This window comes from Sminthopsis crassicaudata, chromosome 3 (assembly GCF_048593235.1).
Source record: "Sminthopsis crassicaudata isolate SCR6 chromosome 3, ASM4859323v1, whole genome shotgun sequence".
Classification (NCBI taxonomy): domain Eukaryota; kingdom Metazoa; phylum Chordata; class Mammalia; order Dasyuromorphia; family Dasyuridae; genus Sminthopsis; species Sminthopsis crassicaudata.
In genome coordinates, this window is record NC_133619.1 from 293,652,876 (window position 1) to 293,797,054 (window position 144,179).

The window sequence follows — 144,179 nt, forward strand, 5'->3', positions numbered from 1 at the left end:
GGCGGATTCCAAAGGAGAGTACAAGGTTTAACTTCCCACCAAATGTCAATTCCACAATCAAAACACATAATAAATAGCAAAAATATGAAACAAAACCAAAATTTATTTATCCAAATTAATAACAAAAGAAACATCAGAAAAAGTGTACATATGAGAATATGTTATCAGATAATATAGAGTGATGGAGATCTTCCCTTGGGATTGAGATAATTCATCTCAACCAAGAGAGAGTCCCAAGTCTCATCCAAATTTCCCTAAGTCTCTAGCATAGCAAACTAAGAATGGGGAAATTATGGGAGACTACTAGCTCTTCTCATTTCAGGTTTTTCCCCAGAGCCTTTTCTTCTTTCAACAACCTGAAATGAGGTTAGTATCATCCATCTTCTCTCTCAAGGCCAGAAGCCAGCACAGCTTGAAATGAAAAAAGGGCAAGATTTTATAGAGGTCAGATCTTTCTTCTCCTGCTTTCCCCAACTCTGCCCCATTTGTCATGCAGATCTGGAAGAGTAATCTCCACCAATAAGGAACAGTGCCATACCAATGAGCTTTGAAACTCAGGTTACATTCCTCCCCCGTGTCCTTATAAAGATCTTCTGAGATTAGCCCCAAACCTTAACTATACAACGTAAACACAAACATCATTTAATATCACAAGCATTTTAAACAATAAGGTTATTTTACTGAAGTCCCAGGTAGCTAACCTTTGATATCATTGGAACAAAATAAAACAAATGAACACTAACAGTACATGTAGTAGACATGACATTATATAGAGCATCACCTGGGAGAATACCATAGTGACATTATATACATATATACATATATGTATATATATATAATATAACACATTAATATTTTGAAAGTTCATGCAAATCCACAGTATATGGTCAGTCAAAAGCAACGTGTTTGTAACAAAACAAAGCTAACTAACTATAACAATAACACTGTCAGTAGGCGCATATATATATATGAAATGCAATTTGCCTACAAGCATTAGTATATACCCATAACTATTAGTATATACATTATACTAACAAATACAAAACAATTAACAGACATTGCTATGGATATGACATAAAACATAGTCAAACAGTGAAGTAAGAAACAAGCATACTCAAAAGTGCAGCAATTATATGTGTAACAATAAACATGCAATTATATGCAAGATGCATTTCACATGAGTAATCTCTAGCATTGTCCCTAGAGACATGTGTAATCATATCTTCAAGTTTATCTGTAACATTATAAGTTAGCCTAGTGTTTATTATATATCTAATTGATCTAGTGCTCTTATCACTGCCTGATTCCTCAATTCCTATACTGGAGCTAGTATTTGATATGAGCTAACGAGAAGAATCGTTATGGACTTGTGTGTCTGCACTTGGGCACCCATATTTGGTTAGCTGTCAATATATTAGCCCTCTGTGGGTTGAATCTGCATTGAGATGAGCAGGTTTGGGCAGGAAAGGAATTGCCTTTGGGTTCCAATCTCCTGCCCTGTAATAATGCTGTTCAACAGTATATGGTTAAAATATTCAAGATGTGCATCTTTGGAGCCTGGTAAGGAATAGTTTTAGACTTTTTGATACCTATGAAGGCCAAATTTTCCTTGAGTAGTTTGTTCCTGGCAGGAAATTTATATATGTACTGAAAAACATGTTTCCCATAACATTTTAGCAACAGTAGTTGATTTCTAAAAAATTTTGGTTGGTAGAATGTCTAGGCTCTCTGCAAATGACTCCCCCCACTAATGGTGTTCCCTCAAGTATAGGGAAAACTCCCTGGCACCCTAGTTCCATTTAATCACATTACTTTTTACAAAGAAATATTTACTTCAAAGATATGAAACAAATATCCTGTGCATATCTGGTAAAATGGTCTGTTATTGTGAGGATGACTCTTACTACCTTCTTCTAGGGAAAAAAAAAAATTAATAAACCTGTTCCAAAGACTTGCTGGTACTTATGTTCTCCAAATAGGCAAAATAAGTAATTAATATATTTCTCAGTCCATATCTGGAAAAAGTTTCACATTTCTTGATGGCATTTACAGCTATCTTAAGCTAGTAAAACAGGTTTCTTACCAGCTTGAGTATTTTTCCTTGACCCATATATCCAAAGTCACTATGTAAAGTATTCATGGCTATTGAGCTGTAAGCTAAGGGTAGACTCAGCTACTTCCCCATTCCATGTGTGGATCAATCAGAGTCTAATATATCACTCTACTGCACAGCTCCAGCCATTACCTCAGCAGGAAGGACCTTCTCTAGAATTTCAGGTAAGTAGAATTATTACTCTGCTTTTTGCCTTCTCTTAATCCTTCATCAGCCATCTATTCTTGCCCCTAGTTAACTGTAGACACCTGTAGTAAGCAATATTGGTTCTATGTCACAGGATTTACATGTATATTTGGCAGGCTATCTGATGTAAGCCTCATACTCTCAGCTATACTTCCGTCCAGTTGGATTCCAGTAGCTAGAATATCACAGAATTTCTCATACCTTTTTCTGACATCTCCAGAGTCCTAGTGATCTGTGGTATTCTGAACACAGCATCTAATCTACATTAGTCTTACCAGGAATATAAAGCATGCTTAAATCATAATTGACTAATGCTAGTACCTATCTCTAGCAATAAATCAGTATAATCAATAAACATTTAATAAGCGCCTGCCATGTGCCAGGCACTATGCTGTTTTGAATCAAACTTGGCACTAGTCAAGATATATGTCAATGTATTATCATTAGTCTCTATATTTTGCTCTATATACAAAGTCTTGAACATCTCAGTAAAGGCCCATTTTGTGTCAAGAAATCAAGCTTATGGACAGGGTAGTGAGATTCACTGTCAGTCAAACCTCTGCTGGCAAATGCAGTGGCCTCTGGTAACCATCTCTCTACTAATATAGAATGGTTCCCAAACTTTCCAAAATGGAATCTATATAAAAAACAAAGAGTTTACTTGGGCCAACATAAGCTAGTATTGGTGCATGTTGGTAAGGCAGCTGATTAAGTTTTTGAAAGCTTTTTCACATTTGTCTGTTCATCTATCTCCAAAAGATTTTGTACACTTTAAGATAATTTTGCCTTTCTGGTTCTGGGGCTCTGCAATTGCATGTGTTTATAAGTGAGATCATTTAATGAGTTAACAAAAACAACACAGGATTTTTTTCAAAAACAGATTTGTGATAGTAACTACCAAATCCCCCAAAATTTATTGTCTTTAAGATTTTGTGGGGGCGATTACTTGAGAAGCACTGTCTCTGTCGGGAAACAAAGTGACCCACATTTTAACAGAAGCTCTGAAAAACTGGCATTTGTAAATTAATGGCTTCAAACCATCTTCTCCCAGCCAATAAGACATTTTAAGTTTCTCCTCATGTTTATCTGACGTCTTCCCAGTGTCATCAAAATACACTAACACTTCCAAATAGTTTATGTCCATTGCTTTCTCTTAGTCTGATTACTGAGTGCCCCCAAGTTGTTTGGGGGTATTCCCTCAAACTGGTAAAATCCAAGTGGACAGATAAAAGTATTCATTCTTTTCTTGTGTTTCTCAAATATAGGGATCTGATAGTGTCTTGTAGAGAAGTCCAGGACTAAAAATCATTGGCTGCCTAGCAAATAGTGCAAGGCAGTATCCATGGTATAGTGTATGGACCAACTTTAGGACTCATGTTCAAAGTTCTGTGATCAACACATATCCATATCTTTCCATTTTTTTATAGACTCCCATTGCTATGAGTAACATATAAAAGGCCTCTGGATTTTATGATGATATCATTAACCTTTGGTAACTTTCAAGCAGAAGGAAGTGTGTAACAGGGTCTTAGGGACATGCTCAGATAGCTTGCTTTTCTGAGTCCCATAACATGTCCTCTATCACCCAGGAATTTGAACAGTAGAAACCTTGGAGCCTGGATTCTAGAGGAATGTTGTAGCAAGCTAGCCTGGCAAGAGAGCCCTAATAAGTCAGAGTAATTAAGACTCACTGGGTGTGTGTGTGTGTGTGTGTGTGTGTGTGTGTGTGTGTGTGTGTGTGTGTGTGTGAGAGAGAGAGAGAGAGAGAGAGAGAGAGAGAGAGAGAGAGAGATGATTTCTGAGATTTTTGTCAGAGATGGAGGAATTCTCTTAGATCTTTCTCTAGTTCTCTAGTCTAGAGTTATTTAAAATAAAAAGTCACTGGTGGAGACTCTCTCCATCTGTTTCCAAAAAAGCAAAGGACTCATTATTATCCCAGATAAGATCCAACATGTAAAATTGGTTGTCCTGGCCTCTGTTTCCTGAAGATTTGGTATACTGCATTCTGCTTCTTCCCCAGGGTTCTTCTATAACATTAAGGGAATTATGGTAAAATGTCTAAGCTCTCGGCAAATGACTTCCCCCCTCCCCCACTACTGGTGTTCTCTCAAGTATAGGAAAGGCTCTCTGGCACCCTAGCACATTACTTTTTACAAAGAAATATTTACTTCAAAGATATAAAACAAATAAAAAAAACCCAGCTTAATTTGATTCCTATACAGCAAGCACATTCTCAGTTCCAAGTTCAATGACCACACACACACACACACACACACACACACACACACTCATTAAGTCCCAAGTATCATGGCTTATTAGGGCCTCCTTGCCAGGCTGGCTTACTACAATATCCCCCTGGAATCCTGGCTCCAAAGTTCCCATTGTTCAAACACCTGGGTGATAGAGGAAACAGAAAAGCAGACCATTGAGCATGCTCCTAAGACTCTGTTACACACTTCCTTCTTTGAAAGTTGTCAGGCCTTTGGGACTTGTAATATATCTTTTCCCCTCTCTCATTGGAAGATTATCAGGATTGCCCTGAGCACACTTTTATAGCAAGACAAAACCATCTGAGATAATGGAGGGAGATTTAGACTGTGTTGCCCACAGGTCTGCCTTTGTTCATTTGAGCTTCTTGCTATTTGTCCTTGAGACTGAGAACATTCAAAATGTACGCTGACAGCAGCCACAAATTTCTGCTGCTATTGTTCTGGGAGAACCTTTGGCAGGGAGCAATATGACATTAGAACAGAAGCAAGAGCAGGAGCTGGCATGCGGGGCACATCAGGTCTGGAAAGCAGAAGCCATAGTAAGTCCAAACTGGTAGATAAAACAGGCATTTTTTAAAATTTTATTTTAATATTTTTTATTTACTAGATGTATGCATGGGTAATTTTACAGCACTGATAACTGCCAAACCTTTTGTTCTAATTTTTCCCCTCCTCCCCCCCCAAGATGGCAGGTTGACCAATACATGTTAAATATGTTAGAGTATAAATTAAATACGATATATGAATACATGTCCAAACAGTTGTTTTGCTGTACAAAAAGAATCGGACTTTGAAATAGTGTACAATTAGCCTGTGAAGGAAATATGCAGGCGGACAAAAATAGAGGGATTGGGAATTCTATGTAGTGGTTCATAGTCATCCCAGAGTTCTTTCTCTGGGTGTAGCTGGTTCAGTTCATTACTGCTCTATTGGAACTGATTTGGTTCATCTCATTGTTGAAGAGGGCCATGCCCATCAGAATTGATCATCATATAGTATTATTGCTGCAGTATACAATGATCTCCTGGTCCTGCTCATTTCATTCAGCCTCAGTTCATCCAGGCCTTTCTGAAATCATCCTGTTGGTCATTTCTTACAGAACAAAAACCAGGCAATTTTCACAAACTTCATTGATTGGGACAGTGGCCAAGAAACCAGTTCACTTCTAAACCTTCTGGTTTCTCCCTTGCATTTATTATACAAGATAGATACTGTATCTCCTAAGTCTCGGTATTATATTCCAAGCCTGGAATTATATCGCCTTTCATCTCTATCTCTCAAGTTCCCTGATTTCTGAAAATGTATGTCTCCTCCCACATATTTAGTTCATTACCTATCTCTTTGGCAAGAGGTGGTAGTATTCTTCATCATCTTTTTCTCTGGAATCAAATTTAGTCATTGTATTATTGTTCAAAAGTGTTTCAAAGCTGTTCATTTTTACAATCTTTTTATGTTATAAATTGTTTTACTAGTTCTACTCACTTCATATTGTTTGTTAATCTAAATCTTCCTACGTTTCTCTGGAACGATTCTTTTTGTCATTACATTCACATGCCATAATTTTTTTCAATCATGCCCAAATTGATTGGCATGTACTTAGTTTTCAGCTCTTTGCCACTACAAAGCTATTAATATTTTTGTTGTACATGACCAATAAGAATGAAGGACTTGAAGTTTGGAAATGCTGCATTTGACTCCAACTCTAGAAACTTACCAGCCATGCAACTGTGGACAAATTATTTGACTTCTTTCAGATTCAATTTCTTCTATAAAATGTTTTTTTTTTCTCTTTCTTAGGCATTTTTTAAACCAGATGCTAATTTCTCAAATAGGGAAGCATTAGGATATGGAAAGCCAAATATAGTTAGAGCAATACTTTGTAGTCAATAGGGAAACACAGAAGGATTTTGAGCAGAAGAGTGATATGATTAGATGTGTATACAAAGGGTTTTAATAAGTCATGAATTGGAGAGAGAAAAGGATAGAAGTAGAATGTCTAGTAAGGAGGACACTACAGTTATCTAGATATGTAATAATGAAAATGTGTATTTGACTAATTATAAAAATAAAGAAGACAGGGAAAATTTGGAAGGTAGATGTTAGGATTACTAAGTGAGAACTGAGGTTGTCTGGACAGTGACAAGGTGAGAATTCAGGTTTTCTGGACAATTACAAGGTGAGAACTCAGGTTGACTTGATAGAAGGAGCAAGCCCATTGGCTGAAGTGGTTCTTCCCAGAAGCCCTTGCATTATCCCATGCCCATTCTCTGGGAGGATAAAGAGGACAGCACTCCAGGAAGAGAAGAAGACTCTGCATTGCATCAGGCTTGACGGGGCTCTCTGCAGGAAGGGAAGTCACTTCTAAGGACAAGAGTTAACAGCAACTACCTGGAGACAACGGTTCGGTACAGGAAGAAGAATCTGTCTGAGAGATTTGAGTAGACACAGCAGATCTCTTCCCAGAGAGCGATCCAGCAGCTTCTAGAGACAACAGCTCACTACAGGTAGAGATGTAAGCATTAGGATTTAGGAACTAATTAAATGTGGAAAGGAAAGGGAAAATGAGTTAAAAAACTAAACTGAGGTTTTGGAGTGCTTGTATTTTATACAAGAATGTTATGCAAGAACAGTAAGTCTATTAGCAACATTCATTTTGATTTTGACCTCATCAAGTTGGCTCCTAGAATTAACCCTGAGTGAAATATTTTGTGACTTTAAGCTTCCAGGAGCTAAAGCTCCAGACTCTTTAAGAATAAGCCCTCTAGAAGACAGACTTGGCTTTAGGAAGTCCCAAGTTTGAATCTAAGCTCAAACGCTTGCTGTGTAGGTGTAGAAAAGTCCCTTGACCTCTCTCAGTCTTACTTTCTTCTTCTGTAAAATAGGGATAAATAGCACCTCCCTCATCAGTTTTTTTAGTCAATAATAAATATTTATTAGTACTTATTATGTACAAGTTCTTAAAATTTAAGAACTTTAGAATCAATTGTATGACATGGGAGACACTGGCACAGGACTGTCCAGCATGGTGTGCCTTCACCAGAGAAAGTGCTGTGCTTTATGAACAAAACAAAATTGAATTAGCTCAGAAGAAATGCAACATGCATAAAGTTAAAGAAACCGCCCCAAATGTTCATAAGATCTATTTGTGTGTGACTTGTGGCAGAGCCTTCTGAGCTCATAATAGTCTGATCAGCCACAGTCAGACACAAGGTAACTCGACTCTAACATAGTGATATCATTTTGGTCCTCTTCAAGAACAAAGGACTACTAACAATCAATTATGTGCAAGGTACTGTCCCTTGTTGTGAAGAGCAAATAAGATTATATTGGTAGAGATCTTTGCAAAACTGAAAATACTAAATCTAGCTATTATTATAGGGTCAAAAGATTTAAAGGACTAAATGAATATTAAGTTAGATACATATTCTTTGCCTTTATTTTATCTGTTCAAATAGCACTTTTAACATATAGTCTGAAAGTCAATATACATTTATCAAATCTCTATTATATGCCAGGCACTGTGCTAGGCGCTAGAGATACAAAAAGAGGCAAAAGATATAGTTATGTATTTATATTAATGGTAGTGAGGAGATTGATATGTTAGAAAGACAGTGTGGGTTAGTGGAAAGAATGCTGGGTTTGGAGTCAGGAGACTTGGCTTCATATGTCACAAAGCAATTGTGAAGATTAAATAAAATAATGTAAATAAAATATTTTCAAAAGTTTAAACTGTAATATAAATGTCAGTTAGTATTGTAATCATCATTCTTATTTAGCACTTATACTAATGAGCTATATTATCTTGGGCATGTTTTATTTTTCTCTGAGTCTTAGTTTTCTTATCTATAAAATAGGAATAATAAATTTTTGTGTTATCTACCTTATTGGGCTGTTATAAAGTGCTTCTCATACATTAAAATACTATATAAGTGTAAATTACTTATGCTATTACAACTGCTATGACCATATGACAATTGTTCAAAGAGGAAAATACTTTTATAAAAATCATATTGAAACACTGAAGCTGTTAAAACAAACAATTAGAATTTTGGCATAATGGTTAATATTTGCTTTTTAAACTATTTTTAAGGAGTAAGAGCAAAAATGTTCCTAGACTGATTTGAGTTCAGAATACATTTAAATAAGTTTGATAAAGAGGAAGAATTGAAGATCTTTAAAAAAGATCTGGAGGACAGTTATACTCTTAGTTTTTTTACCAATTTTTGCAGGGAAGGAAGGAAGGAAAGAGAAAAAGAAGGAAGAAAGGAAGAAAGGAAGGAAGGAAGAAAGGAAGGAAGGAAGGAAGGAAGGAAGGAAGGAAGGAAGGAAGGAAGGAAGGAAGGAAGGAAGGAAGGAAGGAAGGAAGGAAGGAAGGAAGGAAGGAAGGAAGGAAGGAAGGAAGAAAAAAGAGAATGTTTGTCATTCAGACAGCACAAGTAGTTAAGCTGGCCCACAATGACACAATTTATTCATCAGAAAGAATTTGTTGCCACAGCTCCAGTGAGAGACAGGGCAGATTAAACAATGACAAAAAAAAAAGAAGAATGCAACTTTAACTGCCTGTCCCTGCACAACCATTCATTGTAGCACCAGCATAACAGTGGGACTATTGGACAGAACACAGCAAGTATAAATGAATCCCAGTATAGAAGAGACTGAAGATTTGGGGTTAAAGTACAGTACCCAGAACTTTGGGCTTAATTTATTCATTGTTTTTAATACTGATAACTACGCTGAGTTCATCTTTAAGCTTTCTTTGGACAGATGAAGTGAGCATAAACTTTGGTCAGCTGCTTTCCATACAAAAGACAGGAATTTCATTGCTTAAATAAGAGATATCAAAACAATTCTGAGGAAAAGGAAGAAGACCAAGACTGAAGCTGTAAGAGAATCCAACAGTGAAGATGGTAGGCTGCCAGGAATGCAGGGCAGAAGAGGAGATGGGGGACATCTATACCCCCAAATTATCACACAAGGTAATATGAATGCTTCTCTCATAATGTGGCTTCTTCTCTTTCTAAGAAACTATCAAAATGGTTTTTAAGTTAATAGCACAGTATTCTGTGAGTGTAAAAAATAATATGCTTCATTGTTCTATCTATACTAAAAGTAAACTATTACAATTCTGTATTTAAGTTAGACAAATGATAAAAAGGAAAGCTAAATTAAGACCAACATTTCTTTCCTCCCTTACTGTTACATGTGTGCCTGATAAAAGAAATATTTTAATACATTATTATTAAGACATAAACTAAGAAATATCACTGTCAAAGAGAACACAAAACTCTCATAAAGACACTTTCTTCAGGGTCTATGCTTTGGGATTTTCAAAACATAATAAGAAGGTTCTTTTGATATGTAGGGATAACATTTGAAAATTGGACACACTGATCTAAATGAATCTCTCATTAGAATTCTGGTACATATTTGGGTAAAGGGGAAGCCTTCCCATGCCTTTTAAATTCCTCTGAATATAAAGTCAATCATACCCTTCGATATGAAAAAGTCAGAGCCTAGTCATAGGTTTGCCCCATCTTCCATATCCTGGCTTATAGAAGAACAAGGATCAGAGCTTCATTATAATGCTTTTGAAAGTTGTTGACTCCTGGTCTAATTATTGTCTTCTGCATAAAGTAGGTCCCTGACTACTAAGTTAAGTAAAATGATTGCTAGATCCTAATAAGTTAAACCATTCCTGTTGGCTTAATTTTTTCTTTAATTCCAGAAAATTTTAATATTGAAAGCTTATCATTTATTTTATTACAAAGAGTTAGGGAAGCCTTCATGTCACACTAGTTATTATAGAGATTACTGGGTGCCAATGGGAAAAGTTTAATCTTTTTTTTGCCCCCCGGGTCATAGACATAAATTCTGGACACCAGGTAACTTGATTCTATGCCTTTTCTAAATAGACACTTCCCCCCTGCTCCTTATTTCATGGCTTATCCTGCCAAAACAGTTATTTATGATTTTCTGTACTTCATTTATCTTATCATTTTATCTTCCAAATGGAGGTGGTAGATTATTATTAATCTATTTCATTTACTCAAGAAATTTTACACTTACTATATACAGAGGGAAAGAGAAAATATCTCTCTACCTTTATAAATCTTATAGTCTAGTAAAGAAAGTGACATCAATAGGCAAAGTTAACTTAGTCTCGCCACATTAAAGAATCAAGAAACAAAATGATGTGAGATATACAAAGGTAGCTCCCCAAGCAAAGAATCAAGGAAGGCAACATGGAAGAGGCAGCATTTGTATTTTGAAGGATAGGCAAGACTTCAACAGGTGTAGAATTTTAAGAACTTGAGGGAAGGCATACCAGGCACAGGAAAGCATAGAAACATCAGATCTTTGATCATATTTTAAAGTAACCTATTAAGACTGGAACATAGGATGTATAGAGAAGATCAGTATGAATGAAGGCTAGAAAAGTAAGATAGCAGGAGGTTTAGAAGGTGGAAAACCTTGAACAACAGACAATGAAGTTTGGATTTTATTTGTGAAGCCATAAGAAGTCACTAAAGAAATGGGATGAAAATTAATTAAAACAATGCTTTTAAAATTTTGTTTGAAAATGACAAAAGACATCAGAAAATGGAAAGGGACAGCTAATTTAAACTATGGCTAATGAGTTCCATTAAGTAGCACACCTATATTTACTTTGTTGTTCTGTTCTAGAGATGTTTTATTTCTTTGATTTAAAAATTGTTTCTGTCTTATTTTATTTTAGAATTAGGGCTGATTAACTTAGTTTTGTCCTGTAAATAGTAGTTAAAGAGGGGATTGTACTAAATCAGGGGTTCTTTGTTAGAGATCCAGAGACCTCCATGCATTTCATAAATATATTACAGAGAATCTGTGAACTTAAATGGGGGGAAAAAAAAAATATATATATATATATACATATATATATACATTAGTTTCCAAATGAAACGGCATTTTCTTCAATTATTAATTTTCAAAATATTCTGAGGTATCTAAAGATTTCATCAGATTGCCAGAGTTTCATGATACACAAAAAAGACTCCCTGAACTAGATAATCATTTCTACACTCCTAAACTTTGTGATTCTGAGTTTTCTTTTTTCTCATCTTCCCAATTTTACATAATTTTATTTTAGTGAATAAAAAAATTAAACAATTGCTATGTGCAATTCAAGAAGCTTAACTATTTGATAATAGATATCTAAGAATCCCCCAAACAGGGAACACAATGATATTAGAATTAAGTTTCTTGTGTGATTCCAACACACCACAAAATAGGTTACTTATTAATTTGATATAAATTATCCTGTGTGAGTCTAGCTAATTGTTTTGCCCTAAATATCACCAATTAACTTGATTTTCTAAAATTCAGTGCTAAGAAAGTCATTTAGTATGGAAAAATAATCTAAAATTATCTGGAATCATTGTTTAGAGAGATATAGGGAAACACCACTACCAACCAAAGGATCAGGAAGAGATGGCATTTGGATTTTAAAGGACAAGATTTCAACAAATGAAAAGTTCGTGGGAAAGCATTTCAGGCATAAAGAACTATATATGTGAATGCACTGAAGCAAGAGAGCTATTGATATATTGACCCTCATAGGGTATAGAGAGAAGTTTAGCATTGGAATCACAAGATTCATGCAAAAAGTTCTTTCTTTAAGCTATGATTTTTAAAATTCACTGGTTTTGTTTTTTATACCATTCTCATTTCTAGACATTCCTCTACCAACTTTAGCATCCATAAAACCCTCTGTTGGAACAAACAGGCAAAACCAACAACACAGTGACAAAGCCTAATGTTATATACAATATCTCATACCCATGGAACACTACTTATTTTCTGAGAAGAGAGGAGTATATTTCATCATCTATTCTATTGGACCAAGACTGCTTATACCTTTTTGTAGAATAGGAGGGAAAGGATGAGATTGAGGGTAGAATTCAGATCTGCAATTTCATAAACATAAGGAAATTCGTTTAATAGAGGTAAATAAGCCATAGTTCTGCAACTCCAAGTTTTAGAAAGTTGCCTGGGGACTAAGAGATTCAATGATTTTCTTAGTTACATTGTATATATATATATATATATATATATATATATATATATATATATATATATATATATATATATATATATATATATATGACACAGGACTTGAATTCAAGTTTTCTTGACTCTCAACAGTCATCTAACCACAATAATAAGTTGTGTCTTATAGGAATTATATACTTTTATACAAATGAAATCACAAATTCACTCCCTATTCCTATCTCTTTGGGGTGCTCAGAAAAAGAAATTGGCAGTCAGACAACTTCTCCTTCCTCAGATTGCTCACTGAATCACCCCACAAGAATACAAAAAGCTGTGGAACAAGAGGCTGGCTAGCCCTGAGAGGACCCTTTAAAAACTGGTTTTCCCCTTCCCTTCCTAGTGCCAGTCACTAAGAGAGAAACAGAACTGTTCTACTTTCTATTATTTGTCTGGTTTAGCTTTTAATGCCCCAGAACTAACACCCACTTAAAGTGGGAACTGGCATAAAAATAAGCAATTTTGTTCTATTCCCACAATGGATCCATGTGTTGCAAAATACCCGGACTCTCAACTCTTCAATCCTCTCCCACTCCATCTACCCTCTCAGGGCATGAAAGAAAAAAACTTTTTGTTCTCTAAATTGTACATTCATGCACTCTTACCCTTTCTGCTCTCCCTCAAAATAAATAAACAAACAAATGAATGAATGAATGGATAAATGAAAAGATAGACAAATTAATAAATCAAATAGAAATAGCAACATATCTTTTTATATTTAAATTTTTTTCTCATAAAGTCAAAATAAGAACTTGGGAGATATTTTCTATGTTTTTTGTTCTGGACCTATGATTCCATTGTTATAGGGAACCCAGGATGAGGAAAGAACCTCCCTCTATAAATGTAGGCCAGCACCAGCCTGACAATTGACAATTTTGAGAATCAACTAGAGCACTGAAAAGTTAAGTGATTTAATCAAAGTCTGCCATAGTTTCTGCCTTAACCTCTGCTTTATAAACTACCCCATAAGGCTTTTTTCAAGTAAACAATATATAAATATTTAATGTATGCTTACTATATGGAAAATATAAACAGGAAAAAGAAAAGGCATCATAATGACTTCTATAAGTAGAGAGGAAAAAATGATATTGCAGGCAAACCATAAAGCCAGGTATGCATATAGGATATTTGAAGACTATGGCATAGACTTGTTTGGCAAGAATAGAGAATTCACTTTCTGAGCCCTTCATATAATAGTAAGTACTGGGAGGAAAGGAATAGGGAAAAAAATAGACTATACTACCTCCCCCACAAGGAACTTATATTAGCTTTGGGGAACAGATTTTCTATTTCCTTTCTTCTCACCTCCTACTATAGCAATTCACACTGATTTTCATTTTTGGGTAATGGCGGTATTGGAAGGAGGAGGAATATAGGGTGAGGCCGTCATTGGTCAAAGTAGTAATCAATCAATCTATAAAATTTTTGAGAGGAAGAGTAATTACTGTGTGCAAGGAAGGTACTGTATGAGAATATGTGGGGTAATACAAAGGAACATAAATGCAGTTTTTGCTCTACAGAAACTTTATCTTCCTCTTTATTTTCTATTATCTAGTTGGTTATATGAGACAAACATCTAGGAAGATAAATAGTAATATATGAAATATAGTTCAATAAAATAATACAAAAAATAAACAATGGTACGAAATGATAAACAACAAATTCTATCAGAATTACAAGTATTAAAAAATCAGGGTAAAGAACATTAGTTTTGGATTTTGAGGAACAAAGTTCAAATTTTACTCCTCCCACATCAATTATGATTTGGTGCACATCACTTTACTTCTCTGGACCTAAGTTTTCTCCTCTGTAAAATGAGGAGGTTGTAGTTCAGGAGTTTTTAATCTCATTATGTGTCATGGATCTCTTTGACAGTCTGTTGAAAACTTGGTACTCCTTTTCAAAATAATGTTTTAAACAGATAAAATAAAATAGGAAATCAATTATATTGAAATTCAGTTATCAAAATACTTTTGAAGTCTACTACAAGTTTATAGATGCAGATTAAGAACCTCTGTATTAGATGAGCTCTGCAGTCTCTTCCAGCCCAAAGACTAAATTCCTACGAGCTCCATAGGCCAGTGATCTCAGGCAGAATACCATAGTCATTTCCCAGTGTGCCAATGATAGCTGTTAGGTCATTTTAGCCTCAGGATTAAGGTCCTGGTAGAAATGATTTCCATTGAACAGAAAACTATTTAAACTTGGTCATCATTCCCATCCCGATCTTAATGGCTAGAGAGAATTAAAGTAAATACCCAATAATCTCTTCAAAGATTTCTGCTCTGCATTCAATATCTCTTCCTCTTACTTTGGCTTTCACTTCTGTATCCCATCTTCAATACACATTCAAGCATACATACACAATGCAGACTTAGTATTGGCTGTTTTCATTTAACATACAATTGTAATATCTTTGTCTCTCCCCCTTTCTTCCCTCTTTATCAGAACTTGACACAAGAATATCAACACATGAATACAAAATTGACAATGAATATCAAATATGACCCATGCACATCATCACACGAATATAAAATTTCCCAATAGAGATGGGATAGGAAAGCAAATTAAACATAAAGACTTTTACTTAATAATTATATGGTAGACCTCGTGTCATCCATACCAGAGTTGACTGCTTTAACAAAGGAAACTGTCTTTTTGGCAGACAGCTTCCAAATTTCCTTCCTTCTCTCTCTGTCATTGTATCAACCCCATCAATATGACTTATGTAAATAAATGCTGCAGAGTGTCTGTAAGATTTCATATTCTGTACCCTGTTTAATAAGAAATGCCCTACCTCCATAGTCTATTAATTAAGGAGGCAATCAATGCATAGTTAGAGTATGGCAGAGAAACTCAAAATGCAATAAAATCAGAGCACTGCTAAGTTGTTTTTTTTTTTTTTTTAATGAATAGCAAATTAGGGTCACTGTACTATAGTAATCACATTTTAAATTAGTTCTCTTGAGATTGACTTTAATAACCTCCATGTGTAGGTTAAGGAGAGGGAAGAAAAGGAAATTTAATTACCAAGGAAAAGCTCCATCTAAGAATTTGGGTGACATTAACCACATAATATTTTTTAGAGTGTATTTTTTTAAATACAGTTTGATAGTTTCTTTGCAAGACCAAACTACCATAGTAACATGAAACATTTTATCCTAAAGTTACCTGCATTTATTCAGGAATTTATTTTGAAGAAATATATCATGACAAATTCCTAATGTAAGGAAATGGGCCTTTTGTTTCAAACTTTGATTTATAGCAAAAATAATAATATATAAATAATAAAGAAGTATTTTAAAACACTGTAAGTTTGGGGATGCCAAGGATAAAAGAAGGATGCCAGGGGAATGGTGGTACATTGTACAGATTGATTGCACAAATCTACACTTTTGTCAGATATGGCCATGTACAGTCAATATGCAATTGTCCCATAATCTCCCAAAAGTCCTTTTATTCATTTTTTCTAGTTATAAATCTCAGTCTTAAAAGCAGTAGTGTATGAAGTAACTTCTGGGAAATAATATGCAGTAGTTATCCTAAACACCAATAAGTACTTTTACTTCTAAAGGACCATTTCCATTTCTGCCCTCTTCTTTTTCTCCTTAAGCAGATTTTCTCTTGCGTTTCTTACACAAATGTCCTTTTTCTGTCCTTTTTGGTAAGTAGCCTATAAGATGCCCTAGTCTTATATGGATAGGGTAGTATCTTATAGGACAAGGCTCACATCCTTGATTTTTTGATTCTTCACTGTTTCTCCTCTCCCCATATCCAATTTGCCTTTTGATTTCATCTTTTTAACATCTCTCTAAAATGCCCCCTTTCCTCAGCTAACACTTAGCACCACTCTAGTGCAGGCCTTCACTGCTTGAACTATAGCTATGGTCTGCTGCTGTGCCTTAAATCTCTTCCAACATCAATCCATCCTCCATTCAGTCACTAAAATGATTTTCTTAAAGCTCTGACCATGTCACCTCCCTACTCAGTAAACTCCAGTGGCTTCCAATTGCCTCCAGGATAAAAATACAAAATCTTCTGTTTGGCATTCAACCTCCTCCTACCTTTCCAGTCTTCTTATACCTTATTCCCCACATATTCCTCAACCTAATGACACTGGTCCCCTTGTTCTTCTACCAGCATGACACATCTGGCTCTGGGCATTTCCACTGGCTATTCCCATGCTTGGAATGTTTTCCATCTTCATTTTTACCTGCTAGCTTCCCTGATTTCCTTTAAGTCCCAACTAAAATTTCATCTTCTACAAGAAGATTTTTCCAACCATAATTCTTAATTATTTCCTATTTATCCCATATATACTTTGCATTATAGATAAATCTTTTGTTGTCTCCTCTATTAGTTGTGAACTCCTTGGGGATAGGGATTTTTGGTTGCCTTTTTGCATTACCAGCATTTAGCATAGTGACTGGTACATGGCAGGTACTTAATATTTATTGACTGACTGAAAGCCGGATTGTGCAGGGCAGTAAGTGCCAGGCTATGGAATTTATATTTTATCCCACTAGTAGGAGAGAGACACTAAAGATCTATGAACAAAGAATATGAAGACCAGAAGATCAACTAGCAAATTACTGCAATAGTGAAGGAAAGAAATAATATGAAACTGACTAGGATGATGAAATATGGATGAAGAGAAAGATATATGTGAGAACTGTACAGATAAGATCAAAAGGATTTAGTTACATAATATGAAAAAAGACTCAAAGATGAATCTAAGGTTTTGAATACAGATAATTGGGAAAATGGAGGTATAATCTATAGAAACAGGAAAATTGGGAAGAGGGGCAAGTTTAAGAGAGAGGAAAGTGATTATTTCAATTCTGGACACTTTAAGGTTGAGATGCCGATTTGATAGTCACATGAATATATATATATATATATATATATATATATCCATGGTGATTCAGAAATCCAAAATGTCATTTTTTACACTTGCTGGGTTCTCTGGGGTAATGTGCTAATGCACCACACTCTAGGATGCTTTATTCCTTCCTAATTCAGGCTATAGGCATAGATAAAGACATGGATTTGGATAAGGGAGAATAAGCTTAATATAACTTTTTAAGATTTTGGGGTTTGGTTAGGTTTGGTTTTTTTTACATGAGGGATGAGACTATATTTAATCATCTAGTAGTCATCAATTGTATCTGAAGGCACTTCTAGAAGAGGGTCTACGGAAGTGTTTTGAGCAATGGTTATATCCCTAGAATAAGTGCATAACCCTAGGTCATAGTGAAGGATAATCCCCATTTATAGGTGGAAAGGGGGTTAATTAAAAATTAGTCTTGTTAAGATAATAAATGATGAAGACAGTTAATGTAGGAGGTGTTATAGAAATATAAGTGCATTAGTGCATCATTGAGTAGAACTGTGAATCAGAACAATTATCTTGGAAAGAAATGTGAAATTATGTAAATAAGGTACTAAAATGTTCCAAGAGATTGATAAAAAGAAACATTTAAAACATAAATTGTTAGATAAAAGAATTGGAAATAAAGTAGTTGTTCATCAAATTGGGAATAGTTAAACAATTTGTGGTACATATATATAATGGAATATTATTGTATGGTAAAAAATAAAAATGATGAATGCAATAAACACAGAGAAGCATGAAAAGAGTTACTTGATCTAATGAAGAGTGAAGTAAGTAGAGCCAAGAAAACCACAGCAATATAAAAGGAAGGGAAAATAAACAAAAATATTACTGTAGAATTAGCAAGCACAGTGGGAAAGAAGAGATATGAGAAGGCAACCCTAATACACAAATCTTATACACTGCAAATGTTTTCTTTCTTTTTTCCTATAAAGCTTTTTATTTTTATTTTCAAAATATATACATGGATAATTTGACAATATTGACCCTTGCATAGCCTTGTGTTGCAGATTTTCTTTTCCTTCCCTCTCCCCCCTCCCCAAGATGACAAGCAATTCAATATATGTTAAAATATGTTAAATCCAATATGCATAAACATATTTATACAATTCTCTTGCTGCACAAGAGAAATCAGATCCAAAAAAAAAAAAAGAAAGTAAATGAGTAAAAAAACAAAATGCAACCTAACAACAACAAAAAGAGTGAGACTGCTATGTTGTAATCCACACTCAGTCCCCACAGTCTCTCTCTGGGTATAGATGGGTCTCTTCATCACAAGATCATTGGAACTGGCATCAATCATCTCATTGTTGGAAAGAGCCAAGTCCATCAGAATAGATCGTTATATAATATTGATGTTGCTGTGTACAATAATCTCCTGGTTCTGCTCATTTCACTCAGCATCAGTTCATGTAAGTTTCTCCAGGCCCTTCTGAAATCATTCTCTGGATCATTTCTTATGAACGGTAGTATCCCATTACATTAATATGCCATAATTTATTCAGCCATTCTCCATCTGATGGGCATCTACTCAGTTTTCAGTTTCTGTCCACTACAAAAAGGGCTGCCACAAACATTTTTCTGCAGATATTTTCAGACTTTTTGATACATTGATTTATATATGTAGATTTTTTGTCCTTTTTCTTTTTTAATATTTAAAAATACTATTTGATACATATATATATATATATAATGCCTCTTTGGAAAGGAGAGGGATATGTAAATATTTTGTCTTATTTTTAATATTAAAAATACTATTAGATATATATAATGTCTCTCCAGAGAGGCAGTCTAAAAGAAAAAAGTACATATTAACAAGGGATGATATTATCATCAGGCAGTCAAGGTACTAAAAAGAGAAAGTGAACTCCTTGAGATAAAAAGAACTGTTTTACTTTGTTTTGTATCTCTAGTGCCGGAATTATCAAAATAAGCATTTATCAAATGCCCTCTATTCATCAGGTACCGTGCTAAATGCTGAGAATTCAAAGAAAGACCTCGTCTCTAATAGGGGAGATAAAACAGCTATGTACACATAAGATAAAATAAGCTTTAAGGGCAAGAGGGAGAAGCAGAAATCACAAAAGCCTTTTTATAGAAGGTAGGATTTTAGGTGGATATTGAAGAAAACCAGGCAAGCCAAGGGGCAGAAGTAGGGGCTAGCCAGTGAAAATTCTGGGAAAAGAAAAAGTACTGTATGTTTATTGACTGACTGACTGACAGTCTTAGAAGCAGGAGGCACTGAAGGGATGGCAAGAGAAGTCAAATGAGATCCCTCTGTGGCTGAGCAGCCACAAAGCTTAGAGCAGCTTGGGGGAGTCAGGTTACCTGCCAGATAGTTTTCCTTGTGTATCTGTATCCATGTGCCACAAAAGAATGATTCTGGAGGTAGTTATCTCTCTAATGCTCCCATGGCACAACCAACTTTGAGATGAGGGGATCAGAGTGTCCTCTATTAGGTAATCAACTTTTGCTCTTGCTGACCTTGAAGAATAGATTCATCCCCAATTGAACTTTCTGGTTTTATCTATTATTAAATCTCAAGTGACTTTTGACATCATTCAGTATACACAGTAAAAGGGGGACAACCTGCATGCACAAATACCCTGGAGAGGTCATCCAGGACCTCCAGGCTCTCAACAAAGTATTGCTTAATAGTGAAGAAGGCTATTCTGCTTTTGCCTCCATGCCCACTTTAAATACAACCAGCTTTGCAATGCCAGTAAGGTGGACTGTGAAGGAGAAAAGGGAAAATGGAGACAGAAAAAAATATAAGTCTAAATCAGGACTTTTTAACCTAAGTTCCCTGAACTTAAAAAAAAAAAAAGTGCTTTGATAACTGTATCTCAATATAAATTTCCTTCCTTTGTAATTCTCTATATTATATGTATACGTGCATATTGTATACTCTATATTGTATATATATATATATGTATATATATATATATATATTTATATGTAAAAATATTATTCTAAAAAAGGGTCTACAGGCTTCACTAGACTGCCATGATCCCCTTCAAAAAAAATAAGTCAAGAACTCCTGTTCTAAATAAATTCTGTGCTTATTGGATTCACATCCACTTACTCTGGATACTGTTCTACTCTATCATTGTATATTTCAACATTGGACTGGATTAGAACTATGACACTTGAAACTAAATTCTCAAAATTCACCAAATCCTCTACATCTCTCCTTAGCATCCTCATAAATACTACCAATTAGAACATATAACTTTCTCTTACTATTTAATTTTGTGAATTTTTTTCCCAATGAAAATGTCAGATGTGCATGAAAATTGGATGGGCAAAGGTACAAAATCATTTATAAATTGACATTTAAGCATTTGCATCACCCACAAAAAATGTAGTATTTTGCTCAAATCCCTTGATAAATGTGCTTTTATTTCACACTGTCTTTTAGTCATATGTCTGTGGACCTATATCCCTTCAGGGAGGGAGAAAAAATATGTTGACTATTCCTGTATGATGAAGTCTGCATTTGGAGGTTTGATTAAGCTGAACTACATGTAAGATTGCTTGTAAATAAATAATTAGATAATAATTAAACAATAAGTGATTGTAAAGCACTTAGAAAGTAAAAGTGTTTATAAATACTAACAAGTAATAATAACAATAATTTCATCATGACTACACAGCTGCTGATGTTGATAAGTACAATTTATTCCAGCTAAGGGCAATTTTAATTTATGCAAAAATGTTGCTGTCATAACTGTTTTGCTCAAGCAAAATAGAATGAAATGTTGTACTTAAGCTTTTTTATTTTGTTATTTAAGCTAATTTTAATTTATTTAGGTAAAAACATTTCTTCTTTAGTACCATCGCTAATCCAGAGATCGAGGAATATATTTGTATTAATTTTTATATTATTAATAAATTTGATTTATTAAAACAGTAGAACTCCTCTGAGGTAAAACTAGGTGGACAAATGCAAGTTGGGGACTAAATCAAAAGAAAAAAATGGAGTTTTAATGATTGTACCTCATTCTCTTCTCCTTCACTCTCTGATAAAGAGGTGACCCTATTCGATAGCAAGGTTAAACCCTTGTACATATATTTTTTATACCATCTTCTCTTGTTTTCTCAAGAAGATTGCTCCCATGATCATCTTCCCCCTTATTCTAATTTCCTAATTTTCATCATCTATTGGTGCCTTCCCTGCACTTAAAAAAACCTGACTAATTTAATTTTTTAATTGGCAAAATTCCTTTATCTCTCCTTCCTATCTCACCCCTGCATTGAAAAAGAAAATCTTTATATTAAATTACACTCAAAACAAATTCCCATATCATCCATATCTATAAAATGTTCCATCTAAACCTTGAATTCATCACTTCTCTCCAAGTAATTAGCAACCTCGAGAACAATACTTAGCCATTGTTTTAATCAGAATTCTTAAGTTTTTCAAAGTTTTTTTATGATATTTTTATTATTATTGTTTAAATTATTATCCTGGTTCTGCTTACTTCATTCTATATCTGTTTATACAAATATTCCCAGGCTTCTCTGAAAATATTTCCTTCATTTCTTATAACAAAATAGTATTTCAGCATATTCATATACTTTAATTGCAGCCATTCTACAACTGATGGACACTGGCTTGATGTCTACTTCTTGGCTGCTAGGAAAAGAGCTGTTATGATTTATTTTTGTATTTATAAATCCTATTCTTCTTTCTTTGATCTCTGTGGGCTACTGACCTAGGAGTGTTAGTTAGCACTGGATCAGAGTATGCACAATCTAATAACCTTTAAGACATAGTGTTTTCCAGAATGGGTAGATCACTTCACAGTGTGTTAATGTATCTGTTTTCAACAAGCAATGTTTATGTTAATGTTACCTGTTTTCTCATTGTTCCTCCAGCATTTGTCATTTTCCTTTTCATCAACTTTACCTATCTGATAAATGTGAGGTAAAATTTTAAGAGGTGCTTTAATTTGCATTTCTCTAATAACAAAAATATCATAAAGACAATTGGTTCTCAAATTTTAATTTGGTCATTTTAAAAGTATGGCTATTAATATTTAAATTTCTATTCATATCATTTTACTGTTTATTGATTGGACAATGACTCTTATTCTTATAAATTTGAATCAGTTACTTATATATCCTTGAAATGAACCTTTATCAGAGAAATTTGCTACAAAGTTTTTTTCCCTCAGTTATATGCTTCGCCTCTACTTTTAACTGCATTGGTCTGATTTATTGGGGGAAAACTTTTTAATTTTAAGTAACAAAAATTGTCCATTGTATTTTTTATCACCTCCTTCATCGATGATGAATTATTTCCCTATTCTTGGATTTAAAAGGTAATTTCTTCCATGTTTTTCTCCTTTTTTTGAATGTCCACATTTCTTTCTTTTTTCCCTCCTGAGGCAATTGGGGTTAAGTGACTTGCCCAGGGTCACACAGCTAGGAAGTGTTAAGTGTCATGTGATCACATTTGAACTCGGGTCTTCCTGAATTCAGGGCTGGTGATCTATCCACTGCTCCATCTAGCTGCCTCCTGCATTTATTTCTAATGGGAAAAAGGTGATAAGGACTTGAACTATGGTGATACCTATATGAATGGAAAGAAGGGGACAAATATGATAGATGTTAAAGCTAAAATATGACAAAGTTTGGAAACACTTTTCTAGATTCTGAGGTTTTGAAGTCAGAGGACCTCGGTTTGAACCCCAGAACAACTACTTAGCACTTATGTGAGCGTAGGCAAAGCATTTCATCACACTGAATCTTGGTTTCTTAACCTATAAAATATTATAAAAAATTTATAAAATAAAAGGATTAGATTAGACAATCACTCAGATCCCCATGATTCTCTGATTCTTCTCCTCTCCTCTTATATATAAGAGAGAATATCTATCTATATTTACATATATATATATGAAACTCCTTTCTTCTTCTGAGTAATAGATCAGTATGTCAACTGCTTGTAGGACCAAGATGGTTCATCAGCACCTCAAATACAAGTACAAAACTGGATGTATTATCTATTTGTCTTTAAGCCTACTTTTTTCTTCTTTCTTCATCATTTCTGTAGGTGGCTCCACCATTCACCCAGTCTCCTTTGAAAACTTAGTGCTCTTTTTGTTTCTTTCTCCCCCATCCCTCATCTCTCATGTTCAATTAGTTTCTAAATCCTGTTGATTTTGTAACTGCAATAGCTCTTGAGTCCATTCCCTTCTCTTCCTCACAATCTGAATTGCCACACTGGGAAACCTCCGTCCTAGAGCAGTGGAAAGATTCCTCTCTTCACTGATGATTCCTTTTCCCATGGCCATTTTAGGAAGTTTCTTAACCATACTCCATCTCACTCTCATCTCCATTCTTTCTGGATTATACATCCTTCTCCTCATCTGCTGCATTATCCTTATTTGGGTATTTTCCTCTCTCCCCACTCTTTTTAATATTTCCTAAATTTGTTATCTTCTTCCATTAGGACATAAAGTCCTTGAGATCAGGGACTGTTAAATGCTTTTGCTTTTATTTTTATTTCTAAAACTTAGCAGAATGCTTGGCACATAGTACCTAATAAATGCACTCACACTCATATATATGATATATCCATTATTATCTACCACTCTTAGTATATACATAAAGTATCCATTTCTCCATATATAAGTGTATGTATATGTGTGTATATCTATCTCTCTATCTCCACCTCTATCCCCCTCTTATTCATCTCTCTTCCTTATATATGTATACATTAAGATATATCCATTATTATCCATCTCTCAGCTTATATCTATGTCGATCTCTCCATATATATGTATATATATATATATATATGTATATGTGTGTGTGTGTATATCTATCTCTCTATCTCCACTTCTATCTATCTCTTATTCATCTCTCTCCCATATATATATAAAGCTATATATCCATCATTTCTATCTCTCTCAATATAGATATAAAATACCCATCTCTATATGTATATGTATATATATATGTGTGTGTGTATCTCTTTATCTCCCCCTCTATCCACCTCTTTTCATCTCTCCCATAAATATGTATACATTAAGCTACATATCCATTTTTATCCATCTCTCTCAATTTGTATATGTAAAATATCCATTTCTCTATGTATATGTATATATGTGTGTATATCTATTTCTCTTATCTCTAACTCTGTCCACATTTTATTCATCTTTCTCCCATATATATGTATAAATTAAGATATATAGCCATTATTATCCATCTCTCTCAGTCTCTCCATATTTATGTATATATATATGTGTCTCTTTCTCTGTCTTTGCTTCTTCTCTCTCCTCTCTCTCTGTCTCTCTCTCTCTTTCTTTCCCTCCCCCCCCTGTCTCTCTGGTTCTGTCTCTCTGTCTGTCTCTCTGGTTCTGTCTCTCTGTCTCTGTCTCCCTCTATCTCTGTCTCTCTGTCTCTCTCTCTTTCTCAGAACTGTAAATCCCTCTGAATGGCATTCAACTTCTCCACATCCTGGTGCCCCATTACCTTTTGATCCTTATCTCATTAGGCACCTATCCACACACTCTGTACTGCACATCAGACTACTTTTTTACGGTGCATTTGGCCATCTTCTCCACAGATTTTTCCCTGGCTCCCTTAGTCAGTGAGTACTTTTGTCCTGGACCTTACAAAGCATTTTTTTGACTCCTCCAGTGTATTTTTCATGTACAGTTGTATTTGTCTGCATGTAGCTCCCCCAGTACTTAGCAAAGTGCTGTCTGCCTAGGAAGTGATTCCTAGAAGTGTGCCTGAAGAATGAGTTCAGGTTGGGGGCTTTCCCAGGGCAGCAATTTCCGAACAAATGACCCTGCATCTGTGCCCCCAAGGTGCCCCCAAGGTCACAGTCACGTTTCTCCTCTCATGAAGGGACATCCTAGTATTTCTTCTCAAGTTACCCTGTGCACCTCAGCAAACGGTCCTTCTTATCTATGTAGTGCAGCCCTCCTCCTCTCAGCCAGACGACAGTCCTTTGCCTCCAAATTAAAAAGAGATACAAAAGCCCCAAGTTCTGCTGCTGGGTGCATGGGCCGCCCTGCCAATAGAGCCCCTACCTCCAATGGAGTGGTACTAGGATGACAGTAGCCAACCAGAGAGCCTCATGCAAATGAGACTACTGTATCCCATCCCAGCTGCTTCAGTGCCGGCTCGTTGTTATAGTGATAAAGTGAGGCCTTGCCGCCCTGCGTCTCCTGGAAAGAAGGGGAAGGGAGAAAAAAGCCAAACCACAAAACAACCAAACCCTTTAGTCCCTCCAGGGAAGGAGGAAAGAAGAGGGGGGGTGGGGGAAGTATGTGACAAAGAAAACATTTTCCGCCTGGAAGGAGAACAACAGAAGGGGGAGAGCGCCGGGAGCATTTGCTGGCCATGCCAGTGCTCACCACTGATGCTGAGTCAGAAACAGGTATCCCAAAATCCCTTTCTAATGAGCTTCCCTCAGGAACCATGGAGGAAATAGAGCACACATGTCCTCAGCCTCGACTGGTAAGTACAGACAAAGGATGCAGTGCATGGGTGCTTGTACACATGTGTGCAGAGGTGGGTGTCAAAATGGGGCTTTGCCTTTCCTCTGTCTCCACAGAAATTTAGTCACAAAGGAATTGGTGGTGGTGTCTCAGCTGGTCGGGAAAGCAATGTGGGAGGGTTTTCATAAACGAAAATCTGACAACAGCCTAATGCTGTCTAATACTTCCAGTCAGGGAGGTTTTTAGCTTCTAAGGAACAATTGCATTGGCTGGGTGAGAAACAGGCTGCTTTGAATAAACTGTGTTTCTGTGTTGGGCAGGAAGGGATAGTGTTCCCCTTTAGGTGAGGGATTCGCTTCTGAAGAGAAAAGGATGGTTTGGAAATGGCATTTCTTTGATTTATCCTGGGGAAATCCCTCCTTCAGTAATAAACTGGAGCAAAGGTATCCATCCTCGCTGGTGGTGAGCTTTGGGGGAAAGAAAAAGGACAGGCAGGCAAAACTTCTACCTTCATCTGAAAAAGAAAACAGCCTCTCAAAGCTGCGTTCTAAATGGTGTGACCGTCACACCTGGGTCTGAAATGAGGTGTAAGATTTACAGAGTACACCGCTAGGCTTTCACTTCAGGTAGGTGGGACTGGAGCTTGCTCCATTTGGAGAAGAGAGAGCTGTGTTAATGAGTGTCTGAAATAGTGTGTTGTAAGGTGTCAGCCCCTCAGGATGGAGGGCCGGTTTTCATCTGGGGAGTCCTGAATTTGGCCAGCTACTCTACTGCTGTTCAGGATCCCTACCTTGGCTTTGTAGGTTCGCTCTGCGTGGTCCCTAAAGTGAGGCCTTCCTAACCGGGAAACGCCAAAAGGGATGGCTCACTTTCTGTTTTCTGAAGTCCTGTGAAACTTTGGGTGGCCTTGTTTTTCTTCTCTTTTTTAAACAATGGAAGAGACAAGATCCCATCACCTCTCTGTCTTGGAAGTGAAGTACAAACATAGGATCATATTCTTTAGGATTGGAATCAGGCTGTAGACCATCTTTAGTCTAATATCCTCATTTTACAGATGAGAAAACTGAGGTCTGGAAGGTATTAAATGTTTGTGTTATGTATTCAATCAGAAATGGAAGAATTTTCTGAGGCAATATATACTATAACATTTACAAAATTAAATGTTCTTAGACTAAAAGTCTAGCCCCAAAGAGAATATAGACTTCCTAATAAAGATTCAAGAATAGGTTTAAAATAACTTTGAATAAAGCAGGGAACAATGGGAAAATGTTGCAGCTCTGTGTTCATTAAGTCTTTCCTCTTTTGGAGGCGTCTTCTTCTCCATCAGAAGGCCATGTATTTTCTGAGGGTCTCTTACTCTTAAGTTGTCAACAACGGAATCACTGTCACTTCCCCACAACACTACAGTGTGCACTGAAGGACATGGACAGTCATGCTCCAGAGTCCCCATGCCAGCATAGACCCCATAAAGGAAGGCAGGTCGCAACACTTTTCCAATAATTTAGAACTAGGTGTTGTAACTTATTAGATTTAAAGATAAGGTCTAAACTAGATGTTTGGAACTAGACTGATGTTAGAAGTCATTTATGCAATTAACCAGATTTTTTGGAAAAATCTACACTGATGTTTAAATAATTCTTCATAATTATAGCATAGCAGTGAAGAGGCAATCATGGCAATACTTTAAGTATATGTCTGTAGTGGCCTTTCATTTACTTTTAAAAGAATTGCCTAGGAAAAGTTGAGAAGGAGGAGGACCTTCCAAGTCACAGACAGACTATTCATGCTGTTCATTATTTTGGTGTTTTGCTTGTATTTCTTTGCCTTCTTTAAATCATTTTACTACCCTCTAGTGTTTCTTCCTGAAGGGTAAGTGAGGGAAAGGAAAGACAGACATTATTTCTTGTTCACAGCTTTAATTTAAGATAAAGTAGGGAAAAGAGGTTAAATCCATTGGTTAAACTGTTTCCAGTATCCCATGTTTGGATTTCAATTTTCTAATATTATCATGGGTAATTAAAATTTGGAATTAATTAAATAGAGACTATAGCCAACTGGAAAATCACTTTCAATTTTGGTATATTAGAAATATTTCCAGATTTTACAACCTAGAGAAATTATTTTCTCTCTCTCTGGGCCTTAGTTTTGACATATATAAAATGAGAAAATTAGAATAGACACTCTTTGAAATCCTATTTCTTATGAGAGAATTTTATTTGTTGGTGTAGAGCTATAGTCTAAATAATCATGTTGTTTAGTTGGTTTTTTTTATTGCATCCAATTCTTTATGATCCCATTTGGAATTTTCTTGGCAGAGATACTGAAGTGGTTTGCCATTTACTTCTCCAACTCATTTTACAGATGAGGAAACTGAGGCAAACAGCATTTAGTGACTTACCCAGGGTTTCAAAGTCTTCCTGACTTCAAGTCCACTTTGCCACCTAGTTGCCTTAAATGAATCTACCCATTCTTTATATTTACACTTCAAGGACTATAACATATAGAGCTGGAAATTAACTCCTTTATTTTATATGTTATAGTGTTAGAGGGATGATGTGGTGATGAGGGTTTGCTTGACTTATTGTCCAGGTTTCCTTCTGTATTCTGCAAAGTAGTATCCAAAAATCTATTAATCCTCTTTTGACCCCCCAGCCAAAGATAGGATTTCTGATTAAAAAACAAAACAAAACACTTCAGATATATGCATCTCTATCTCTTTTCTGGAGATACATTTCTTTAGTTGCCTCTTCCCGAGTATATTTTCCTATACCCCTGAATAGTAAATGCCAGAGAGGTTAATATTAATTTTAAAAAACAAACTAAAATTTAAAAAAATAAATAAGTAATGGTTGCCCACCATCCTCCATCCAGAGGAAAAGGCTTCAGGTTCCCATGATGGTACTCAAGGAGGAAAAAAAAGAAACAGGATATTGCTTTGGAGGTCTATAGTCTGAAAGGAAGTGGAGAAGGGAGAATTGTTCAGCAACATAGTCCACTTTTCTTCATCCTGTTGTAATTCTTTCTGAATCATTCAATAGAATAATTTATATCTCATAAAAAGATCACTTGATGTGACCATGTCTTTTACATTTTTGTTAAATCTCATTTTTGTTTCTGTTGTTAGGTAATAGGCTTTTAAGGACCACTTCTTTGCAGTTTACCCTAAATTAAATATCTAATAAAATATTTGGGGTATGTTTGGACATATACATATACATATAGTTGTCTATAATCCCAAATTCTGGAAAGCTCTCTAGTGATTTGAGGTTTAAATTACATGCTATATATATATATATATACACGTCATAGTAGTAATACAAATCCATAAGTGTAAATACGCCCAACAGCTAATGCAAAAACATTAATAACTATGCATAATAACAGTCCATAGCCTCCTTTGGCAAGAGGGAGAGAGGGATGAAAGGGAGAAAAGAAAAAAGTAAAAATGATACACAGCAGAGAACAAAAGAACAATTTACAAAAAAGTAAAGATGGATACTCATGAATATAATTTCTTTTAATAATATATGTACTTTCTTGAACTGGTATTTTTTGGTTTGTATTTTGAATCCTCCCTAATGTTCGCCTGAGCACATGACGATGTTCTCTTGTTTTGTTTCATTTTGTTTTGTATTCCTTTTCTGCTTTCTTTTTTTCTTATTCTGTTTCTTTAAATAAAATAAATTTGAAAATGCAAAAACAAAATTAAAATTAAAAATACATAATAACAGTTCATGAATAAACAACCGCAAATATGCAAATAGACAAAGAGCAAAATTATACAAATGTATCTATGTTACACAAATATTCAGTAAGTACCACACATATCAAAGAATATATACAATTACACCTGAGAAATAGCTTACTTAGGTAAACAATAGTTTCACCCTCTAGCTATATATGTAACTATTTTTTCAGCATCTCCTATGAAATTATAAATTGGTCTGGTCAGAAGTTGAATAGATCTTGTGATTTGCTGACCTATCTGCTCCTGTAAACAAACTAGTTGATGGTATGGGCTGATCATCATCCTTATCAGCAATATAGTCTTCCATCCCAAAATTTGAACTTGAAGAGAGTCCCACCTGTCTCACAGTGTTAGAATGTCTGGTAGTATGTTTGGTATGTCTACCAAAATTATTTCTATAGCTAAAATTCTAGGAAGGAAAGGGTTCAATCCTCACTCCCTATTTGTACTGAAGATTGGTCTTCAATATTTGACACTGTGCTTAGCACTGGGTATACCAGGAAGAAAAAAAAAAAAAGATAAGGAATAGAGCCTGCCTCTAGAAACTCACAATCTAATGGCAGACAATATTCAAACGAATAAATACAAAGCAGATTATGTGCAGGATAAATTGAAAATAACGAACAGAAGGAAGACACTGGAATAAAGAAGGTATGGACAAGATTCCTATAGAAGCTGGGATTTTAGTAGAAACTTAAAGGAAATCAAGATATGAGTAGTTAAATTTGAGAAGGAAGGATATTTATTCCAAGTATGGGGGACAGAGGGAATGTCCAGAGTAGAGGCTTGTTCATGGAATAGTCAGGAAGCCAGAGTTACTAGATCAAAGAGTACATGTCAGGGAGCAAAGTGTAAGATGGCTGAAATGGTAAGGAAGGGACTAGGCTATGAAGAGCTTTGCATATCGGAGCATTTTGTATTTGATCCAGGAGGCAATAGGAAGCTACTGAAATACATAGAATAGGGAGATACATGATCAGATCTGTACTTTAGAAAAATCACTGGTGGTGATTTAAAGGAGGATAGATTGTAGGGGGGACCCAACAGTACCTTTACTGGGTCTGTATCCCAAGGAAATCATAAAGGAGAGGAAAGGACCCACATGCAAAAATGTTTGTAGCAGCTTTCTGTGATGGTAAAGAATTAGAAAAAGAGTAGATTCTCCATCAATTGGGGAATGGCTGAATAAGTAAGGTATAGTATATGAAATTAATGGAATATTATTCTATAAAAAATGATGAACAAATTGATTTTAGAAAGGCCTGGAAAGATTTACACGAACTGATTCTGAGCAAACAAGCAGAACCAGCAATATTGTGCAATGATCAACTATGAAAAATTTGGTTCTTCTCAGCAGTTCAATTATCTAAAACTATCCCAATAAACTTTGGATAGAAAACACCATCTGTATCCAGAAAGAGGACTATGGAGACTGAATGTAAATTGACATATGCTTTGTTCACTTTTTTTTTCTGTTTTTTTTTTCCTGGTTTTTCCCTTTAGTTCTGGTTTTTCTCTCCCAACACGAGTCATAAAGAAATGTATATTTTAAAAGTTAGTATAACCAGAAAAAAAGATGATGATGGGGAAATATGTGAGGCAGGTAGACATATGGGAAGGCTATTACAGTTATCCAGGTGTGGGGGTTTGAGGGCTAAGCTAGAATGGTGACAATGTCAGAGGAGAAAGAGGAATATATTTGAAAAATGTTGCAAAATTTTAGCCTCTTTTATCTCAATGAGGCATGAAGTTTTCTATGAACTTGTATGTTTCATGAATTTCAAGATTCTTTTAAAAATGTCTCATTCAAAATCTTGACCATGTAATTCAATTTTCTGCATTTTATTGCTTCCTTTCCTTCAGTATTCTTCTGAGCTGTAGTTATAGTAAGGTATGTAAGTTTTTTTTAGCTCCTCTCTTAGCTGAGAGATGTATTATTTAGGAGCATTTTCAGTCTCTCCATCTTCAGAGAAGCCCAAAACCAAGTAAAAAGCTAGGGAAGCTTCTCTCCAAAACATCAGCATGTATGGTGACCTGAAGCCTCTGGCATCATTCCTGGCAGAAATGTGTGTGTGTGTGTGTGTGTGTGTGTGTGTGTGTGTGTGTGTGTGTGTGCATTACCCTTTGAGGGTAATAAAATATAGCTCTAGACTTCTCGATGGCAGCCAAAGTTAACATCTTATTAAGTAGTGTGCTTTCAAAGTTTCTTCCCTTATCTAAATGGATCCTGGCAGGAAATTTGGACACTGAGATGTATTTCCCCTACAGTCCTTTACTACTGACTGTGGAAGCTTTCTAGTTTCTTGTTGGGTACGCTTATATACCCATTGTTAAATAGTGAATCTCAACCAGAATGTGTTTTATCAATCAATGAGTATTTATTAAGACCCTACTAAGTACCAGATTTGTGCTAGGTACTTGGGATACAATTACAAAAAATGATAATTATCCCTACTCACAAAGGAGCTTACATTCTAGTGGGGAATATAAGAATATACACACACATATGCTCACATATAAATAGATTTATTTATATATATATATATATATATGTATACATACACACATACATAGTTAATAAAGACAAATATATACAAAGGATTTAAGTACAAAGTAGTCTGATAGGGAAAGCACTAGCATTTGGGAGGGGGAATTTGGAAAAGCTCTCTGTGGAAGATGTGGCTTTATTGTGACTTAAAGGAAAAGAAGGGCTCTTTAAAGTGAGGGAGGGAAGGAGTACATCTCAGAAGATGCTATCTGGGAGAACTAGCACAAAACTGCAGAGATCAGAGATGCAGTGCTGTGTGTGAGGAGCAGAGTGCAAGAAGGGAAGTAATGTCCTGTGAGCACTGAAAAATAGTTTGGGGCCAAGTTGTATATGGATTTAAAAGGTAATTGGAGGGGCAGCTAGGTGGCGCAGTGGATAGAGCACCAGCCCTGAAGTCGGGAGGACCGGAGTTCAAATTTGGCCTCAAACATTCCTAGCTGTGTGACCCTGGGCAAGTCTTAACCCTTACCTTGGGGGGGGGGGGGGGGCAGAAATGGAGAAGTTCCTCTTTTATCCTGAAGGCATTAGGAAGTTGGTGGAATCGACTGAGTAACGCTGCCATGTGGTCAGATATGCACTAAAGGAATATTCTTTGGCAGTAAAATGTGGGATGGCCTGGGATTGGTAGAGATCAGTTAGGAGAGTGTTTCAATAATTTAGGTGAGAGGTAATGAAAGTTTAAACTAAGGTGGTTGATGTGGGAAAGGGACTGCTAGGTAGAGCAGTACTTCTAGAACTCCAAGTCTGGTGACAGGAAAACCAGAGTCCAAATATAGTCTCAGACACTTACTAGCTGTGTAAAACTGGACAAGTCAATTCACTCTCATCTGTAACATGAGCTAGAGAAGGAAATGGCAAACCACTCCAGTGTCTTTGCCCTGAAAACTTCAAATGGGAAGTTTTGCTCTTTTGCTCTTCACAAAGAGTAGCACATGACTGAAAAAACTAAATAACAACAACAAAGGTGTGTGAGAATGTTGAGAAAGGATGAAAGACATTTTTAAAGCAGAAATGGTAGATCTAGCAACTATTTGGAAAGCGATAAAGGGGGAAAAATAAGCATTTGTTAAGCACTCACTATGTGCCAGGGTCTTTACACATCTTATTATATTTGATTCTCATAACCCCTAAAAGGAAGGTGCTATTATTACCTTGTTTTACAATTGAGGAAACTGAGGCAAACAGAGATTAAATGACTCGTCCATGATCACACAGCTATTAAAGGTCTGCGTTTAGATTTAAATTCAGATCTTTCTACTCTAGCCCAGAGCTCTATGTCTTGTATCACCCAGCTAACTCAAGTTGGATATATGAGGTAAGGAAGAGGGAGAACTCTAGAAGAATGTCTTTTATAAATGTTAGATGTCTTGCTACCTCTTTATGTTGATAGAAAGTCAATGTCAACAAGTGGCAAGGGTTCCTAGTGCTTATATTCTCTAAGCACATGACATATTTTGGTAATATTGCGCTTAATACACAAGAAGCTGGAATCTTACACTTCTGTGTGATGTTTTCAGCCATTTGAAATTGGTAAAAATAAATAAATAAATAAATAATGTGGTGTCTTCTCTTGATCTATCTACCCAAAGTTATCAAGTAAAACTTCAAGGCATATAATGCTATATGCTATATGAGTACCAGCTGTTTCTTGGTAACCATGTGAGGAATTACTGACAATTTAGGACAATACACTGTTGCACAACTCCAACACACTCAAGGAGCACTCCTTTACATACAGGTGAGAAAACTGAGACCCTTTTTTCAGTGAGAAAATTCAAAGGAATAGGGGCCATTGTTAAACTTGTATTTCCATCATAGGTAAAGTACCTCTGCCTTGTTTAGCAGGACTCCCATATACACTGGGGTACAAATCCCACTTCTTATGCTTACCATCTGTTTGACTTAGGCCAAGTCATTTAACTACAGAGTCATTTAATTCAGTTTTTTCAACTGTGAAATTAAAGGGTTGTACTCAATGGTTTCTGAAGGCCTTTCTGGCTTTAAACCTAAGGCCCTTTCCAGCTACCACTCACAGCGCTATGAATGTGGCAGAGGAATCTGAGAGATAGTGAGCTCCATACAAAATCTTTCTTGATGGTCCAGAATATTAACAACAACAAAAAGATTCTCTGATTATCACTCTTGGTAAAAGTGTGTGTGTGTGTGTGTGTGTGTGTGTGTGTGTGTGTGTGTGTGTGTGTGTGTGTGAGATTCAACCACTGTACATAGTTTGTTTTTAATGATGAACCATCCTATCTTATCCAATAAAATTGTTCAAAAATGACATGGGAGAGAGCTGCTATTACTGAACCACTGACTGGTTCAGTCATTCTTGTAGCAATGAAGATGACAGCTAGAATACATCAATAGAATATGATTTAAAAACATTTAGAATGCTGTTTTATCCTTAAATACTAATAAATGGATAACAATCTGAATAGCACTCCAAAAACAGGAGTAAGGATAATAAAAATAATGCTTAGGGAAAATGTTTGGTTATATTTTATTGGTTACATCAATAGATGCCAAAAAAAAAAAAAAAAAAAAAAAAAAAAGCTTTTGACAAAATAAAATTCTGTTTAAAAAGTAATAGAAAATAGACCTTTTCTTAAGATGACAAATTGTATATATCTATATACTATACTATAGTATACCATACTATAAAACCCCAAACTACCATTATTTGTTTTTTTTTTTCCTTTTTTTTTAATTATTGCTTTTTATTTAAAAGATATATGCATGGGTAATTTTCCATCATTGACAATTGCAAAACCTTTTGTTCCAACTTTTCCCCTCCTTCCCCCCACTCCTTCCCCAGATGGCAGGTTGACCAATTCATAACTACTATTATTTGTAATGTGAATATACTAGATTTGTTTTTCCAATTTTGGAGTGAAACAAGGATATGCATTGTTACTACTTTTATATTCTCAAAAAATTTGCTATCACAATAAGACATGAGAAAGAAATTGGGGAAATAACTATAGGTAAAGAAGAAACAAAATTATCACATTTTGCAGATATTATGGTATACCTGGAGACTAAAAAGGCCACTAAAATAATTGAAAAATCCATAATTTCAGCAAACTTGCAGGTTAAAAAAAATAAATTTGAGAGGGTTTCTAGGAAGATGGGGCAGTAGATCAGAATATCCTAACCTCTCCAGATTTACCCCAGAAACAAGACAAAATTGTGCTTTAGGGTGAATGTAGAGTGGTTAAAAACACGTGCTAGTTAGAGAGAGGAGTAGTCCTCCAGGGACAATCCAAGAATATCCAAGAAGTAAACCAGATCAGAGGTTTGATCCCTATAAAGAATGATTATACCTGCAGAGGAGTTCTGCTGATATAGAAAGCAGTGAGTCCTGTGGCTATCTGGGTTGGGAGATAGTTTCTGCCCTAGCCACAGGAATTTTCACCTCTAGGACAGAGTGGGGCATTGGGCTTTGAGTCAGGGAAGATTGTGGGAATCTCAGCTGATAAGGGACACTGGGCCCAGCTGTGCTGCTGAGAAGTAGCCTCTGGCAAGAAAGAATAAGCGCTTGCCCAGTGAGGTAGGGATACTGCTGGCTGCAGGCACTTATAGGAGGGCTGAATTATTGGTTTGGGTTCTGGGCCAGGGGGAGAAAGGAAGAATCACCTGAACCCAGAAATAGCATTTCCCATACCCCAGGACTTGAGGTGATTATACAAATAATCTGCTACAAAATGATCAGGCAGAAGAGAACTCAAACACAGAAAGTTACTATGTAAAAGTATATGTAAAAATATGGGGGGAGGTGGCATGTATACAGAATAAATATAAAAAAACATAAAGTAGTTAAATACAAATAGGTAGGAAAATCAGAAGAAACTTCATGGAGAAGCTAATTCTGAAATTGCATCTTATTGAATTAAACTCTAAGGAAGAATAAATTTCTCTGAGGAGAATAAACTATGGGATTAGGGAAGGCCAGGGTTCATCTTTAGAGGAGGCTACTGATGCAAAAAAAAAGCCTCTCCTACTTCAAAAAAGCAACATGAAATGGACTTCTGCCAAAAAAAAAAAAAATCATAGAACTCAAAAAATACTTTAAAAACAAAATAAGAGATACTGAAGAAAAATTATTTTAAAATGAACTATCTAAGAAAAACCAGTCAATCAAATAGAAAAGAGATCCAGAATCATAAGAAAGAAAATAAGTCCTTGAAAACTAGAATTGGGCAGGGGGAAGTCAGCAAAATTATGAAACCAAGAAATAATAAAATAAAATATAAAGAATGAAAAAATAGAAGGCCATTTAGACATCTCATTAGAAAAACAACTGATCTAGAGAATATAGAAAACATAAGAATAGCTAGGTTACCTGAAATTTAAAAAAAAAAAAAAAAAAAAAAAAAGAGGAATCTTGATTGCAATAGTATAAGAAATTCCAATTCTGGAGTACTACTTTCATTGGGAATAGGTTAAAAAGGGAACAATAGTGTGTGTGTGTGTGTGTGTGTGTGTGTGTGTGTGTGTGTGTGTGTGTTTAAAAGGGCATAAAAATCTTCTAAATTTATTAAAAAATAAGAAGAGGGGATAGGGCATAGAATGGTATGTAGATTAATGGGAAAGGGATAAAGGAAGAGGGGAAATGGTGGGAGGAAAGGATAGAGGGAGAGGATAAGGGAGGGACTTTTAGAATGGGGGATAGGTTAAATAATAGCAAAGAAAGGTGTAGAGTAAAAGTAGAGGAGTCAGCAGGGATAGAAAAGAAGAGAAACACAAACATAATAATGAGTAGAATTAATTAAAAAAATAAAGCAGGGATAGTGATCATTAAAGTTAAAGTTAAAATAGATTCAATCAAAAGAGAATAACAAGGAAACTATGTTATATGTAATCTATATGAATCAATATTATTTTAGACTATTTAAAACAAGTAGATAGTATATGATTGGAATATTGCTGTAGTATAGAGGGTAATGAGTTGGTGGATTTAGAAAAATATGGAAAGACTTGGACCCAAGAAGGATGATATTATCCACCTTCAGAGAGACAAGAAGATAAACAAGTGTAGTAGAACTTTCCATAGATGAATATGTGTATATATGTGCATTATTATATTTGTGTATGTAGAAATATATCTGTGCTTGATTGTAGCCTGCTTGGTGGAGGTAGGGAGAGGGAAGAAAAAAAATAAAGTTAAAACTACACATCAGAGAACAAAACTTACAAGGAAGCAGAGTAAAAAAATGAATAGTTCTAAATATGTGTAATATTTATTATATGTTTCCTTGAAATGGATATTTATTTCATATTTTGAATCTTCTCTTATAAAAATTCTGCTGTGTACATGAAAAATGCTTTCTTATTCTATTTTGTATTTAACTTTTAAATACACTTAAAAAATTTTAAATAAATTCATATAAGTCATTGACATTCCTATATGACAGCAATAAAATCTAGGAGGAAATAGAAAATAAAGTACTTTGGAATCTATCTACCAAGATATACTTAAGAACTATATAAATAATAATTTCAAAGAGCTGTTTACAGAAGTAAAGATAGAAGTAATTATTTGGGAAAATTTCAATTTTTCTCATAGGTGATTATGATTATGATTATCATATGATCCAAAGTGATAAAAATGTCAATATTACACAAATTCATTTACTTTATAATGCCATATTAATTAAAGGATTAATTGACAATTCAAATGGGGGAAAAAAAGGTCATCATTATAAAAAGATGTAATGAAAAGTAAGAGTGAAGTGGCCTAGCAGTTTCAAATCTCAAGCTTTAACGCAATAAATATTTATAACAATTTAATCCTGGTTAAAAAATAAAGAAGCCAATCAGATTAAATGTATAATGAAAAGAAGCAAATGTATCTAGTACTCTCATATTTGATAAATATGATGTGCCAGTTATTAGGATTTGACATATTCTTATAGCATCTATTTGACAAAAACTGCCAGGAAAGATGGACAGTAGTATGGAAGAAACTGGATTAGACCAATACATCACATCTTATATATATAATATAAGCTCAAAATGGGCACATGACCTAGATATAAAATGTCATATCACAAATAGATTAGAAAAACTTGGAGGAAAAATTACCTATTCTAGCTAAATATAGAAGAAAAGTTCCTAAACAAACAAGGAAAGGGGAGGGGATAAGAAGAGGTAAAATAAAATGAAAGGAATAATTTTGATCTTATAAAACTAAACAGTTTTTTGTACCAAATAAAGCTAAGATTAAGAGGAAACAATTATCTGAGAAAAAAAAAATCTTTGTAGCAAGTCTCTTTGATAAAGGTTTAATTTCCAAAATATCTAAAAAACTAATTCAAATTTATAAGGAGAAAGAGCCATTCTCCAATTGATAAATAATCTAAGGATCTGAATATGAAGTTTTAAAGGGAAGAATTCCAAATTATTTATAAGTATATGGAAAAAATACTCTAAATCAGCACTGGGAAATGGGTGAAAATTAAAGTAATTTTGAGGTTCCACCTTACAACTATCTATTAGAGTGTAAAAGAATACCAAAATCATAAAAATTGGGGAGGGGGAACTGCTATGGGAAAATAGGCACAGTGATACCATTTTAGAAACTAATTTGGAATGGTACACAAAATGTTACTGAATGATATGTGCCCTTTGACCCAGTTATAGTACTGCTAGATAGGCCTTTAACCAAAACAGGTCAAAGAACAGGAAAAAGTTTTTGTTGTATAAAAAATATTTACAGCAGTTCATTTTATAGAGGCAAAAAGCTGGAAACTAAGGAGATGTTCATCAGTTGAATGGCTGAATAAGTGGTGGTGTGAATATGCTAGAGTGCTATCATGCTTAATAGATTGCTGGTAAATGCCTTCCCCCTAAAATTCAACATGATGTACTTTTAAATTTAATCTGAATTATTTAATTTTCATCACTTTATAATTCTAGACAATCAACAAAATAATTAAACAAACTCTAATTTATACTTTCCAAAATGTGAATGCTCTAACACTGAGGAGTTTTTATTTTTTAATAATAGCCTTTTATTTTTCAAAATTTATGCAAAGATAGTTTGCAACATTCACCTTTGTAAAACTGTGTTTTCCAAATTTTTCTCCCTCCATCCCCACTTTCCCCCTCTCCTAGACAACAAGTAATCCAATATAGGTTAAATATGTGCAATTCTTTTGACATATTTTTACATTTATCAAACTGAGCAAGAAAAATCAGATCAAAAGGGGAAAAATGAGAAAGAAAAAACAAACAACAACAATAAAGGTGAAAATACTATGCTATGATCCACATTCAGTCTTCCATGGTACTCTCTCTGGATACAGATGGTTCTTTCTATCACAAGTCTATTGAAATTGTCTTGAATCACCTCATTGTCGAAAATCCATCAAAACTGATCATCACATAATCTCGTTGTTGCGGGGCACAATTTCTTGGTTCAACTTACTTCACTTAGCATCAGTTCATGTAATTGGCTCCAGGCCTCTATGAATTCAGTCTGCTCATCATTTCTTATAAAACTATAATATTCCATTACATTCAAATGCCATAATTTATTCAGCTATTACCCAACTGATGAGCATTCACTCAATTTCCAGTTCTTTGCCACTACAAAAAGAGCTGCCACAAACATTTTTGTACATGTGGGTTCTTTTCCCTCCTTTATGATCTCCTTGGGAGACAGACCAAGTAGAAACACTGCTGGATCAAAGGGTATGTACACTTTTGTAGCTCTTGGGGCATAGTTCCAAATTGCTCTCCAGAATGGTTGGATCAGTTCACAACTCCACCAACAATGTATTAGTATCCCAGTTTTCCTACATCCCCTTCGACATTTATCAGTATCTTTTTCTATCCTCTTAATCAATCTGACAGTTATGAAATGGTACTTGTTATCTTAATTTGCATTTCTCTAACCAACAGTGATTTAGAGAATTTTTTTTCATGTGACTAGAAATGGCTTTAATTTCTTCATCTGAAAATTGTCTGTTCATATCCTTTGACCATTTATCAGTTGGGGAATGGCTTGTATTCTTGTGAATATTTTAGAAATGAGGCCTTTATCAGAAACATTGGATGTAAACTTTCCCCCCCAGTTTTCTGCTTCCCTTCTAATCTTGGCTACATTGGGTTTGTTTGTACAAAAACTTTGTCATTTAATATAATCAAAACAAACTACTTTGCTTCTCATGAGGTTCTCTAGTTCTTCTTTGGCCATAAATTTCTCCCTGCTCTATAGATCTGAGAGGTAGATTATCCCTTGTTCTCCTAATTTGCTTATAGTGTCATCCTTTATGTCTAAATCATGAACCCATTTCGACCTTATCTTGATATGTTGGATGTTAGATGTTGGTCAGTGTCTACTCACAATGAAAAGTTAATAATCAGCATTCACAATACAGATTAAGCTGGCTCCAGAACAACCCTGATTCTGTTGTAGAAAACAGACTACTTCAAAAAGACATGGAAGGTCTTATATGAACTGACAGAGTGAAGTAAGCAGAACCAGAAGAATAATTTATTCTCTAACTTCAATGTTATAGCAATGAATAATTTTAGGGACTTTTAAAACTAATTAAGAATGACATGAGTAGTACCAAGAGAACAATTTATATAAAAATGACATTGTAAAAAAGAAGCAACTTTGAAAGCTGTAAAAATTAATATTGATAAAATAATCATTTGTGATTTCCAGATGATCAATAATGAAACACACTTTCCATTATAGAGAGGTTTTGGGTGCAGAATGAGACATATTTTTTGCATGCAGTCATTGAGGGAATTTGTTTTGCTTGACTATGCATATTTATTATAAGACATTTGTTTTTCTTTTTTTTTTTCTGCAGGAGGGAATGTGGTGGAAGGGAGATAAAACTGATTTCTAGACATTTTTTAAAAATAGAGAGCCTAGAGAGAGAGTGCCATAGAAGTGAAATGCTACATGCAGTTTCAGATGAGGTCACTGTATTATGTTTTACTTGTTTTATTTTGTTATAAGAGGCTTCTCATAAAGTAGAAGTAATATGTAGATATTTGTAATATAAAAACAAAACATAAATACAAATTATTTTTTAAAGAAGATATAAAATAAAACCATGAAACATGATCCCAAATGGCAAAAAGTTATGGAACTAGCAGTTCCAGAGAGGTGATTTCATCAGCAGTGCTTTGAATTGAAATGATTCTGCCAATTCTATTTATTCTAGATCTTTTCCTTGTTTTTGATTCCTTGTTATTCCTCTGATTAAACAGTTGCTGCAGGGTGACTCTGAGCCTTGCTCCCTGAGAAGAGAAGCCCTTGGGTGTGATGCAATGGTTCCCCTTAGAGGAAATGTGGTGGTGATTATTAGATCCTTGAAGGCATGAGAGTCTGTTTTCTCTATTTCTCAATAAACTCCAACGTCTAGTTCAGTGTTTTTCCCAAACTATATCCTCAACAAACCTGAAATGCTCAGGGATGATCTTGGGTTCTGTTTGAGGACTTCCTTCACTTGTAAAATGGAAACTATACTTCAAATGAGCAACAGCTTATGAGGTGAAGATCTGTCAAAAATTGACTAAGTGGACCCTTAAAACAGACCAGACTGTGTCAGTTCTCCAGATGAACATAAATTTATTTGGGGTTTTGCCTCAAAAGAGATACTGCTATCCTGAAGAAGGTGCAAAGAGGCAGTCACTATATCAATGGCCTTTTAGTCATTTCAGACTAGATGTCTAAAACCTTTTCTTTTCTCAAACTTTTTTGTTTCTGGGGATCACTCTTCCCTCCTAGTCACTCAAGCTCACTTCCTTGATGTAATCCTCAATACCTCATTCACACTTACTCCTAAGATCAAATAGGTTGCCATCTTGTACTGTTTATACCATCTATTGCATCTGTCCCTTTTCCTTCACACACAAAGAATATTACCTTGATGCATGCCTTGAACATTTCATGGTTAGACAATAGCCTTCTTTGGGTTACATACAGTTCTTTTCCTATTCCAATCAATCCATCCACTCAGCAGCCAAAGTGATTTTCCTAAAGCTCAGGTATGACCATGTCACCCCACTACTCAATAAACTCCAGTGGCTACCTGTTATATCCAGGATCAAATATAACAACCTCTATTTGACTTTTAAAGCCCTATCCAGTGTGTTCCCTTCCTTCCCTTTTAATCTTCTCTCTCTTTACTCCCCTTTACATGCTTTATCATCAATTGGCTTAGTCAGTCAGAGATAGGTCAAAAATGGGACTTGAATCCAGATCTTTCTGACACAGAAGCAAGCGCCCTATGTATGAACTGTCATGGTTTCTTTTGTTCCTAATTTACTATTTGGCAAGGTCCAAAATATGAGAACCAAAAGGATGTCTATTTGTTATTCAGATAATGAGGTTAACATAGTATGTTATGTAATATGAAACACTTCATTCTTCAATGGAGAGCTTATTAGTCATAGTGACATGTCTTAATGGATGAGGTCTACAATGAGTCCAATGCTAGGTGTTGGGGAGAATTATAAGAGAAGTAAACCAATAGCATCCTCACTCTCCCAATAAGAGCCCAGACTTGAAACTGGGAGAAATCCCAATCTTTTTTCTCCTTTATTACTCTTTGGTCTTCTTCCCCCTCATCCACACAGACCTATTGAGCTGCCCAGTTCTACTGATTCTAGGAGCATCATGCAATGATGCTGTTAAAATTTTAAAACAAAAACTGGAGGAGAAGATTCTGGGAAGATGATGGAGTGGTCCACAAACAAGATAAAATAGCATTCTAGGGAAAATATGAAACAATAAATATAAATAAGAGTTAGGGCAGAACTTTGGTCCCCTTGGAAGAATTGGAGAACATGCAAAGAGAGATACCTGGGCTGAAGTTTGGGCCTAGTGAACTATAACCATCTCTAGGCCAGTTCCACTGAAATGGTGAGCAGTGCACCCTAGGGCTGGCTGAGCTGGGAGGTCACTCTGGTCTAGCCACAAGATTTTTCACCTCCAGGACAGATGGGGAGTCTGACATCTAAGCAGGGGAAGACTGAGGGAACTTCTGCTGATAAAGGATGCCAGGTCCAGCTGTGCAGCTGAATAGCAGCCTTGGGTGAGGAGGAATCCATACATATTAATGATAGAGTTTTGGTTTTGGTTTCAGACTAGAGGGTAGAAATGGAAAAGGACTTGAGGTCAGAGTATCTGCTACAAAATGAGCCAGCAAAAGAGAAAGAACCCAACCATAGAAAGTTCCTAGGAAATAGAGAAGACTGGGGCTTGGAAGGGAAGCAAAAAAAAGCCTCTTTTATAGCCTCCTTCCTTATCTCATAAACTACACGCCTTTCTATACAACCCCATCCTATTCATCCTCTCATTTTTTTTTTTTATAAATTTAGAAGATTTTTATTCCTCCCACAAAATAAAATAGGTATATGTTGTGCTCTCTTTGACCCTGATCTAATTATGAGTAGGATTTCCTCTAAAAATCCCTCTTTTATCCTCTTTCCCCCTTCCTATTCCTTTACTGTCTTATTTTTTTCTAATGTTAGAAGACTTTTATGCAGGGGAAAAAAAAAAGATTCTTCTACCCTCAAAGAGTAACATTTAATGACTACCTGGACAAAAAGAATTTATAGAAGAACTCAAAAAAGACATTAAAATCAAATGCGAGACATTGAGGAAATTTTTTTTAAAATAAGAATAATTCAAGAAAAACAAGAAGATTATGAAAAGAAAGTCAATCAACTAGAAAAGGAGATCCAGAATCTTAAGGAAGAAAATGATTCCTTAAAAATTGGAATTGGCAAGGTAAAGTCAGCAGTTATAAAAGACCAAGAAATCATAAAATAAAATATAAAGAATGAAGAAATAGAAGAGAACATGGGATATCTCATAAGAAAAACAACTGATCTGGAGATCAAGAAGAGAAAACATAAGAACATTTGGACTACCTGAAAGTTGCAACCAAAAAAAGAATTTTGATACAATATTACAAGAATAATTAAAGAAAAGAAAATTATCCTGAAGTCTTAAGTAAAAGTAGAAAAAAAATCCACTGATCACCACCTGGAAGAGATCCTAAGAGGAAAATACACAGGAACATCACTGCTAAATTTTGAAACCCTCAGATCAATATGACAAATGTTACAAGTAACAACAACAAAAAAGACAATCCAAATACAACGGAGCTACAATTAGAAACAGAAACAAACAAAAAAAAAACAACCAACTAGAAGTGGCTACATTAAAAACTAGCAAGCAGGTCTTGGAACACTATATAGTGAAGAACAAAAATATTAGGATTGTATCTGAAAATATAAAAAAGTTAAGCATAATCCTGAATGAAAATAACTGGACATTCAATACCTTGACAAACTTTCAGGATTTAGTTGCAAAATACCTGAATTTACTAGTAGAAAATTTGACATTTAATATCCAAAAGAAATATCAAGTAAACATCAAAGACTAATTTCAAGGGACTCAATAAGGACAAACTGTTTATGTTTTACAAGTGGAAATATAAACCATATTTTCTAAGAATGTCATTAGTAATTAGGTAGTACAAAAATTGGGGTAGATCTGAGTATAATGTGATCTAAAAAAGCAAAACTATGCAGGAAAAGGTAAAAAGTAATTATCTTATACAAATGAGGTGTGAGAGGAAGAACTATCACAGAGTAATTACATAGAGGTGGAAGGCTGGTAGTTCCAGTATGCTGCTCAAATTGGAATGGGTTAAAGTGGAAACAATACATGTATTTACAGAAGGGTATAAAAGTCTTCTCAATTCAGAAAGAAAAAAGAAAGAAAAGGGATAGAGAGGAAGAGAGAAGAGAAGGGAGGGATTTTTAGGGAGAATACTGCTCACATCAGATCTGGATTAAAGAGATAAAAGTCTTTTAAATTTATAAAGAAATAAGAGGATGAGGGAACAATATAAAGGGTTAGATTATAGACCGGAATGGGATAAAGGAAAAGGAATGGGATAAAGAAGGATAGGGTGGGAGGGAGAGGATGAGGGAGAGATCCTTGAAAGGGTGGGTAAATTAAAGAGGATAAAGGAGGGATCCTCGGAGGTGGAGTAGATTAAGTAGTTGGAGGGCAAGGTAGTTGGTAAAAGTAAAGTAGATATACAAAAACATAAAATAAAGATCAGGAGTAAAAATAGCAGGAAAGGTAATCATGATCTCAAAGTTCAAGTTCAAATGGATTTATTCAAAAGAAAAAATTAGGAAAACGACCCTATATATTAGCCATACTAATATTATTTTAGACTACTTAAAATGACTAGACATTATAATGTTGGAATATTACTATGATACAGGAAATGATAAGTTGGTGGAGTTAGAAAATATGGAAAAACTTGGACTTATGAAGGATGATATTGATCTTCAAAGAAACAGAAGACAAAAAAGCATAATATCCTCTTAAATGGATGCATTTTATATATATGTATATATATATATGTCTATAGCTATCTATGTGTATTTGTATGTATATATGTACATATGTTTGTGTGTATCTATTTGTATATATATTTAGATACAAATAGCTACATATGTATATACACATATATATCTTCATGCTTAATTTTAGCTTTCTTGGGGAAGAGGGGAGAAAAAAGGGAAAAAATAAAATGAAAAGTATGCAACAGAGAACAAAAGAAAATCTATAAGGAAGTAAAGAAAAGGGATAGCTCTGAAGATAATGTGTAGTATTTATTATATAAACTTTCTTGAAATGGAAATTATTTGTTTATATTTTGAATTCTTTCTTGTGTTCCATATTTAGAAGAGAATAAAAATCTTTTAAATTTATAAAGAAATAAGAGGGTGAGGGAACAGCTGAAGGGGGCAGATTACAGAAGGGTAATTACATTAACAGGAATGAGGATAAAGAAGGATAGGGTAGGAGGGGTAGGATAAGGGAGGCAATTCTTTTTTTTTTTAATTTTCTTTTAAGTTTAAAATAAATAACATTTTAAAATGTTAAAAAAAAAAAAAAAAGTTAACTGCTTGCTATGTGATATGCAAGTAATGTGATGGGGATTTTCTTTTCTTTGGGGCCGGGGGAGAGGAGGGAAAAGCTAGTGAGTGTGAGGGAAATTAGACTTGTGGTTTCATTGGTGTAGGGAATTCTCAATAAACTCCATTTTCCCAATTCAGAGCGACACCAGTCTCCACTGCAGTTTATAGTCTTGGAGAGATTTGGGCACTGGGAAATTAAATGACTTGCCTAGGATCACATAGGATGTGTCAGAAATGAACCTTAAGTCTAATTTTTCCTGACTATCAAACTGACATTCTGTCCACAGTAACATACTTCTGGGTGAAAATAAGACAAAATGAAACAATCCCTGACTTTAATGAGTTTACATTGAGCACTGAGTTCAGTCACTTTAGGCAAATCAATTTAGCATTTCCTAATCTCATTTTCTTTATGGGAATACATAGACTACCTACATCATAAAATTTTCTTGAGATAAATGATTTGTTCAACTTAAGACACCAAAGAAATGTTAAATTATTGCATCCTTTTCTTTTTTTTTTTTTTTTTTTTTTTTTGCTTATATAACAAATCTGTCCTCTTCTTTCCATTCACACTAATTATCAGTGATTTTTGTGGGTCTAAGTCATCTCCGTGTCTCCACACTGCCCCTTCTCCAGTCCATCTTTCACAGAGTTGCCAAGATGATATTCTTAAAGCCAGTATGGATTATTTCATTCATCTGCTCAAAAAATAGGGGTGGAAGGCTAGTAATTCCAGTATGCTACTCAAATTGGAAATGGGTTAAAGTGGAAACACCCTATTGCCTCCAAGAGAAAATGCAAAGTCCTCTGGCTGATTTGTAAGGTCTTCTATAATCTGTATCCAACCTAGCTTTCCAGATCTATTCCCATGTTATTTTTTCTTTACTGTGTTTTAGCCAACTAATGGATAGGATGGAAATTCCCCAAAATTCACATGCCATCTGTCTGTCTCCATGCCTTTGTAAAGGTCAACCCATCCACTCTCTACCCCAGCCATCCCCATGCATGTGAAAATAGCTTCCTTTCATAATTTCTATCTTTCAAAATCCTTTGTTTTCTTCAAGGATCAAATCAGGTGCCAGGTTCTTTAAGTTCTCAGATATCCTCAATTGAAAGGGTTAGACACATTGTGTTCAGAGCTGTCTATATTCTTTATAGGTTTTTTTTTTTTTTTGTTCCTTATTGTGTGCTTTTTATAGTATTTTCCTTCTCTTTCTCCCCCTTCCCCAAGAATGCTAAAATTAAGCATGAAGATACATATGTATGTATGTGTATGCACATATATGTGTATATATGGGCATCTATACACATACATACACATAGACATATATAAATATATATACATATATACATACAAACACATATCTATTGGCATACACATATATAATGCATCTAAGACCGGATTATGATACTTTTTTCTTCTCTGTTTCTTTGAAAGTAAATATCATCTTCCCTAAGTCCAAGTTTTTCCATATTTTTCTAACTTCACCAATTTATCATTTCCTACACAATAGCAATATTCCAACCTTATAATGTTATTTTAAATAGACTAAAACAATTTTGATTAATATGGTTGATATATGGATGGGGTAGTTTTCCTATTTTTCTCTTTTGATTAAATCAATTAAATCAATATTTGAGCTTTAACTTTGAGATCATGATTACCCCTCCTGCTATTTTTACATTATAAATTTTACAAACAAATTTTATGTTTGTTTGTATCTCTTATTTCACAGCCCTCCTGACTCCTCTACTTTTACCTACTACCTTGCCCTCCTATTACTTAACCTACCCCACCTCTGAGGATCCCTCTCTTATCCTCTTTAACCTATCCAAAAACCCAGAGAAAAAACCATGTTAGGGAATTAGCTTCTCTGCTCTGTCACCCATAATTAGCCGCCTTATATCATCCTTTTCTATAAACAAGCCATATTCCCACAGGAGGTCATAAGCACATCAAGGATAAGAGATGCCCTTTTCATCTTTATGTTCCCCTATGCTTAGCATCGTTCCTTGTACATAATAGGTACTTAATACATTAATTTTTGTTGACATAACAGACACAGTTTCTGGAGTTCAGGCAAATTATAAGTTAATTATAACCAGGCAGTAAGTCTAGTTTATCCATTGCTTCCTAGTTTAACTTATTCAATCACTCATTCAACAAGCATTTATTAAGCCTTAATTACGTACTAGACAGTGAGTGAGCAGTCTGAGAGGGTGGAGAGAGAGCTAAACTGGCCTCAGCATCAGGAAGGCCTGTGCTCAGAGGTTAAATGAATTGATGAACTATGTACAAATAAGTGGTGGGGGTTAAAAATAGAAAAGGAAGGCAGTTTCTGCTTTCAAGGGAGTCGTATTCTAGTGGAAGAGACAATCGAATGGAAGGTTTTTCCATTTGGTTGGAAAAGCCCCACAGTCCTGGGGCTGCAGCAGCTAAGCAGGTGGCTTTAATGTCTTTTTCACTGACAAAATCCTCTCAGTCAATAAGGGTGAGCTACCTGACAACACCAAAACTTTCGCAGGGGAGAAGTTGCTTTCTGAGTCTCTAGTAGCTAAGGCCATGGCCCCTGCAGCAGTAGTTGGGAGAACGTTCACCACCGGAACTTGCCTCCCAGAATGATGGCCTACAGGACTATCATTTGGGGTTCTCTTGGCAAAGATACTAGAGTAGTTTCCTTCTCACAGTCCATTTTACAGAAGAGGAAACTGAGCCAGAGTTAAATACCTTGCCCAGAATCACATAGCTAGTAAATGTCTGAACCCAGATTTGAATTCTGGTCCTTCTGACTCCAGGATTGGAGCTCTCTCCCTTGGTCCACCTAGCTACCCCACATATTCATTTAAAAATACACAAATTAACATTATGTTTTGTTGCATTTTTTAATGTTAAATAATCCCGAATTACATTTTAATATGTTTTGGGCAAGTAGCCCAAGACTGGTGAGTTTGATAACTGTGGTCTGGGGGGAGGAGGCTATTCTCCTGCTCAGGGCCTTGGGCAGTTTCCATGGTGGCCAAGGGGGCATATGCTGCCTCCTGTTGCTCCCTCACAGTGCCCCATCACCTCTGCCAGGCTGGCATGTCCTTGGTTCTAGAAGGGAGATCACTAGGGAGTCATTGCCTGCAAGTGAGAATTTAAGTGAGGGGGGAGCTTGTGTACTTTGCCCTCAAAAGCCTTCTGGGACCCATCTACCTACCTACCTACCTACCTACCTATCTACGTATCTATCTATCTATCTATCTATCTATCTATCTATCTATCTATCTATCTATCTATCTTTCCATAAATCTTTGTATACTAAAGAATTCTTCAATTTGAAAAAAAAAAGAATTCATTACAAAAATGTTTTAATTTGCAAACTACTCCACTGCATTTAAAATATGACTCAATGTATGAAAACTCACTTGATGCAAAACTTTTCAGAAGGTCTAGTGTGTATTATAAACTATACATTTTCAAGCTATAGGTTTGAAGCACTCAGTCTCCATGATCTAACTTCCCTAAACTCATTCACTTCTTAATTGTTGATTTGTACAGCTTTATTCAATTCCTGCTCTGGATATTGGAAAGGTAAAGCGGGGCAGTGAATCACAGATCAGTCACATATTCCTTTTTTTTTTTTTTTTTTTTTTTTTTTTTTTTGCCATTTCTATAGAAGGATGTATTATAAATGAATATGAAATAATCATTAGGATAATACCATAGTCAGTGTCCTTTTGGTAACCAGATTGTTAAGCATAGCCACACCAACTACAGTGGAAGCAAAGTAAAAGATTTGGTTAAGAAAGAGAGAGAAAGTTCTCAAAAAGATGGAGGAATGAATGATGAATTGTGCTTGTCCTCCTATTCCCTTTTCTATATGATCTGGACCCAATCTACTTTTCCATTCTTGTTTTCCCCAACTAGTTTTACGTCCCATGTTTTAATCCATAAAAAAGCTCCTCTTATTCAAATTTAAAATTTGAATTTTAATACTCATTCCTAACTAAACCACTTTTCCCACCTTATTTTATTATTATTTCAGCTATATTCTTTCATTATAGAAGTATTAAAACTAGGATCCAAGATTAACTTTTCCAGTATCTATGGCACCACAAATCCTGATGGAGAAGTACTCTGAAGCCTTCAGAGAATCATAGATCTAGAGCTAGAAAGGATCTTAGAGGTCATAGTTAACTTCATTCATTTTACAACTAAGAAAACTGAGGCACAGAATGATTGGAAGACTCATTGCCCAAGGACATAGATAATTGCCAGAAATAGGATTTCTAGCTCCTGTAACTCCACAGTCAATTCTCTTTTCACTGTATTAATTCTAGTTTTCCAGCCGTTCTTTTCTCCTGATAAGTAAAAATTTTATGTAATGACATCTTGGAAAAAAAAATTTGACTAGGAATCAAAGGACCTGGTTATTATCTTTGGAGTGTTATTCTTTCAGCCTATAAAAAGCAAAGATAAAAGCGAATTACTCTTTCAGCCTATAAAATACAGAGATAAGAATAATTACATTATCATCTCTTAGATTACAAAGAACCAAGTACATATATATGAAAGTATTTTATAACTGTATGTGACAAGTGTATAAGTCTGAGTCTTGCAAAGAGTCAGGACTCCAAGCCATATGTTTGTGATTAACCAATCTCAGGCTGAATCTAGGAATAGGAGTTTGTGTCAATTATTGTTCCATTTAGTTCCCATCTTGAACATCCTTCTTTCTTCCCCATCCCTTCAAGTGACTTCATTCTTTTTACTTTCATTCAAGATCCTACTTTAAAACTACAATTTGATTAGATTAGTAAATACATAATAAAAGAAGCATCAATTTCATGTAACATAATTTACACATTTCATTTATTTTCCAAATTTAATCCTCCCAAAGTAGAAATTCTTTGAATATTCCTCCAACCCTCTCTTACTTTGGGGTCCCCAACATAGCATTCACTATCTCATTAAAAAAAAAAAAGCAAATTCCCATAGAGCACTTCATAGTTTATAACTCAAGAAGCTATACTTTTTTTAGTGTGTATCTTTCTTCTACTGGCAGATTGTGATCCTTTTATAAATAATGATAACATTTATATATTGTTGTATAGTTTGCAAAGTACTTTACCTGCTTTAACTCATTTGATCCTCACAACAATACTGTGAGTTGGATGTTTTTATTATTCTTATTTTATGGATAAGGAAACTGAATCAGAAAAAAACTCAATGAACCTCCTAGAGCAACACAACTAAATATTTGAGGAAAAATTTGAAGTCAAGTCTTCCGAACTCCAAATACACCATGTAACTGTCATATAACAATAACAATTATTTTTATGAATGAGTTGATAGTCTTTGAGAATTGGTTTCTGGTGGTGAGCCTTTCTGTATTTAGCTAGCCTGATCCTTATACAACAGATAAGGCTATACTCAAAGCCTTTCTAGAAAAAGTCATTATTTCTAGAAAAAGTCACTATCTCTAGAAAAAGTCACTATCATCTGGATGGCTCCCAAAGTTGTCCCCTGCCCACATATACTACCAATTAATGAATACAAGGAAATACACTAGCCTGGGCTGACCACAAAATTTGATGTTAAACTACTTTCACAAAGCATAATTAAGAAACAAAGCAGTCTATTATTGCTTTGACTATTCCTTCCTCATCTTGCCTTCCTTTCCCTGTGACTTGGGAAGAGAAATTCTCATTTCAGGAAACTTCTGGGTCCTGTGCCTGCTCCACTAGGCTTTTCTGGTTTACCTCATTCAAGATTGCTTGGCTTTTCAGATCTGTGGAGAAGGAAGGAATTTGTGGCCAAAGAAGAATTAGAGTACTTTATGGAATGCAAAATGGATAATTTTGATTATACTAAGTTAAAAAGGTTTTGAACAAATAAAACCAATAGCAGACAACATTAGAAGGGAAGCAGAAACCTAGGGACATTTTTTTTTTTTTTACATTCAAAGGTTCTGATAGATGCCTTGTTTCTAAAATATATAGAAAGTTGACTCAAATTTATAAGAATACAAACCATTCTCCAATTGATAAATGATCAAAGGATATGAATCCACAATTTTCAGATGAAGAAATTAAAATTTCTAGTCATATAAAAAAGTGCTCTAAATCACTGTTGATTAGAGAAATGCAAAATAAGACAACTATGAGGTACCACACAGCTCTCAGATTGGCCAATATAATGTTGGAGGGGATGTTGGAAAACTGGGACACTAATGCATTGTTGATTGAGTTGTGAACTGATCCAATCATTCTGGAGAGCAATTTGTAACTATGCCCAAAGCACTATCACACAGTGTAGACCCTTTGATCCATCAGTATCTCTACTGGGCTTGAGATCATATGTGCAAAAATATTTATAGCAGCCCTATATGGCAAGGAACTGGTAACTGAGTGGATGCCCATCAGCTGGAGAATGACTGAATAAATTATGGTATGTAAAAGTTATAGAATATTATTTTTCTATAAGAAACAATCAGCAGGATGATTTTAGAGAGGCTGAAGGGAAAAAAATGTGAAACACAAGGTTTTACAAGGGTGAATGTTGAAAACTATCTATGTATGTGTTTTGAAAATAAAAAGCTTTTTAAAAAAAAGGATTGCTTGGCTGATAAAATAAGCCAAAATTACAAACTGCATCATGCTTAGATAAGTCTAAATTAATTTCATAATTAGATATCCATAACAGCCTCTCCTTCCTGTGGGGTCCATCAAAAGCTATTATAATCATCATAGTACAGAGAATAATAGAACAGAAAACAACCTGAAACAAAATGAGATGAAACATAGACGAACTCTCAAAAAAAAAAAAAAAAACAACAACAACCCAAAACCTCACTTCTAGACAAACATATAGATGGATACTATGAAGTGTCTAAAGGACAATTAACTACTAAATCAAGCACAGATCCCCATATTACTGCACTCCTCTTTCCAAGATGATAGGGAATAATCATTAATGATTATTCTTTGCAATTTTTTGTCTGGTCACGAATCTCCATCTATTGAATTATTGACTAGTTCATATTTCTCCACTTTTCTCATAAGAGTAACATGGAATACTTAGTTGAATGTTTTGCTGAAAATCTGAGTAAACTATGTATCATCAATTCCCCTGGTCTAATAATTTAGTAGTCAAAAACAGAAATAAAATTAGTCTAGCATGACCTATTTATTACTAATGGGGTCATCATGGTTACAGATCATTGCTTCATTTTCTAGATACTCACTAACCTTGTTTTTGTTTGGGTTAAGGTATTAGTAGCAGATATTGCTTTAAGACATTATTCTATCCAGATTACATCCACATTTTAAAGGGACTTATAGTGCCTTAACCCAAAAGAGTAAGTTATGTGGTAATTCCAGTCTTTCTTAAAGAGCCACCAGATATACTCAGCAGAATTTCAGTGCCCTTCATTTAGTCAGTATGTCTATTATAAGGCTAGTGCTTACTTCCAAACCTATATTCATTTATTTATTTTTTAAAATAGTATTTTATTTTTCTTAATACATGCAAAAATAGTTTCAACATTCATTTTTGCAAGACTTCCAAATTTTCCTCCCTATCTCCTTCATCTCTTCCCTCCCCAAAACAGCAAATAATATATGTTAAATATGTGTAATTTGTTTAAACATATTTCCATATTTGTCATGTTGTGCAAAAAAAAAAAAAAAAATCAGCCCAAAAGGAAAAAAAACCTTGAGAAAGAAAAAAACAAACAACCTTGAATCATCGTATTGTTGAAGAGTCGAGCCATCACAGTTTATCATCACATAAAATTGTTGTTACTATTTACAATGTTCTCTTGGTTCTGCTCACTTCATTTAGAATCAGTTCATGTAAGTCTCTCCAGGCCTTTCTGAAACCATCCTGCTAGTCATTTCTTATACAATATTCCATAACATTCATAGACCATAACTTATTCAGTCATTCCCTAACAGATGGGCATCCACTCAGTTTTCAGTTCTTTTCCATTACAGAAAGGACTGCCACAAACATTTTTGCACATGTGGGTCCTTTTCCCTGCTTTATAATCTCTTAAGGATAAAAACCCAGTAGAAACACAGTTGGATCAAAGGGTATGTGCAGTCCTTTGGACCTACTTCCAGATTGCTCTCTAAAATGGTTGGATCAATTCACAGCTCCAGCAGAGTATGTATCCCAGTTTTCCCACATACTCTCCAACATTTATCACTACCTTTTCCTGTCATCTTAGCTAATCTTAGAGGTAGGAAGTGGAATTTCAGAGTTGTCTTAATTTGCATTTCTCTAATCAATAGTGACTTAGACCCTTTTTTTATAAAAATGTCTTTAATTTCTTCATCTGAAAATTGCCTGTTCATATCCTTTGATCATGTATTAATTTCGAGTCCATATTTAAAGGGTCAGTAGAGTGCAAAGGTCCTTGATCTGAATGCTCTAGCAGGTAGTACTTGTGAAGATAAGGTTGGAACTTAGAAGGTATCTAAGAAATAGGGTTGTTCTGGTAAATATTTAACAACTGCCCCCAAACTCAGAATATACTTTTAAGTTTAATCTATCAGATTGACACGTTCTCCATCACATTTTAAGACTAGACAATCAATAAAACAATAAATAAAACTTCAACTTAAATCCTTTGCCAATTTCTAAAGTGGCTCACACCTTAGATTTTTAAAATTGTCTCTCTCAATTTTGGGAGGAGGCAATCAGGGTTAAATAACTCACCCAAGAGCATATAGCTAGTAAGTATCTGAGATTGCATTTGAACTCGGGTCTTCCTGACTGCAGGGTTGGTTCTCCGTAGCTGCAACACCCAGCTACCCTTATCATATTCTTGTTTTAGAGATCATGAAGTCCAACATCCTGTAGATTACCGAAAAGGAAGGACCCAGAAAGGGAAAGTGGCATCTCAACAGTTACTGGGGTGGTAAGGAACAGAAGTTGTATTCGAATCTAAGTCCTCCTCAGCCAGTCCAAAGCTATCTTAGCTTCAAACCTTAGCTATTAGGCCGCTTGTGATCTGGAGCAGTTTTATAGCAGTTGGTTTTAAGTGTACTTTTAAAAAAATTTATCATATATTTTTTTAAAATTTCATTAAAGCTTTTTATTTACAAAACATATGCATGGGTCATTTTTCAACAATGACCCTTGCAAAACTTTCTGTCCAATTTTTCCTCTCCTTCCCCCCATCCCCTCTCCTATATGGCAGGTAATCCACTATATGTTAAATCCAATATATGTATACATATTTATACAGTTATCTTGCTGCACAAGAAAAATTGGATCAAGAAGAAAAAAAAAAGCTGAGAAAGAAAACCAAATGCAAGCAAACAATAACAGAGAGAGTGGAAATGCTATGTTGTGGTCCACACTCAGTTCCCATGGTTCTCTCTCTGGGTGTAGATGGCTCTCTTCATTACCAAACAAGTGGCATTGGTTTGAATTATCACATTGTTGAAGATTACATTAAGTAATCTTAATGGCTACCAGTAAGCTAGAACTGTACCCTTATGGGTGAATCCTCTGCCTCCACCCCTGTCCCTTTACCCCCACCACAGAAAGCAGATCTAACTGCTCAGGGATAAAGTATAGGAAATGGGGACACAAAGAAGCTGACAAACTATGAACTCTGTTACAATGTTAATATCAGATTTTGTACTGAGATGCGTAACATAGTCTAGAGATGCTGAAAAATATTTGTTGAAAGATTTAGTGAATGCTCTAACATTCAGGTCAGCAAGATGGAAAAATGAAAATCTATTTTCCCCTTAGGTTTTTCAGAAGTAAAATTTCTTTTTATTATTACTCGATGTATCCAGTGTTTCTCAGAAAATATGGTTATTTTATTGGTGCATATAATGATTAATATAGAAAACCCTTATTAAATCATTTTCATATACTATTTTACATTTTCTCTGCATACATTCCACATTCCTGACAAATAGGCCTAGAAACTCTTCTCTAAACTTTCCATTTCTTGCTTCTTTACCTTCTATGCTTTCTTATGTCCCAGCCATGCTGGGGAGAAAGTATGATAAGCTGACAATCATCCCTGAGCCTGGGACCTTGACCATATTTCTGGGGAACTCACTTCTACTTCCCATTGTGGGTAGTTTACAAAGCAATTCTTTCTCTTCCTGGGGTGTGATTTTTCTTTCAGGGCTTGTGAATAAGGTGCTTTCTGGGGGGAAGAGGAAAAAAAGCTGCTTTATTTAACCATCTAGTAGCTACTGGTTCCTATATTAATAGAAATTACTCCTGGGAATTGTTCTCTACTTCTCAGATAAGCTCTTATTTCTATTAAATGTAGGATTCTCGAACCCCAGATAGTTGTGCTGGCACAATCCAAACTGAGTTTACAAAACTTTTATAATTTAGTTCTCCTCTTATCAATTTGTTTCCCCCCATCTCCAACTTTTCAATTTCCCTATACAGTAATGTTTTAAATCAATTTAAAATACATAAGAAAATAAATTTTTAAAATATCCTTAGAAATTAAAAAAAAAAAAAACTTTTGCATAGACACTGTTAATAAGCTTATTCCAAGCTATTCATCTAGGTCCTTAGATAACTAATGGTTATTAATAATATTAACAGCAATTATCTTACTATCAATAAACAATAAATTAATTATAATTATTAATAGTAATAGTTCTTGATGATTATTAATAATATTGCAGTTGTCTACAATTTAATAATTAAACTAGATCCTCAAATAAGTAACATTTTGTTTACTTTGTAAGCTAAGAAAACTTCATTTTGTTTAAAAAAACAACTATGATTCAGATTTTTCATTAACTCAGGCTATACATTTCCCCTATGAGTTTAAATTCATGATATTATAATAATGTTGGAAAATTGATTCCTCAAATAAGTAATATTTTGTTTACTTTGTTCCTCCTATATGTATATCTGAAGGTAAGAAAACTTCATTTCTTTAAAAAAAAATAGCTACTATGATTCAGACTTTTCATTAACTCAGGCTATACATTTCCCCTATTAGTTCAAATTCATCATATAATAATAACATTATAATATAATAAATTTATAATTTAAAGAAAAAGAGAGTAGAAAAACTAGAAAAAGCCCTGAACTTTGCCCCAGAAGACTTGGGCCAGATTCTTGGTTTTGCCACTTATGAATTACGTATTCTAAAACAAACAATAGAAACTTTCTGAATATCAGTTTCCCCACCTAGAAAATACAAAAATATACAAAAATATCTTGTTACCATAAAGCACTAAGAGAACATACTATTATTGTTAACATTAAAAATAGAATCTGGAAGAGGAACTATTACATACCATAATCTGAAGAATTTTGAATTTAAGAAATAAAAAACATATTATCATTGATTCTTTAAGGAATATAATAAAAAGTGAAATGGTTGCTCATAATTTACATAAATCAGTATAGTACCTTTTTTTTACACCTCCTCTTGAGCAAAAAAAAAAAAAAAAAAAAAAATGGATGAATCCAATTACCTGTATTCTGTTCAATTCCCTAAAGATGCAGAGATCATCCTTTTATCCTGGTGGAATACAACATAAGGCTATGTTTGACCTGTTGCATCAATAAACTCCTTGTGTTTATCTCTCTTAACTTGTATCCCCTTTCCCTTCTCCACCAATGCTTACTTCAGGTGCTATTAACTTGAAAGGAAAACAAATTGAAAGCCTGAGAATAAAAAATACACTGACAAGTTATAAATAATGGATGTTTGTGAAGCACTTTGGAAACCTGCCTCCTTGGTATTATTCCGACAGCTCTCACTGAGGCGCCTCCCTCTGCTCATCAGATATGTCCTGGAGAAGTGGGCAAACGGAATCATGTTTTGAGGGTGATTCCAGGGAACTCGCCCACCAGTCCTTTCATTATGCAAACAGTCACCTCCCAATTTGTCTGTTTTGTAAATTTGTGCACTGCCTTATTAGGCTCACAGGATCCCTTCTAGGGCATTTTCCTTATCTAGATGGAGAGAATTTGTGTTTCTTAAGCGCCACCTATGTGCCAGGCACTGTGCTAAGTGCTTTACAAATATTATCTCGTTTGATCCCATCTGATCCTATAAAAGTAAGACTATCACTAGGAGGCTTTGGGCTAGGAGGTTTAAAGGGCAATCCATAGTGTGGCAGCCTCCTACTTGGAAGCTTTTATGACATTTACCAGTGGCAGTGCAAAGCTTCTCAGTGTCCCATGGTGGAGTAAATATAGAGAAAGATTTACTCTGTCTGATCACCGAGACACGGGGGGAAGAGGGGAAGTGGTTAAGAAAAGCAAGAAAGGTAGGAACAAAATAAGTCATCACAAACTAGACCTATTTTCTTCCAATAATCTCCCAGGAAACAGCCTCTGCCTTGCTAGGATCTGATTACCCGTTGCAGGCCTCAGACCATAGCCATTATTGTTTTAACATTCCTACCTTCCTCTTTATCCCAGCGTGAACCAGGCTATATGGGATGCTGGAGAACCTGACCTTGCTTGGGGATAAAGAGACAGTTTTACACTAAACAATCTCAAAAGCAGAAGCGAAAAAACAGTGATTAGAACATAAAGCAGAGAGCCCTGGAGGTGTGATCATGTGTAATAATGTGTGGTGCTCCACGTGGCTAGCCCATGGAGCTCAAGGTTCATTTCCATGTAATCCCCTCCCCTCCCAGCAAAGTCTTTGATTTGGTATTTTTGTTTTCAACTTTATAATTCACGTGATTAATACCTGACCTTCATACAAAAGAACACTGAGTTATTTATACTGACATTTAGAAAATAATAAGAATAATAGACTAATAGAAACATCACGAGGGGAAACACCTTTGTTATTACTGACTGAGTTAAGTCTTCCATTCTCGCTCAGACTTTCTGCTCTTTCTAATAGGCTTGAAAGTGAAGGGAAGTAAACTTCCTTAACAATGAGCTCCCCAGAGTGCTTGCTATAATGGAATTTTGTTGTAATGGATACCCAGCTAGAAATTCTTTTTTTTTTCTTTTTTCAGTATGTATGAACAGTAGAGGAAACTGATTCCTAGTAGAAGTGATTTTTTCAGCAGAAAAGCAGTGTTTTGAATCCATTACTAGAAAGTCTGAACACAAATCATCCCCTCCTCTTATCTAAATATTTGCATTTGCAGGAATATTGGGTTGGCTTGTTTTGGTTGTCAGTTTGAAAATTTAGCTTTCTTGGACTAGGGAGGTTTGAATAAGAAAAGAGGAAAGGGAAAATTGTTTGGTATCAGAAGGAAGAAAAAAAAAACTTCTAAGAAATGATGGGGACTCCCTAGAGTTTATTGAGTGGACAGGATGACCTATACCATAGTAAAGTCACTTTACTGGATGAATAGAAAATGGATTAGATTGAGGAGAATCTTGAGACAAGCAGATATACAAATAAGCTTTTGCAATAGTCCAAGCATGAGATGATGACGGGTAAAAGTATTAGAGAAAAAGAAGGGAGCATATTTGAGATATGTTGTAAAGGTAAAACGGGCAGGCATTGGCAACAGATTGAATATGGGGGATAAGAAAGTAAGCACTAAATTAGGATGATTAGGTTGCAAGTCTGAGGGATTTGGAAAATGATGTTGCCATCTACAGTAATAGGGAAGTGAGAAGGTAAAGAGGGTTTAGGAAGAAGGATAATGAGTTCAGTTTTAGATATGTTGAGTTGAAGATGTCTACTAGACAGTCAGTTTGAGATGTCTGAAAAGTAATGGGAAATTCAAAATAGAAAGTCAGCAGAGAAATTGAAACAGGATAAAATTGAATAATCATTAGCCGTAGAGATGGTAATTAAATCTATAAGAGCTAATGAGATCACCAAGTAATATAGAAGAGAATATCAAAAAGAGGATCACCAATGGTTTCAAAGGCTACAGAGAGATCAAGAAGAATGAGAATGGAGAAAGAAGGAAGAAATCAGCTTTCCAGGTTCATCCTTTATCTCTTCCCTTGTGCTTTTTGGAAAGTATATATTAAAGTATAATATAGTACTTTCTTCTTCTGCCCAATTCCCTTGTTCTCTCAGACCCTTTCTAGGAAGGAATTGCCCAAATCATCCAAGCAGAAATAAGAACTGGCAACTTATAGGCATTTTCTTAAGATACAGAGAAACTTTTGAAGGGGCAAAAACGTCAAGACTTGAGTTTCCAAAGGAAACAGTAAAGAAGGTCTGGGAGGGGGTCAGTTGGGACTATGACTAAAAGTATTCCATCTTTATTGGGTAATTCTTCCTGGAACTGTTGAAATGGAGAGCCCTCCTTCTTTAGGGCAGTACCAATTTGTCACAAATAGAGCTGAGAGATGAGAAAACTAGCTCTAATAATCAAGAATATTAATATGTGGTTGCCATTGAAAAAATCCCTTCCAACATTTAACACTAGTTATCAGAAGATAAAATGAGAGAGGGAAATCTCAGTGTGTGATGGTAGTGAGTCTGATTTTGGATCTGCTGAGCAAAAAAATATAGGTCCCTTAATCAAAGTCAATGGTACAAGAAGGCCCAAAAGGAAGAAATATAATCTGTTAAGATTATGATGGTGGTTGCCATGGTAATGGATTTAACTGAATTATCTTGAATAAGCACCAATCTTGTTTAGGGCAAACTTCTTCCCCTGTGATGGAAGAAGAGGGCCAATGTAATCGATTTGTCAGCCAAAAGCAGGGTTAGAATCACTCAGGTTCTCATGCCATACTGATCTTTCAAAGATGAATGTTCTAATTGGTATGAAGAGTGTTGCTGGACTAGAAGTAGCCTCCTCATTCTTAGTGGAGGAAACGGTAGGCTCATGGCCACTGCAGCAGAGCATCACCACCCAGCGTTGGAAACCATAATGGATCCAGTCCCAACCTCTCCCCTTCTGGTAAGGGTGTCAATGTGATTACTCAGTTTAGTAGGAGATAGAAAGTATTTTCTTTTTTCTTTTTTTGAAAATAGTATTTTCAATAGCTACTCTAAAGAGTGGTGAGAGACTCTAAAGGGGAGAGTTTGGGATTTTTTTTTCCATTTTTGTTCTCTGTAAAGCCCAAATGAGTCAGACATTTAAACATGGTCACTGTCCAGAAATCATAAAGGATAAAGATCTTATCTGCCTTGTACCTCAAGTCTCTACTGCAATTCAGCCATGTGACTTGATGTTCTAATCAATGGGTAGAGTTGCTAGGACACTTTCAAAGTAGGTCCAGGTACCAGATTAATGGCCACTAAGATCCAATTACATATGTCTCTTTCATCAGTCAACCAAGCAAGATGGCATCCCTTGGTTTAACTTCTTATTGGCCGTGGGTTAGCAGGAGAAACAAAGCTCTGGGATTAGAGACTTTAAATATTCCTAGTTCTCTGGAAAATTGAATTTAAAAAATGATTCCCTTGCCTCTTTTAATGGAAATCACCTAAATCTACATAAAATATATGTTGTTTCAATCCTGAGGAACCTGAGGTAATCACAACATCCTTTTCTTAGTTTCTTCATCTATATAATGAGATAGTTACCTTGTCAACCTCAGAGGATAACTCAAAAGGATGAAAATTGATAGAACAGCACTTAATTTTTTTTTAAATTTGTGTAACTATAAGAATCACCTTTGGGCTCAAACATTTCCTAAAGAATTTTTTTAAAGCTTTGAAATGAAAAATGAAATGAAAATGAAAAAAGGAATTTATGATTGGTGAGATTTTTTTTTTGAAAAAAAGTAAAAATTTGAAATATTTAAAAGTCAGTCTTTTGATGATGGCTAATTGTAACGAGCTGTCGTCTCTAGAAGCTGCCGGATCGCTCTCTGGGAAGAGATCTGCTGTGTCTACTCAAATCTTTAAGACAGATTCTTCTTCCTGTAGTGAACCGTTGTCTCCAGGCAGTTGCTGTTAACTCTTGTCCTTAGAAGTGACTTCCCTTCCTGCAGAGAGCCCCGTCAGGCCTGATGTAATGCAGAGAGTCTTTCTTCTTGAATCCTGGCTCTGAATCTCCTCCAGCTCTTATCCTTCTCCAGGCCGATCTGCCCTTTGCGCCCAATGCTGTCTCTTTTTATCCTCCCAGAGAATGGGCGTGGGATAATGCAAGGGCTTCTGGGAAGAACCACCCCAGCCAATGAGCTTGCCCCCTCTATCAAGTCAACCTGAGTTCTCACCTTGTAATTGTCCAGAAAACCTGAATTCTCACCTTGTCACCATCCAGACAACCTGAGTTCTCACTTAGTAATCCTAACATCTCCCCCTTTCTTTTGATTTAGAACATAGGACAGTCATGACCTTGAAACATAAATCCATCAATATGGGAAGTATTACAGATAATTACATAAATTACATAAGCACATAGTAACATAGTAACGTAACACATGCTAGAAGTATATAACATAATCATAAATTGAAAATTTATAAATGTCCATAAGTCCATTGTCCATTAGTCTCATCTTGTGTGAGGAAGTCCAGTGATTCCTGCTGGTTTTAAAGTTCTTTAACAGTCTTCTTATTATCCATGCTCTTTCAGTGTCAGATGTTTCTTAGATCTTCTCCTTTATTTTGAGATCTTTCTCTTTTTCTGTCTCTCTCTGATGGACAAGGCGAATATGACTCGTTGGCACCCATCTGATTCCTTCTCCTGCTGAAGAAATACAAGCAAACCCTCTCTCCCAGGCAGTTAACCTATCTAATTTCCTTCTATTTACCACTTTCTAAATCTCTTCTCATCATCTGGCAATTACATTGGAATTGTTTGCACTGGATACAGCCCTGTTGGTTTAAAAGGCCTGTATTCTCCCCAAGTGTAATCCATTTTTGCAATCTGATTGCCTTTTGACTGACTTATCAGGTAATCCCTTTCTGCCATGTGATTGCTTCTCTGCTGATTGATTAAATCAGAGTCCTGACCTTCTAAAGGCTCTTTAGGTGTAACATCAGCTGCCATCATGCCCCAAGTCTTTTTTGCCTGGGGCCCTGGACCTGGGCCCCTCGTCCCATTTCCCTGAATTATTCTACACTCTGATGCCCAATGGAGTCCTCTGTTGCATTTTGGACATGGGGTTTTAGGTCTTCTTTCACCCTGTCTTCTCACTGTATCTCCATACCTACACTGAGCTCTTAGATGTCCAATTTTTCCACATTGAAAACATCTCCGAGTTTCTCTAGAAGTCCCTTGCCAGGAGGGACCCTGTCTTTCCACATTCATCATTGTCTGGGTGTAAAAAGCATTTGTTCCCACTGTAGCACAGCGTCTTATGATCTCCTCTAAAGGAGCATCTTTGTCTAACCCCCATATAATTCTTTTGCAAATCTCATTGGCATTTTCCTTAGCCAGATGTCTGGTCATTATTTCTGTAGCTGAATTTTCTCCAATAGTTCTTTTGACAGCAGTTTGCAAACGTCCCACAAAATCTGCAAAAGGTTCATTGGGACCTTGCTGTATTTTAGTGAAAGCCTCTCCACGATCTTTCTGTCCAGGAAGGACACCCCAAGCTTTTATTGCAGCCTTAGCAATTTGTTCATATATTGTCATGGTATAATTAATCTGTTCTGAATTCTCTCCATACTGACCTTCACCAGCTAAGTGCTCAAAAGTGAATTGTGTGTTAACTCCTATTTCCAAATTGCATCTGACTTGAATTTTACATAATTCATGAAATTCCGAAAGCCATAATAAATTTTCTCCAGGTTCCAGGCATATCCTTGCTATGGATTTCCAATCATTCGGGGTTAGGACTTCATAAGACAAACCATCTAGTAACATTTTGACATAAGCTGATGTAGTCCCATAAAGGGTACAACCTTTTTTCAAATCCTTAATTTTATTCAAATCTAAAGGTGCATATCTTCTCCTTTTTTTACCTACAGAGTCAATATTTTCAATCACAGGATATGCATGTATAAAATCACTTATATCCTGTCCTTCTCTCTTAGCTTTAACCAATGCTTTTTCTAATCTTGTCATAGGCTTAGGCTGCTTCACAGGAGATTCTGTTTGTGTTTCTGCCTCTTCCTCTCCTCCTTCTTGCTCCACCCCTGAAGGGTTAATTGAGGGAGTAGATGGGAGGTGCTCCTGTTGCTGTTGCTCAGAATTGTACTTAACTTCATTGTTATCTGATTCATCCTTTTCACCTAGTTTAGTTGACACTTCCCCATTTTGCTCCTTCATCTCTTCCTTTAGAATAACATTGTTTAAAGCCAATTGGATTACATTGTATATATGAATTGTATCTTTGGAAATTGAGTTTGGCCTGGAATTGTAGTGTTCACCTAATTGCTTTCCTACTAATTCCCATTCATCTGGATCCAATTCTTCTTCCAGAGAAAAAGAAGGACATATAACCTTCACAGTTCTTAAAAGTTCAGTAATCTCCTCTAAAATTATAATCAATCCTTGGCTTTTCATAACCTTGATGATGCTCTCTAAACATTTTCCTTGAACAGAAGGTGTTTGCCCCATTTCACTATAAGAGATTCCTCGTTTAGCCTTAACAAGTTAAGTTCCTTATTTATCTATTAGCACGCTCACTTAATCTTTAACAAAGTTTCCTCGTTACTCACGGTTCTGGGTCAGAGAGACTGAGATCTGGATGGGAGGCTTTTCCACTGGAATCAGGACCGTATCTGTCCCTGTTCGGGCGCCAAATTGCGAAGGTCTGGTCTAGCTCCTCTTGTCAGGATAAGCAAAAGTCCTTGCCCCACGTGTGGACGCCAATTGTAACGAGCTGTCGTCTCTAGAAGCTGCCGGATCGCTCTCTGGGAAGAGATCTGCTGTGTCTACTCAAATCTTTAAGACAGATTCTTCTTCCTGTAGTGAACCGTTGTCTCCAGGCAGTTGCTGTTAACTCTTGTCCTTAGAAGTGACTTCCCTTCCTGCAGAGAGCCCCGTCAGGCCTGATGTAATGCAGAGAGTCTTTCTTCTTGAATCCTGGCTCTGAATCTCCTCCAGCTCTTATCCTTCTCCAGGCCGATCTGCCCTTTGCGCCCAATGCTGTCTCTTTTTATCCTCCCAGAGAATGGGCGTGGGATAATGCAAGGGCTTCTGGGAAGAACCACCCCAGCCAATGAGCTTGCCCCCTCTATCAAGTCAACCTGAGTTCTCACCTTGTAATTGTCCAGAAAACCTGAATTCTCACCTTGTCACCATCCAGACAACCTGAGTTCTCACTTAGTAATCCTAACAGCTAATTGCCTTCAAAAGCATATTACTTAATTTTCAAATTAATCATCCTTCCTCACCCCTAAAACACATTTGGAAATTATTTAAATTTTATTTCCTATCTTCTCTATCTTTTACCAAGATTATATTTCCCACGTTCACAAAACATCTCTTCCTCTGAATGCAAAAAAGAATGGAGAGTCTGTTTGCACAAGGCCTTGGAACAAATCTCTTTATTCTTCCACTCCAAAGATTCTGGCTAGTATGCTCTCAGGGCCATCTGGCTATTCTGGGTTTTCTTAGCACATATAAAACCATGTGATCCAAGAACCTACTGGGCCAGTGACCAATTTCAAGATCTACTATTTATTTCTTATTGTCCCAAAATAATTAATTTCCAAACCAAAATAAGATTTTAAAAAATCATAAACATGGATATGCTTACTGGACATATGTGAGTTTGTGTTTGTGTGTGTGTATATACATACACACACACACATACACATATATAGATATGAGAAATTGAATGCCTGCAATATTATTTTCTTCTTTTTTGCTTGTTCAAATAATTTTCTACTTACCAAAGCCAGAAATGTTGGGAGGCAGAGATGAGGAAGGAGAGCATTATAGGCATGGGGATAGCCAGAGAAAAGGCCTGGCAGCTAGAGATGGGATGTTCTGTCAGTGCACATCAAGGAGACCAGTGCCTCTGAATTGAGGGGTAAGGAGCCTGGAAAGTGGAAAGCTAATTTATAAGATTTTTAAAATGCAAAACAGAAATTTTTCTATTTGATCCTGGAGGAGATAGGGAGCCACTAACATTTACTTAATAGGGGACTGGCATGGAAAATTACTTTGAAGATTGAATGGAAGATGAACTGGAATGGGGAAAGACTTGTGGCAGGTACCCCCATCAGTGAGCTGTTGTAAAAGTCCCAGCATGAGAAGATGAGGCATGTTTTAGGGTGGTCTCAAAGGAGAGAAGAGGATGTATTGGAGAGATGTGGCAAAGGTCAAATCTCCATACTTCCCTGCTTGCATCTCTAAAATAGAAGCAAAATATTATATTTTTTAAATTTCTCATTAGTATTGTTTGTTGCATACGGTAGATGCTTAATAAATGTTTACTAAATGAATGAATGAATTTTTAACATTTGGACCTTGGTTCTATGAAAGAACTGGAGTGAGGTACAAGAGTGTTGCTGCATGCTATAATTATTTAGTTTGCAATGTCTAAGGTCATGTAAAAATGTCTCCAATTGTCCATGTCCTCTTTGCAATCCTCTTAATACCCTCTATTCCTCTTTTTTCTTTTACATTAGATTTAAACTTTCTTCTCTTTAACTTCCAGTGTGTTTATCCTTTGGAGTCAAGAAGAACATATCTAATACTCATCCATATAACAACCTTTTAAACATTTGAAAATAACTATCCTCTCCTACCCACTCCTCATGCAATAGGCTTCTCTTATGTATGTATGACTTAAATAGGCTTTGTTTCTTCAACTACTCTTCATATGGATACCCTCCATCTCATTAATGGCCCTTCCAAAAAGCATTGATGGAACACTGGATGGAACACAAAATTCTAAAGGGGTTAGATATAAAGATATAAAATAATTCTGAACACTATGGTTCTATTAATGCATGCTGAAATTGCAGTTGCTTTTTAAAAAAAATATGACCTATTATTATGATAATGTTGATTTATATTGAGTTTGCAATTCACCATCCTTTCATTTCCATTAAAAAAATAAACATACAAAAAAGACAACCACTATTTGCTCCTGCCCTTTCCCTCTTTGTATTTTTGGAGTTGGGTTGTTGTTGTTGTTGTTATTGTTTTAATTTGAGGGTAATCATCTCTAGTAGAATAACATCTGGTTTTAGAGAAAGGAAGATTAAGTTCAAATCTTGTCTAGGATAGAAGGTCCCAATATTTGTAGGACCATGGGAAAGTCACTTAACCTTTAAGTGCCCTGCATAACACTCCAAGATAAGGATCTGAAGACATGTTGTCAGTTGGTGCTAATGGAGGGATTGAGTTGTTTATACTGATGAAATCTTTTAATAATAAAAAAAAAAAAAAAAAAAAAAAGACAAGCGTCTTGAGAAAGTCAAAGTGAAAAACAGTCCTGGACCTTTTAGACCTTACATTTCATAGGGAGGATACAATATGTAAATAGAAAAGAATGGTATGGTTACTTGAGAGGGAAAAAAGTCCTTACTGGGAGCTTTAGGAAAGGCTTCCTGTTGGAGGTGACACGGGAATTGGGTTTGGAAGGAAATCATAGATTCTCAAGCAGAGATAAGATAGGAAATGATTACAATTGTGTGAGAGAACCTGTGTAAGGGTATGGAAGTGGGAGATGAATTATCAAGAAAAGGGGGGAAAATAGGCCATTTTGGCTGAATGTACTTGGGGCCTTGAAAATCTATTTTAAGGGTCAAATTTATAGTTCAAGATTATTTTGGTAGCAATTTGAAGGATTTCATTTAGAGATGAGAGACTGTAAATTAGTAGTCTAAATACTACATTTGCTATAGTGTAGGTGAAAGGTGATGAAAGATTGAATTAGGCAATGGGCAAGAGAGGGAGAATGAATGAGACATATGATCTGAAAGTAGACTTAACAAGACTTGGAAACTGACTGAATATGAAGAAAGAGGCAAAGGGAAGGATCAAGAATGATGCCAAAGTTTCAAAATGAAGGCTCTTAGAATCATTCATTTAAATCTGAAAGAGAATCTCCAGTATTTTTATTTTACAAATGAGGAAACAGATCTAGAGACAGATATGTGCTTAAGTGTACCTAGTCCTCAAGATAAAATTGGTGCATTGTGTCTCATTTTTTGGAATTCATATTTTAAAGTAGTTCAGTGATAAATTAATTTTAATAGTATTTTATTTTTCCAAATACATGTTTAGATACTTTTCAACATTTATTTTTGTAAAACTTTGTGTTCTAAACTTTTTTCCTTTCCTTCCTTTTCTTCTCCCTCCCTAAGACAGCAAATAATCTGATATAGGTTAAATACCTAAAATTCTTTTAAACATATTTCCATATTTTTCAAGAAAAATTAGATCAAAAGGGAAAGAAAGATCATGAGAAAGAAAAAAAAAACCAAGCAAAGAACAACAACAACAAAGGTGAAAATACTATGCTTTGATCCACATTTAGTATCTATAGTTCTCTCTCGGGATGCACATGGCATTTTCCATCCCAAGTCTATTGGAATTGCCTTCAATTACCCTATTGTTGAAAAGAGTGGATTCCATCAATGATAAATTAAAGAAAAAGTTGACAAGTTTTCATTTCTTTAGTTTGATTTGATTGAGTATTCAATCAAAAGTTTGGCTTAAAGAAATGAAAAATTATAAAGTCCTAATGAAGCATTCTATGCTTGACTACATCTAGGAAGGTGAAGGATATTGGTGAAGGTCTCACAGAAAGTGAGTGGCAGAGCTGGTATTTGAACATATTTCTTCTGATTCCAAATCCTACACTCTTTCCATAATATGAGAGTGTCTTCCTTTTAACTTGTCAATTTTTTCAGATCCTGATTGTGTCATTATTCTCTGTGCTTTGGATCATCTGTGAATCTGATGAGCATTCCATTTGTGGCTTTTTTCAAGTTATTAATAAATATATTTAATTAGAATGCTAAATAAGTAAAAGTCCTTTATGAAACATAGATAGATGAAAAGATAAAAATCTCCCAAGAAGAAAAGGGAACGTCTGGGTTATGATTGGCACCTCTTTAAGACATATTCATACTGATGAGATTATATATCAATTGAAGTATACATAGTCTTCTTGTTCAGTCATTTCAGACGTATCTGACTTTTCATGACCCCATTTGGAATTTTTTTTTAGCAAAGATTCTGAAGTGGTTTGCCATTTCCTTCTCCAGTTTATTTTACAGATGAGGAAACTGAGGCAAACAGGTTTAAGAGATTTGTCCAGCAATGAAATATTTGAGGCCAGTTCCAATGATCTTGTGATGAAGAGAGCCATCTGTACCCAGAGAGAGAAACTGAGTGTGGATCCCAACATAGCATTTTCATTCTTTCTGTTATTGTTTGCTTGCATTTTTTTTTCTTTTTTTTACTTTTTGATCTGATTTTTCTTGTGCAACAACATATTGCATATCTTGGAGTTAACATATATTGGATTACTAGCCATTTAAGGGAGTGGGTAGAGGGAAGGACGGGAAAATTTGGAACACAAGGTTTTGCAAGGGTCAATGTTGAAAAATTATCCATGTATATGTTTTGAAAATAAAAAGCTTTAATTAAAAGAGAGATTTGTCCAGGATCACAAAATTAGTAAATGTCTAAGACAGATTTGAATGCAGAAAGATCAGTCATCTTACCTTGAAGGATTGCATTCTATCCACTTCACCACCTCATTGCCCCCTATGTACCCCTTACCAAATAGTTAGTAAACAAATAATGAGTTGTTTCAGTCACAACACCCCAGCTAAACGAACTCAATTTGAACAAAGTATCCCAGAAGTTACCGGCATTTGTTGAGTGATTTTCAGATAGCAGATATATCCTGTGGACCTGAATTACTATGAACTTCCAAGTTTTAACCCAGAGAGGGGGAGATATTCAGATGGGACAGAATGTATGTGATAGGACAGCAAAATTGACATTGGTCAGAATTTATTGGTTTGTTTTTGTTTTCTTATTAAAGAGCTTTTTCATTTTGAGTACCCATGACTATGTGTAGAACTCAGGAGTATGAACATTTCTTCCACTTATGGATTCCCAAGGAGCTAGCAAGTTTGGCTATTTAGATTTTATCAAAACGTGAAAAACAAAGCTCACTGACTTATTAGTGATAATTGGAATTTATGCCAAGCAAGCCCAGCATCCAGGACCAGCCCTGCTCATGTCCTTTATAAGAATATTATAGTTGACTTTTTAACAAGAATATATTTCTCCCCTTGCCTGCGTACCAGAGGGGTCTAAAGTACCAGTGAAGTGGCAAAGGAAAGTTAGTTTGTAAGGGAACTTTGTCAGTTTGTATTCCCTTTTTCTTTTTCCCTTCTAGACTCTGACCGCACCTGCCCCATTTGCAGATGAAACCAGCTGCCAGTGCCAAGCCCCCCATGAAAAATTGACCATTGCTCAGGCCCGCTTGGGAACGCCAGGTGAGGCCATTTCATCTTATTCACACAGTGTTGGCTGCCTTGAAAAGTACCAGGGACAAGCAAAGGAAAACAGGGAAGGCATTTCATTATCTAAGTCATACCCTTAAGATTTATAGATGATGCTTCAAGGCCAAAGGACAAAAGAGTCATAGCAATAAGAATACCTGGAATAAATTCACAAAAATCATAGAATATATAGAATAAAAGACCAGTTTTAACAATATGTCCTGAAGATGAGCAAATTTGGGATCTGCTAAACAGATGCACCCATCTACTAAACAAATGTATTCACTCATTTATAACAGTGCTAGGTCTTGATGATTTTAAAAATGAAATATGGCATTAGTCTTTCCCTCTAAAACTGTAGGATGAAAAGACAAGCTGCTCTTCACACAGAGTGTGGTAAAAAGAACTCTAGATTTGGAATCATTCAGATCCCCATTCTGTTGTTATTGCCTGTATGACTTTGGACAAATCACTTAATCTCTCAGTTTCCTTATGTATAAAATGATCCCTTTCTTGCCCCTAAATTTCTGATTTCAAAATCAAACAATTTAGTGAAGAGTAATGAAATGAACTAACCTGAATAAAAAAACAATTAAATAGCGATAAAACAGGTGACTTATTGCCAAAATTAATGATGCAGACAGTAAGTCCTAGAGAAATTTAGAGAATGGAGAGATCCTTGTACCCTGGTATATAGTTAGGGTCTGTGGGATGTAAATTGATGTTTGAAGGACAAGTAAGATTTGGATAGACAAGAGTGAAAAGGGAAGATTTTCAGATGATAAGAACAGTATCAAAAAATTGGGATTGTGAATGAATAAATGTATTATGTGTCAGAATAAGAAGACTATAATCTATCTAAAGTTGAGTTCCAGTGATTTTAGAAATTCCCCTGGTTGGATAGCAATGGGAAAGAAGTTTGGATATCCAGTACTCTTGAAATCTTGTTCACCTGTGGTTAATTTTAATAGACAAAGGATGATATGGATCAAGTCTTCTCACAAGATACTGCAAAGAAACAAACAATAAACCCTCACTGTAATTAATTTTATTAATGATATTTAATTAAATACCAATGAAGCAACATCTGAATTTTATGAAAGAGTATAAGTAAATTATCAAATATCAGAAACAAAAATCTAGACTATACTACCATAAAGAAAACAAAAACAAAAACCAAACAACCCTCTTTCTGTTAAATATATATATATATATATATATATATATATGTATATATATATATATACATATATATATATATATATATACATATAGAGAGAGACAGAGACAGAGACAGAGACAGAGAAAGAGAGAGACAGAGAGACAGAGAGAGAGACAGAGAGAGAGACAGAGAGAGAGAGAGAGAGAGAGAGAGAGTCTGATTCAAACCCAAGGAATTAGATTGCAATTAAATTTTAGAGATTTTTGCAGTTATGCTACTTTTATTTTGAGGAAGAAACAATAATAAAAAGAGAAATACTTTGGCAGTCCAAATTCAATATTACCAGCACTAAGCTGGCAAGGGATTTCAGAACTCAGTTGACTCCCTTTCTCAAGCACAAAGTCTGTGGGAGTATAGAACCCAAGCTTAGCTGAATCTCACTCAATTAAAAAATGACTTTCCTTAAGAAGGTGGAGAGGACATATGTATGGCATTTAATGAAGTATGTCACATGTAGACTTTCAATAAAATTTGCAACTCAACCTGAACACATAATTCTATTTTTAAAAATGTCTATAAATAAAGAATTGTTAATCTTCCCAATAATCCTAAAGATGTGGCAGACACAGAAAAAGATGGAACCTACCTATAAAAGGATAGAATTAAGTTACAGATTGGTACCTCTCCAAGGGTTCCATTAGCTTGACACCTTGATATAAAGTCTTGAGAACCACTAACTCCAAACTGAGTGGGAGAAGGAAAAGTATGTGAAAACAACTACAATGTCTTTTAGGGCACTCTAGCTTCTGTTTCCGTGATTCTGTGATATTTTTTCCCCATGCTTAGGGTGCTGACTTTTCTTATCTGACTCTTAGAATTCTTGGTTTCCTTTAAGACTGCTTTAAGGGGCAGCTAGTTAGTGCAGTGGATATATAGAGTACCAGCCCTGAAGTCAGGAAGACCTGAGTTTAAAAATGATCTCAGACACTTAATACTTCCTAGCTGTGTGACCCTGGGCAAGTCACTTAACCCCAGCCTCAGGAAAAAAAAAAACTGCTTTAAGAATTTAAGACAGTTACCTTTTACAGGAGACCTTTCCTTGTCCCTCCCCCTCTCCCAATAGTTATATAGTTATTCCCTCTAAGGTTTGCTTTCATCTATTATTTGTATTTTGAAAATATACATACATTTAAACATATACATATATTAATAATTTTGAAAATATACATACATTTTATACATATACAATATTTATATATAGTCTCTCATATTTGAATATAAGCTCTTTGATGACAGAAACTGTTTTTGTTTATGTTCTTAACGTATTCCTAACATTTAGCATAATGCCTGGCACATAGCAAGGACTTATTAAATGATTCTTGATAGATTGATTTTTCTGTGTCTGTTGTATTGTTTACAATAGCCTCATGGTCTAGTCTTTAGTGTATGAATGATCCATAATTCTCAGGACTTGATAGCCATTGTTGCTAATAATACTAGTAAACTTCATTAGATGTGCTGGTGAACTACTTGGATGATCCTAGTCTTCCCCATTCTTCAAATTCAGACTGATTGCTTTAGAAGCAAGAGGCAATTGTTGTCAGAGTGTGATAATAATAGAAATAGAATGTCTATTCGGTAAAATTTGCTAATGCACAAATTCGAACACACTAAGAATTTTTTATTTGTCATTGATAAATGTATAATCTAATTGTTTCTAAAAATATTTAATGATACCCTTAAAAAAAAAATTCAGCATCAACTGCTATTCTCTTCCCATGTTCCCCAGTTACCCCATGCCTCAGATGTCCAGAATTCCTCTCAACAGCTATCTCACCCAAGATCTTATCTACCTTCCCCATACCCTAGAAAATTGGAATATAATTCAAAAATAACAATAGATGTGAAATGTTTTAGAAATGTTCTTGTTGTAGCAATTGTTTCATTGAGGAAAAGAAGAAACAAAATTAATTTTTGAATGGGTTTTATAATTTTCAGGAATTGGATTAGAAATCTCACTATCAGGAGCAGCTAGATGGCACAGTGAATAGAGCACCGGCCTTAGAGTCAGGAGTTCAAATTGAGCCTCAGACACTTAATACTTCCTAGCTGTGTGACTCTAAGCAAGTCACTTAATCCCATTTGCCTCACAAAGAAAAAAAAAAAAAAAAAAAGGAAATATCACTATCAAAAAATAGTAAAAACCCTCCTAGGTAAATTCCATAAAAGAGGGCCAACACTTAGCATTGAAAGTTCCCCGTAGATATTATAGGTGTAGTTCCTTATCAGCAAAGGGCTGGTTAGAAATATCTTTTTTTTTTTTTAAAAAACATGGAAGGAGGGCCTGAAAGATCATGAGAGATTTGTTCTGAATGGAGAGGAGAAAGGTGAATGTACACCAGTGGTGAGCGTGTGTTGCTATTCTGAATTGAATATAATCATAAGCAGTGGGAACCTTTTCTAACTCATCAGCCCATTTTACTGGTACAGAATTTGCTGTTTGCCTGGGTGCATCTGTTTGCTGCTCTGTGGGACAATAAACCAGCTTATTCCTTCTTTCACCCACCCTGTAGTTGCCAGATGAACTCTCATTGAAACCCTCAGGTGTTTGAGTCTCTTTAAACCTTATTTGTTAACATCTGTACTTTTACAAGGGGTTTTGTTTCCAGATAAAGATAAAATTATCTTTGTTGCATTCTAGACAAAATTTTGCTACAAAATGAACGGACTCCAGAAGGAAAGAAAAATCAAAACTGGTATAAATTTACCCCTAAGTCCATATTAGACTCCTCTCACTAACAGCTCATAAAAGGGCTTCATAGGTACTGTCATAGCCTAAAAATAATATTCTATTCTTACACATAGGTATTTAATTCATACCTGTAGAGTTCCCAATCTATGCAAAATATAGTTATAGTACTGTGGGGAATAAAAAAAAAGAGTTCCTGATTTTGGATAAGTTAAAATCTAATAGAGGGGACTTCTGGTCAAAATGACTGTATAAAATGGAATACACTAACCAAATTCTCACTTGCATACTCCAGAGGAAAATAAAACAAAAGAGCTTCAGACTGTATAATGATTAGGAAATTAAAAAAAATAGGAAATAGAAAAAAAAAAAAAACCAATAGTGCCTACCTTCATCCTGTCTAGAAAAAAAACGGGGGCTACTCCATAATCTATGGTGCCAAGTAGGGGATGTCCAGTCAGAGGAGGCCTGGTACCACAGGCCCAGCCTTGGGAGACCTCCAGATACTCATGGCTTCATAGCCCGGAGGCCTCGGGACAGTCCAAAGTGGGGGGCAGCAGCAGGGAGGTCCCACATCAAGAGGGGAAAAAAGCAAAATGGAAAAGGAAGTAATCAACCTGAAAGCCCTAGGACACTATATCTCTGAAACCAGGTAACCCCAGAACTGAACCTGCCCTTGAAGAACCCAGTAGATGCTGATCCACAGGTGTTCTTTCTTCTATATAAAAGATTCATCTCTAAAGTGGGAGAATTGGGGATGACCTGGTGTCCTGGGCTGGCCTTGATTCTGACCAATCCCCTGGTGCTTTAGGCCTTGCTCTTTCTTATTGCAGAATAAGGGATTTATTGAGGCAAAGATGAGTAATATTCAACCACATTTATTTATTTGAATGAAATTCCCTTGTTTGGGTGAGTTACCCATTGGGTTTTCAAAACCAAAAGTCAGAGCACTACTGGATTCCCTTGTGGCCAATCTATACTCGGACGATGAGGGAGAAATATGAGCGTAAGCCTAGAGGATGATATTGTTGTTGTTGTTCATTAGCCATGTCTGACTCTTCATGACCCCATTTGAGGTTTTCTTCTCAAAGAGAATGGCCATTTTCTTCTCATTTTACAGATGAGGAAATGGAGGCAGACACGGCTAAGTGATTTGCTTCGGTTCATACAACTTGTTAAGTGCCTGAGCAGGATTTGAACTTAGGAAGATGAGTCTTCCTGACTGTTACTTGATCTATTGGACCATCTAGCTGCTCTTTGGTAACAATACTTTTAGGAAAAAACTAGGATAACTTAGATGGATGGGGTGGGGAGGTATAGTTAGGCCACATGCAGAAATAAACAGATTGCATATATTATCAACCATCACTTTCCTGTAGGAAATGGCATTTTTCATGTACCTCCATGAATGAGATAATAGAACCATTAACACATAAGTAGAGGAGGAAAGAGAACATGAGTGAGTATTGGATGTGGATGGAGGCAAAGGATCCCGGTAAGAATCTCCACTCTGCCACTTGACCTTGGAGAACCCAATTCACCTGGGGGGGGGGGTTTCCAATATTATTATCACTAACATAAAAACATACCTCAATGAAGATATGAAGGTCTTCTAAAGACCTTCCCAATTTTAAAATCTTTAAATAGGTTATAGCATTGTAGACAAGGTAGTTGAGAAAAACTATCAGAAGGAAGATGCAAAAGGTAGGAGCAAAGAAAAAAGGGGAAAGGGAGAAAAAATAGAATTAGAAATGTTATAGCTTGTAGATTCAACACATTCACTCTTTGTAATTATCAACTATCAGTAGTAGTCTTCATTTATAAAAATAATTTTTAAAGAAATTTTACAGATAACTAGATTTGTGAAAATCCTTGTGCAACACTCTGTCTAGGTTATTCCTCAAAATTACACTTTCACATATGAACTAGGTTACCAGAAGGTGACCACAACCTGGAGTTCTAGGGTTAACCTTGTGAATGATTTTTCCTATTACTGTAGTTCTCCAGCTCCCACTGTGTATATCCGATTAACAATCAGTCAGTATGTTAAATTGGCTTTTAGCAAAGGCATTTACCAAGATGATATAGTAGTAACAGTTGGAATTTATTCTCTCCTCCTAAAAAAAAAAAAATAAAGGGCACAATGACCTACAAACACACACAATATTCTTTGAGAGAAAAGACTCAAACTTAAAGTATAATAGAAGTGAGTTACACATGTAGAATACACATACTGCAAAACTATTTAAACTCATCAGGGATGGGACTCTTTTTTTTTTTTTTTTTTTTTTTTTTGATCAGCCAATGATGTATGGGTACATTCTTGATCCAATTAAAAAAGTTTATACCTGATAAAAGGAACATCAGGTGTAGACACATTATGTTTATACATTAAAGCCTATGTATGCATGACTACCTTCCTTTTAAAATTTATTTTCTAATGTTAAACTGAAGCACCACAAAAGGAGATTTTCTATATGAATATCAGAAAACAAAAAGAAGGTTGTCTATGAAACCATGAATCTGTTTCATTCTGCTTGTATAAATGTGTGTGTGTGTGTGGTTGTATGGGTATACAAATGATAAATTTTGCATATTACTTTCAAAACCCTCTACTTATCTTTGCTTCCTCCTAAATTTCCTTCTATTCTCATCTGAGCATTTAAACAATGGGTCTTTTTTGGGGGTCATCTCTATTAATATCCTCCCTTCAAGTGTCCCCTGAAATTAAAAGACAAAAAGAAAGGAAAAAATCTTCTTGACTCTCCTCTGCCTATTTTATTTGTGAGTGAAGCTGATCTTATGTATTTTTATTCATGCACCCCAATTAAGAGAAATAGCAAATTATAATCCCTCTTCTTGCTTTATACACTAGTTTAACAAACCTCAGAATAGAATTTCTCTACCTTTGAGATTCTTATATTATTTAATTCCTTCACTACATTTTGAATATAGTAAGGTTATGAAGAGACACCTATTTCTTCTTTCCCCATTAAAATGCTAGTACTACATCATCATAGCTTTCTTTCCAATTGTTTAAATAAATTTCTTTCTAGGATTCTCTTGATCCTTATGTTAGTATTTCAAAGTTCAGCTCTGATCTAGTCACCCAGAAATGTTTAAAAGTCTTCTATTCATTAAAATCATTTTTTCCCCTTCAATAGGATTATACTCAATTTTCCAGAGTAAACTATTCTTAGTTGTAAGACTCTACATTGTGTTCTTTTAAATATCATTTTCCAAGGCTTTCTTGGGTTTTAAGTAGAAGCCTTCAGGCTTTGTATAATCGTCACTGTAATTGTTTGGCACTTGAACTGATCCTTTCTAGATGTTTGCAGTATTTTCCCCTAGATAAATGAATTCTGGAGCTCGATTATGACATTACAAGGACCTTTCCTTATGTGATTCCTTTCATGAGGTGATTGGTGGATTTTTTTCTATTTTTACTTGGCCTTTTGTTCTAATAGTTTTAGTCAGAGTTGATTTATATTTTCTTGAAATAGGGTTGAGATTTTTTTTAAATTATAAATGTTTCTTAAGTAACTGACCCAGACAATTTTTCTTCTTAATATCAAACTACTTATTATCTTTCTGGGTCTCTCCATAAGAGCTTTTTTCCCCTTTTTAAAATTTTTTTGCTTCATTTCCTCTGAGTACTTGTGTAGTTCCTGTATACAATCCACCTTTTCTTTTGAATCTCTACTTATGGATAGATTTATAATACTTTAAATACTAGTTGATCTTTTCATCAGCTTTAGTTCCTGAATCATGGCTTTGTGCCAGAGTGAGATCCCAAACCTTGATATAATTTTGGATGTTGGGTGAGATGGGAGGGGTGCTGTTTGATCTTACTATTTCCTAAATTCTTGTGCTGACTTCTACCTTCTGGGATTAGGTTTCTCTTGGATCTTTGAAATTCAAAATGCTAAACATACAGGGTCCTTTACAGACCTCAGATCCCTTTATAGCAAAGCTGTTCTAGTTTAGATAGTATAGCCCCATGTCAGCTCAAAGTCATTCTCAAGCCAGAATAGGACCTCTCATGTCCCCATCATAAGACTTCTTTGAGGAAACCCAAAGAGACAGTTCTTGCCACCTCTGAACTCAGAGCCTGGAAGGTAACATGCGAGCAATCTCTGGATGAATTTGTGCTAGCTTTGCTCAAGGTGCCCCTTTCTCAGTGTTTGTGAGGAGTGCCTTCGATGATGTCATTTACTGCATTTTTTCATTGGATTTCTTGATCATTATTCTTTGTTATGAATTTCAAGGTTTTGCTAGAATAGATTTCCTGTTTAGACAACCATCTTGGCAAGATGAGGCAGGGAAGTAAATATTTTAATGTATATATTTAGTTAGTATTTGTACAATTTCCTGTTTTGCTTATTATATTCTTAGATTCCAGGATATTTAAATGAAGCAAAGACCTAATATGCAAAGGTTTGTACATTACTCAACACAATACCTTACCCCAATGAGCATATCATAAATGCTGTTTATACAAGATGCAATGAATCAGAAAGCTGAAATAAACCGATTTCTTTTTCCTGTTTCACAAATTGGGGCTACTGACCCTTAAGAATAGGAGAATCCTAAAATACTCCTGGAATCAAAGAACTATGAAATTGTAATCAATATTATTTGGAATCAAGTACATTTTATTATATGCCAAGTACTTAAATTCTAGTTATCGATGTTGGATGTATATGGTTGTTCCAGATTAGCTGGATATTTAATTAATATCTATATCATTGTAGATATGCAAGAATTAGCTGCAAATTCTTTTTTGATAATGCCAGTTTGAAGGTGGAAAGAATGTCATGCATCCTATTATGTTTCTTTTCTCATTGTCTGTAAACCAGTAGACTATCAGATTTGAGAAGCTCTGGTTGGTGTTGAGATTATTAATCCTGGTTACATGATATACTAAGGACATTATAGATTTTTCAAAATATTTAAATTCTCTTTGACATAAGACATGAACACACATTGTACAATTTTAGTTTTAGTATATAAAATTAAACTACAATGACAGCTTGTTATCATTCAAAAGAGACTAAGATTCCCTATTCTAATTTAGGATGTGGCTTTACACATATATCTTTATATACATTGTTCTGCTTTCTCGCATTCCCTGCTTCTTGGATTAATTTATCTCAATGACCTTCAATCAATAGTAAAAACTTAAATCCTGGCTAATTTTAATTTCCTTTTCCCTAAGATATATGTGTATATGTATGTTATAGCGAGCAGTCTTTCATTAAAGTCAAAATGAATAAGCTTATTGGAATCAAGGGTACTTTGCTACACTGCAAAGTAATTTCTATTTTCAAAGACTAATTTAGGAGTACAGGAAAATCATGTGAAGCCAATATGTGTTTTTTCAAAATAGTGTTTAATCTGAAGTAACTGCTATTTCCCCAGCTGACTTGATCCTCTGTGATTTGCTCTTAAAAGATATCGAACAGTGTGAATCTAGTTAATTCAGCATTCTTTTCCTTTATCCCTTGTGTTTCAAATTAATTAGATTGTTTTGCATCTAGAAAGAAGTATATAGTCTACAACTATCACATCATTAACTTGGGGATGGCATTGTTCTTTTGAGAATACTGTTCTATCATATGGGTTCCTTCCTTCGTGTCACTGGACCTTCTAGGAAATGGCTTATTCCTGTTCAGGTATAAATTGAAGCGGACAGGAGTAACCCAAGAAAAGTGAGACAAATGAGCACTGGACAGAAGGACTTGGACTTTGGAAACTATTCATGATTACCAAATGTCTCCTTTCATTTCAGCTTCAACCTTGCCCTCTCCCTTGCCTCAATTCTGAGCAATAAAAGATTATCTACAACTATGAAAAATGAGCAAAACAAGGACAGAAACATATTGTTCTTTGATATAAAATCATAGAGCTAAAGCTGGAAAGGATACCCTTGACCCCAGAGCCAGTAATCTTTCCATGGTCCCACATTGCCTCTCTCATGCTTACTAAAAAATGTGTGTTCTCATTTTGCTCTCTTCTGTGCTGTTTATAATACGAATCTAAGTTTTTGCAGAAAGCCAAAATACTATCCAATTAGGAAAATAAGGATAGATGCTATACCTTGTTCAAGTAAGCCTTTTATTGCTGTTCAATCATTTCAGTGGTGTCCAACTCTCCATGACCCCATTTGCCATTTTCTTGGCAAAAATACTAAGAGGGGTTTTCCATTTCCTTCTCCAGCTCATTTGCCAGACTGACATAGCGAGATTTGAACTCTGGAAAATGAGTCATCCTGATTCCCAAGTATAGTGCTCTAAGATCTTTACAGAGATATAAAACTATGCATGTGGGAGCCATCCATTTAAGGAGAGTTCATCTTTTAAGATCATTTCAGCCCTGGAAGTCACACTTCTTCAAGACCCTCTCTGCATCCAGGGCCCCTCTGATTGGAGGAGATTAGTGGAAAAGAAGTTCTCTTTAAGGATGGCTGAATCCATCATCTCTTCACCTCTCACCTGGTTACACTCCTCTGGATATCTCCCTCATCATGTCCCTGAGCAGGTTACCTTCCTTCCCTCGACCCCACTTTTCAGCTTCCTTTTGGATATTATCTTCCCTCCATTAAATTATGAGCTCTTTGTGGGGCAAGAACTGTTTCCTTTTCCTATCTATATTCCCAGCACTAAGCACAGTGCCTGGCACATAGTAAGTACTTAATAAATATTTATTGACTGACTAACTCATAAATGTTATTTTCCCCTCTTTCTGATGACTGTGTTTCCTTTTATTCACAGTTGACAGACCTGTTAGAGTGTATGCAGATGGAATATTCGACCTTTTCCACTCTGGCCATGCTAGAGCACTTATGCAAGCTAAAACACTGTTTCCCAACAGCTACTTGCTGGTAGGAGGTAAGACCTGAATTTCCCCTTCATTCCTTTATCTAGTTCCTAAGTGGATCTCCTGCCTGCCATCAAAATAAAATAAATAAAATATTATGTTTTCAATTCAGACTGAATAGCGATAGCAATAATTTCTAATTTGCCTGTGTTCTTTTGTCTAATCTCTGAAAATAGCTTAAATAAAAATCAGTTAGTGGAAGCTAGGAGATACAGTGACTCCTTGGAATCAGGAGGAATTGAGTTCAAGTCCACCCACAGACCCTTACAAGCTGTGTGACTCTGAGCAAATCATTTAACCCCAATTGTTTTCCCCAAAAATATCATCCAGTAACAGAAAGAGCATGGAAGTAGATACCACCTATTCTCAGTGCCCTGGAACTATAAGAACTTCAGGGATAACTGGGCTTTCCACACTACTTTTCTCCATGAAATTCAATCACTTAGTAGACATAATCTTATATTTCTCAGACGATTTAGGGCAAAATAATTTTATTCCTATTTTTTACATAGGAAACACTAGGAAAAACCAGAATGACAGTGGACAAACATGGTCTCTGTTTTTTATACACATTTAATATAGTGCTATGAGTAAAGTGGGAATTTAATAAAAGCTTGAATGATTCAATTGCATATTTATGCAAAGTATGTCAGAGAAAGAGATTTACATATTGTATGTAGGGCCAGTATGAATAAATAAGTGGGAGGGTGAGAAAGAGCCTCTACTACTAAATCCTAACATACTTTCCTCAAAAGACATGTGCTGTTAATTTTAAATGAATACTCTTATTAAGACCTTTTCTGTACTCTTAATTCAACACCTACCATAAGCTAGGCACAAGGTTACAAAAGCAAAAATGAAACAGTTCTTTCCCCCTGGAAGCTTACACTCTACTTGAAAAGAATAATATGTACACAAACAAATAAAGACAAATTATATGCAAGGTAATTTGAGGGAAAGGTTAACCACTCAGGGAATTAGGAAAGGTTCTGAGTCGGAGCTTTGGCTATAACTACAGAGTACAAGAGTAAAAGTGAGGAGAGGAAACAGTCCAAACTTGGGGGCCAGCTCAGGCAGAGATATAGAGACTGATGGAGAAACTTTTCATGGGAGAGACAGCAAACAGACCAGTTGGACTGGAACAAATAAAAATATGAGGAATCAAGTGAAATGTCTAGAACAGTGGAGACTGCAGGTGCTGTGGGAGAGCCAGGCAGGCTGTACTGTTAACCATCAAGGATGCTCATTCAGCATGCTCATACATCTCGGTCCCTCTCCCTTTTCATGGTGGTGGTTGTTGCTGCTCAGTAGTTTTTCACTGTGGCTGACTTTCTGTGACTCCATTTGGAGTTTTATTGGCAAAAATACTAGAAATGATTTGCCTTTCCTTCTCTAGCTCATTTTACACATGAGGCAAACAGAATAAAGGGACTTATCCAGAGTCCCATAGCTAGTAAGTGTCTGAAGTCAGATTTGAACCCAAAAAGATGAATCTTCCCCATTCCAGGACCAGACTCTATCCACTATACCACCCAGCTGGCCTTTTAGGGATGTGACTTTCCCTTTTCAAGTAACTTCTTTTTCCCTCCATGTCATATCTTGGTTTTTTAAAAGCCAGGCCAGCAGCAAAGCTGCTGAAGGGATGATACAAAGGAAGGGATGATACTTTTTTCTCTTGTAGTTCTTGTTCTCAAACTTAAGAGTTTCCTCTTTACAGGTGTCTGAATCCCAGATTCAAGGTATACAATTCAATATTATTTATCCATTTTGTTGAACTTTTCAAAAGTAGTTCCTGAGTCCCCAGGTTCAGTCCATGCCAGAATTTTTATTTTTCTAGAATAAAAGATCTCTCTCTCTTCAGACTATTTGTGAAGCTTTCTTAGAGTACATCCATGTTTGAACCCTTTTACTGATCAATAGATTTTTTTTTGCATTTGTCTACTTAAAAAGCCAAGTAAACTTTTAAAGCAAAAGTAAATGCCTCCCAATATGGGAGGAAAGGTGACAACATAGAAAATAATTAAGTGACCCATCTTACATTCCATCCCCTATTTGGGGAGGGAGAGAGGGGAAAGCAATATAAAATCACCAGTCCTTTTTCCCAACCATCTGTATTAAGAGCATATGATTTGTCCAGGATTTCATTTAAATTTGCAGCATCCTTACTGCCTTGGCTCAGGACTCCACAATCACCTGTAACCTCCTATTTACTCTCCTCCTTCCTTTTTGCTTCCCCACTTTTTTGTGTACTTGGCTTCCATATCGACCTCTCCCGACCACAAGTCTCCTTCCGCAAGATCAGGGTCAGTAATTCTTTGCAGTTTGCTTTCAGGTCAACTCCAAAATCTCCTTGGAGGTTGGAGAACACTGGAAAGGGGACAGCCCAGTTCTAGCCCCCCCCCCAAAAAAATAGCCACCTCTACCCCCAAAAAACCAGTTCTCCTTGCTCTCATCCAAATCTTTTAATGAAACTTTAAAAGGTGGGTTATAATCAGTTGAAGGCAAATTGGAAAAGACTTTTTAAATGCCAACCAAAAGCATTCTAATGATGAGGAGGAGCCATTAAAGCTTTTGAATCAAGGATCAGAAGAATCATATCACTATTCTGCTGTCCTGGGAAATAGTGAAATCCCATCAGTGCTTTTCTCAGTATTCACTGAAGACAAATTGAGAATAAAAATGTTTTACTAATCAATTAGGATAGAAATACATGATAACTTAAAGAAACACAAGAACTATTAAATCACTTAGACATAGCAATATTTTTCAGCTTAACTCTGCCTGCCCCTCGATCCTATCCCTGGGGTCTTGATATTCTTTATTATCAAAAAGCCTTCCCTTGTTAACCTTGCTTTGGTCCCTCTCTTGAGTGATAGGATTGAATGGGTTCAGCCCATTGTGTAAATTCTGTAGTCAGTTTCTCTAGGGAGTATTAGAATAGTAAAGAACATATTTGAACATAGTAGATAGATAAAAGACTTTCCTATTCTTTGGGTAAGCACCAAGAAGTATAAGAGGGAAAGACAAAAACAACTGCCTTCTTTCAAGTGGGTCCAGATGTCTCAATAAACTCGGGTCATTAAAAATCCCTGGTTATTTTCATGACCTACTTCCTGGAATTAGTAGGGAGTTTAGAAGTAGAGAAAACTTTATTTATTATGAGCTCTAGTTTTCCAGAAAAAAATTGACTTTTCTGTGCTTAAAAATATATTATGATGTAGAAAAGGAAAAGGTTCACTATTTAATACATGCTTTCTTAAGAAAGTGAATAGGTGGAAAGGTTGCTTGAGAGAAGGGAAAGTAGGGAAATGAAACAAAATTGTTATGAAGATGAAACACAGGAAATAATTATGTTCAATCTTCTTTTTAAGGGGCAGAAAGGTAATGATAGTTGGACCCTAAGTCCTATAAAAGGAACAACTAGGTGTTGCCATACTGTATGAAGAGCCAGGTCTGGATTAAGACAAATTTATTTTCCCGAGTTCAAATCTGGCCTCAGACACTTACTAGATGCTATGCAGCTGTGTTTCCCAGATAAATTATACCATGGACCCATAAAATATTTAAATGACTCATGGCAGATTGTTATGTTGTTCTCAACCTCAGCACAGGGTCTCTGGAGTCTCAGTGTGAAAAGACTGAGTAACCATGAGGAACAGAATAGATAAATACTGTCTAGTGCCCAATTGTTGTGAGTCACTCAGCCACTAAGACTTAGAGGCAAGCACAATGTATACTATGTCATGATATTTCTCTCAGTGTGTCCCCCCTCTCTTTCTCTCTCTCTCAGCACATATGTATATGTATATATCAAATGTTTTATATAAATAAATATATATGTTTTATATATAAAATATAAATGCCATAGAAGCCTACCCAAACCACCAACATAAGGATATGTGCATATGTATACAAACATACCTATATTTGTATATAGATAGATATAGATATAGATGTGTATATATGTAACTTCTCCTAATGCCTTATAGCATGGAGATTGATCTGGGCTCTTAAAGAATATACTAGCAGAGAGAAAGCTCCAGAAATTTCTACCAAGCTATTATTAATTTATAGGAGCAATGATTTGAAATTATACATTTCCACTTATTTGGTAATCAGCTGAGAAGAGTGAAAGCTCATGGTTTGGGAACTTCCTCTGGACTCTTTAGGGGTACCAGATAGTAGGAATAGGGTTGATATAAACATAGTTTAGTCATATGTGGAGTTCAGATCACAGGGATCAATAATACTTTGGGGGATCATCAATGTCTTTTATTTCTTGTTCTGCAATCACATTTTTAAGTATAATTTTTGCCATTTTAACTACTATCTATTTTCTCCTTTGAGTCATTGAATATCAAAGTATGTGTTAAATAGTTTAGGGACTCTCATTAAATTCTTTATAAAAATTCTCTACTCCTTTAGTGCAGCAGAAAGGATGCTAGGCTAGATTTGGAGTTTGTAGTTGTCCAGATATTTCAATATTGCCTCCCAATGACCCCATTTAGGTTTTCTTGGCAAAGACCCTGTAGTGGTTTGCCATTTGCTTCTCCAACTCATTTTGCAGAGAAGAAACCGAGGCAAACAGGGCTAAGTGACTTGCCCAGGGTCACACAGCTTGTAAGTGTCTGAAGCTAGATTTGAACTCAGGTATTTCTGGCTCAAGGAGGGCACTTAATCCTTTGCACAATCTAGATACCCAGGAATCAGATGATATGGGCAGAAATTTCCCTTCTGACTATAGACAACTATCTGAACTTCAGTTTCTCATCTATAAAATAGGAATAGGCAATCTCACAGGGTTGTGATAAAGCTCAAATGAGATAATGCATGTAAAGTGTTTTGTAAACACATGCTGTGTGTCATCTGCTATTATCTTCTAAAACAGATGTTAGGCAAGTTGCAATTATCTTCATGATCATCTCTGCTTAGGCTCATTATCGTCATCATGCAAAGTTGATGACTAACTGTCCCATAAAATTATATTTCTTATTCCCTTTGAGTTCATGATGAAACCAATTCTATCAAATCTTTGCCTTTTTGAGGAGAGTCTCAGTGCTTTCTCCTTAGGCCTGTTAGTTTGGGTTTATAGGTCATTCCAACAGTTAAAAGCAATAAAATAAGATAAAAGTTTACTTGCATAAATAGCATAGACAGAATATTCAACAAGGATACTCTAGTACCAAACTTAGGCAGATGTTCCCTCTGTGGCAGTTCAAAGATCAAATGACTGAGGAAACAAAGGTTGGAGCTTACACGCGTATCAATTTCTTAAGCAATATTTGCCAACTTGCCCCACAAATTGAAACCAGTAGCATTCCTCAGCTTTGGCCCTGGTCTCTGAATTCAGGGAAAGACAGACTTTTATACATTAAAAATAATCAAATCAGACCAACTAATTACAAATTAATCAGGATAATTTGATTTTTTATTAGGATGATAGATTAGAGGCTTTCAATTTGGGAGGAGAGAGAGCAAGTGCAATTCTCTGACATTAAAAAAAAAAAAGTGGTGTGCCATTCTTCTCATGTGTTATAAACAAAGGAAAATGAGAAACAATAACTGATGAATCAGTATGGTGCCAATTTTCAGATAAGACATAGGGGTTACTTGGGATGTATAATTGTGAGAAAACTCCTTGCATCAAAATTCTGGTCATCATAATCTGGATCCTTAGTTAAGGATCTCTAAGCAACAGTCAGAGTGGTCCTTCCCAACCATACAAAGCTAGGTTCAAAAAAATGCAATAAAGTTTTCCCACAATTCCCACAATGAATAAAGTTTTTTCTCACAGAACAGAAATTGGACTAAGCTCACTGAGTCACAAGATGGAGTCAGTATGTTCACTCAATTCCCACTCCTACTTAGTTTTCTAATCTCCTCAGTTCTTCACCTCTTTCTCCATGTGTAGCACATTACAAATGGGGATTCATATGTGAATAGAGCTCCAAAAGATATTATCAGTCTAAGTCCAAAGACAAGGCCAAATAGAAAAAGAAATGGTTTGGTCCTGTGATAACAGCTAATGTACTTTTATAAATACTTTTTATAAAATAGTACTTTTACAAAATATGTGTATATATGCACATATAATATTTATACATATAGACAGAAAGATGAAAGGAAGATGGATGATAAAGGAATAAATGGAATAGGTAAAGTGAGAGAGAGAGAGAAAGAGAAAGAAAGAGAGAAAGAGAGAGAGAGAGAGAGAAAGAGAGAGAGAGAAAGAGAGAGAGAGAGAGACAGAGAGAGAGAGAGACAGAGAGAGAGAGAAAGAGAGAGAGAGAGAGAGAGAGAGAGAGAGAGAGAGAGAAAGAGAGAGAGAGAGAGAGAGAGAGAGAGATTGAGAGAGAGAGAGAAAGAGAGAGAGAAAGAGAGAGAGAGAGAGAGAGAGAGAAAGAGAGAGAGAGAGAGAGAGAGAGAGACAGAGAGACAGAGAGAGAGAGACAGAGAGACAGAGAGAAAGAGAGAGACAGAGACAGAGACAGAGATACAGGGTATCCCAATAGTTTTAGTGCTGTTTTAAGCTTAGTTGCACTGACTTTAGTCAGTCTTGTAAGTATACCTAAGAGTTTTCAGCAAAATTGAAGGGTTGTGGTCCCTACTAGACAGAGATGTTGAAATATAAAAGGAAAAATTGTCTGGCAAAAAAATAGACAGACCTTCCCCAGAGAAAGGATGGAAGGATTGAATAGCTCATTTACGTATAAAGAAGACAATAAATTTGCCTCTGGGGCATAAACTGAACTCTTGTCACTCATCTGCGTACAATTCCCTGAGAAGTACAGGCAAGACTGAATTGAAACTTAATCATCTTAAATTAAAGGTTCTTAACCTGGGTTCCAGGCTCCCCATGGATATATTTTAGGGGAACTGTAAACTTGAAAGGAAAAAAAAAAAAAAAAAAAAAAAAAAAAAATATATATATATATATATATATATATATATATATATGATAGTGCATATGTTATTTTAATCATTTAAAAAAAACCAAACATTATTCTAACCAGAATATCAAAGGGTGTCTATGACACAGAAAAGATTAAGACTCATGCCCCAAGCCAAGGCAGAATAATTTTGTGAGGGAAGGGCTTTTGAATCACAAAGATTCATCCAAGTATTTTAGTTTCCTCCTCTGTAAAATAAAAGGAGAGAACCGGGTGACCTGGAATGTTCCTTCCAGGTCTAAGTTCACCTGCGTCTCTCTTTAGAATGACACCCTCTACATTTATCTACATGGTATCGACATATATTCACATGACACAAATTTTGTTTTTTTCACACATTTCCTCTTTATTTTGTCCTTCTTCCACCTAAGTGGGTAGCCTGATAACTTCTGCCTCAACTTATCAAACAACCCTTTCAAAATGTTCCTTGGGGTAGTGATTTAGTTTTGAGTTTGTGTCCCCTATGTTTTGCAAAGGAAGGACATTTTATACAAAATCAGTTTTTCAGACAGTAGAGGTGATTCCACCATTTTGAATTTCTGCTTTTAAAAAATCCATATTGCAATTAGTAAAATCATATAGCACTCTATTACTGCCATCTAGTGGTCTTGTTACCCACTTGTAAATAGCTATTTTTTTTTTTTTTTAAATCAATCTTTGGTCTTATTAAAACTGCTTTCTTTAAGGGCTACACACTTATATTGCTCTGTGAGTACGTCTGTTCCTTTTAGAGGACTACATGATCTCTATTAGAGCCAGCTTCTTGTTCAGCCTGGGCAGAACACTTTCAAAGCCTGAGTGTCCTAGAACATTCTGCTCTGTTTCCTACCCCTGTTAGCTACATTTTTCTAGCTCAAAATCTTTCATTTTGAAGTTGAACATCAATGCATTAACGTATAAGTAACTTAATAAGACCACAAAAGATAATTAACTGATGCTCAAGCTCAAGAGGAATGCTGGATGAGTGTCCTACTACCAGAATGCAAGAGCCATATTGGTCATAGTTGCCCCGGTTACTTGCCCTGCTTTTATAGTGTACCACGGCATCTTTGGAGGAGGGAATGGCAAACCACTCCAGCATCTTTGCCAGGAAAACCCCAAATGGGACCATGAAGAGTCACACAAAAAGCAACTAAAGAATAACAAATGGCATCTTTAAAAACCGTAATTGGTATGGATTTTACCTTACCTATGTAACAGCTCCATAAAGTAAACCCTTCTGTGCTGTAGGACTGCCAACTCTGCTTAGCTTATCTCAGAAATGACCAAAATTGGAAGTGAACTGTTTCATTATCACTGATGCTACAAGGTGTTTGGAATCAATTGACACATCCCAGTGAAGGCTGAGGTCATTTTAAGAGACAAAAACTCCCCAATTTTAATGTATTAAGGACACCTACTTCCAAAAAGAATTTGAGGCTACTTTTGAAAGATAACTATAACTGTCCCCCCCAAAAAAGAGATCAAAAACAAAGAAAATTGGAAATTAACAGACCCATAAAATAAGATATTTAGACTAGGTAAAACAATGTTGGCAAAATATAAAGCAACTAATTTAGAATCATGACATCTGGGTTTTTATCCTGGCTCCACTGTAACTCCTTTGAGTATTACTTTTCTAGTCAATAAAACGGGAATGGTAAAATTAGTACAAATTACCTTGTGGGGTTATTGTCAGGAAAGCACTTTGTAAAATGCAATTTCTATGTTATGTTTGTACCTATTTTTCTAAAACATAAATTCTATATTTTGTGAGTTTTGTAACCATCATGATTTTCTTAAAATCATAGCTATGATGTTGCCAAAACAATGTGGAACCACTTCTAGGAATGCTTTGTGGTTCAAGTCCCAAGCTCATCTCAAGTTCTTACTGTCAACAAGATCAGGGAGCTAAAAGCTCACCTCGACAAAGCATTTTACAGTTTGCAAAACTCTTTATAGACATTATACTGATTAAGGCTCAGGATAACTCTGTTGGACCAGTGCTATCATTATCTCTATTTTATCCAGACTTGAAACCCAAAGAGTTTAAGTGATTTGTCCATTGTTAGGAGTAGACCTTACACCAGCAGCACTCTGTTAGCAGAGTAAGATTTAGAGATGAAATGAAACACTTGTAAGTCATCACAGCTACCAAAAGGAGTTTTACTTATCACTAATATAGAAAGGATATACTAAAATAAAATGGAACTTGGTATTTTAGAAGGAATACCCCTTCATCTAACTCCATTTGCCAGATGAGCAGAAGGATAGAATATATTAACTAGCATTGTCTGATTGCATCCCAGATCTTTTTGTCTCAAAGTCCAGTGCTTGATCTGTTATGCCTGACTGCCCCTAAAATAGTTTGTTCATAAGTCTTTTCCATAATTTGTTAGAGACCTGAAGAAAAATTTTCATTTTTTTACTAAAATTGGGCTTTGGGTAATGTGAAAAACAGTATTTTAATAATTTCTTTATTTTTAAGATTAATCCAAATATGATCTCTCACTATCTGCATGAAGATTGTTAGGAGAATTCCCATTTTACAGATGATGAAACTGAAAGCAAAACTTAAAAGACTTGTATCAGAACCAAAGCTGTAACATGGGTTTCTTTTTTCCTGCTCTGTAGTCTTTAATGAAATCTTCTTTAATCATTCTGGTATGCTGGACTATGCTTTTCAATTTGGATATATCTCTTTCATGCCATGTAGTAAGAAGAAAAGCATGAAAAAAAGATCATGAATGTGACATATATGTATGAAGATGAATTATACCTCAGGACTAACTACAGTTAGCTCTTCATGATTCAGGACTTGATTATCCATATCACACATTAGTTACACCTTTTCTTTCTATTCTATCTTCCTCTAGCCATCTCTCTCTCTCTCTCTTTCTTTTTTTTTTTTTCTTTTATGATTAGCAATTTTTCAAGACAGTAGGAAGGGGACGTGAAAGGCTATGAAACTGAGAATGGGTAGTTGGGATAAATAGCTTCAGTAGGAGGTTTGATGAGAAATGAGGTTGAATCTAATAGCTAAAATGAAATGTCTGGTTCATCAGTCGATTGATTGCAGCTTATCTTCCATTACCGTGGGTGGCTGTAAGTGAGCTAAAGCCGATCATCATAACCTTTCTAGTTCTGTGATACTCTCCCCCCACCTTTTTGGGTTAAATTAGTGGGATCCTCTTCAAGGACATCTGATTAAATCCGGCAAAAGCCTAGATGTTGTAAGCATCTTACTGACTTTGCTTGTTTGTTCGTTTTCAGTTTGCAGTGATGACCTCACTCACAAATTCAAAGGCTTCACAGTAATGAATGAAACAGAGAGATATGAGGCTCTCAGGCACTGTCGCTACGTAGATGAAGTCATCAGAGATGCTCCATGGACACTCACACCAGAGTTCCTAGAAAAACACAAGGTATTGCTCATTCTTCCCCATCCTTTCCATGAAATCCAGTAGTTGGCAGGCAAGTTAATGCTTGCATCCCTGAAAGCTACATATATATATATATATATATATATATATATATATATATATATATATATATATATATATACCTCAGATTTCTTCAACAGAGAAAAGAGGAGATATTTGGTCATCAGAAAATTATATGGTTTGCATCCCCCACCAGTCTTATATAAAGAGCTGTGTGCACTAAAAACAAACAAACAAAAAGAAAGGTTAAGTTCCATTTGAGTGATTTTTCTATTTTTAAACTAGCTAACAGAAAAGTATGTATGTGTAACAGTAGGACAATCAAACAATTTTCCAGTGAGAAGGAAAGAAAAAGGAAAACTACAAAATGATTCTCTTCAATCCTGGGAATTTTATTTATTTATTTGTTTGTTTGTTTATTTATTTTATTTTATTTTTCTGGGTATTTATTTAACACAATTACAAGTTCAGCCTAGACTCAGCATGATGGGAGAGTAAAAGTAAAAGATATAGTTCTTGGCCTCAAGGAGCTTACTGTATTCTTAATTAGAAAAAATTAAGATTTAAAACAAAATGAGTTGTACAAGGCAGTGTGTAAGTAACTGGAGTACTTGTTTGTATTGGTGTAGTTGGAGAGGAGGCAGATCAGTGAATATTCAGGGCCCAAGGAAGATCATATGGAAGAAGCCAGGTACTAGTATTAAGGCAGATCAGGAAAGGTTTCCAAGTTTGGATTTTAGTTGAGACTTGAACGAAGTCAAGGAAGGCCAGGAAGTAGAGATGAGTAGGGAAAGCATTCCAGGCTGGGGGACAAAGATTATAGCATGCAGGAAAATGGATGGTTTTTTGAGGGAGAGAAGAATACAGGCACAAGAACTGAACTCTAGGCTATGCCCACAGTTATAATGTAGGGGGAGAAGAACCAGAAGAGAAAATAAACTCAACTTTCTGAGCTTAGATCCCACTGATTTAGATAGAAATAGAGTGCAAAATGTCCTTGATGAGAGGATTCTGACCACAAATATGAATTTCAAATTCCCAATCTCTCTTTCCCAAGACTTGGGCACCACTCTTTCCCCACCCTCCAGCTCAGCTGTAATATTTCCCTTTCTCTTTCCTGGACAGATTGATTTTGTGGCCCATGATGACATTCCATATTCTTCTGCTGGTTCTGATGATGTTTACAAGCACATAAAGGAAGCAGGTGAGGATCCTTGGCCTTTTCTATTCATACTACCTCATCACAACAGTTAAGGTCTTGTTCCACAAGGTTCCCGTCATATTTGCATATATAAAGGCCAGAAGTGGAAACTGAACATTCATGGGTAGGGTTATTTTAGCTAAAAATGACCAGACGAAAGTCTTTTAGAGCAGTGGGCACCTAACTAGTGGGTCACGTCCCACTTCTTCCTGAAATAGTCCGTCCTGAGCTTTTTTCCAACTCAGTAATACTATCCCCTTTTCTTATTATGGCTCAGTACTTCTTCAGTCATCTCACCCCCATCCACCGCTACCCTCCTATGTCTTTGCCTGAGAGTCAGCTCATTAATCCCCCTGGGCACCTGCAGCAGCTGGGGCAGCAGTGTGCCCCTAGGGCCCCCAAATCAGTTTGTGGCTGCTCCTTTGTTGGCCTTGTGCTCTGATAGAAAGGCTAGCGAGTAAGAACTGCCTCTTCTCCATACCCCTATCCCTAGTTCCCTCCAGGTTTTAGTGCCACATTGAGTTTATTCAGGATGAGGAAGGCTCGAATAAGATGTGGTTATATGTGGTTATACATAAATGATACTATATACAAATATAAAATATATATATATATATAAACTAAATATAAATACTATATATAAATGCTTATTCCTTCCCCTTCCTTTCCTTACTTTACCTTCACAATATCACTCATCTCTCTCCCTTTTCTCTATTCACACCCTCTCATCACCTCTTGACAGCTCTATTATAGTCACGTCCAAATTGATGTCCCTGCCTTAAAGGAAAGTTAATTGGGCAGTCATATAGTGGATGTATTGGAAAGGGCAGGGACATGAGGCAGGGAAACAATTAAGAGACTATTTAAGTAGTCCAGTTAAGAATTGGTATCCAAATACAGAAGTGCTTGTGTAAATGGAGAGAAGAAAACATATATGTATGTATGTATGTATGAATTGTGTAAGTTAAAAGGACCAGACTTAGCAAATGAGTAGATATTTGGGGAGGAGAGAACAAGAAGTCAAGGATGGCATCAAGGGAATGAGATGGAGTAGGAAGGTAGTCTTAAGGGAGTATCATAGAAAAAGCCTAGATAATGAGGAATGGAGGAGATACGCTTGACCTGGACACTCTCCTTTAAATGGAGGTCCTAGGAGATCAGTCAGGAAGGGATCCCAGGGACAGAGTGTACTTCCAATGTGAGAAGTCAAAGGATAGAGTGAATTTCCAAGATGGAAGCCAAAGCAGCACGGTAAAGAATCAAGAATGGACACTGGAGAGGAATGGAATGATGGAAGTCATGGTGAGGATGAAGATTATGTTTAGAGGGAGTGAGGCAGAAGGAGAGAAAAATTAGAAAATTAGACTTTAAGGAGGGTGGCTGAGAGTTCTGAATCTTGATGACTGAACAGTGATGGGTGATAATGAGGTTTAAGGTACTCCTGAGAGTGACTAAGGAGGAGTGAGATTGCTGAGCAGGGAGTAGGAGAGGATGATGTGCTAGAAGGTCAAAGTGTCTGATTTGGGGATTGACAGACATTCTTCTGATCTAAATTTACCTTTTGCTTCAGTTCCCTTCGCTCATTTTTGCAATCACTGACAATATTGGCTAGGCAGAATGACTACATTGCTTCTGGCTTCCATCATTTTGGAACTTTTTCAAATGAGACAATATTTGTAAGAAATGCTTAGCACGGTACTTGGCACATAATTGGTGCTATATGAATATTTATTCCCTTCCTTTTTGGCTAAAGCCTTTCTGGGTTTCCTGGCTGCAGAAACCAACAGCCTGTGCCATGGGAAATCCTCAGCCCCTACTGGTGGCAAATTCCCTCTGGACCCATGTCCAGATGGGACAATTCCCCTTTCTCATGTAATAGCCTGTTCTGTCTTGCTAGAGATCTAGAATCTGAAGAAAGTATTTTATGCTCTTTGAAAGAATTCAATTCTTGCCTACAAGGTGACATACACATTAATTTTTCAGGAAAGACCCATCTGATTATAGCTATGTCTTTCAATCATGTGATGATAACATCCTCTAACTCTGCAAAGGGAGGCAATAAATGCCTGCTGATGAGAAAGTAGATGATACTAAATACAATAGTCCCTTCCTGAAGCTGAAAAATAATGGCTTGGAAGAACAGATATGATAAGAAAAATCATTGACTAAAGCCAGAAGATATTTTAATCTCTAACAACTCAGCTCAGTTTTAGGAACTTTATAGATTTAGAGTTGGTAGGAACCAACTAGGTAGAGTAGAATAGAGGTAGATAGAGTCTTATCTAATCCAATCCTCTACATAGAGTAGTATTTTTATTTTATTTTATTTTATTTTATTTATAGAGTAGTAAATTGAGGCACAGGATGATAAACGACTTGCTCAAGATTAATGGATAGTCAACATCAGAGGCCAATAGTCTCTTTCTCCTGTACCATACTGGCTCCATGAAATGTTGGTCTTATTTTTTTCAATGCAACAAATTCTCCTGCCCTATGAGTCTTTAATGTGGAATGGTATCAATATTCTTTGCTTCTATGGAAATGATGTTTGCTTTTTACTTCTTCCAAACTGTTCTTCACTTTTGTGTATTTGCATTCCCATTCACTTATTTTCTCCTTCATTTCTTTGGTGAAATTCCATGGATTCAAATTCTTCAGTTTTGCCAATTATTTCTATGTGCAGACCACATATTCTTCTTTTATAATTTTTTTTCTCCTTTGAAACTTTCCCCCCCTCTACTGAACCATTAAGGAGTCTCTTGAGTTGGGTTGCATGCTCCCTTGGGAATCCACAAGGTTCTTTGCCTCATCAGGCAATGTTTATTCACAGATGTCCAAACATGCATAAATGAAGCATGATCCATCCATATTCCCTTCTCTGTCGGTTTATGTTTTGTTCAAAGTATGAAATTGGATTTTCTTTTTCCTGAGATCTTTGCTGATTTCCATCTTTTTCAACTTTTATTCTGCTACTGTTCATTTTCTGACTCCTTCCCTTTGATGGTTATTTTCCAGTGGCTAGACTTCAAAGCCATTTCAACCTCCTCTCCTACTTCATAATTCACATTTCAGCAGCACCCTTCTTTACACCAAGTGACTTTTAGGAGGACAGAACTGATCCCTGCTGGATGCTGTGTTCTTTCCCTCAGGCTTAGTGAACCATCCATTTTTCTCTGTTCCTCAGTTTTCTGAACAACAGTCAAAAGAGTAAAAATAGCCAACGGTAGCAGCTCTTTTTTTATGAATCTTATGAAAAGCAGCCTCTTCTGAATACCCTTCACCAATACCAATCTTTTAGCTGCATTGATTTCAATCATTAATATTATGGGCTTCAGATAATCAACTACATATTAAAATAGTCATTGCTAGAATAGTTTTTCAAACTCCAGATTGAATTAATTTTAATTTACCTAAATGAGTTTATGGTGGATAATTGAAAATGTAATATTATTAGTTAGTGGTATACATAAACACTGGCTTATAAGTGCTGATTATTAAATTTTCAGTGTGAGCATTTGAATTTCAAAAAAAAAATAAAAATACTGCCACTTAGGCTTGATTTACTATTTTGGTGATTGTGTAGCCTTAGGGAAGTGATAGAGAACACAACATGTACATTTATAAATACATAAATTGAAGATTTTTTTTTTCAGGGGAAATAGTCACATTTGGGGGATCAGGAAAGTTCTCATGTAGGAGGTGGTGTTGGAATTGACCTTTTTTTGGGGGGAAACTAGAGAGAGCAGAGATAGGAAAGGAAATGTGAATGAGCAATAGCAAGGAAACCTATGCGTCTGACCCTTATAGTAAGTGAAGAGAAGTAATGTATAATAAATCTAAAATTTACATCAGGTTCTAAATGGCTTTAAATGAGTATATGTTTGACTCTAAAGGTACTAGGAGGTCACTGGTATTTGGTGAACAGGAGAATGACATAGAGTTATGCTTTGGAAATATTACTGCAACAGCTTTGGGAAGGATTAATTTGAAAAGAGAGATTTGTGGCAGAAAGACCAGTTAGAAGGTTATTGCAGTAGTGCAGAATTTAGGGTGGTTGGCTATATGAGTGGAAAGAAATTAATGGTGTGAGAAACATTGTGAGATAGATATGAGAAAATTAGGCAAATATTTAGTTTTCTTTCTCATTTTTTCCCCTTTTGATCCAATTTTTCTTGTGCAATTTATCTTGTATAAATATGTATACATATATTGGATTTAACATATATTTTAACACATTTAACTTACGTTGGATTACTTGCCATCAAGGGGAGAAGATGGGGAGGAGGGGAATATTTGGAACACAAGGTTTTGCAGGGGTCAATGTTGAAAAATTATCCATGCATATGTTTTGAAAAGAAAAAAGATTTAACAAAAAAAAAAAAGAAAATTAGGCAAATTATTGTATATTTGGAGTAAAGGGTAGGGTTGAGTAAATAATAATTGCAAGGTTTTAAATATAGGTATCTGGAAGATGATACTGAAACCAGAAATAGATAAAAAAAAAAAGTGGTAAGTTTTGGGGAATAACAATAGCCTAATTTGATCTAAATATGCTTTTTGAGATGTCTGCATGGCATTCCTTTTGAAATATCCAATTAGTAGTTGGTGATAAGAGGAAAGAGACAGACAGAAAGAGGAAGAGGGAGGGAGAGAGAGGGAGGGAAAGAGGGAGAGAGAAAGGGAGGAAGGGAGAGAGAAAGATAGAAGGAGAGAGGAAAGGGAGGGGGGAAAGGGAGGGGAAGAGAGGAAGATAGATTTAAATATAGATATCTATGAGTCACCTGTATAGAGATCATAATTGAACCCATGAGAGAGTTGATTTGATTGTGGAGAAAGAACAGAGAAAGAGGGGATGACTCAGGACACATTATTGAGCACATTTAAGAAGTCGGATTTGGATGAAGATTCAGCATAAGATATTAGGAAGGGACAGTCAAATTGGTTGAAAATAAACCAAAAACCTATCTATTAATTTCACTCAATTCTCCATATGTTTGAGAAATGAGGCCTTTATTAGAAACATCATCTGTAAAAATTGTTACCCAGCTTTGCTTTTCTTCCTTAGTTGTGTTGATTTTTAACAAAAACATTGTTTCTCTCAGAGATAGTTCATTCTGCATTCCAAATAACTGACTTTTAAAATAAGCGTCATACTTATACATTGGGGACCACTCATACAACAAAATACAGTTATCACTAAAACCATAGCTTGATCTCATCACTGTGGATAATCCCTCCAATTGTACAATCCATTCATAACTTCTCATTCAATGTCATTCTTATTATACTTCCTATAAACTCCTCCTGAGGGATACACTCAGCCTTCTCTCAGTCTCTTTATATTGAATGGACATAGGTAGGATGTCTCTCAGTCATCCCTAACTCTCACCATAGATGTGCCCAGGACCATCAGCACAGCTTCTTTTGTCCTTTCCTTTGGCTGGAAAGAATGCTGATTTGTTAGGGAGTCAGGCAATTACCTCTCTATGTCTCACCTTCCCTCAGGACCTACTGAAACCACATGGTCCACAGGGATAATGGATAGTGCTTACCCAGGATGAGCATCCTGGAGCATCATCTATGTCCTAAGGATCTGTACTGGGTCATGTTCTATTCTACCTATATACTATCTATCCTCAGGACTTCATCACTTCTAGAGTTCAATGCTCATCTCTGTACATGTGACTCCAGGATTTATATCCAACCCTACTCTCTCTTCTGAGTTCTAGTCTTAGATTATCACCTGCCCATTGGGCATTTCAAACTAGATCTCCTCCAAGCATTTCAAACCCAATATGTTCAAAACTGAACTCATATTCCACCCCATCCCCCAACACCTTCATTTTCCTAATTTCCCTATTTCTGTCATGGACACCACCATTCTTCAGTTAGATTACATATAGTCCTAATACTAAGGGAAAGGAGAAGGACTCATGGCAATGCTTATGCCCTAGGTTATCTGAATACACTTTATGTATACCTGCAATTCTCATTATACCACTGACATCCATACTTTTCTGGTCATACGTCTTTCAGATGTATTCTTTATGCTGTTTCTGCAGCATAGTTCTTCACTGGGAATATGTTACAGCCCAATTTATACCTACCACAAATCTCTTATGCTTTGGGTAATCTACAACTTTAATTCTTTAGAGATAATATATTCCATGATTTGAAACTTTAGAATATTACCTGTACATTGAAGTTAAAAAGGTCTTTATGTAAGGCAGAAGATTGGAATCTCTAAAATGACAGTAGGCAATCCAACCTATAATCCTCCTTCTGTTTAACTCTAGGCCCAATGCCTTTCCAGATCTACAAAGGATTTTAAAAGCCTTAAAAATTTAAAACTGCTCTAAGACTTTTAGAATACTCTATATGTATCATAAGGACTGACTTGATTGTCTGTACATTCAGTATGTTATAATATGAATAATAGACATTTTTATCCACTTTTATTTTCCTGGCCTAAAAAAACTATGAAAGTCCATGAATATCATTTAGGAGGCTCTGATACAATCAATACAACACCATCCTTGCACAGGAATAATTAGAGGATCTCAATATTTATATAAGAAATTTCTCTTTTATTTGAACCCAATACTGGGACATCCTCCATGACAGTGGCAGTTACCTTTGGAGTGTTTACCTTTTGCTTTTTTTTTTTTTTGCTTGCTTGATGGTAATAGTAACTGGATGATCATTGAATGGCATTTCCATCATTATATCTTTTGGACAATCTTTTATGATTTTGCTATATATGCACATGACAATATCTTGTTAGAGAAGAGCACTTAAGGTATCATTCTATCAATTCAAATGTCTTTCTTTCAGTCAACAAATAAACCTAATAGGATATTATATTTTCTGTGTCATATGCAAAAGCTGTCTGTCTCATACACATATTATTACTCCTTTCCCACAATATAATAAACCCTCTGATTTATTAAAAATCAGAATTTTCTATTAACCAACACTTCCATGAAATCCATTGTCTTTATAGTTGCATTGCTATCACATAGCAAAAATATTATTTTTCTCCCTTGGGGGATATCCATAAATTTGCCTTTAGTTTGGATTGGGCCTCCTCTTCATTTTATTTTTTAACTCTGAGAAATTCAATATTACCATTTACTAATAGAAATTATAACTAATACCTACTATGTAACACACACTATGCTAAGTGCTTTATAAAAATTATCTCATTTGATACAATAACCCTGAGAGGAAGTTGTTATAACTGAGGCAGACCAAGGTTAATACCCTTCTGAGGGTCACACAGCTAGTAAATGTTTAAGGTGAGATTTGAACTCAGGTCTTCTCCAAGCTGAGTTCTCTTTCTACTGCATCACCTAACTGCCTGTGTGCCATTTCCATTGTAAAGAGTCAAGAAATAAATTACTTATCTTAGGAATATGAGGATAACATGAGCATATGTGAATTTTCATAAACAGGTATTTCTATAAGATAAAAACCAGCTATAGAGATTTTCTGCTCTGTTCTGCTTTGTCCTGCTGATGTCCATCAATGTCCACCACATAATTATTTATCTGATTTCTGTTGAGATCAGCAAAGAGAGAAGCTAGTGCAGAGCATAACAGACAATTTGTGAAGGAAATCTAAAAAGTATTTCAGGCAGTCACATTTGGCTTTTGCACACGGATAATAGTTTAATTTAAGAGCCTAAAATCACTCCAAATGGAACGAAAGATACTGAAATGTGGATTAAATCTTAGAGTACTTGGCTCTGCTTGTCACAGTGACATGTCAGAATCTTATCACCCAGATTGCTAAAAAGAGGTAGCTTAAATTAAATAGACTGTAAAGTCCAGATTACTCATCATCATTCTATTATACCCTACTACCATTGAAAGTTTCCCCTCATTAACATGCACTTTGCTGTTTCCTAAAATAACTACCTAGCCAAATACTGCAATCCTGAAAAGCATGATAAGAAAGGTTGGGATCGTGCTCATTACAGAATATTTTTAGCAGAGCAATAATTAGGATTTGGAAAAAAAGACGGGTGCCTCATTATATCACCAGAGTATTCTCTTCTTCTTTCATGATCCTTCCTCTCATCTAGTCAAAGCAAATCTTTCCCCTTGCCCCAAACTTATGCCGGCAGCAGCAGACAATGATTTAATTTTTCTGCTATTTAGACCCTGATATCCAAATTTGTGTCTTTAGGATCTGAGATACTTGATGAGATCTCCCGCTAGCTACATTTAGCAGGAAAGGGGTTGCTGCAACAAGAGAGGCTGTGCCTTAGGGACAGATTAGCTTTGGGATCGCTGGCAGAAGTTGCTCCCATCAGTGTGTTGCTACAACACTTTTCATCCAAGATGTGTCTTTCACCTCCTGCTTCTTTCATGGGCTACCATCTCTGCCATATTTCTTCCTCCATAGCAGTTAAGAGATATATTTTTTACATATCTGTTCATGTTAGGGGAGGCAGGCCTTGATTGTGCATAATTCTCGGCCATTTATTTTCCATCATATTCTAATGGGCCCAATCTCACTCCTAAATGGTACATAGAAGCTTTGACTGGTTTTGTTTCCAGAACGGACTAGTTCTTCCCCTTTTTTTGGTGTCTCTCCACTCCTGGGAGCTCGCCATATTGATGTTGAACTCAGGACATCTGATTGACTTAGCAATCAGGCTATGAAGGCAAGCAATAACCACTACCACTCCCAAAAACCATCACTCATGTCTTGAAGGGACCAGTGATCAATTATGTATGCTGTGAAATAATTATAACTGCAAATAGCTGTAGTTTTCTAGACAATCCCTCCCCCTAAACATTTTGGCCTCTAGATTTTGTTTTAAAAGATTGAAACTAGGTATGGATTTCTTGTAATGTTCTTTCAATCCCAGGCAAATGCAGCTATTCAGATCTTCCATCACTTCTGATAAGATTCTAGGCTACCATGCCTTGTTTAATCATGTTATAGTTTGATAGTCATTCAAATATTTAAGTTCAAAGGTCTATCATTCTCAGGCTTTCCACTAGCAGAGATTACAGATATACACTATCACTCCCAAACCATCAATGATTTATTCATGAAGTTGGGAACATATTTTCTCCTCTTAATCAACACAGAGAGTATAATTCTTGGTAACCGTATAGAATATCTATTAGAACTTGCTTTTGACTTCCTGTGTTTTCCTGGCTGTATTTAGTGTTGTGCACATTAGATCTAAAGGTACCTATAGGTGATATATAACTGCAGATTTATAAAATAAACTCTTTATATGGAGGGGAAGTGATCTAACACCCACTGTTATGTCCCCTAATTTCGGACTCTGAAGGACAAGCACTAAACTCTCTCCCCATTTAGTAAAATGTGATTCTGAGTCTCTGGTGAATAAATAGCAAAGCCAACAAATAGAGTTAAATAGTAAAAACTGAGGTGAATCTAATTTTTTTCTTCTTTTCTCCTTTGACCAGGAATGTTTGTCCCAACGCAGAGAACAGAAGGCATCTCGACATCAGACATCATCACTAGAATTGTCCGTGACTATGATGTTTATGCCCGACGTAACCTCCAAAGGGGGTACACGGCCAAAGAGCTGAATGTTAGTTTTATAAATGTAAGTGCATTTCCCTCTTCCCTCTTTGAATCAGCTTTTATGACAAATATCACTTCCTAGGATAGATATTTCCCATGTCCTGTCTTTCCTATATTTGTAACTCCTCTATTGATTGATTAAGGCAAAAAATTTCTTTTAGCTATCCCAATGGGTCAAGGATTAACTCTTTCTTTAATGACAGATATTTTGTACTTAAATGAAATCAAAATAGCCTTCCTTTATTTTTATTTTTCAAGGTCAGTGACTTATTCATGAGAACCTCAGAGGCTTTTCCCATAGTTTACTTAATTAGTTTAGTAGAAAGAATCTAAAGGCCTAAGTTTCTTTTGTGTTTCTGCTGTGTTGTTCCCATAGAACCACTTCTGTTAGCTTAATAAAACAGCGGTTGTTCAACTATAACATAATTAAACAAGACATCAAAAAGCAAAAAATGGTAGCCTAGAATCTTATTAGACGTGCTGGAAGATCTGAATAGCTACATTTGCCTGGGATTGAAAGAACATTACAAGAAATCCACATCCAGTTTCAATCTTTTAAAACAAAATCTAGAGGCCAAAATGTTTAGGGGGAAGGATTGTCTAGAAAACTACAACTATTTGCAGTTATAATTATCTCACAGCATACGTAATTGATCACTGATCCCTTCAAGACATGAGTGATGGTTATTGGGAGTGGTAGTGGTTATTGTTTTGCCTTCATAGCCAATGACTGTGCTCTCAAGGCAATCTGGGAAGGAAAGCTGACTGCCTTGAAGATAAAGACCCTTCCCCAGATTAGGCTCTGATCATGCCATTGAAAAGGTAGTAAAGATTGACTGAAAAATTTTTTAAGCATCAGGCGATAAAAAGAACTTCAAGTGTGTGATTAAATACAATTTTTAAAAATAAAAAACCCCAAATAACCTGAATTTAATTAGATTAGGTATAGGTAGAGATAAATTCACTTCCAAATTTTTCCAAAGCTTGTTTACTGCCTTCAGTGATAGTAAGTCACAGAACAGGCCAGCTGAAAATACAGCCCAAGCCCAGTGGATATGGGTCTGTATAATTCAAAATAAAGCAGGATAAGTTAGATCTGTCTCAGACAACACTTGAATTGTGGTCTGGATATGAGATTCCTCATTCTGTTTCTGTTATATTGCAGTGTACTCCCAGGGATAGAGGGGATAGAATCATGCTGGGAGTCAGGAAGACTTGGGTCAGACATTTACTAGCTATGTACGTGCAAAAAGCCATTTAAACTTTTTTGGCTCAGTTTCCTCAGACTAAAATTAGGGAGTTGGAGTCAATCATTAAAGTCAGAAAGGTACATCATCAGTAGACTGGCCACTAACACGTGAATTTTTTGGCCACAGCTACTCACAAAGACTATCTTCCAATCAAGGATCCATAATCCGGGGTCAACAGATACCTTGAAAAATAGATTTCAGGAATCTGTGAACTTGAATGGGAAAAAAAAAAATCTTTATTTTTACTAACCTCTATCTGAAATTTAGCATTTTCTTAAATAATAAATGTTTTTAAAAATACATTATTCTAAGAAGGGGTTCATAATTTTCATCAGATGGCTCCATCACACACACACAAAGTTAAGAGGGAGAACTCAAAACAACAAACACATTAAGCACCTATTATGTCCTAAACACTGAACACTTAGGACATAAAAACAAGCACCCACCAGGTGCTCACACTCTAATGAGGGAGAAAATGGGTAAATATATAAATAAAAACATGATTTTAAAATTTTTATATGTAATTTTATATACATACATACATATACATATAAAGCATAATTATAAAGAGAATAAAGCAAAGCAACAAAACATAAGGTAGTTAGGGAAGGAGCCATCAGCAGTTGATATAATCAGCAAAATCCTCATGCATAAGATGGTGATTGAGCTGCAATTTAAAGGAAAAAAGACATTCTGTGAGGTCGGGGTTAAGGAGGGATTGCCTTCTAGGAATGTGTGATGGCTAGTGGAAAAGCCATGGAGGAAAAAAAGGCAAAGTGGAGAACAGAGAGCTAGCTCTTTACTGGTTCCCAGAGTGTGAAAAAGCAATTCACATACACTGGACATACTGAAAAGACTTTCTGAGTTCAAATCCAGCCTCAGACACTTATATAAAGCTGTGTGACTCTGGGCAAGTCACTTAACCCTGTTTGCTTCAGTTTGGCAAACCACTCCAGTATCTCTGCCAAGAAAACCCCAAATGGGGTCATGAAGAGTCAGACATGATTGAAAAATGACTGAACAATAACAAGGGAAATGCTGGAAAGATAGGCTGTATAGGATTTCAAAAATTAAGCAAATGATTTTATATTTCATCCCAGAGACAATAGGGAATTACTAGAGTTGATTGAATAGGGAATGAGATGGTCAATTTGCTTAAGGGAAATCATTTTGGCAGCAATGTGTAGGATAGACTCAGATGATGGGAAACCAGAGGAAGGGACGGCAGGAAGCTATTGCAATAATTTAGATTTAGAAAAATGAGGGCCTGAATTAAGACCAGAAAGAAATGGTCAAATGGGAGAGATTTTGTGATGGTAAAAATGGCAATATTTGAAAACTGATTAAATAATAGAATGAAGGAGAGTAAAGAATTGAGCATAATCCAAGGTTACAAAATTGGAAGACTAAAAGGATGGAGACCAAGAGATGAAATTTTAAGTACAGTATAAAAATGTAAGGCATTTCTTTCTTTAAGTTTATAATCTAAATTATGTTTTCTCACTTGGCTAAATAAGGAATAGGGTCCCTTCCAGTTCTAGATTTAGGATCCTCTGGTCCTAGGAAATGATTTTATAAAAAGACAATCTCTGAATAACCAAAGAGTTCCAAGCTGTAGTGTCTTGCTAATAATCCAGATATTCCAAGTTGTATGTGACATAATCATTCACATTTATATTATTATCCTCATTTTATAAACAACGAAACTGAGGTCTACAAAACTAGTAAATATTGGAAATTGGACTTGAACTCAGCTCCCCTGCCTCTAGTGGTTCTCCAATTTGTTGCAAAGACTTCTAAGAATCCCAGAAGCTCTTGAAGTCAGAATTATTTTTATAACAATACTATGTTTGTAACAACATAATAATACAATTTTTATGAAAATAACAAAATATTTTTATAACAAGACATTATTTGTCTATTAAAATACTCCTACTTTTTCCAGTTGTCTATCTGTATGAGGCCAGATTCTCTTCATATACTTCAGCTAAAACAACACTGCAACATATTGAATGAAGAAGCAAATAGGAGAATACACTTAATCTAAATTTTAGAGAGATTTGCAAAAATATATAAAACAATGCCATTCTTCCTATTAACTTTTATTTTAGAAAATATAATTATTAAGTATATTGCTTACATTTACATATAATAGACTTGTTATTTTTTAAATGAACACATTTTTAAAAGATTTACCAGTTTTACTTTCTAATAGGATAATTAGTGATAGAAATAACCCACTTAAGCAAAAGTTCTTTGGCAGCCTCAATAAATTTTTTTTCTTCTTTGACAAAAGATATTTTTATTTAAGAGAAGAGGTTACAGACAAAATGAAGAGGTAAAGTAAGCACTAGGAGTGATAAATAGAAATAGATATGGGAGAGCAACAGAGTTAGTAAGGAAATGGGTGTGAAAGAATCCATTAATGGAATATGCCATGAGTATACCATTGATTAGCAGGTTAAATCCATAATGGAGTTTAGTAGACTAACCAGAGTTAGCTATAGTAAGGAGAAAGACACCATTGAAGGGAAGAAACTATGAGGAGGGAGAGAATACCTCATAGCAGTCCAGAAAAGGACTTAGCCTAGCCTCAATAAATTTTAAGATGGGAAATGGTCCCTGAGTCCAAAATGTTTGAGAGCCTCTTCTCTAATTACCTTTATTTCACATCATAATTTCTCTGAATACCACAATGTATGACTCCAACATTACCAAATAATTCATATATACGCTCTCTGAAGTCATTGTAACAGAAGCTGACTTGCTTTCAACCAAACACATCATAACTTTCCCCATCAAGGGTTCAATATATCCCAGGTGGTCACAAATTAAATGGGAATATTTGGGGAGTTTTGTGGAATCTGCAGATGTCATACAAAAACCAGCACAGAAAAAGTTTAGAAACTCAGAACTGCATAACATATATGTATAGTATTGTATAACATCAACAAACATTATCTTTTAATACTATAAATATACATAATTTATTTTCTCTGGTATGAAGGGAGGGCCAGAAAAATTTCCAGAGTGCAGGGACTCTGTGCTCCTGGCCCACATGATATGGAAGGGATAACTGCCTGTGGAGATCCAGACTTGAAGTGAGAAAGATCTGAGTTTAAGTCTTGTTTCTGACACATACTTACTGTGTGGCCTCCAAGCAAGTCAGCCTCTCTCAGACAAATCTTTAAAACTCATAAAGTTATAGACAATTTGCTGAGCTGTGCAATGAAATCATACTTCCAAAATAAAATAAACATATAACTAAATGAATACAATCAACTACAAAGTATATATGATCTGAGCATTAGATAGCTGTGGTTGGGGAAATTTCCTCACTATCTCTGCTCCTTATAAATAAGCAGTGCTCCCTTCAATTCTTTCTTCTTCTCACAGAGCTCAATAGGCTAGGAATCTTCAGTATTTCCCCCCACATACTATTTTACCAAGATCTTAGAAAACTCAATAAGCATTTAAGAAGTCCCTATTTTCTGCCAGACGCTGTGCTAAGCACTGGGGATGCAAAGAAATATAAAATAAACAAACAAAGCAAGACCAAAAAAGCCCAAACCAAACAAAAACAAACAAACAAACAAAGAAAAAAAAAAAAAAAAAACCTAGCCCCAGCCCCTGTTCTCAATGAGATCAAGAATCTAAGGGAAGACAGCATTAAAAAACAAAAACAAAAACAAAAACTTTGTATCAACAAGTGATAAGGTAAATAAAAGGCTTCCCAGTGGGAAGGCACTAAAATTAAGGAAGACTAGAAAAAATTTCTTGCAGAAGATTGGCTTTAGCTGAGATTTAAAGGAAGTTGAGGAAGATGGGAGGTGAGAAAAAGGAGGGAGAGACTTTGCAGACATGGGATACAGTCAGTGAAAATGCTTGGAGTTGGGAAATGGACTGTTTTTTGCAAGGAACATTCAGGAGGCCAGTTTCCCTGGATCACGGAATATGTGGAGAGAAATAAGATATAAGAAGACAGGAAAGGTAAGGAGGGCTTTAAAAGCTAAATAGGATTTTATATTTGATCTTGAAGATAACAGGAAATCACTAGTTTATTAAATGAGGTGTGTGTGTGTGTGTGTATGTGTGTGTGTGTATGTGTGTGATATAATCAGACTTGCATTTTTGGAAGATTAATTTGACAATTGAGTGAATCTTTTTAAGACCAAAAAAAGTGAGAGTTCAGATACAGTGGCCATATACTGTATACATGTATTATTTATCCTTCCTCTAAAGACCTACTCTAAAACCTTATTACAGCATGAAAATATCTTTAGATTCCTTAAAGCTAAACACAAATTCCTACCAAGTTAGAAAGGTACTGAGAATGAGAATGGGCCTAGTGGTATTTGCTCAAGCTAAGTTCAGAAAGGCTCATTACCAGAAGACTGGCTAACAAAGGATGATTTTTTTTTTGGCCACAGCAACACTCAAAAGTTTACCTTCCTGGTTATGGAGTTTTTTTTTTCTTTTTTAACTTTTTTTTTTGTGTGTGTGTTATAAACTCCTCTGGTGAAATCTGTGGGCAGGCCCTTTCTCAGAATAATGTTTTTTTAAAAAGTAAAATAAAATGCCTAACATTATAAAAGAAATCAGTTCTGTTGAGAAAGTTATCAAAATTTTTTTAAAAAACAAATTCATAGATCTTAGGTTACAAACTCTTTTGATAGAGGGAATTAGGAGAAAGACCTACACCTATGAAATAATCATGACCCTTGAAGTATAAGTAACAACGAGAGTAACAACACATTTTTCTAGTGTGCCCCAAGGCTTTCAAAACATGCTCCTTGTGACAATCCTGCTAATGCGGTAGCACCAGTATTATTGAGTGCATTTTATAGGTGAAGAAACCGTGGTTTAGTGAGTTTAAGTGACTTGTCCATCTTGTATAAACCAGTAAAAGATATCTCTAGTATTTGTCTCTATAAAGCCCTGCCATACCCAGGATAGATATTGCATTGATCCATCTACTTTTCACCAGGAGAAAAAGTACCGCTTCCAGAACCAAGTGGATAAAATGAAGGAGAAAGTCAAGAATGTAGAAGAAAAATCAAAGGAATTTGTTTATAAGGTAGAAGAAAAGAGCCATGATTTAATTCAGAAGTGGGAAGAGAAGTCTCGAGAGTTTATAGGCAACTTTCTAGAACTCTTTGGACCTGATGGAGCTTGGGTAAGTAATCTCTCCACTGGGGCCATGAGTTCTCTTCTATTCAGTTATATACTTAGTATGGTAGGGACAACATTTGCTCATAAGGATGAACACTTGTTGTGTATCCTTTCCACACTATTTGTTTTCTGTTACCTAATATAGGGCATTATTTAACCCTAGTATTTATTTTTTAACCTTAATCCTTGATCCAGAGCACCAAATTAACCCAAGCCAGGCCAGACCTACAACGAAGGGCCCTGCATTGGGAATCAGGGTATCCTGTTTCCTTAATTCCCTAAAAGGCTTTTCTCTAGGAGAGGAGCTTATAGGATATATATTCCATTGATTTCATGAGAAGGGTGATGGCAACTACAATTTTGCACAAAGAGCCTATCTATGTATACCATGTGAAGATTGAATTGGGGGGAACAAAAAGGTTTAAGGGATTGAGAGACTATACAATTTTCCTACTACAGGCACTAAATAAAACCTTTTTAATACAGTCCCTTTAGATTTGGGTAGGATTTCAAGGTCAGAGAAATCTCCTGTTTCCTTGAGAGGACTATGTTAAGGAATTTCTCAATCTGTACTGAGGAGTTTGGGATTATCTCATAGGAGGTTTTCAGACCAATAAGACCAATCCTTTTTAATTTCATTTCCAGCTTAATAAAAAAGAGAAGTTGAAATGTATAGAAAAGTGAGTCTTGAAAGAAAAATTTTGCCTGGCAATTCAGATGAAGAGGCTATGTAATAGTAGATTTATTTATAGAGGTTTTAAAAGCCAGACAAGGGATTTTGTACCTGATTGTAGAGGTAATAAGGAGCCACCAGAGTCTGAGACACATCTTTAAGCGTAATCCCTTAGATCACAGAAAGGAAGATGGACCTGGGGGGGGGGGGTGATGCTAGAAGCATGGGGACCAACCAGCAGATTTTTGCAGTCATTTAGGCTTAGGGTGACTGTGTCAGAGGAAAGAAGGGCACCTATATAAGAGATGTTGCCTAAATGGAGAAGACAGGATTTGAAAACTGGTTGGATATGGGAGGTGAAAGGGAGGATTGAGGATCCCTGACTGGGAGAATGCTACCTTTCCACTGTAGGTACTTTGGGTAATGACCAGAAAAGAGGAAAAGAACATGTGTAGAAGCCATCTTGTATTCCCCCTTTTGTCCCCATAGACCTAAAGATGATACCTCTATCTCTGGAGAAAATGACAGGTATTAGCACAGAATTGATGGGAACTGTTGCAAAGGTACTTTTTGTGCAACATGAGTTGACTTTTTAAGAGAAAAAGAGGCATCACTGTTTGATTTCCAGCCTCTGAGTCATCTTATATATCCTATTATGACACATGAAGTCTCTTAATAAAATCTATTTGAGCTTCATGATTTTATTAATGGATTGTCACTGCTGTCTCCTGGCTGATTCAGATCTTTTATTATATGACGAAAACAAAGATTCTAGAGTTTAAAAAAATCACAAAACTCCTAGATGGTAAAGGGGTCTAGACTCACTCAGGAGTGAGGCCGAATGCCATAGTGAACCCCTCATTGTACAGAAGAAGGACCCGAGATTCATAAAAGGAGAGTTTTGCTCAGTCACACACAGGACATTGTGAAATAGGACCTTATATATATTTAGGTGACAGCAGTGATTTCATTGAAATTGGGAAATCTAGAGAGGAAAACTTCCTCCACCAATGTAGACCATGCTTAAATAATCTATCAATAGATTTACAGAGTTTGCCAAGGGCCCTTAGAAATTGTCACTAAATCATGTTTAAATCAATTCAATTCAATAAACATTTATTAAGTGCCTACTATGTGCCAGGTCTTGTATTAAGAGCTGGGATACAAAAAGAGTCAAAAAAACAATTCCTGCTCTTTATCTAATGGAGGAGATGACATGCAAACAAATATATACAAAGCAAACTATATACAAGATAGATAGGAAATAATTAAAAGAGAAAACTAACTGGAAGTTCCTCAGATTGTACTGGAAAGAGCACTTAAAATCTTTTTTAATTGTAGTAAATTTATTTATTTTTAATACACATTGCTTTATGAATCATGTTGGGAGAGAAAAATCAGAACAAAAGGGAAAAACCATGAGAGAGATTAAAAAAAAAAAACACACACAGGAAAAAAAAGTGAACATAGCATGTGTTGATTTACATTCAGTCTCCTTAGATCTTTTTCTGGATGCAGATGGCATTTTCTGTCTAGAGTCTACTGGGATTGCTTCAGATCACTGAACTACTGAGAAAAACCAAGTCTCTCATAGGTGATTATTGTACATTCTTGCTGTTAATGTGTGCAATGTATTCCTGGTTCTACTCATTTTGCTTAGCATCAGTTCATTTAAATCTGGAAAGAGTATTTGACTTAAAGTAGGAAAATCTGGGTTCCTGTCAAAGCTGTACTAATCACAAACTAGGTGACTTTAAGCAAATAAATCACTGCTCTGAATCTCCATTTCCTCAGGTCTCTCCTTTTCCACTCACATGGCTGTTTTTTTTTTTAATCACTTTAGATAGAATTTGATAGAAATTCAAGGCACCTAACTAGCAGAGAATCAATCTCAAAGATTGCTGAGAGGCTGGTTTGATCACTAGTGGAGATAGGCATTTCCCTAAGCTGGCGGGCCTGAACTTACTCTTTATCCAAGAGTGTATAAAACACACCTACGCCTTTTACACCTCAATTTTTATTTTATTTTATTTTTTTAATAAAGCTTTTTATTTTCAAAACACATGCAAAGATAGTTTTCAACATTCAGTCTTGCAAAACCTTATTACACCTCATTTTAAAACATTGAAGAGACAGCAATTCATTTTCAGTTGTGTCATAGGCATTGGTTGATTGACAGGGGCACTGAAATGTATTTCTGGCAAAAAGCCTTCTCTATGGAAACTCAAGGGGGTGGATTCCTCTTCCCACCTACACTCCTCCACATGCATACTTCAGCAAGAAAAGGAAAGCAGGATTTCACCGACCACACTCATATTATTCACCCAGGGAAGGATAAAATCCTACCAGGCATTGTTCTAGGGAAACCTTCATTGACTGTGAGATGAGAGAATTAAAAAAAAAAGAAAAAGAAAAAGAAACCCAGCTTGGAGACAAGAAGCTTTTCTTTCTTTCTTTCTTTCTTTTTTTTTTTTTTAAATAACGTGCTATTCATGTCAAAACTGTTATTAACATTAATTTGCCATATCAACCAGAGTTCGACATTGCTTTTTCTGTTGACATTAAAAGCACAGGAATAGTTACAAGGATGTTAAACTCCAAGATAAGTAATTTGCTTTTCATGAATATGCTATTATTATAATAATTCTTTATTTGTGGATTTGGGGGCTGGTTCTCACTTCTTAAAATAGAGGGTCTGCCTTCCCAGCAAATAAAAGTACCAGCAAAAACTAAGCTGCTCTTAGCCAGGGTCAAAACATCATTTTAGAGGCTGAGAACAATGCTCAAGCTGTGGTTTTGTTTGTTTGTTTGTATAATGGGAATAACAAGGTCGGGCAGAACTTCCAGGTAATCATCTTGAAGTCAACAGATAGTCACTGAGCACCTGTTAAGTGTAAGACACTTAATTAGGCTCTCTTCTGAATCCATAAATAAAACATTCACTGGATTCTAGAATTACACAGGGTTCTACTCTGAGAATCACAGACAAGCTCAACCTTCTGGGAGACTTCCCAGGACCTTAATGTTTCTCTGAGGGACCTTCAGCTTAAAGCTAGAAAGTATCAGATCCACACCCTGAGAACTCCATCCATCTCTTGGTGGTGGCAGGAGCACCAAGAAAAACTCACATTTATATAATGGTTTATGATTACAAAGGACTTTCACATGTATCATACCATCTGATCTTCACAACTCTCTGAAATAAGTAGTGTAAATGTTATCATCTGGAGAGAGCCTTCTGCACCCAGAGAAAGGACTATGGGAACTGAGTGTGGATCACAACACAGTATTTTCACTTGTTTGTTGTTGTTGTTGTTTGCTTGCCTTTTGTTTTCTTTCTCATTTCTTTTTTGATCTGATTTTTCTTGTGCAGCATAATTGTGGAAATATGTATAGAAGAATTACACATGTTTAAAATATTGGATTACTTGTCTAAGGGAGGGGTGGGGAAAAGGGAGAGAGAAAAAATTTGGAACACAAGATTTTGCCAATATAAATGTTGAAAACTATGCATATATTTCAAAAATAAAAAAAGCTTTAAAAATAAATGTTATCTCTATTCTGAGGATGAGGAAACTGAGGCCTAGAGAAGTCTTATATTAAAAAAAATTATTAACTATATTTCACATAAGCAGTTCATTTCCTTTTAACTCATTTATCCATTTAAAAACATTATTGTGAGAATGGTTCTTAGGTTTCACCAGACTTGCCAAAGGAGTTCTTGACACACAAAAAAGCTAAAGAATCTTTAGGATTGGTGAAATAAGTCACATAAGTAGTAGGTATTGGAGCTCCTATGTGATCTTGGGCCTCTTCCCTTCTTGTTCAGGGCTCTAAACCCTGCCTAAAACAAAACAAAACAAAACAAAAAAACCTAACTAAAAACCCATTTCTAAAGCACTCTCACATCTACTATCTAATATTCAAGAAACATTCAAACAATCTTAGGAAATAGGGAACACTGGAAGCAGTGTATCTTTTTTTTTTTTTTTTAACAGATGAAGAAATCAAGGCACAGGAAATTGCCTTTTTACAATTATAAAATGCTTTTTCACCCAGGAAACTTATTGAAGACCGTTCATCTGCTTTTCATGTGTCCCATACTGCAAAAATAAATTGGGAAGAAATCAGTTACAAGAGCCTGAAAACCGATTTAGAGAAATATTTGGCACCAATACAACAGTAAATGCAAGTCCCATGCTGTTGTTTTCTTAATGATTCAAAATCTTTCATTCTCCTAAACTGAACAGTCTCACTGAGAATCTTGAGGCTAACTGCCAGGAATAAGTTATATGTAGTTCTCTTTAAGAAAAAAAAAAGAGAGTTGCTAATGGAAATGCTGACAAATCCATTCACAGTGGAGGGCTAATGGCTAAAATGAAAAAATATACACAAAGATTATAGTAATAAAATACATATTTTAAGTACCTTCCAAAAGTTCAAGGCTTCTGAAAGCTCACAATAATAGACTACCCAGTCTTTATGGCATTTGATTTTATCTCACAAATGGACTTTAGCCGAGGGAATACCATTGTACCTTATTTCTTCTACTCTCACCCAGTTTTTTCTCCTTTTGATTTTATTAAATGAGTTTGTTGTCTTTTAGCAGAAATGACCAATCGTCTTGATAGGAGGTAGTCAGTTGCATTTATTGACACTGAAGATTGGGTGCCATTTAAGTAGGAAAAGCTTAAGGCAAAATCAAGAGAGTTGCTTATGTACCAAAGACTAGTCACCAATTCTGAAGCTGTGCGCTGGGCTCAAAAAAAAAAAAAAAGCATGTAATGGTAGTTCTGTCCCATTAAGAAGAAGAATTATACATTGTGGTATACAAGGCCATTCCAGGGTAATAACCCGGCCATCTTTCATAACAATAGTAAAAATTTACATTTTTATCTAGATTTATACTTTACCAAAAAAAACTTTCAGCAACACACTACATATCACCAAGGGGTAAATAATGCCTGTATTATTCTCCCCAAAAGTAGATGAGCAAATTAAGGCTGAGAAGAGTAAAGTCACTTTCCCAAAGTCACCTAGGTAATACTATGTCTTCTGACTAAAAATTCATTGCTCATTCCATATCACCATGCTGTCCTTAGATCTAAGGGGAGGCTGGTATGAGACAGGAAGAAAAGAGGTCCCCAACCTGCACAAATCATAGAAGGTGAAATGGGATCATTGGTTTGCATTTTTATTGGCAGTATCCTATGGAGGGAGAGTTCTGCTTTGTCATTTACTAGCTGTGGTACTGGGGCAAATTATTTAATTTATCTTTTTTTTTTTTTTTTTCACTGATGAATACAGGAAAGATTTCTTTTATATTCTTGCAAGATAGGGTGCTGAGGTTAGTAGACACACTTTTGAAACTCCAAAGGCAGCATTTTATTTCCCATCCTGAAGCATAAGTCTCTCCTCTGATTCCCCATTAATTGGATGTTATAGAAGTTACACAATATATAACTATCAGTGTTATCATCTGGAGAGAGCCATCTGCACCCGGTAGCTCTTGCATATATGGCATCTTGGGATAGAAAAAAAAAGGATCCAGTATAATGGGAATGAGTTTTCAACTACTGTTTCTAAGGATATTCCCTTCATTGGGTCTGTCGGCTTTAATAGGCTGAAGATAGATTTTTTTTTCAATTGTAAGGCTGATTTTTATTTTCTTCAACATCATTGTCCCTTTCCAATTAAGCTATTTCCATTATAGGTACCCATTTCAAGTACCCATCCCAGCCTTTTTCTTTTTGTGCTTTCTTTGTCTTTCCTTATTAGATTGTAAGTTCCTTGAGGACAAGAATTGTCTTTTTTTTTTCTTTTAAAATTATATCCCCAGTGCCTGGTATATAGTACCTGCTTAATAAATATTAGTTAACTCTCCATTGTAACAAAAGGAAATAATTAACTAAAACAAACATTTCATCCATATTCAACAATGCATGCAGAATTCTATATTTGTGGGTCATCATTTCTCTGTTGAGAGAAGGGAAATATGTTTCATCTGAAAATGACTTTTTTCTTAAACATGATATTTTATACATTTATCTATATCTTTTTGCATGTGTATATATCTAACTATATCTACTTACATAGATATAAATCTACACACGTACACAAACATATGCATACACCTATATATAGTTTACTTTGGTTTTATCTCACCTTCATTTCCTTTTTTGGAATTTATTACAATTTCATTAACATGAAAATCAATTTTAACATAAAATGTAACACATAGATATTTGTTACAGAAAAACCGTATTAATATGTTGAATAGTGTTTTGGTTTAAAGTTTTTCAAACTTTAACACCATATCATCTTTGATGACACTGCCATTTGCAATTCTTTTTTTCTTTTATTTATCTGTCCTTCCCATTATCTCCCCTTCCCCATTGTTCAACAACATTGAGCAAATAAATCTGCCTCTCCAATAAAGATCAATAGAAACAAATATGGTCCACAAAACAATTTTCCAGTGATCACACTAGAAAATGTCTATCTCTTCACTTTAAGTTTATCTTCTCTCTGGCAGGAGGTGAGTGCCAGGTTTCATGAAGGTAATATTTTTAAGGAACTTTTTTTCTGCTTTGGGACCATAACATCTTGCCCCAAATCAGCAAATCCCCAGGTCCCAAAAAATAGAAGACGAATCCAGCCTGAATCTATAGTTTAGCCAGGGAAATTGACCATTTTGCTCAAAATGTTTGATTGTCACATCGATTAAAAAAGGGAAGAAAAAATTTCTAGAGTACCTATTATGTACCAAGGACCGTGCTAAGTGCTTTTACCAATACCGTCTCATTTAATCCTCACAACAATAGTTGTTATTATCATTCCTATTATTATTTGAGGAAACTGAGGCCAAAGTTAAGTGACTTATTTAGGGTCACACAACTACTACATATTGGAGGCTGTGTTTGAACTCAGGTCTTCCTATATGAAGTAGACCATTATTTAAAAAGGAAGCATTTGAAAGTGGCTGAAATAAGAAGGAGAATGTTCCTCTTGGCTTAGTAATCAAGAGGCAAAAGGCAGGGTGTCTAAGCCTACTACTCTCTTCATGGACTACCTACTATGTTACCATGGGCAAGTAACTTAGTCTCTTTGTATCAATTTCCTCATCTGAAAAATGGGAATGACAATACTTGTAGCATCACTTAAAGCACTGAATAAAAGTTGTGGCATGTGGTACTGTGGCTAGAGGATAAAAGCGTATTCGATACAGTTTTATGGCATTTTCAGGGAGTAAGATATTCTAGTTCATCAAATATTCTGGCTACTATCATGTGTTTGATTTTCAACATAACACAGTGAACTACAACCTACACTAATATAATTTAATCTTTATGGGATGATTTAAAAGGCACTTTCATATCAGTTATGTCTAGGAAAGCCAGTTAGACCTCTAGTTAATATATTTCTGTAAAATCTGTTTTTATAATAGTAAGGAATGGATTAAATATGGTAGAAGAGGTTTGTTAATGTATTGATCTGGATCATAGAAATCAAAGCTTGTTCTCTTATCATGGAATGAGGACCTAAGATAAATTAATCTGCAGACAGTGTTCAATTCCTAATATAACATTGTAATTCAGTCCAATTCAATATAATTCAATTCAATAAATACTTATTAAGCAGTGAAATCTGGGCTAGTTGTAAACACAAAGATGCACATCCCCAATAACAAAACAATCCCATCTCTAATTTGAGGCCATATTTTCTGAATATGGCCCATTGGAGAAGCCCCACTCTCCAAGCCAAACAACAAGAATCATCTAACATGAAGCTTTTTTCTTTTCCACCCTACCCTCCAGACCACAGTTTTATTAAGGGATGTTCCCAATAGGACCTAAAATCTCCTGTTGTAGGGGTTTTTTTTCTTTCCACAAATTTGGGATGGAATGTTCTACCAGAAGTTATTTTAAGCATGGGTCTTCTGATTTGGAAAATACAAAAAGAGGAAGGTAAAATATTAAGCAAATGGTGTGGGAAAGAGAATAAGAGAGCAAGAGAGTAAGTCCATAACTGAGTGAATACATATTATATATAATACTAATATATAATAATATAATATAATATAATATAATATAATATAATATAATATAATATAATATAATTAATATAATATAATATAATTAATATAATATAATATAACATAACATAACATAACATAACATAACATAATATAATATAATATAATATAATATAATATAATATAATATAATATAATATAATATAATATAATATAATATAATATGTAGTACTAAGTTCCTTAAAGAGGGAGAGAGGAGTATAATTGGGCGTGGGGAAGAGAATAGACTGGAGGAATGGAGGCAGTACTGTGGGAAATGAGCCAGAGTCTGGACTAGAAGGCAAGACCTGAGTGAAACTATAAAAGAAACTAGAGATTTTCTGAGGTAGGAGCAAAGAGGAAGGGCATTCCAGAAATGAGGGACTGTTTGTGCAAAGGTATGGGAGGTGGGAGATAATTGTTGCATACAAAAAACAGTTACTGGATATTTAAGTCCCACTATGGATTTTGGGCTGAAGAAATACTGGTACTTTGGATCAATTTGCCACATTTAATATAATATCATCTTGCTATATATATTAATATTTCACCCTACCTAAATCTTACTTTAATAATCTTAAGTAGATAGAATATAATGAATTCAATGGAAGAGTCCATTGCCCTACAATGAGTGTGCCCTCATACTCATGCTCTTGGTTTCTCTTCATTAAGAAAAGACAATTTCTCTAGAACTGAGTTCTAAGCTCAATGAGTCCCATAACAAGTATCTTTTTTTCAAATTTCTTTTCAGAAACAGATGTTCCAAGAACGTAGTGGACGGATGCTCCAGGCATTATCCCCAAGGCAGAGTCCGACCAGCAGCCCGACGAGGGGTCGGTCTCCTTCCCGTTCCCCCTCTCCCACTTTCCCATGGCTCCCAAACAAAACCTCTCCGCCTTCTTCTCCCAAAGCAGCCTCAGCCTCCATCAGCAGCATGAGTGAGGGGGATGAGGATGAGAAGTAATGCAATGATTGTTGGCGAACTGGATCCAAGAACCGCAGGGAGGGATGAGTGGACCTTGCACACAGAGGGATAGGGAGGGTGGGGGGTCAAGAGTGACTGAAGGCAAGTGTCTGAAGCAAGCACCTTTGAGATGGAAGGGTCAAGGTGAGACCTGGAACTCTAACGGGAGGAGTCTCAGTAATGTCTCTGTGCCCTCTTGTTTCTACACCATCCTCAGGCACATGCTCAGCATGAAGTTTGCCAGTTGCAACTCAAGACTGATGGAACTGAACCAACGGTCACTATCTGTATTTTATCACTATTGTGGGAGACAGAGAGAACCAGGAAGAATTTGCACTGAATAGAGCTATTTTCTGCTTCTGGGTTTTTATGTTTGGTTTTTTGGTTTTTTTTGAGCTTACCCAAACTTAATGAACAGCCTACTAAGAAGATCAGTGTTTCCTTTCACCCACCACTCTAGGCTATGCTTGGATTTCCTTGGGTGCCCTAATAGACCCAAGATTTACTAGAATGAGGTGTTCCACCATGATGGCAAGATCCTTCAGAGGGATTCAAGGAATAGGAAAAAGAAAAAAGTTCAAGTGAACTAGTTCAAATATTCACTATCTTCAAGGAGACCCGACCTTGTAGAAGTGTCAACTCTTTTCCTGAATATGGCCCACTCTCCAAGCCAAGCAACAAGGGTCATCTAGCATGAAGCTTTTTTTTTTTCCCACCCCACCCTCCAGATCAGTTTTATTAAGGGATGTTCCCAATAGGACCTAAAACCTCCTGTTGTAGTTTTTTGTTTTTGTTTTTTTTTTTTTTTTCTTTCTACAAGTTTGGGATGGAATACCAGAAATTACTTTCAGCATGGTTCTTCTGGTTTGGAAAATACAAAGGGGAAGTTAAAATATTAAGCAAAAAAAAAAAAGTGACTTTGATCTGATCAAATCTGATTTTCTTAGATACTGAAAAACTCCTGGAGTAATTCCTTAAGGAAAGTCATTAGTTCATCTACAATGCCTTGTTCAAAGAGAGGCTGCCTTCCTCCCTAACTGATCAGGTATCCTGATAGACCTCAAGAGAAATTGTGCTCTCCTTGGGCACAGTGCACAAATCAGGGTCTGGGGGTTTGTATGACCTGTTCTATGTATGCACCATATACACCCTCTGGGTGTATCCCATATGCAATATGAATATTGAGTTATGTGTATTTTATAAGCTGTTCCTCTCACGCTTTCTACCCTGCCCATTAGACCCAGCTTGACTCCTTGGGACGAAATCCTTCGACTTATTGAGTCCAGTTCTTCACTGGCAGAACCAGAAGGTCCTTTGCTATTTTGAGGCAGAGAAAATGGCTCTGTCCTTCAAAGAAATGTCCTTAACATTTCTGAGTGGAAGGAACAAAGGACATAGTTTTTCCGTGGCAACTCTTTGGGATTGCAGTTGTGATCTTAATATAGATAATTCAGGTGCTGGTGCAGTAATATCCAGATAGGGAGTCATTCTTTGTTCTCCTGTTCTATCCTCTCCTTGGCAGTGGCCATTTGTGGGGTATGCCTTCTGAAACAATTCTCCGTGTCCTTTCTCCCACATAGTGCTGTTAAGGAAGCTACTGCTTCCTAAAGACTGATGCCTGGGAAAATGTTTGGTAGAAACAGGCTGAGCTTGCTGACTGCCTCTATAAAATGGGCTAATTATTTATAGAGACTAAACTGGCACGTAAGGCAATGTTCTGCACCAGCAATTTTGTCCAGGGCCCTTATGCTGGAGCTGCAGTCATGAGGATCAATCCTCCAAGACGCTGGAAAGGTGACAGGATGCCCTCCCTGCTGCAACGGGTACCTCTCTGCCCTCCTGGAGAGAAGTGAGATGGAAAACAAAATTATAGGCCCCCCCAAGTGGAATCCTTAAACTACGGAGGCCTGCTTAGTCGGCCCAGCACTGTGCCAGGTTAGTGGGCATCGTACACTCAGCCTCGCTAAGGAGTGGGCTTGGTGAGAAATCCCCATTTGTGGATCAGGGCAAGGAAAAAAATCACAGGGGCCAAGGACTCCCCATGCTCCATCTCCCTCGTGTTCCACAGGGGCTTTCACAATCAAGGCAAAGGGGCCAGTCCTACCTGCTCTTTTAGCTTGTATAAAGCCTCAGTCAGAGAAAAGGGGTAGATAACTGCAAGAAAAGGAAAGGAAAATGGGGAAATGGAAACAGAGGAAAAAAAACTGGCTGTGGGAAGGAGCATATACTTAGGGCTCCAAGGGCTATGGGGTAGTTCCTTTTTCAGATAAGCTGCCTTACAATGTGTTCTTTTTCCTATTTTAGTACTAAAATTTTGGTTTTAGACATGAAAAAGTTTTAATATCTAACAATATCCTGGGAGGGGTTCAAGAGAGATCAGATTATTTCTTGGTTCTGTTTTCAAGCAAATGTGTTATAACCACACTATTATGGTTAAGTGACCATTGACAGATGTGGTGCAAGCTATGATTGCCACTTGTGTGGGAAACAGCAGCTACATGGAAGGGGATAACTGAAAGGTAAGGGATAACTGAAAGAGAAATCATTATATTTGGAGTCAGGTGGTTGAATCTCGGCCCCATAACCTTCCTGAATGACCTTGAACAAATTATTTATTCCATCAGGGTCTCAGTTTGCCTGTTAAGTAAATGATTTTATCGTCCTTTCTGATCCTAAAACTATAAAGACCCTTTGCTTACCCACATATTGCCTTTTTCATTCTAACACTCCTGGGGATGGAAGGGTGCAGGTTCAGGAAGGAGGATTCTAATCCTTTGGCTTAGTCATCCCCCAGCTAACTCAAGCTCTCAGGGCTGGTTTGCACAGGACCACTGTTTTCTGAGTCAGGGTTTGCTTGGAGTGCCTGATCTTATCCTACCTTAGAATAAGGACGAGCAAAGAATGGGTGGCGTGGGAGAAAAAGAGGAAATAAAATAGAAAAGCAGCCTGAAAGAAGGAAGGGAGAAGTAGAAGGCCAGAAAAACCAGGAAAGATGGAAGAAATAAAGTATTTCTTGGCCACGCAGACTGAGGGAGGCAGAGGAAGGACGAGCCTTATGGAATAAGGATGCTTTGGGATACAAGGAATAGGCACAGAGCAATGGGTAACAGGAGATGGGGATGAGGAAGGGAAGTAGATAAAAAGCTAAAAGGTTCAATATATCATGGGCTATTAGATGTGAAGGACTTAAGTGCTTATGGAAAAAATAAAACAGGCAAGAATATAGTGGATTTTATTTTTAATATTAAGTGTGTGTGTGTATGTGTGTGTGTGTGTGTGTGTGTGCCAGTCAATTGATCTCTAAGAAATGTTAGCTGAGTTGCTATTTAGAGGAAGACAGAGGAACATTGCGGGGGAATCATTAGAGGACACGTCCTTTGCAGTCTCAAAAAGCAAGCACTTACTCTTCCACCAGCTAATGGCCATCATCCTCTTAGCTTTTCATGGTTCCTTGTCAACTGGGGAACTGAGGGGGGTAGCCTTGACTGCCTTCAGCTTTCATTCACTTAACACAGAAATATCAGGACTCATGGGTCAGAGGCAAACTAATTTCTTGAATGAAAAGAATAGGAATGTTGCTTGTTTGGTTGATGGCTACTTTCTGTAAAACACAGACACAGTAGTTATTATTCAATCTTTCTCTTTGCCTTAGGTGAATAGTTACTGTAACTCCATCCTTTGGGGGAGGGATGGGTCAAACACCTGAACAACTTCCTCTACATTTCTATTTTCAGCTGAATTCCGTGAGTCCAGATAGAATCATCTGGGATGGCTGTGTTTCCTTACCATCAATATTGGTTTTAGTTTGAGAAACAATGACATTGGGTCCTTTAAAGAAAAACAAACTTGGGTCATTTGATACTCATGCCATTCTATGACTTGAGTTTTCAAGTCACTGTGATCTACGTAGGGACAAAGCCATAGGGAGTACATATACATATACATGCATAAGCCCTCCTCCCCCCTGCGCACACACAGCTATATAAATATACACTCATTTAAATAAAAACATGCCATACTTGAGATCTGGTCTGGGTTAACAGCCTCCTAAAGCCCGAGCATCTGTCCTGGTGCTGTATACTCGACACCAATGGAATTGAATTCTTCTGTACTCCTGCTCCCTAATGGAACACAAAATCTCCAGATAGTTTATAAACAAATGAATGCAGAATTGCACATTTGGGGCTGTCATTTTTCTTAAAAATGTGCTTCTATGTGTTCAGGCTTAGAGGCCCCAGCTCAAAATGATAAAAAATAAATGAATTACAATTGCTGGTACAGCTTACTGTCATTATTCCTCGATGGAACCGAAGAATTACACTCATTTCTTCAAAAGGAATTGGTTGTACTCTTACCAGAGGCAGAATCTCTAAAAAGCTCCTGCACTAGGAAGGCCTCATGATCTCCAGGCTGACCAGACACCATTTTATCTGGAGATGGTATAGATTACCTAAGCCCTCCTATCAATGATTTTTTAAAATGCAATTTTATTATGTTTTAAATGCTCTTTCCTGCACATACCTATTAAGAAGGTAAGAAATGCCATAGATCTTATACCTATCAAGTCATTTAAAATATATTTCTACAGTAGCCACGTTCTGAAAAATAAAAATAAAAACAAAAGAGAACAACTATACTTAAATCTTCACTCAAAGTCTAAAATTTCTCTGGTGGTGGATAGCCTATTTCCTCATGAATCCTTTGGAATTGTAGTGGGTGGTTGTGTAGATCAGTTACCAAATCTTTCACAGTTGATTCTCTTTACAATATTACAGTTATTTGTACTTTGTTTTCCTGATTCTGTTCACTTCATTTTGCATCAGTTTAGATGTCTTTCCAAACTTTTTGGAAACCCACTCCTTAATTTCTTACAGTGCAATAGTATTTGTATATTATAACTTGTTCAGCCACTCCCCAATTAATGGACACTTTCTCAGTTTCCAATTTTTTGCCACTATAAAAGGAATTCCTACAAATATATTGGTATATATGAGTCCTGCTATGATTTTTCTGAGACTTGGATACTGATGTTTGTGTGAGACTTGAAAGAAAAAGCATGGGAGTTTCCAAACAAAACTAGAATGATGATTCAGTGGGACCCTGTACTTTGTAAACATTCTCAAAGTTCTAAAGTATCTTGCCTACTATATTAGAGTTTATCCAATTCATCTTCTACACATTGGGATTCCAGAGGCCAAAGAAGTTTGATTTTTTTTTTTGTTTTGATTTTTTCTTTTATGAGGTATTGACAATGCCTTATTATAAAATTTAGCTTGATATTATATATTGCTACACAGATATTTTGTGCATTTCTGAGTTTCTAAACTTTTTCTATGTTGCCTACTGGCCTTTGAATGCTGTCTGTGGTTCTGCAAAACTCCCCCAAAATTTCTACTTAATTTCTTATACCAAATTCATGATATATTGAAACCATGATGGGGAAAGTAATGATGTGGAAGGGATAACCTTGGGCCAGGTTTATCAACAGTAATTAGACATGCTATTACTATCCCCTTGTTTTGGTTATCAGCCTTCCCCACCCCTCTTTTTTTTTTTATTGTGTTGCCAATGCAAAGGTTATTTTTCCTGGCAGAGGAAACAAAGCAAAATTAAAATCGAATAGCTCTATTCTATGGTCACTTACCATCATCCAATTAATCCCAAGAATGGTCTTATTCCTTCTTGATCCTTCTGATTAAGAAAAATTACCTTTTTCCCCTTTGATTTCCTCACTAATCTGAGCTCATTCTGTGATTTAGTATTTCTTTAGGAATCTACTGCATTCATATGTTTCTCTACTGTTACTCCCTTATCTTCCATTTTTGATACATCTTTTTAAAATCCCCAAAATGGTTTCTTAGGGAGTTTTCTCTATAATTACATTAGTCTTGTCAGGTACCTGTCTTTTTAATTCTTTATTAGAATTTTTTTTCCGTGTCTTTAGAATCATATTCTTGTGAACATAGATCTTCCCCCTAAAATTTGATTTCTCAAAATCTAGGTTTTCTTCTCCTCATCCTAATTCCAGCCAGTCCTCCTTTTCCTCCCTACCAATAAAGTTCCATTATATCAAGCCTAGCAACCAATACCTTCTTGTTAGTAACAATCAGTTTTAATATATAATTTCCCATTTGTTCTTCTTTCTTTCAAAGGATGGAAATTATCCTAAATTAAGCTAAATCAAGAGAATCCCAGAAAATATCTAGACCCCATCACTACTATATTATTCTTATGATCTGTTTCCTAAAGCATACATCTATTTCTTCTAACTGGTCTATAATATGTTCCCATTTCTGTTTTTCTCTCCATTGATCTTTACCCAAGTGTTCATCATCATACATTTAATTCCTGTCTTGTTCCTGGATTTCTCACATGAATGTACCTTTTTCAATACAATGCTACCCCCCCCACACACACCTTTTAAACATTTTTTTCTTTTGAATAAAATCTACACATCCATTTTTGTTGTAGCTGGGAATTGGCTCAACCATTCTGGAAAGCAATTTGAAAATCTGCTAAAAAATTTTAAGGGATTGAAATATACATAGGTCCTTCCCCAGAGATCTCATTATTAAGAGTATATCACAGTGACAAAAACAAAGGCCTGAAATACATCAAAACTTAATATTTATAGCAATATTTTTCATAACAAAAAGGAATTAGGAACAAAGTAGTTCTCATTTGTGAAATCACTAAATAAATTGTGATATAAGATTGTAATAGAATATTATGTGCTTGTAAAAAAAAAACAATGAATACAATGGGGAAGGGTGTGAGAATGAATTGATGCAGAATAAAATAAGCAGAACCAGAAAAACAATATGCTTAATGACTAGAACAATGTCGTTTGAATGAAGATGGAGTAGAAAGTAGAAAAAAAGGAAGAGAATGAGAAAGAGAACAATAACAAAAACAACTTAAATTGAACAGTTTATAATTATATAGGTTGAGCTTAGTTGGAAAAAAAGGATGAGAAAATTGTACTTCTTTTCCTTCTTTGGAGAGATAAGTGACAATGAGTGTAGAACACTGCATTTATAGTTTTGCTGAACTTTTTCTCTGTATTTTCCATTGTTTATTATAAGAAATAGCTCCCTGAGAAGGGAAGGGGAAAGAGATATATTTATAATCGGTGATACAAAAATACATATGAGAAAACTTAAAAACTTTTTTTAAATGAAAAAAATATCCTTATCTATTTTCATATTCCAATTATGGATTTCAACCCATAAGCTCTGAGTAAGGGCTATGAGGTTAGATTGGCCTTCTCATAATAGGACCTCTAATTCCTCTTGCTTATTATCAAAACTCTAGTATTTCTATCTAGATAGTGGAATTCTCCTTATTCAAGAATTATCTCCTATTTTGGAATTTGCCTCCTATGATTTTCTCTGTGGCTCAATTGCTATTTTTACTTTATTTCAGCTACTCTATGGAACTTAGTTTGGTGAATATACAAAGACAGCTTTCTTTCTCCCCTGAGCTTTCCTTTTATTTTAAGGTCATTTTCAATAATTGGCAAAACATGAGTGGCAAAACAAATATTCTTTTTTTTAAATTACATCAAAATTTATTTGATCTTTAAGTATTTATTTGCAAATTATTTTCTTTTTTAAAAATTTTAATAGTATTTTATTTTTCCAAATATATGCAAAGATAATTTAAACATTCACCTTTGTAAAACCTTGTGTTCAAATTTTTCTCCCTCTCCTCTCCTCCCCTCTTTCTCCTCTCCAAGACAGCAAGCAATCAGATAGAGGTTAAACATCTGTGATTTTCTAAACCTATTTCTGTATTTGTCATACTGCACACAAAAAATCAGATTAAAAGGGCAAAAACAGGAGAAAGTAAAAAAAAACAACAAGCAAATAATTTTAAAAAGATGAAAATGCTATGCTTTGATTCACATTCAGTCCTCATAGTCCCTTCTCTGAATGTGGAGGACACTTTCCATCACAAGTCTATTGGAATTGCCTTGAATCACTCATTGTTGAAAAGAGCCAAGGCCATCACAGTCGATCATCCCATAATCTTGCTGTTGAAGTATACAATGCTTTCCTGGTCCTGCTCATTTCACTCAGCATCCGTTCATATAAGTCTCTCCAGGTCTTTCTGAAATCATCCTGCTGGTCATTTCTTACAGAACAATAGTATTCCATAACATTCATTATATGAATAACTTATTCAACCATTTCCTAACTGAGGGGTATCCACTCAATTTCCAGTTCCTTGCCACTACAAGATAGGCTGCTACAAATATTTTTAAACTATTTTAAAATATGGAAACATGATGTTTCAGTGTCTTTTTATGCCTATTTATATGCCTAAATAAATGAGAGGCAATGTGCAACAGTAGCTAGAACTGGAATAGGAGCCAGGAAAATTTGGGTTCAAGTCCCTCCCCTGAAATATACTAATTGTGTGACATTGGACAAGTCAGTATTCTAGGAATACTAAGATGACAATTTTGGAGGAGCACCTACCTATACTTCGGAGTTTCCTGTATCAGTGAAATCAAAGGTCTAGTCCCAGTTCCCTAAAGGGAAGCAAACATGAATCATTTCCTGAAAAATTTCTGTAGTATGGAATTGGCTGATCTTAATCCATTAGAACACAGAGGCTCCATTCAAGAGCTAGAAGGCGAGAAACAGTATACTTTTTAAAAAAATCTATTTTATTTTATTTTCAAGTCTATAATTTCCCCTCTCTCTCCCTCTCACTTTTATTAAGAAAGTATGAAAAATGAAACCCATTACAAACACATATAATTATTGAGAGAATTTGTTTTAATTGACTATATATGCTTGCACATACACATATACATATAAGCGGATGTATATACATCATTTATATGTATATATGTCTTAGTCTTCACTGTGAGTCCATCACCTCTCTATCTAGAGAAGGATTTTAAGTTTCATTATGAGTTCTCTGGAGTTGTAGATGTTTACCATGTTGATCAGAACTTTAAAGTCTTTCAAAACTGTCTTTATGATATTATTATTATTATTGTATAAATTCTTCTCTTAGTTATGCTCATTTCACTTTACATCAGTTCATACAAGTCTTCTCAGGTTTCTCTGAAATCATCCCTCTCATCATTTCTTATAAGATAGTACTATTCAATAGAACATATCATTTGGCTATTCCCCAATTGATGGGCAGCCTTTCAATTTCCAATTTTTAGTTACCACAAAAAAAGAGTTACTATAAACATTTTTATAAATATGGGTCCTTTTCTTCTTTCTTTAATCTCTTTGGGATATCTCTATATCATTGGGTCAAAGGATAAGCACAGATTAATAGCTTTTTGGGTATAGTTCTAAGCTGCTTCCAGAATGACTGGACAAGTTCACAATTTCACTGACAGTACAGTAATATACCTGTTTTTCTACAGCCCCTCCAGCATTTGTTATTTTCCATTTTTGTCAATTTTGTGATTTGATGTGTACCCGGTGGTACCACAAAAGTTGTTTTAAGTTGTATTTCTCTAATTATTAGTTATTTAGAGCATTTTCCCCATGTCCTTTAAAAGCTTGGATTTCATGTTCAAGAAATTTCATGTTTTGACCATTATCAATTAGAAAATGGGAAACCGTATATCTTCAACATTGACCACTGGGAATTGAAATTTTCACTGGAGTTCAAGGACTTTTCTCATGTTATCATGTTTTATATATGATACAACTAAAAAAACAACTCCCCACAGATTTTGCTTGAAGTAAAAAAAAGTGCTCTAAGTAGATGAGTAAAGTGATTGTATGGAGCATTTCACAATTTTATATTAACATGCAGAATTTTATATTAACATTTTATTTAAGAGGTAGAAATGCTTGGAATCTTTGCTAAGATGACTAAGATAGGCAATTATGCCTTGAGTTCCTTTAGGAAACATAATAACATTTTATCCAATTCACAAAATCGACTTTTTTCCCCAGATTCTCTATGAGTCCTTCAGAATATAATTTCTCTTTAATATGATTAGCTAAAAGTTTCCTGGTTTCATTTTTTTAAACATTGGCATTGTTTCACAACTTGCTTTTATTCTCCAATTTAAGAATTCAAAAGCTTTTTTTTCTTAACAGCGTCTAATTTTTTTCTTCAAAGTTCAGCAAAATTCATTTCATACTTATAGATTCCTAATACCAGCTGCCAAGATGTCAAGATGTCCTTAATAATTGTTGTATCATTGCTGCTGGATCTTGAAATAGGATTTCACAATAGAACTCTGATCACTGCTTAACTGTTGATCCTTAACACCCTTCAGTTGATGAAATCATTTTCTCCTATTTACTAGAACCCAGATTTTATTTCTTTATTTTTTGAGTTACCCCTTCTGTCCTTATTTCCACCCTTCTCCCATCCATTGAGAAAGTTAAAAATGTCACACCCATTATAGCCAGGCAAAACATATTTCTGTATTAGCAATGTAGAACATAGTTCTTCCAATTAAATATCCCTCCTTTAAAGTGTGCTTAGAAATAATTAACTCAACATAAATAGTTTATTTTTTTAAGCCAGAGATCTAAAAAGTTTCATCAAAGTGATTCTGCCTTATTGTACCACCCCATTTAGCCTCAGATTCACTCACCTGCATCCTACAGTGTTCTGGTATAATGAGTTTCATAGAAGGATTCAGATGGAGCAGCAAAGTCACTTCTGCTTTTCCCTCGCAGAGATGGAAGCAGAAAGTAACAAGTCCTTAAAAGAAGCTTCATCTTTCTCCCAGTTCTAGGTGGTCCAGTAAGGGACGATAACTGTCACTGGAGCTCTCAGTTAATGAAGTAAAATTTTAACCATTTAGAGACACTCCAGCTGAAGGCTGTGGAAGCTGATCGTTTCCACTACCACAGTACCAATGAAATCACATTTCATCTCCTCTGCTGTGACGTTCCTGAGTCTGTAACTTCAGCTACTTAAGTGAGAGTCTCTTGAATGATCTTTTACTTAGTCATACCCCAATTTTCCCTATCAAATCAACAGTCCTTTTAGAATCATATCTGCCTTATATGTTAATGATTTTTTCTTTTTCTTAGTTTTACATTTAAAAGCAAATTAATTTATATTTCATCATGCTTTGTGGCTCTTTGAAGTCTACAACATGGTTTTCAATTTCTCCTCTTTGGTGTCTTTGAAATGCTTTCTTTATAATAACTCAATAAATAAATAAATTTCTCTAGTTTTAATAAATATGTTTTATTTCTCTATCTCTTTGAGAGATTAAATTGTTCTCACGTGAGAAATCATCCTACATTTTTGATAAAGAAATTGATAAATCCTTAAAACTATTGTCTATAAACTTTTTCTCCAAAACTGTCTAAATCACCTCTGAAACCTGTTTCTTCATATACATATTTTAGAAGTTTATTTTAAAATGAAGTTTTTTTCCTACTTGTATTAGGCTTCAAAATGTTAATTGAGACTAGTAGCAATATTTCACAACTGATAATTAGTCTCTCCCTTTACTCCAAAATACATTTTTTTTGCCCTTATCGTCACTAACTTGCACTTTATGAAAAGTTACTTGGAGAGAGAATACACTGTGAATTACCAGGACCACCTATAAAATTGTGGGATAAACCAAGTCTGGTCTCTCAATGACTCCCACATGCTAATTCTTGTCTCCCTGAGGTCAAGGCCATGGGCAGTCAGTCAGTAACCAATAAATAGGCCATATTCTTTCAATGATGCAGACTCACTTCTTTTTAATGAGCCCTGGAACAACGTCTTCCACTTACTTGTCTACTCTCTGCTTTTCTGTTAGCCTAGCCCTAGTTATATTTTTAAGTTATTTTTTATTTTATTTATTAGCTAGTTATATTTTTATACCTTTTTACTTGGAAGCTTCTTCCTATGATTATTAAATCTAGTTATATTTTATACTTATTTTTTTAAGTTAGAAGCTTTACTTGGAAGCTTTCAAATTCCTGAACTGGAGATTAAAAGCAAGTTGTGAAACAATGCGATTAAAAAAAAATGAAATCAAGAGACTTGTAGCTGATCATATTAAAGCTGGCTATATTTTATGATTATTGGTTTACTTCAAAGCTGCATCATAATCACATGATCCGCCCACAGTAACTGCTTTTCTAACTATAGGTTATATATCCTTCCATCTCTACTGCCTAGTGACTCCAAAATTTAGGACCTCCTGGTCATTCCTACATTACAGGTGTATGGCTGTAGAAATAAAATTCTATTGTATATGAGAAACAAAGAAGAAAAATTCATGGAATTACTAAATTAAGAATAAGGATACAGATTCCAGATCCAACTCATACAGATTTACTGTTATAAAAATGAAAAATTACAGTGAGAGAAATAATAATGCAATAATGGCTTCATGACTAAGAACTGACATGATGATATGACCTATCAGTTAGTCAATACATCAGTCAAAATACTTTAGAACTTTACTATGAGCTATTCATAGTGGAACAAACCTGGGCTTAAAAGAAAGATCTCACAATCTATTACAACACAGGTTGTTTTTTTTGTTTTTTTTCACAATAACACAATAACAATAAAAACGTTTTTGGTTTTTTTTTTTGTTTGTTTTGTTTTTTTTTTGGTAACTTACTTAAAGTCTCAACAGGAAACATCATTTCGTTGGATGTTCATTTATCTCACATGATTGTGCACAATGAGTGTAAGAAAATTGCCCTACAATACACAGAGAGACAAATTCTTCACAAGGTTCTCTAAAGCAAGACTTCTGGCAAAATAGGAGGGTGAAAAGTAACAAGATTTCCTAAGTCACACCAATCCCCTTTAGTGTAGTAACACACCTACCAGAATAATAAAATAACAATAAATAATTTTCATGGAAATACTGCTTTTCTTAAAAGTGAAGAGAATGATAAAAAGACATGAGTAAGAAAAAGGGACCAAAATGGTGAATAAATATGGGGTATAAGAGGAGACACAAGAAAGAAAAAATAATGAAATTATATTACTGAGATCAGCACAAATGAAAATAAATCTTCAATATGTATGATAGAAGGGAAACCGAAAAAATTAAAAAAAAATGGAAGAAAATCAGGCATTACTAATTATGGTTTAGGAATCTGTAAAAAATAAATAAGAAAAAATAGCAGTAAAAAGCAACCCAGAACAACTGGAGCCATATCTTAATAATTTTAATAAAATTATGAATTTATTGAGAAACCTTTGAGGATAGCACAAGAAAGGGTAATGAATTTATAGGAAATTATTTATCTCCTCCAAAAATGTGTAGAAGTTTCCAAAAATGTATAGAAATAATGCTCTGGTATTCTAAAATTCTATTATATGTGAGAAAGAGAAGAAAATTTCAAGGAATTACTAAATTGAGAATAAGAGTAGTATATATAAATCAACCACAAAGAATTTTAATCAGATAAAATAGCTTTAAAATTATGAATGAATAAATATAGACTCTGCTTTCAACTGTGAGGGACAACAAATTCACAGAATAGTTTATGAATTATTTAAAATAGTATTTTTATAAAGAGAGATTAAGAAAATAACTACACCTTGATTAATAAATACTTGATAATTCAATAAGAGGTGAGGAAAAGGGAGTAGGTAACTCTGAAGAAGCAGGAGGAAGAGGGGAAAAGGAGCACACTTTGATTAAAAGCATTACAAATGAACAACTCAGAAAGCAGGAGGAAAGCAGAAAGCAGACAATCCTAGCGTGACGCTGCTAAAATCAGACTGAGAGATTTGAAACTTTCAAAAATGTCATATTAGTGATGATGGAACTATCATCACTTAGGAACCACATTTACTTTTAGTATGCGAAGGTGTGTATTTAAATGTGTATGAAGAGTAGACCTTCAAGACTACTGAAATAATGTAGATGGACCTTTGGCTGAAAAGACAGCATGAAAAGACCGAAAGTAGATGTTTTGGGAATGATATAAAAAGGGCACAAAATCAAAAAATGATTAAGAAAAAGAAGAAAATAAAATTTAAAGTGAAAACTACCAAGATTATCATAGTCAAAATCCAAACTTTCTATATTAAAATAAAAATATTGCAAGTAGCAAGAAAGTAATGATTCAATATCTAAGAATCCACAATTAGGATCACATGAGACTTAACAACAATTTTAAAGGAGGGAAAATCTTGGAATGTGTCATTCTAAAGAGCAAAATGCATAGCTAAATTTTTATTTATTCTGCAATTTTAATCAGATGGAGGCAGGAGATGAACATTTAATGGAATGATGGATTTCAAGCATTCCTGATAAAAAGAACAAAGTAAAATAGAAATTTTGAAGGGCAAACAAAAAATCCAGGACAAATATCTAGAAAAGTAAATATATTTGGAAAATTGGAAGGAAACAAGAATTTATTAAGCCCCTACTCTATACCATACATTGCCCTAATCACTTTATATTATCTTATTATTAACTTAATATTATCTTAACATTATTTTATATGATTATCATAACAATTCTGAGAGGTGAGTGTTATTATTTCCCCCATTTCTAGGTGAGAAAACTGATAAACAGAAGTTAAGTAAGTATCTGAAGTTGGAGTTGAGCTTGTCTTTTTTACTCTGAACCCAGTACTATAGCTATTGCATCAACTAGCTGCCTTCCAAAAGGCTAAATGATCATAAGTGTTTCCATTCTAATCAAGAAGAAAAAGTTTCTCTTTGGGATCCTAATGCCTTCAAGAGTCACAGAAAATTAAATAAGACCAACAGATAAATTTGGGTGTGTGTTTTTTTCTCTGATCATGTTCTCAAGGGAGGAAAGAAAAAGGAAGAAGGAGGAAAAATATATAAAGGAAAAAATGTGGAAAAAAGGGATGGAATTTACCATATCTTATAAGTGGACTATGTGAGCAGTATGATTAAATGTAGATAAAAGAATAGGGATGTGGGCATCACGTGAAGATGCAGCCATGGAAGGAACAATGATGGACAGAATCATAAATAAAACAGATTTCACCTTCAGAAAGTAGATTATTAAGTGAGGATTAAAAAAGAAAGACAGACCATATATCTCATAAAAAAACAGTGATTAGATATGAGTAAGAAAAAGCAAGAAGGTGCAATCTAGTGGAAATAGATCACTATAATTATGGATGAATAGTGTTACACATTCCTTCTCTTTCATCAACTTTTATATAAAGAGAACAAAAAGTGTAAGAGAATATGACGCAGGGAAACACACAATTAACAAGCATAATAGAGAAGGTAAATAGGATGAACTCATCCTAAAAAACAAAAGAGGACAGCAGACAATCTTAGAAAGCAGAATTCAACATGAAGATTCACACAGAGTTAAAATGAGGGGTGAGAGCAAAATATATTATGCTTTAGGTGAAGCAAAGAAAAAAAAGCAGGAGTAGTAATCATGATCTCAAAAACACAGTAGTAAAAATAGACATGGTAAATGAGATAAATAGGAAAAGCATATTATGATTAAAATCAACACAAGCAACTAAATAATAACAATATTTAAAATGGAAAATAATTACTTCTAACATAACATATTCTTTTTAAAAAAATTTTTATTATATCTTTTTATTGACAGAAGATATGCATGGGTAATTTTTACAACATTGTCCATTGCAATCATTTCTGCTCCAACTTTTCCCTTTCTTCCCTCCACCCTCTCCCTTAGATGGCAGACAGAATCATACATGCTAAACATGTCAAAGTATATCTTAAATACAATATATGTGAACAGATCCATACAGTTCTCTTATTGCACAAGAAAAATCAGATTCAGAAGGTAAAACAAAAATGGGGAGAAAAACAAAAATTCAAGCAGTCCACATTCATTTCCCAGTGTTCCTTCTCTGGGTGTAGCTGATTCTTTCATCATTGATCAGTTGGAAATGAATTGAATCTTCTCTTTGTTAAAGATATCTATTTCCATCAGAATACATCCTCATACAGTATTGTTGTTGATATAATAATCTCCTGGTTCTGCTCATTTTACTCAGATCAGTTCATGTAAGTCTCTCCAAACTTCTCTGTATTAATCCTGCTGGTCATTTCTTACAGAATAATAATATTACCATTAATATACCACAATTTACCCAACCATTCTCCAATTGATGGGCATCCATTCATTTTCCAGTTTCTAGCCACTACAAAGAGGACTGCCACAAACATTTTGGCACATACAGGTCCCTCTTTGGATATAAGCCCAGTTGAAACACTGTTGGATCAAAGGGTATGCACAGTTTGATAACCTTTTGAGCATAATTCCAGATTACTCTCCAGAATGGTTGGATTCATTCACAATTCCACCAACAATGCTTCAGTGTCCCAGTTTTCCCACATCCCCTCCAACATTCATCATTATTTGTTCCTGTCATCTTAGCCAATCTGACAAGTGTGTAGTGGTATCTCAAAGTTGTCTTAATTTGCATTTCTCTGATCAGTAGTGATTTGGAACACCCTTTCATGTGAGTAGAAAAGTTTCAATTTCATCATCTGAAAATTTTCTGTAATATAACATATTCTTAAAAATAGAAAAATATATTAAAATGAAATTGAAGACATTGGTTATGTTACATTATACTTTGTGTATTAGTGTGATATAATTAGTGATTTTTAAAATTTTCTTATTTTTTATTTTTTTTAATTTTAAAAAATGTTTTAAGCTTTTTATTTTCAAACCATATGCATGGATAATTTGACAGTATTGACCCTTGCATAGCCTTGTGTTTCAGATTTTCTCCTCCTTCCCCCCTACTCCCTCCCCTAGATGGCAAGCAATTCAATATATGTTAAATGCAATACGTATAAACATTTTTATACAATTCTCTTGCAGCACAAGAGAAATCAGATCAAAAAAAGAAAGTAAATGAGGAAGAAAACAAAATGCAAGCAAACAACAACAAAAAGAGTGAGAATGTTATGTTGTGATCCACAATCAGTTCCCACAATCTTCTCTCTGGGTACAGATGGCTCTTTTGATCAAAAATCATTGGAACTGGCCTCAGTCATCTCATTGTTGGAAAGAGCCAAATCCATCAGAATTGCTCATCATATAGTATCATTGTTGAAGTATATAATGATCTCCTGGTCCTGCTCATTTCACTCAACATCAGTTCATGTAAGTCTCTCCAGGCCTTTCTGAAATCATTTTGCTGGTCATTTCTTACAGAACAATACTATTCAATAACATTCATATACCATAACTTATTCAGCCATTTCTCCAAATAATGAACATCCATTTCCAGTTTTTAGCCACTACAAAAAAGGCTGCCACAAACATTTTTCATATGTGGGTCCCTTTGCCTTCTTTAAGATCTCTTTGGGATATAATCCCAGTAGTAACACTGCTAGGTCAAAGAGTATGCACAGATTGATAACTTATTGGGCATAACTCCAGATTGCTCTCCAGTTGGATTCTTTCACAATTCCACCAACAATGTACCAGTGTCCCAGTTTTCCCACATCCCCTCCAACATTCATCATTCTATTTTCCTGTCATCTTAGCCAATCTGACAGGTGTGTAGTGGTATCTCAGAGTTGTCTTAATTTGCATTTCTCTGATCAGTAGTGATCTGGAACACTCTTTCATATAAGTGGAAATAGTTTCAATTTCATCATCTGAGAATTGTTCATATTCTTTGATCTTTATCAATTGAAGAATGGCTTGGATTCTATAATTAGTTATTTAATTATTATTCTGATATACTATGATAAATTCATTACTGCTTGGTCTTAGTGTCATTCTGGTGATTTCCACTTTACCCTAGGAGCCAAGTGGGGAAAGGAACAACTGTACCAATTGGAGCACAAGACAAGAATTATGACACGTTAGACTTCTGGTAATAGTTGGCTGAAGCTTTTGGAGAGAGGCCTATTCAGAACTTTTCTTTCCATAATTTAGATCTCAGTGATCTAATATAGATGCTTACTACCACTTAAATCTTCTCTGACTTTGGACATTCCATTGTTTACTACAAGATCTTTCTGCCTAAAAATCTAGCCATTTAATTATGTGCTATGAATACTCATGACAATCCAGACCCAGTGTTTCTTTGTTACTAAGTATAACATTTACATGAGAAATAATTTCTCCCTTTTTGGTTGAAAACATTTATTACAATTTTAAAAAGAGATTTCCAATGCTGTGGAATCCATTACCTTCTGGAGTAGCCCTTTTCTACTTCTTCACAAACTAATTGTTAGTAAGATTTTCCTGATGATAAGCCTAAGTTTATTTCTTTGCAACTTCTACTCTGTGCTCCAAGTTCTGCCCTGTGGGTCCAAATAGAAAAAGCATAAATCCCTTGTATACTTGTATACTGCTATAATGTTCCTCCTGAAATCCATCTTCTCTTCAACCCTAGTTCTTTCAATAAATCTTCAGATGACCTGGACTCAAGGCTCTTAACAATGCTCTGTACACATTCAAACTTGTCAAGGTAAAACCTTGATGGTAGGGCGCAGAACTGAACACTGTGAAGTCCACCCAGGTCAGAGGCATGTTTTGAATTTTCATTTTGTTTCTGCAAATTATTGATCTCAATGCAGTGAACACAGAATTTTGGCTATTTACACTGCTATGAGTTTGCACTCAACTAATCCTCCTGCTAGATGGTTTTTTTAGATAAACTTCTATATCTCCTCTATCCTATACATGTCAAGATGATATTTTGAACCACTTTAAGACCTTATATTTACCTATACTAAATTCTATCTTATTAGATTTGGTTTGATGTTCTTACATTTCATGACATTTTTTTTTTTATTCTGGGCTCTGTCATCCAGTATGGTAGTTATCTCTCTGCTTTGTATGACTTAGAAATTTGGCAGGCATGTCATGTATACTTTTATCTAAATCATTAAGCAAAATGGTAAATAGCAAAGATCCCTGGTGTTCCCCTGAAGTCCTCCTTCCTTGACATTGATCCATTAAGAGTAATTTTTTGAGTACAGTTAACTAATTCCAGATCCAATTATAGCCCACTTCTTTCCATATGTCCCACAAAAAGAATATGAAATGTTTTATCAAATTCTTTGCTAAAATTGACAAACTATAACATTTCACAGACATATCATTTTAGCAATCTTGTCAGAAATGGAAGTGAAGTTAGTTTCACATAATCTCATACTGAGAAAATTGTAATCACAGATTTTTCTAGAGGTCCATTATTCATATATTTAATGATTCTTTACAAAAGTTTCCCAGAAATCAAGACCAAGCTGAATGTTCTTTAATTTACTAATTCTATTTATTTTCTTTGTTTTGAAAAATCAAGATATTTTTCTTCTTGAGTCTTATGTTACTTCTTCTGTTCTTCACAATTATAAAAATATCTCTGATGCTGTGTGACCCTAGGCAAGTCACTTAGCAACCAATTGTCTCATCAAAAAAAATTTATCTCTGGTGATATTTAAGCTATCATATGCATAACCTTTCAATGTCTTAGTATATAATTTTACTCAGTCTGATGAAGACTTAGTTGAAGTTAAACAAATATTTTTTAAAATAATCTTTTCATTTATATCAGGCTTCATTTTTCTTTTAAACTATTCTTTTTCCAGACTAAAAGCCATCTTCTTAATTTATCACAAGCAGGTCCAGAATAAGAGTTCCACTCATTGTGCCACTCTTTTTATGTGTGTATCTTTAGTATTTTATTTTATTATAAAATACATATATATATTTTATATGTAAAAAAGTCTTTTTTGGTTATATATGTGCATTCATTTTTTTTATATATTTCCTTGTGAATCATGTTGAGAGAGAAAAATCAGAACAAAAGGGAAAAATCATAAGAAAAAAAAAGAAAAAAGAAAAAGAAGAGAACATAGTATGTATTGATTTACATTCAGTCTTCACAGTTCTCTCTCTGGATATGGATGGCATTTTCCATCCAAAGTTTATTGGGATTGCCTTGGATCACTGAACTGCTAAAAAGAACCAAGCCTTTCATGGTTAATCATCACATATTTTTGCTGTTATTATGTACAATATATTACTAGTTCTGCTTGTTTCACTCAGCATCAGTTCATGTAAATCTCTCCAGATCTTTCTATAATCAGCTTCTTCATCATTTTTTATAAAACAAAATATTCCATCATCTTCATATACCATAACTTACTTATTCAGCCATTCCCCAACTGATAGGCATCCACTCATTTCCCAATTCTTTGATACTACTAAAAGAACTGCCAAAAACATTTTTGTACATGTGGATCCTTTTACCTCTTTTCTTTGGGATACAGATCCAATAGAAAAACTGCTGGATCACAGTTTGATAGCCCTTTGAGCATATTGCTCTCCAGAATGGTTGGAACAGTTCACAACTCCACCAACAATGTATTATTGTCTCAGTTTTCCCACATCAAGATTGGTCATTATCTTTTGCTGTCATTTTAGCTAATGTGAGAAGTGTGAGGTATGAGGTTTTAATTTGCATTTCTCTAATCAATAGTGATGTAAAGCATTTTTTCATATTATTATAGATGGCTTTAATTTCTTCATCTGAAAATTGTTTATATTCTTTGACCATTTATCAACTGGGGAATGCAGTGTGTCTCTCTTTAAAAAGAAGATGTTATCATTAAGGTGTCATATAATTGAATTAGGTGACGTTATTTACATATAATTGAATGAAAAATATTTTTAAAGAATTTATCAGCTGCTTTTTACAATAGGGAGCTCTAGCAAAAAGTCCAAATAACTGGTCTTTTATCACTATTACACTATGTCTCCGTTTGAGGTTCATGATCTGTTTCCCAAATTCTTTCTAAATGTACACAAAAAGACATGAATCAAATAAAGGGGTGATGGTTGAGGAAACTACCTGAAACATCAGGGACTAGATCTTGTAACAAGCTGCCTAAAAGTGAATTAGTATCTTTTATGAGACTATAATGCAGAAGGGGAGTGCATATAAAAAGGGAAAGGGGGGAAGAAGGAGGGAATATATGTGTTCTTCTCAATGATTAACAATGAGGGGAGCTTTTCAGGAAGGGGATACAGGAAAATGGATGGGGAGATAAAGTAATGAACAGAAAGAATTGAAAAAAAAAGGAGAAAAGAAAAGGAAAAAATCTCATTTTAGTAGGAAGAGGGATTCTTAATACAAAATACTGGCAAATTCGGTGGGGTAAAAGAGATATTCTATGATGGAAAATGAGATTTTCTAGAGCTTTCTAGAGCTCCCAAAGCTGGGGTGACAAAACGTCCTGTTGCTCTCTAGAGCCCCCCACACCAGGGTGATTAAATATACCTTCCTAGTGGAGAAGTGAGGCAGGACTCCTGAGGAGAGTGGGGAAAATGGAGTCCATTTATTTCAAGGATTTCCCCTTTTTATAATGTAACAATAACAACTCTGAGCACATAGGACTACATAAACAACTTGCTATGTGGTTTGCTACTTGGTATCACTCTGCTTCAATCTCAACACAGGTTGTCACGGCCCCCTAACTTCTCAGGAAGGCCGAGAGCCCTTAGGGAAGATGGAGAGCCGAACCAGACATTGTCAGCAGGTTCCCTCTGGGCTGAAGGGTCTTATACCTCATCCAGAGTTTATCCACTGACTGTGACCCTCTACAACTTTATCATGGGTATAACTCACAGGGATTTGGTGCTTAGAGAGAACATTTATCTTAACTCAAAAAAGAGGGAATCAGAACTTCTAGGGGTTACTAGCATCCAAAAAATGGGAGGACATGGACTCAAAGAGATTACACGGTGATTGGGGGAAGTGAGAATAGGGAAGGCAAAGGGTAGTAAAGAATTGCTTAAATAGAGATGTCAGAAAATTTCTGTCATAGAGTAAATACTTCTATCCTCCCTACCATCAACAGGAGCTGGTATTTCTAAAAATAAGACACAATAAAAAATGAAAGCAGGGGCCAAAGGACAAGATTGATAAGGCAGGATATGCCCTTGTTTTATTGATCATTTTTGCCTTATTTCTTGCTTCCCTTCCCTCTTTCTCTTTCAATATCCCCTTTATGTGCTTTCTTTCTCTGTTAGATTATAAGCTTTTTAAGGGCAGGAACTGGCTTTTTGCTTATATCTATGTTCTCAGTGCCTAGCAAAGTTCTTGGTCTAAAACTAGTATTTAAAATATTTTTATCAACCTGTTTTCTGTTATCTATATAATCATCCTTGTTGGAGATATCTATATTAGGGGCAGAAGGTGGTACAGTGGATACAGCAGGAAGACCTGAATTTAAATCTTGCCCCCTGGCAAGTCACTTAACCCTATTTGCCTCAGTTTCCTCATCCTTAAAATGAACTAAAGTCAAGGAAATGGCAAACTAGTCCAATATGTTTGCCAAGAATAACCCAAATGAGATCATGAAGAATTGGAAAAGATTGATAACTGTACAATTATCTCCTATGAAAGATACTTGGTGTCTTTCTACCCAGGTACCAGATGTACCTGATTGAGAATCTAACTTTTCCTATAAAACCTCCATATTTCTCTGTTTCCCTGTTGCACAAGTCAGCCAAAGATCCCAGAACTAGAGGAATGAAGAAAAGCATTCCATAGCCTGAGTGACAAGACAGAGGGTTATCTCTCACTTGGATCCCCTTCCTCCTGCTGCCAGGTCTAAACATTATTGAACCTAAGGTGTGAGCCATGTTTGTCATGCCCCTTCCAGCAGTCTGCTTGTACTTTGTGACAGTAATCCCTGTTTCTGTAATGTCCTATTTCTCCTGGTTCACCTTCTTACATTCTTATTCAAATTAAATGTCTTCCACTTTATTAAATTAAATGAAGGCTATTAAAAAATACATTTCTTCTGTGGGAAACTTTAAGTCACAAAAAGGCACCTACAAAAACCTGGAACAATCTTTTAGAATATTGTTTCTTATAAATAAGAACCATGCTGATCTTTTGAAACTCTGTGGTTATTTGGACAGTTTATGCACCCATTGTCTCCCTTATTGATCAGATTTTAATCCACTAATCATCACTTTTTGGGGCTAGTCAATCATACAACCAGTTTGGAATTTATATAATTATATTTTCATCCATCCTCTTCTTTACTGTGTCCACAAGGAAATATATGGAGCCTATAAATAATGCCATGTCTTAACCAGGCAAAGGACAGAAAACCTAAAATTGTGTGACATTTCCATGGCATTTCAAAACTCCTTCCATGAGGACCTTTATAAATAGGCTAGACATCCACATATAAAATTTAACATAATCATACAATGTAAGAGCTGAAAGGCACCAGACAGTGTCCAACTCTCTCATTTTGCAGATCATTTAGGAGGAGTACTATTTGTAGGCAAGGGAATAGATCAAATGACATCTCAAGGTCTTATCCATCTCTGATTCAATGATTATAGCATGGCTAATTGGCCTCCATCACCCACTGAATACTAAAGTATTTATTTGCCCTTATAAGTCACCAATTCACCTTTACAAACTATTAGCTTTCAGTTCTAAGAAGACAAGAGTAGTTCTTATAAAGTAAGTGCTGTTCAAATTATTTTGCTAAGGTGACAATAATTATCTCTAATATTAGGAATAATTACACTTTTACAACCATTTACTCTCCTAGATTTATAAAAAATGATCTTAAGAATCTGCCAAAAGCTTCCAGATCCATCACTGTTGTGGAAAATACTAACACTATTTAAAATATTGTTTGGACAAGAATGCCAAGGAATAATCAGTCTAGTATTATCTTAAGTAGATTATTCTCACAAAGAAGATCACGGGAGGGCAAGATCATTTAGTTTTCTGAAACCTATAAATTAATTTACCCCACAAAAATGTTCAAATTATGTGCTAAGTAATCACTATGATTCCAGTCAAATATTATCTTGGGATATGTTTGCTTACTTTCTTGTTTGCTTTTCTATTAATTCTTTTTCTTTCTATTAATCGTATCAGACGAAATCTGAATTTAGACTGTATTAGGATTCCATGGAAAAAAAAGGAGAGGATGGCAAGCCTAAAGCAATGTAAGGCATAATGATGACATGTCAGGTAGCAATCATAAGTGGCAGTACCATCGGGGGGAGTAATGAAGAATATTTGAAGAAGGAAATGGCAAACCACTCCAACAAAGAACTTTTAAGAAAATGATTTTACAATATGTCTTTTTGTAAAATAGCACATCATTTTAATCAAAACAATGTCAGTAGGAAAAAGCTATGAACATTAAAAGTAAAATGGGCTTGTGAATATAGAGGCAAGGGAAGTGCAAACAAGATTAAAGTACTAACATAGATGAAAAATGGGATTTCACTTCAGGAAAGTTTTGCCAGAAAAACCTATTATTTTGTGCTGTGATTTGGAGAGAATATGTTGTTGTTGTTATTTGTCCTTCTCAAAGAGGACCATAATATCAGGAAGAAGATGCTGGGGCATTCAAGTGAATTGGATTTAAGTGAGGGAGGATTGAGCAAGGTCACCTGCCTCAGTTTCCCTCCAGAACCATATGGTTCCAGTGGCCAGATATCCACCAGAACAACTGGAGATGGCCCTGGATGAAACTTTGGCCAAAAAAGCTAAGGTCTTCAGCTAATATCAGTGTGACAGAGACAACATCAAACGTACTTAATAGAAAGGCAGCATAATGGAATAGCTTTTGACTTGGAGTCAGGGGCTGAATCCTGCTACCAATCCTTGCTATTTAAGTGACCCTGGGCAAATAACTTCTCCAGGCTTCAGGTTCCTCATCTATAAACTTAATGATATGGAAAATGTTATATGCTGATCTTATTAAAAATTAATTTTTCTTACGGGTATATTGTGGCAAACTTTAGAATTTACTTCCTTCCATATTGAATAGAGTGAACATGTAGGTTTATTGAAAGCCAAGGATTATAGTGACTGATAGTTTGAAAACCATTACTGTGACACATAATGCTTCTTTTTCTAGAGAAGAGAAAGTAGTCATGAGTTAGCAGTTGTGTATATCTCCTGGGTTGTTTAAAAAAAAAAACTTTTTTTTTTCAAATCTGTAATACAATAATCTATGATTTCTTGCATTCTTCCCTATTTCAGTCATCCTAATTTATCTTTTCCTGAGAGCTGTGCAATCCCAGCCTAGGTTTCTTCTGTGTGTATTTGGCCAAATCCAGTCACTCTTTAAAGACCATTTAGGTGCAATTAAAACTAGCAGAAAATAGCACTTATAATACTTGTTATTAAACACAATAAAAAAAAAATAAAACCAATGCAATTACAAAATTCTACCCTGCCAATCCTCATCATGAAGGGATTAAAAAAAAAATCACATTTAACTAGCTAAGAAGGTACACAGGAGGAGGCTTTCAATAGATATTCTAATTGTGAAGGGAGATTCCAGCCCATTTATGAGGCTTTAAAAGTTAATGGCAGTGATTACTACTTTGGATTTTTATATCAAAGCTAATTTTTCCTTCAAAAAAATGTAGCATTATGTTTATTTTCATTAGCCATGATGATAATTTTGGAGTAACAAAATGGAACGAAAAGAGAAAATAAATTAGATAAGCAGAAATAGGAGGCAGGGAGTTAAGCAGGTGCATATTGAAAGCTGATTGGCTAGACAGAGTAATGTGGTACAGTGGAAAGGGTATAGTAGATTTGAAGACTCATAACCTGAGTTCGAAATCATG

General features: G+C 35.4%; 1 protein-coding gene across 6 annotated transcripts; it reads left to right on the top strand.

The window, feature by feature from the left end:
- Positions 1 to 4,800: 4,800 nt before the first annotated feature.
- PCYT1B (phosphate cytidylyltransferase 1B, choline) lies at positions 4,801 to 121,326 on the top strand. Of its 6 annotated transcripts, none has more exons than XM_074300895.1 (8): positions 4,801 to 5,108; positions 70,447 to 70,546; positions 81,237 to 81,353; positions 91,545 to 91,696; positions 92,840 to 92,918; positions 102,368 to 102,510; positions 108,729 to 108,917; positions 118,412 to 121,326. In XM_074300895.1, exons 1-8 carry the CDS (start codon positions 5,037 to 5,039, stop codon positions 118,622 to 118,624), a joined length of 1,065 nt encoding a protein of 354 aa, XP_074156996.1. In that variant the 5' UTR covers positions 4,801 to 5,036; the 3' UTR covers positions 118,625 to 121,326. The 6 variants fall into 6 exon arrangements, with proteins under 6 accessions (XP_074156996.1, XP_074156999.1, XP_074156997.1 ...); XM_074300896.1 differs by lacking the exon at positions 4,801 to 5,108 and adding an exon at positions 9,333 to 9,545; XM_074300897.1 differs by lacking the exon at positions 4,801 to 5,108 and adding an exon at positions 25,665 to 26,029.
- Positions 121,327 to 144,179: the final 22,853 nt, after the last annotated feature.

Coding starts and splice junctions, on each gene's coding strand:
- PCYT1B (XM_074300897.1), top strand. CDS start 25,913: ATGCCAGTGCTCACCACTGATGCTGAGTCAGAAACAGGTATCCCAAAA. Junction 81,354..91,544: donor CAGCTACTTGCTGGTAGGAG/GTAAGACCTGAA, acceptor GTTCGTTTTCAG/TTTGCAGTGATGACCTCACT. Junction 102,511..108,728: donor TGAATGTTAGTTTTATAAAT/GTAAGTGCATTT, acceptor ACTTTTCACCAG/GAGAAAAAGTACCGCTTCCA.